Here is a 125,459-nt window from a genome sequence, read left to right as displayed (position 1 = left end):
GCAGACAGTAAGATATAAGAAGAATGGAAGGAAGGGAATAGATTACAAAAGGCTTTAAAAGACAAGCAGAGTTTTATATTTGACCATGGAGATAATAGGGAGTCATTGGAATTTATCGAGTAGGGGAATGATAGGGTCAAATCAGTACTTTTACTTGACAGCTGAGTGGAGGATAAATTGGAGTAGAGAGACTCAGGGTTGGAAGACCCACCAGCAGACCATTGCAATAGTCCAACCATAAAGTGCTGAGGGACCGCACTAGAGTGGTAGCAGAATCAGAGGAGAAAAGAAGGCATTTAGGAGAGATTTTACAAAAGGAAAATTGACAGGCCTTGGCAAGGGATAGGATGGGGCATGGAAACAGAAAGCAGTAGATGACATCTAGGTTGTAAGCCTGGGAAACTGAGAGGGTAATGGTATAAGGGATACAAAAAAGGAGCCATTTCTCTCCTCAGGGAGCTTACATTCTACTGGGAGAAACAGTAGCAATGGATTTGAATTCAGACTACCTGAACTCAATTTCCAGTTGTTTATCTTTACTACCTGTATAACCTTGAATAAATCACTTAACCTTTTCAGGGTGTCTCAGTTTCTTCATTTTATAAAAGGAAATGGTTGAACTAAATTACTGTTAAGGTCCTATCTATGACACCATGATGACCCTAGCCTCTCTTAGTAGAGATAGTTCTGAATAGATCCAGTCAACTTGAATTAGGAGAGGAATCGATTTTTTATTTTTCATAAAATATTTGCCAGACTCAAGTCTGATTTATTTTAAGCCTCACCTTAATTCCTTTTGGCCCAAGGATTAATTTGAATAACTTTATTTTCTTGGTTGCCTTCCTTTATATGGAGAATCTGAACTCTTTTTTAAAATATAATTTTATTATTTTTTTTTAATATTTTTCCATGGTTAGATGATTCATGTTCTCTCCTTCCCTTCTCCCCTCCCCCTCCTGGAGCTGACAAGCAATTCCACTGGGTTATGAAGAGCTGAACTATTAAAATTTCCTAAAAGAAAACTCCAAACACCTAGAAAGAAAACTAAAAGAACCAAGAACTTGAATAGAAACTCTTCTACCCATCTGCCCATGTTGTGAGGACCTGCTGCCCTCTAGTGGACCTGTGGTGTGAGGGCTTATAGAGTCCTTTTCAGAGCTGCTCATCCATCTTTGCTGTCTACCTATCACCCAGCTCTCTCACCTGTGGCTCCAAGCAGCCACACCTCATTAAAACTGTCTTGGCAAACAAGCTGAACCAGGTTGAAGGTAACTGACAGACCTCGAATCAATCAGTGACTTAGGGGGATGTCCCAAGCATGTGAAGACTTCCCCTGAAGAAATAGGTGGATGAAAAAAAAAAGAGGAAGAGAAATGGATGGTTGAAAACCATTTGTTTCAGTGGCCATAAAGGCAGCTGAAGCAGGTCATATGACACACCTAGAACTTGACCAGACATCAAAGACACCAAGGTCATCCACTGCATCCTGGGTCATCACTAGTTTTCTTGACTTTTGTCTTTCCTCTGGATTTTAATGACTCTGAAAGAGAGAATGAGGCTGATAACTTTGTAAAATTCTGTCTCACTTAAATCCAATTCACCCACAAGTCAAGGCATCACCCCATGATGCCATTGGTTATCTTTGAAAATGAAGGATGAACAACAACAATAATTGTGGGTAGTATAAGCATCTTTACTGCCCAAAAGGATGCTATTAAATATAGAAAAAGAAATTGAAGGAATAAGCACAGGTCAAGAGGCAACAAAATGATCATTTTCTCTAAATGACATGAAGGTTTATTTAGAAAAACCTGGAGATAAAGCAAAAAAAAAAAGATATAATTAGTAAATTCAGCAAAATCTCAGAACATAAACTAAGTGTGAAAATCATCAAAATTTCTTTTATTATCAACAAAATCCCTGAGAAAGAGATAAAAAGAGAAGCATCATCTAAAATAATTAATTGTAGAATATTCAAAATACTTAAGAGTCTATCTACTAATACATACATAAGAACTAAAAACCTTGTAGAAATAAAGACAGCTAACTAATCAAAATTAGACTGATTGATTGCTCATGGGTAGGCCAAGCCAATGAATATACTTCCTAAATTAATTCACTTATCCATTGTCATGTCAATGAAACTACCAAAGAATTACTTTATAGAGTTTTAAAAATAATAATGAAATTCACCTGGAAGAACAAAAGGTGGGGGTAGCTGGGTGGCTCAGTGGATTGAGAGCCAGGCCTAGAGGCGAGAGGTCCTGGGTTCAAATTTGATCTCAGACATTTCCCAGCTGTGTGACCCTGGGCAAGTCACTTGACCCCCATTGCCTATCACTCTTCTGCCTTGGAACCAATACACAGTATTGACTCCAAGATGGAAGGTAAGGGTTTAAAAAAAAAAACAAACGTCACAGAACTAAAGAGAAATATTGGGGGGGGGGGGCAGGGGAGAAGAGAGCCAAAAAGTACCAATCTCAAACTATATTACAGACTAGAAATTATCAAAACTATTTGGTAAGAAACAGAAAGATCAATCAGCAGAAAATTTTAGGTATATAACATAGAGAAGCAAATTAATATAGTGCCTTCTTGCTTGATAAACCAAAAACCCATTACTGGGGTAAGAATTCACTATTTGACAAAAAACTACTGGGAAAATTTGAAAGCAGTCTAGTAAAAAATGAGATAAAGACCAATATCTTACACCATATGCCAATATGAATGGATACATGACTTAGATATAAAGGGTAATAATATAAACAAATTAGGAATTTCTCAAGAAAGGAATCACCTCAACTTTATGGATGAGAAAGAGTTCATGATCAAATAAGAGATAAAGAGGATATTACCAGATAAAATACACAACTTTCATTAAATAAAATTTAAATATTTTTTGCACAAAGAAACCAACATAGATAAAATTAAAACAGAAGTAGTTGACTAATTAAAAAAAAAACTGTATAATGGTCTCATTTCCAAGATATATAAAGGAACAATTCTCCACTGATCACTACCTCAAAAAGACCCAAAGATGAAAATGCATAGGAACATAAAATACTACAGGCAATAAGAAAAAAAAAGTGAAGTTACAGTCAGAGCAGCACAAGAGTTTGCATTAAAAAAAAACTAGCATTAAAAGAAAATAAAACATTAAAAGAATGCAGGACATAGAATACAGCATTTCATAGAGCAAAAGAACTGGGTTTATAGCCAAGAATAACATTCAGCAAAGACAAACATAATTATAAAAGGGGGAAAATGAATATTTGATGAACTAAAGGAGTTTCAACTATTCTTGAAGGAAAACCCAGAATTCAGCAGAAAATTTGATCAATAAGAAATATAGAAAGGCAATGAAAGACTAATCATTAGCAATCCAAAGGTTAAATCATTTGATTCCTGTATGGGAAGTGTCATCTATGACCCTTGGAAATGACATCATTTTCTGGGAATTTTGAAGGGGCATATATGGATGGAAGTCTTTTGAGATAGAGGTGAATGGAGTGGAATGAGCTGAAATGGTAGTGGAGTAGACCAGGAAGAGGTAGGATGGAATGGCTATCTCATATAGAGGCGGAATGAATGGAGGAACTGTCATGGAGAAGAGAAGGAATAGGTGGAGGGTTGGTAGTAATAGAACCCTACTCTCTGGGATAAACAGAGAACATACACAATTAGAAGGGTCACAATCTTAACATACTGAGAAACAGGAGGGAAGGATGAGATAAGGATAATTCCCTTAGAGAATTGAGGGAATAAAAGAAGGAAGGGTAGATTAAGAGAAAGGAGGGAAAATAAAAAGGAGGGAATGGAGTGATACCTAAAATGGAGTACATAATAAGAGTTGGGAGAGGGTAAGGTGAGGGGTTAGAAAGGACTCTTAGGACAAAATAGGGGAGGGATTTTTAGAATTTAACTCATATAAGAAGTAGGAGGGCATGATTGAAAGAATTTTTGGAAAGGTGATATAGTAAGAATTAAAAGGGAAAAGGAAAGAGACAAGGAAGTGACTTTCAGAAAGGTGGGCCAATTTGGAAGTAGGAGGGCAAGGAGAAAGGATAAGGGGTATGAATCAAAGAGGTATTAATCAAAGAAATTTGGAATGTGAGGAAGGATACAGCCAAAAGAAAGGAAAAGGGGGACAATCAGGGAGGAGAAATGGAGTAGATGGACATGCCTAGCTAGTTATTATGACATTGAATGTAAATGGAATGAATTCACTCATGGAAAGAAAATGGATAGCAGAAAGGATAAAAAATCAGGGTCTGAGAATTTTCTGTTTGTAAGTAACACAATGAAAACACACTAGACATGAGAGACACAAATAGAATAACAGTGAGGGGCTGGAGCAGGATATATTATGCCTCAGCAGATCCAGCAAAGACAGGGGTAGCAGTCATGATCTCAGACAGACATGGGATTAAAATAGATATAATTGGAAGGAATAAACAGAGTAAGTAATTATACTATGTCAGGGAGAGTACTGTGGATAATGAAGCATTATTCAGTATTGGACCTGTGTGCACCAAGTGTTAAGAGTATCCAGATTTTTTAAAAGAAAAATTGAGATATAGATAGAAATAGATAACAAAATAATAATAATGGGGGACTTTAATTTTACCCTTTCTAGATAAATCTTACCCCACCAAAAATGAAAAAAGAAATTAAGGAAATGAATAGAACCTTAAATTAAATATGATAGATATCTGGAGAGTCCACACACATCTGCATGAGGTTAGTAGTAGATATAAGCCTAAGTATACACATAATACAAACAGTTTCTGGTGGAATAATAATGATTTAGAGAGCACAAATAGTCTGCAAAAGTCCTACTTTAAAACTCATCATATTATAGAGGTATTCCTAAATTCCTGAGGGGGTTATGGCGTTGGAACAAAAGTTCCACTGGATATGACTAAGCTGGAAAGATTTGGTTTGAAAAGAGTATTGTCCTGGCGACAGATTGTGTCTGCTGCCTAAGGACCAATATAGCAAAATATGGTTCTGTTAATGTATGTTAACTGAGAACCAGATGGGTTAAGTTGATCAAATTAAATACTGATAGGAACATAGAGAAACAGACCTGATATTATATTGCTAGAGCAGCTGTGAATTGCTTTTTTAGAAAACAGTATGGAAATATGTGTTAAGAGCTGTAAAGCTGTTTATGCTCATTGATCTAGGGAATCCTATTACTAGGATTAGGACCTAAGGGCATTATTGAGAGGGCAAAAAAGCTGTTTATGTATGAAAATATTCATGGAAGCTTTGTTTTGTAATGACAAAATAATTGGAAATAACACAAATGCAATAACTGTGAGAAATGGCTGAATAGATTGTGATATTTGAATGTAATGGATTATGTTATTAGAAATGACAGATATTGAAAATACAAAGAAAATAAGGGAAATATATGAAGATGAAAATAGAATAAAAATAATATAATATAATTATCTTTTTAAAAATAGCCACAAAATAAAGAGAAAAAAGCATGAAAGTAAAACAAATCCAACAGTAATTAAAAAGCAAGGGGTGTTTATTAGTAGTATACATATATAATTTACATGTTTGTAAACAAATTGTAAACAATGTGGAATTTGTGGTTTTACACATACTTTTTGTATACATTTGTTTATTTAAATGTTTGTGGTGGTGGTAGTGATTAAGTATATAATTTTTAAAGTTAAAAATAAAATAACAGTGACTTACAAAAAAGGTGATTCAAAGTTATGAGACTAAGGACCATTCTGTTTCATAAATGGTCAAAGGATATGAATAGGCAATTCTCAAAGGAAGAAAACCAAGCTATCAATAATCATATAAAAATACTTAAAATCATTAATAATTAGAAAAATTCAAAGAAAACTCCTAGACTCCACCTCATTATCCATTAAATGGCAAAGATGAGGAAGAGAAAATGTCAAAGGTAGAGACATCAGGAAAAGACACATTTAATGAACCATTGGTAGAGCTGTGAATTGGAATAGCCATTGTGGAAAGCAATGACAAACTATCACCTGAAAGTTACTAAACTGTACATATTCTTTGACCCAATAACACCAATACTAGGCCTACAATCTGCAGAGATCAAAGAAAGGAGGAAAGGATTCATATATACAAAAATACAAAAGCTTTTTTTGTAGTTGCAAAGAACTGGAAACTAAAAAGGTACCATCAACTAGGGAATACTTAAACAGTTTATAGTATAAATATGTAATGGAATACCATTGGGCCATAAGAAATTATGAAAACAGTAGTTTTCAGAAACCTGGGAAGAGGGGGCAGCTGGGTAGCTCAGTGGATTGAGAGCCAGGTCTAGAGATGGGAGGTCCTAGGTTCAAATATGACCTCAGACACTTTTTAGCTGTGTGACCCTGGGCAAGTCACTTGACCCCCATTGCTTAGCCCTTACCACTCTTCTGCCTTGGAACCAATGCACAGTATTGACTCCAAGACAGAAGGTAAGGATTTAAAAAAAAAAAGAAAGAAAAAAGAAACCTGGGAAGATCTGCATGGCCTAATGCAGGGTGAAATAATCAGAACCAAGAGAACAACTTCAACAACTATGTAAAGACAAACAGCTTTGCAAGACTTAAGAACTCTCATCAGCCCAATGATCAACCATGATCCTAGGGACAAGTGATGAACCAATTCACCTCCTGACTGAGAGGTAACAGAGTCAAAGTCCAGAACAAGACATATATATTTTTTTGAATATGTTAATTTGTTGGAATTTGGTTTTGTGCGTATTTTGTCTAAGCAAATTTGCCACAAGGGTTTAAATCGGGAGGTGAGGGAAGTAAGAGAAAAAAAATGAATGATTACTAATTGAAAAACAAAATAAAATCTAAAAAATAATAAAAGAATGCTATTTTAAAGAATACTCAATAGGTGAATGTGTCAGAGAAAATATTCTAGGGTAGAGTATAACAAGATTATCACCTCCATATTCCTAGACATCATCCTCTTCTTAATTCAGTTCAAGATCACATTCAGGGCTTTTAAAAAAATAAAACAAACAAACAAAACCACACCCAATGATTCTGAGGAATTCTACTGGACTTTCAGTTCCTAAAAGCCAGAGGTCTTTTTTCAAATGAACTGCTATTCCATCTTCTCCATGAGAAATTGATTTCTGGAACCCAATTATATAAGACTTTATATTTATTTCAATTCAATTTCATCTTCTTATTGCTAGCTTAGTGCAAATCACCATGATGTTAGGGGATAGAATATTAGGTTCTTAGGAGACCTGTGTTCTAGGCCAGCCAGTGTAGGTTTAGGTAAAATACCTCTCTGGGCCTCAGTTTTCTCATCTGTAAAATAAATAAGTAGAACAGGCTTCCAAGATCACCTTGTTGTTTTTCCGTCGTTTCAGTCATGTCCAACTCTTCATGACCCCATTTGTGATTTCTTGGCAAAGAAAATGGAGTAGTCTGCCATTTTCTTTTCCAGATCATTTGACAGATGAGGCCTACAGAGTTAAGTGACTTAACCAGGGTCACATAGTGTGAAAATAGGATTAACTCTCCCCTTGTCTATTTTTAGCTAAACAAATCAAGAACTTAAAAGTACCCCTACTTAACACTAAGTGAGTTCACAAGAAGTCACTTACTAGAGTAAGCTAACACTTCCAAAGGTGACTATTCCAAACCCCCTCTCTTCCCCCCCCCCCACTCCCTGGGGTGGTGCTAGGCAAATTGAAAGACTTGGATTGGTTCCTGTAAAGTGGGGGAGCGACAGGAAGTGACATTGATAAAACTGCTTTAAAAGGCTAGTTCAAGGATTCAGTTCCTCACTCTGTGTTGGTGAGCTGAACAGGGGGAGAAGACTTTTCCTGTGTTGGTTTGCTGGGTGAGTAGCAAGACTTCCTTTCCTGGCTTCTGGAGAGATTGGTTCTGGAGATTCCTGCCTTAGCTTTGGAGGAGGCTGTGTTGGTGGAACCCTGGCTGAAGACACCACCAGAACTTCTGGCTGAGGATTACAGGGAAATCCATGTGGAGACAGAGTCTTGGGGAAGCCCTTCTGGGGCTGAACCTTGCTTCTCAGGAGAAGAGCTGGTAGGGTTTATTTATATTTTTCCACCTTCACTCTTTCTACCTCTTTGTAAATAAAGCTGCTAAAAGTCATTTTGACTTAAGCTGTAATATTTTTTAAATTGGCAACCACAATATTACTTTAGAACTCTCATATTAGCATAAAAACCTAAATTTAAATTCTTACAATAGCTAAGAAGTATCTGTAGCTAGATTTGAATTTATGAAGCTGAGTCTTCCTGACTTCAGATCTGGCATTCTATCTACTGTTCCACCTAACCAAAGTCACTTCTTGTCCTGAAAACTATTATACTATGTTGGTATCTAGGGACACAAACATCTGAAGATCAGCTGTATGGCATCAGATATCTGTTGATGTTGATTTGGGTCTTAACACAGTAATACTTGGCTCTTACAAGAGATTGGATTTTCTAAGCAGGCCCCTCATTCACCTTTGGCACCCAAGAAAGGAAGGGAGAGAGGAAGAAAGGAAAGAAAGGGGAAAAGGTGGAAGAAAAGAGGTTAGGAAGAAAGGAGGAAGGGGAGGAAGCAGTGTGGAAGGAAAGAAGAGAGGGAGGGAGGAAGGAAAAATTTATAGTGCCTATTATAGGCCAGGTGCTTACAATTTCATCATTACAACAACTCTGCTATTATTATCCTCATTTTTCAGTTGAGGAAATTGAGGCAAATAGAGGTTAAATGACTTATCTACCCAGTGTCACATAACTAGTAATTAATTGTCTAAGGCTAGATTTGAACTCATTTTCCTGACACTAGGCTCATTGTTCTGTCCACTTTGCCACCCAGATACAATGAGTTTAGGAGGACATAGAGTGGGTCGTATTGAAGATGGACCTCCCAGAGATGTCGTGAGTTAATTATTTTGTAAACCTTAAAGGCCCCACGAGTTTGAAGAACACGCTGAGTCAAAAATCACTCCTGATCTTTCTTTAAGAAACACTTTTATTTCTTTTTGTTGGTATAAAGTTATTCATAGAGACCTAGGAGGAAAGGAGGTGGGGCAATTTGGGGGTCTCAAACTGGGTCATTCTAGAAATTGAGAAGAGAAGCCATGGAGATTGGAACTAAGTCAGGGAAGGGAGGAAACCGCTCCTAATTGTGAATGCCAAAGTCTTCAATCTGAACACACACAAAAAGAGGCCAAAAACCCAAGGCTAGTATCTGCTATTGGTCAGATTTTTAATAGGCTCAATCCCAAATTCAGAAATGCTTAGCTCTGAGGACTGAGAAAGCCCTGGGAATTGCTAGAGATCCTACAAAAAAAAGGAATGGAGGGAGGGAGAGGAGGGAAGGAAGAAAAGGAGGGAGGGAAGGAGGGAAGGAAAGGAGGAAGAGAAGAAGGAGGGAGGGAAAGATGGAAGAAAGGAAGGATGAAGGGAAGGAGAGAAGGAAGGGAGGGGAAAAGGAAGGAAAATATAATTTTGTTAGCTAGATTACAAAGATAGAGCTGCTAATTCCAGCTCAAAGATCATCTCCTTGTCCACTCTCCAGTTTCCAGAATCCATTCCATGGTCAGCTTTAAACTGCTTAACTCTTGGGATGACATGGCTTTCTCCTAGTCTTTCAGTAAGTTAGCCAATAGTGTTCCATTTAAGTAGGAATGAAAAAGCCAGTCAAGTCTTTGTTAGGACGTTAAAAAAATATATTTTTTAACTTTCTCGATTTCCCCCCAAGACGTCCATGTCCTTGTTATATCTGACTTGGCCACGGTGGAGGATGAAGAAAATGAACAAATCGTAGAAGAAAAGAGGAAAGGTGTGCTGGGGCCAGTTTGGAACCAGCTATCCCATCGTTAAACACATTCTTCCAGTGAACATCTACACTTTGGATACTGGCAAAAGTAGAGTAAGACTTACTGCTTTGCTGATTGTCTAGACTTAAGAAATTGATGGAGAAGATGGTAATAATGCCGATTAAATTTTTCAAATGTGTCAAGGTGCATTCCTCCCCGCCCCCAGGACTGGTTGTTAAACATTTACTAGAACACCCCTGCAAAGAGGCCTCCCCAGTTTCTTTTCCCACGTTGGGGCTGAGCGCTCTAGGCTCATAGGAGGCTGCTAATGAGGAATGCATGTCTGGGCAGCTCTGACACCCAGCTTAAGGAAACAGGCTGATCCAGCAAAGGCTCCAGGGAACAGGGCTTGATCCTCCCTCCACAATATGTTAGAACAGCACAGGAGCTGGCTTAGAAATGACAAAACACAGGAAATAAATAGAGCATTCAGGCCAAGAACAGCTTAGCTCACCATGCCCAGCCTGAAGAACACAGGACTCTCTCTACCACACTTCCTTCCACCTCTAGCTGGTTTCCCAAGACACTGAGGCTTTTCTTTCTCTTCCTACCAAGCCTGGTGCTTCTTCCCTACGTCAAATTTTCCTCTCTATGCACCAAGACGCCACACCTTCATGGTGAAATACAGAGGCTTAAAGCCTTCTCAACTGAAAGGGATCCCAGGAACGTCCAGTTCAGAGCCTACTAGAGCGTAAATCCTATCTTTTCAATTCTACATCAGGCTTTTCTTGATCTCCCCCACGGTTAGTGCCTTTTCTGAATATATACACAGATAATTTTTAAATTATGGGTTTTTATTATTGCACATATATGTATACACACATCTCTTTATATACATATATAACATATTTATTCCATTCATATCTTGTATACTTTTATATATACATATTTCTCCTATAGACCATGATGATTTTCATTTTGGGTCTTTATTACAATGCTTGGTACACAATAGGGTGCTTAATACTTATTGATTGAAAGCATTACAACTCGTCTAGTAATGAATCAATAATTCCTATCTTGAAGACCAAGAAAACTATATCGGATAGACTTCTTTTTTGGAAACCCTTATCTTCCATTTCAGCATCAATACTTCGTGTATTGGTTCCAAGGCTGAAGAGTAGTAAGGACTAGGGAACCAGGGTCACACAGCTAGAAGTGTCTAATTTGAACCCAGGATCTCCCATCTCTAGGTCTGTCTCTCCGATCACTGAACCACCTAGTTGCCCCCTATCTTTTATTTTTATTTTATTTTTTAGAAATCTCCATTGCAAAGTCAGAGCATGTCAGTAGAAAGCTTGGGTGATATAATCAGCCTAGAAATCAACAGTCTCTTAATATCGCTGGAGAATAATTAATTATAGAAAATAAACAAACAAAACATTTTTAACCTCCCCTTCTGTCTTGAGTGACTGGCCCAGGTCACATAGCTAGGATGTATCAGTCTTCCCAACTCTAGACCTGGCTCTCAATTCACTGAGCCTCCCAGCTGCCCCCTATTTTTTTTTTAATTTTATTTAAACGGAGTCACGAAGAGTCAAACATGACTGAACAACATTGCCAATAGAAGCACATAGTAGGCTCTTTAATACTTGTCAAATCAAAAGATCCAGTCTCAAAAAGCAGCCTTTTCTTTTTCTAGCAGGCTCTTCTCTTTGCCTCTTTCTTTCTTTTTTTTTTTAAACCCTTACCTTCTGTTTTGGAGTCAATACTGTGTATTGACTCCAAGACAGAAGAGTGGTAAGGGCTAGGCAATGGGGGTCAAGTGACTTGCCCAGGGTCACACAGCTGGGAAGTATCTGAGACCACATTTGAACCCAGGACCTCCCACCTCTAGGACTGGCTCTCAATCCACTGAGCTACCCAGCTGCCCCCTCTTTGTCTCTTTCTAAGGAGAAGTCATCCTAGATCTTTAGTAATCTCCACCCTGATGTGGCCCTGTTAATTCTGAGAACAAAGGGAAGAGCCCAGGCAGATGTGTCAGAGGAAGGAGAAATTCAAGGGGCTAAAAATATAGACTAGCTCCTCTAGAAGGAGAGGTGCATTCTGCACCCATGGGTGTGAACCTGCTGAAAAAAGGAAAGAGGGGGAAACAATATGACCTCATGGTCCTCTGAACAGGGTGGCAGGAGAGGGACAAGGCTGGGGGTGGGGTTTCAGGTTTCTCTGGTCCAGAGAGGATTAGTGTGAATTCAGCCATGTCCCCATTCAGCCCTGCAGCCAACTTCATTCCCTGCCAGAAAGAAAGAGTTGGTGCTAATTGAGTGATGCCCAGAGATAGCCCCAAACACTCTCCAACAGCTGCAGTCAGCATTTCCAGAGAGCTTTTCATTTCTGCAAAGGACTTGGCAGCTAGTTACTCATCTGCCCCGTGGTGCTAGTTGGTGGTTCTATCTGTAATCACAGCACCTCCACCCCCAACCAATTCCCTTTCCCAAGCCAAGAGATGTTCCAGGATTCAGCTAAAGCCTCAACACCAGGCAAGGGGCAATGCCAGAATGAAGAGCCACCCCCAAGCTCTCCTGTCCCTTCTAGACTAGGACAGACCACTTAAGGAGCTTCTCCCCACTCTGAAAGCACTCAAGGAAACCACAAAACCCTTGAGGTTGAGGGGATACAAATTATACAAAGGGGGAAGATTAGTCACCAGTGTGAGAGGCAGAGCCTTCTTCAGAAGGTTGAGATGGAGGTATTTTGTTTTGCCAACCAGTAGAGAAAAACCAGAGCAGAATCTCAAGAGGCACATTGATATCATTTATTTAGTTCACTACATAAAGAGTGTAGGCTAGAAACACATTTTAGAGTCAAGAGAGACTTCAGAAATAGGCTAGTTCAGGCCCTTCAATTTATAGATGAGTTAACTGAAGCATGGAATGACTTGCCCACAGTGGTGGAGCAAGTTCTAGGCAGGGCTGGGCCTGGTACCAGGCTTCCTCTACACAGACACAGATAAACTGAAGCCTTCCACTTTTGAGAGAGGCAGAGCTAAGTGACCAAATAAGAGCTTTGCTCTCGGTTAATATTCTTCTGCAGGACTCTACTAGTCCTCAGATGTTTTATCTCCATCACCGGAGGTTAGAAGTCAGGGGCCAAGAGGAGATGGGATCCTTCAGAGGCAGACTACCAAAAAGGACCCTGAGTGGTGGGAGAGAGGGAAGGAGAGGGAGATTTGAGGGGGGCACCCAATCCTTTCTCAAAGGGTCCTAATCAGGAATTTTCTGCACAATCAATATACAATTCCCTCCCCATCCTGTCCCCTCCCACTTCCCCTCATATACACACACATACACTCCCTCCTACCCTGGTCTACAAATTCAGCTTGGGAAAAGGAGAGGGAAACACAGATAGAGGAGAAAGATGAAAGACATATCCCCCCCCCCCAAAAAAAAAAGCTTTTCCCAGTTTTGAGCAATTCTATAAGTAGGTTCCAGAACTTTGGTATTAAAACAACCACAAGACATAACCAAAAAGACACCAATAACTTAGGAAAATAAATATGGGGGGAAACACAGCCACTTCCCTGGGACTGATGCAATCTGGTAGAAAAACTATCCTTCAGGCAATGGGACCAGGAAGCCTGGAGTGCTTCTTGGGTTGAATTTAAATTGGGGTGGGGAAGGAAGGGGGAAAAAAGAAACAAAAACAAATCGAAACACTCCAAGGGTTTCTGGGAATTGTGGTAGAAGACAAAGGCAACAAGGATGAGGGCATAGCTGTCAGTGTCCCTAAGGACCTTTTCCTGCTACAAATCCATTCTTTGAATGTAGATTTTTCTGTCTCACTCTCCTCCCAAAAAAACAGGGACTTAACCAAAGGTGAGATTCATCAGCAATGAAGCCAGACAGCCTCCAACCCAGGTCTATATCCCACCATCTTGGGAGTAGGATTAAGTCCCTGCAGTGTTGGGGACAGAGGAAGTGGGGAAATGGGTGTGCTGCTAGGAGATTCAGTTCCTCAGGATGAGAGTCAGTCCAAGTGGGATATTTTTCTCTCCATGTGTTAGGACTGAGGCAAGCCAGGGCACCCTGTCCCAGTCCTGTTGTATAACCCTGGTTTCCAGGGCACCTTGACACCCTCTTTCAGAAGAAAAAAATCTCCTCTCTAATGAAGGTCAGCAACAATCATGGCTCTGCCCTTGTCCTGGCCACAGCAAAGGGGGGTTTCTGTGGTGGTGGTACCAAAGGGCTCCAGGTTTCCAGAGGAAGGCCACCGGCACCCCCCAACCCCCTCCTCTGTCTGCCCAGCATACAGAAGAAAGGAGTTTAAGAATTAGATATAAAAACACAAGGCCCTGGGAGTAGCCAGGGAGCAGTCAAGAAGTAAAATACAACAGGGAGGTGGTTTTTCCTCTTTAGGCTAATATGGGTAGCAAGCAGCAATATTCAGTATGCAGCTCAGGTTTCCACCACCCTGATGAGAGGCAAGGGCTTAGGGTTTGGAGGCTTGGAGATCCTAATGCTGAAAAGAAAAGAGAAGAACATTTAATACAGGATGTCCTACTCGATCAACGGCAGTGCCCCTTCCTCCACCCACGTCCTCCTCCATTTCTATCTATCTGGTTTGCTCTTTCAGTAATCTTTCTAGTAATCCTATGGTTAGGTACCCAGTATTTTAAAATCCGAATTGCCAATCACCTCTTAGAAGTTTGGTGCCCTTTAGGGATGTAGTGAGATAGATATAATGGCTTCAAGACCCTTTTCAGTCCTATGAAGCTGATGCTGTTCTTTTATATCCATACATGTTCTTCTTCTCCAATCATCCCATAAAACATCTTCAACCTTGGCCCATAAATGGTGTCAGAGAAGAGGAGAGGGCAATTTAGAGGTAGAAAAACAGGGATGAGGAAAGTTCAGGGTGTCAGGCTGACAGATAAAGAATGATTAGGGTGGGAAAATAGGGATTAAAGTAGAGATTTTTTTTTTAACTCTTACCTTCCATCTTGAAATCAATACTGTGTATTGGTTCCAAGGCAGAAGAGTGGTAAGGGCTAGGCAATGGGGGTCAAGTGACTTGCCCAGGGTCACACAGCTGGGAAGTGTCTGAGGCCACATTTGAACCCAGGACCTCCCGTCTCTAGGCCTGGCTCTCAATCCACTGAGCTACCCAGCTGCCCCCTAAAGTAGAGGTTCTTAACTTTTTTGTGTCATGGGCACAAAATGCCTTTGTGCAATCTGGAGAAACCAATGGACCCCTTTTCTTGGAATATTGTTTTTGAATTCACAAGATAAAATATATGGCATTACAAAAGAAACCAAGGAACTAGAGTTATCTATATACGTGTGTGTGTGTGTGTGTGTGTATGAATTTTTTTTTTAATTCACAGGGCCCAGGTTAAGAACCCCACTTAGTCTAATGGAAGAGATTTGTTCTTATAAGCTGTCTCTTCAATATCAAGTTCGTGAAGAGGAGTTCTCCATAGCTAAGATTGTTTTCTCTTTCTCCCTTCCTTTTTTCTGATCCAAGCCCCACACACCTATACATACTCACCTTCCCAGGCCATCACTTTTGGTTCGGGTTTGTGTACTGAAATTTCCAGGACTGACTTGCTTCTCTATCAGGTGTTCCATTCGGTCATGCATCTCTAAATTCTAGAAGATACATTGCAAGATGAGATCATATCCACCCCTTATGGCAATTCTCAACCCCTCAATTAATCCTCTCTTGCCCCCTCTCCACTGCCCCCCTCCTGCGCCTTCAGAGCTATTGTTACTCCTCAGTAGAAATGCCTTCTCCCTTCTCCAAGTTATCTTCCGTGATTAATTCCAGCCAACAATGATCATTCCCTTACAATGATTCTTCTTTAACATTTCTATATTCTGGTCACTCTTAGACACACAGCTAGGAGGTACCTGAGGTCAGATGTGATCTCAGGACTTCCCTTCTCTAGGTCTGGCTCTCAATCCACTGAGCCACCCAGCTGTCCCTTAGGTAGCTGTTTTAAGTCCATGTACATATCACGTGTACAAAGGCACACAAGTCCAGTCTACCACACTAGGCTATAAGCAGCCCGAGAGCATAAGACTCCCTTTTCCAGTATGTCTCTGCATACATAGCAGCTCCTCAACTCTTCTGCAGATAGGGGTTGCTCAATAATTATTAGTTACTCAGCAAAACTAGAAATGATTCCGTAAACCCAACTACACTTTGCAGACCAAGGTGATCCTTCCAAGAATGAAAATGAGAGGATTAACTAACTGTCCCAAACTCTCATTTACTGACGCCTCCCCCACCCCAGCCCCCATCAATCTCCCAAACTTCTCAGGTCGCAGATTCTCCTCTACAGAGATTCCCACAGGCCATACCTCGGCTTCCAAGTAGGCAACCTTCTCTTGGAGTTCCTGGATGGTTGTGTCCTTTGACTGAATCACTGTTTTAGAATTCTGGAGCTGTGATGGTAAACAAATGGGCTAGTTAAAAAAATGACTTCCACCTCTGGCTGCTAGAGAAGATATGAAAATTTTTATGTGAATTTTTACATCTTTATGAGCTTGCACTCGAATTGTTTTATACAAAAGACATTTAAATCAATATAATAATTGAAATGGAACTGAAGGCCAAACAATTCACAAAAATGGGTTCCTTTTGGCCTTGGAATATATATATTCTACAGTGCAGTAGATGAATCCTCCTAATTATTTACTTAGGCTTAAAGAAAATTGAGTCTGCATTCCTTAGCACACCCTAACAGTGTGGAGAAGGGAAGATAGCTCTGAAATATGCCAGTGTGAATGTGTGTTGGGGTGGAATTCAGCTTAAGATTTTAAACTTGCTATAGGTTACCCACAAAGGCAAAATAATGAGAAATGACTCCTTTCCATTGACAATACCGATACACAGTTTTCTCAGATAGTCGAACAGAGAAAAGGGGAAATTAACTTTTGGTTCATTCTCTTTCCCCTCCATAGGGACAGCTAGGTGACTCATTTGGAGGGGTTAGGCCTGGAGGCAGGAGGTCCTGGGTTCAAATCTGGACCTCAGATGTTCCTAACTGTATAATCCTGGGCAAGCCACTTAAACCCCATTGCCTAACTCTTACTGCTCTTCTATCTTGAAACCAATACACAGCATTGATTCTAAGGCAGAAGGTAAGTGTTTAAAAAAAAATCAAAAGCAAGGGGAAGTGAAAAAAAAAAAAGGAGATGGGATAATTCAAACCATTGAATTACTCCAAGAGTATGCTACAAGTACTCTACCAGAGACCTCAAAATACAAGGCAAGACTTCCTAGTCTTGCCCAAACTTGACAGGAAAAAATAATTCCAGAGATCAATGAAGGCTGGAGTATCTCTAGAAGGGAGAAACCCCAAGGGTGGTGAGGGGTGCTCTGACCTGCTCTATCATCTGTCTAACTTTCCGTTGTTGACTCTTCAGCATGTCATCCAGGTGATGAATCTTTTCCCGAAGAGTAGCCACTTCCTTTTCCAGCTGGGTAACCCTGGAGAGATAAAGGATTTGAGGGTTGATACAGAGAGAAAAACCACTTTCTCTGTCCAGTTACTAGAGAAGGCAGAATTCTACAGTTAGACTGTTTCCCCTTGCTCAGAGGGGAGATTCTAATTAATATTCTTTTTTACTATCATCTCTGATAGCCGTCCTTAGGGCTTAGGGCTTAGGGTTGGATGCCACAGAATCATAAAATTGTGAAGCTGGAATTCCAGTTCAAGTATTTATTATGCCTGCTATGCGCTAGGGCATTGTGTTGGGCACTGGGAATACCAAGACAAAACAAAACACAATCTCTGCCCTTAAGAAGTTTATATTCTTATGCCCAAAGGGCTTTAAAAGAATTCATGTTTTTTGATCCAGCAATACCACTACTGAGTTTATATCCCAAAGACATTTTTTTAAATGGGAAAGGTTTTGTTTGTACAAAAACATTATAGCTGTCCCTTTTTGTGATGACAAAAAAAATAGAAAATGAAGGGTTGTCCCTCAATTGGGGAATGGCTGAACAAATTGTGGCATATGATGGTGATGGAATACTATTGTGAACTGCTTAATTTCTAAAAGAACTGGAAAGACCTCCATGAATTGATGCAGAGTGAAATGAGCAGAACCAGTTATGCACAGTAACTGAAACATTGTGGGATGATCAAATGTAATTGACTTTGCTACTAAAAGCAATACAATGATCCAGGACAACTCTGAGGGACTTATGAGAAAGAATTCTATCCATATCAAGAGAAAGAACTATAGGAGTAGAAATCCAGAAGAAAACATATGATTTATCACTTGTTTATGGTTTTGGTTTTCAAAGATTACTCTATTACAAAAATGAATAATATGGAAATAGGATTTGAGTGATAACATATGCATAACCCAGTGAAATTGCTTATCAATTCCAGGAGGGGGAAGGGAAAAGAGGAGGGAGACAACAAGAATCTTGTAACCATGGAAATTTTTTTTTAAGTTTATATTTTACTACACAACACCAATAAGGAAATGCAAGATAATTTGAAGAGGGAAGAAAACATTTACAAATAGGGGATCAAGGAAAGGATGGCTCCCTGAAGGAGATTAGGGATCATAAAATATGGAAGAGAGGAGTTACAAACAAGAAGGATGATCCATGCAAAAGCATAATAGTGGGATGTGGAATGCTGAATCTGAGGAACAAAATGTAGTATAGTTAGACTATAAAGTAGAGTACATAACACAGAGAAATATGAAATAAACCTGAGCCCGAGTTTCCTTGTGTATAAAAGAGGTTAGACTAAGTGGCTTTAATGTATCTTCCAGCTTGAAGTCTATGATCCTATGTTCCCAGAGCTACCCCCATGGAGGACCTTCAAATACTTAAATCTTATCTCCCAGAGCCTCCTCTTATACAGGCTAAAAATCTCTAGTTCCTTCAATCTATCCTCACATGACTTTAAGCCCTTCACCATCCTGATTGCCTTCCTCAAAACACTCATGTCCTTAAAGTATGGAACCCAGAACTGAATATAGAGGAAGTCTGACCCAGCAGGACAGAGGAAATATTAGGATTATCTCTGGATATCAGCTCTGCCTTTTAATGCATACCCAGATGTTTTTCAAACAAACTTTTGCCTAATCATGCCTTTATCATTTACTTGTGAAGAAAACTTTTGAGCCCAAATGTAAGACTTTACATATTTGGCCCTATTGAATTTCATCTTACAAGATTCAATCCAATGCTCTACCTTGTCAAGACCTTTTTGGATTCTGACTGTCATGCACCATGTTTCTCCTGGTTTTGTATCACCTGTAAATTTTATGAGAATGCTGCCTAGGCTTTTATCCTTATCACTGATAAACATCTTGAATGACACAGGGCCAAGGACCAATCCCTAAGGCCCCTGGAGATTCCCAGCCAGCATGACACTGAACTATTAATGACTACTATGCATGCAGTCATCAAACCTGTGATGAATCCTTCTAAATGTGCTCTCCTTTAGTCTATACTGCTCATTCTTTTTCACAGGACTAGCATGAGATACTTTATCAAATGTTTTGCTGAAAATCTAGGTAAACATCACATATGGCATTCTCCTGATCTGCTAGTTTTATAATCCTGTAGAAAAAAAAGGAAATGCCAGTCTGACATGACCAGTCCTTCATGGAGCCATGCCATTTCTTTTTAGATGTCTACCAATTATTTCTTTCATGACCCATTCTAAAATGGGTCTCAGTAATTGCAGTTAAGCTCACTGAACTACTGTTTGCAAAATCTATTCTTTTCTTTGTGAGAACTGGGAAAGTTTCCCTACTTCAGTCCCATAGCTCTAGAGTCTTTCAAATACCACTGGCACTGGCAGCCACTCCCACCCATTCTTTGAGTACCCAAGGATGGTTCAATTGGGTCAGATTTAATTAACTGAATTAATTATCATCACTGAAGCAAGAAAATACTCTCTTCCTTATCTTGGGCATTGACTGCCTATTGGTTATTTGTGTTCTGTCGTTAGTGAAGAAAGCAAAAGTTCTGTCTTTGGTCAAGAAAGCAAAAATAAAGGGCAGGCAGTTTTATCTTCTATTTTTGCTCTGTTATCACTGTCCCATCCACTCCAAGCACCAGTCCTTCTCTCTGATTCTTTTCCCCAATAGAATTTTAAAAACAACAACCTCAAAAGCCCAAACTTTTGTTATTGTCTAACTTCCCTAGCTACCTTCATCCCATTGAATGCACAAATAGGAAGTTACAAAGTGCCTAGACTGTGCAAAGTGCTAGTAATACAAACAATAACAGTCCAGGTTCCTAGGAAACTCATCATCTAACAGAGCTTTAGCTGTCTGAATTTTAAATGAAGTATTCCTGAAAATAGATTTGTAGGGTCACACAATGATGTTATGTCCATTCCCTGTCATTTGTAGATAGATAGAAAAGAGAATGTTTTATATGTATACACACACACACACACACACACACACACACACACACACATATAGACACACACACATATATGTATTGTTTTATTGTATCTTTTAAAAACCTAAATTGGCTGGTGGTTTTCCTATACAATCACATTAATTTCTTCAGAAAACTTTTTCCTCCTCACTGAAATTGTTTCCCTTTGTGTCTTCAGAATTCCATCCTTGAGCATCTCCCATCTTTCCTGGGCTGACTTCTATAGAATGTTAATCCAATGGATACCTATCCTTTTTGTGAAGTAGGAGTTCATAATCTTTTTTTTTTTTTGTATCATGGACCTATTCAGAGTCTGATGAAATCTATGGACTCCTTCCAAAACTAATGTTTTTAAATGCGTAAAATAAAATACATAGGATTACAAAGGATATAAATTATATTGAAATATGGTTATCAATTAAAAAAAACTTACAGATCCTAGGTCAAGAACTCCTTCTCTGGGGGCAGCTAGGAAGCACAGTGGATAGAACACTAGTCCTGGAGTCAGAAGGACCTGAGCTCAAATCTGGCCTCTAGCTGTTTGACTCTGGGGCAAGTCATTTAACCCCCTTTGCCTAGCCCTTACCTCTCTTCTGTCTTAGAATTGATACTGACAGAACTTAAGTGTTTAAAAAAGAATTCCTTCTTTGAACCTTTGGAATCTAGGCTTTACAGTATATCAGATGATACCTAACTTTTCCTTTATTTCCTGATCACAAATGGTCATTTTCTAATTTCCATCCCATCAACTAGTTTCTCTAAGTTGGCAAGAATCAAATGCAGCCCAGAATTTCTCCTTACTGGTTCCTGTACCTTTTAAAGGGTGAAATTATCTTTAAGACAAAAGAAGTTATCAGTTAGTTATTCTGCTTTGGCATAGAGAATGCTCTGGCAGATGTCTGGAAAACTGAAATTCCTTATCACTTTTGTATCACACCCATATGTCAGATGTATGGTCTATTTTCTAAATTCCTTCTCTAGTTCTCCCTTCTGTCCAAGTGATCTGTAGTATACTTTGGTGGCAAAGTTATACTATTTATACCCAGCTAAGTCCCAGCTTTGTATGATTCCCACTATTCTTCTCTCCTATGAGCTGCTGAAAGAAGGTGGAGAAAATGACAACTTTTCTGATTGGTTCCACTACAAATTTGTTTTATATAACCTCAAATTAGGCCCTCACTGCTGCTCAGCAATCTTCCTATACTTCCCTTATTAACTCACTATCCCACTCCCCACAGTGGCTCTTCCAAACCTCACCCCAACTCAAACTGTTCATGCCTTCCTCTCCCTTATTCTCAGATGAGAACCTTGACTCACATTTTACAGAAAAAATTGATGTCTTTGCCACAAGTTCTCTCTTTCTCATCTCCCATCACTCTGGTGCCTTCTGCCATTCTTCCCTCCTTCATCCATTTCACATGATGATGTGGCCTTGTCCCTAACCAAGGCTAACCCCCCCCCCCCCAAACACCAACTATTCAAGTGATTGTGTTCCATTCTGTCTCCCTCAACAAATTGCCCCTCTGTTATCCCTACTCTATCATTTTTATTTTTTTTAACCCTTCCCCTTCCATCTTAGAATTAATACTAAGTATTGAGAAGAGCAATGAAGGTGAAGCAATTGGAGTTAAGTGACTCGCCCAGGGTCACATAGGTAGGAAGTGTCTGAGTCCAGATTTGAACCCAAAACCTCCCATCTCTAGGCCTGGCTCTCCATTCCATTGAGCCACCTAGCTGAACCACCACCCACTATCATTTGTTTTCAATCTCTCCTTCCCTACTGGCTCCTTGCCTACTGCTTAGAAACCTTCTCAAGTCTGGCTCAGACTGAAAAAATCATCCCTGGATCCTTCTAATTCCTTTACTATCCTCTATCTCTTCAGCCCCCTGAAGCCAAATTCCTTGAAAAGGCCAACTGCAAAAGATATCTACTTTCTTTCCTCTCATTCTCTTCTTAATCCCTTATTATAATTCAGCTTCCTATCATTCCACCCTCTCTAAGAAAGTTACGGATGATCTCTTTCGTTGCCAAATCCAATGGCCTTTTCTCAAACCTCGTTCTCTTTGACCTGTCTGTGCAGCTGATTCCCTTCTTTCCCTTGACACTCTCTTCTCTCTAGGATTTCAGGTTACTAATCTCTCCTGATTCTCCCACTATCTATTTGGCTATCTCTCAGGCTCTTTTGTTAGGTCCCCTTCCGAAGGATGCTCTCTAACTACAAGTATCCCTCAGGTTCTGTCCTGGGTCTTCTTCTCCCTCTCTACTGCTTCCCTTGGTGATCTCTATCAGCTCCTATGGATTTAAAAATTACCATCTCTATACCAATGATTCTCAAATCTATTTATCCTGTCCCAAACTCTCGGCTGACCTCCAATCTCTCATCTCCAACTGCTTTTCAGAAATCTTGAACTGGATATGTCCAATAGATATGTTCAAAACAGAATTCATCTTTCCACCCAGACATGATTTATGTGCAGGGCAACACTATTCTCCCAGGCCCTTAGGCTCACAATCTAGGAGTCAGTCATCCTGGATTCCCATCTCTCACTCTCCATATCCAATCTGTAGTCAAGATCTATTGATTCCACCTCCATAACATCTCTCAAATATGCTCCATTCTCTATTTTGCCAGTGCCACCACTCTTAATGCAAGTGCTCCTCACCTCATGCCCAAGACTACTGCAGTAGCATCCTGGTGAGTCATTCTGCTTTAAGTCTTTCCCCATGTTGACCCATCCTCCATTCAACCACCAAAGTGATTTCCCTTTCCCTAAAACACAGGTCTGGGAAGGCAAGTCCCCTACTAAATAAATTCTAGTGGCACCCTATCACAAAAAGTCCTTTTTGACCATCAAATCCCGTTATAACCTATTCCCCTCCTGACTTTCCATTCTTTTTATATTTTACTCCTTGACAAGAACTCTTCCATCCAGTGACACTGCCCTTTTGGTTATTCCATGAACAAGATGCTCTGCATCAATCTCTTGGGTCCAGACATTTTCTCTGGCTATCCCAAATGTCTCAAATGCTCCCTCTTCTCTAGTCCAACTATATGAACTCTCTGGCTCCCTTTAAATCCCAATTAAAATCACGTTTTTACAGAGAACCTTTCCCAACCTCTCTTAATTCTAGTACCTTCTTTCTACTTTTTCTTGTTATTCTGTATACATGTATAACTTGCATGTAATGGGCTTCCCCATTACATTTTAAGTTCCTTGAAGTCAGAGAATAGCTTTTCCTTTTTTGTTGTTGTTGTCTGTTTCCTCGGTGCTGAGCACAGTGCCTAGTACTTAGTAGGCACTAATGTTTAAGATTGTTTCTTAATTAACAAAATAGCCTGTATCTTCCTTATTTTTTTTTCACATGTTCTTCACTCTCCTTCCCTGGCCACTTTCCCCATTCCCATATTCTGGATTTCCTCACATGAGTATATAGTATCATTTTTATTTTTTGAAACTCTCTGGCCTTTCTGTCTTAGAATCAATATTGTGTATTGGTTCCAAGGTGAAAGAATGGTAAGGGTTAGGCAATGGGGGCTAAGTGACTTGCCCAGGGTCACCCCGCTAGGAAGTATCTGAGTATAGAATCCAATCCAGGACCTTCTGCCTCTAGGCCTGGCTCTCTCTCCACTGCCCCATTTTAAATTCTTAATACAGAGAATTTCCCAAAAGAATATGGATGGCATAGTGGATAAAGATCTCAATTTGATGTCAAGAGACTGGTGTTCAAATTCTGCCTTAGTCATTCACTAGAAGGTCTGGGCAAATCACTTAAACTTTCAGACAAATTTCCTCATTTGTAAAATGGAGATAATAATAGTATTACCTCACAGGGTTGTTTTGAAGATCAAAGGAGTTAATATATGTAAAGCAACCCTTAAAGCACTATATAAACATTAGGCATTCTTCTTCTTATTATTATTATTAACCTTCCTCACCATGCCTCTCCCCTTCTTTTTCTCCTTCCTCTTTCTTTTGTATAAGGTATACTCATCCAAAATCATATTCAAGACATGAGTTTCAACACACCAAATCTCAAAAATACCTCTGAGGTCAAAAATGCCTCCTTCTACAAATCCTTCCTCTTGATGCGTAAAATGCTGGCCATTTCTGTATTAACATATGAGTTCATGGCTCCTTTGGGGGACATTTTCTCCTATAAGCTTCTGAGGGTCTTTACTGCTATTCTTCATTCACTGTAACTACATATTTTCTTTGGAATTGAAATTGGTAGCTATATACAAGCAGTTTCCTCATTGCCTATACTTATTTTAAAGACTTTTTGATTAGATTTGTAAATTACATTCTTGTCAGTTTTTATTAGGTACCTCCATTCCTGACCAGGAGTCTGTCATCCCTATATATTGGACCTGCACTCCCAAAATACTCGATCTCATTCTCTGACATCTTCTTAATCAGCTCTTCAAAGCCCTAAATCAGTTATCATCTTCTATATCCCTTGCCCTCAAGAAAAAGAAAATACAAGCAAAGAAAATACAACCTAGGCCCCAGTGGTCTTCAGTTTCTTGAACTGAACATTCATAATCTTGGTGGTATTTTTTTAAGTTCCTTCTGTAAGTATCATGTTGTGACCCAATGAATCACAAGAATGGGTAGAAGTCATCTTTTTTCTTTCTTTTTTAATTGACTAAAATGAATTTTTTAAAATCAACTTTATTGATAGCTTTTGAATCATCTATTTCCCTAAATCTTGGAAGGCTCTCTGTTAAGTCTTAGATATATGGGATAAACACCCCATGAAGGCAACAGGCCTACTGTTGTTTTCTGATCAACAAATAACCACCTCAATGCCACTACTTTCTCTAACTCTTCCTGGAGGATCTCTCGCCCAATAGTTAATGTGGCTCCATTATATGATTGCTTGAAAGACTAGCAACTACCTCCCCATCTCAGAGGATCTAGCTCCTTCCTCTTCTTATTTTAGATGAGGAAAGTGAGGTCTAATGTGAAAGGACTTATTAATAGTCATGGGGCTAATGAGTGGCTCAGTCAAGACCTCTAGATCTAAGGCTTCTAACTTCCAGGCCAGCAGTTATTCTACTGTATCCCATTACATCTTCAGAGCAGACAGAATCAAATGTCCCCAGAAGGTTAGGCAACTTGAGCAGAATGTTCCAGGGGGCTCAAGCCTGCTGCTATCTTTCTATGCTTCACAAACACAATTGTTGGTGACTCCATTTATTGTTTTACAAGATAGGGGAGTTCAACTGTATTAGGAAACCCAAGTAGAGAGCATAGTGGAAGCTTCTGTTACATGGTAAATGCATTTAGGTAAATCCTAAAGCCTAGAAATATAGGATTCTATCCTAAAAACAAAATAAGTTCTAAAACTTATATATTTCTACCTTAATTCTGTTTTCTCTTTTAATTTCTTTTATTTGAAAAATCAGCATTTTCTACAGCTAATTGTTTTGGGTTTTTTAATCCTTATCTTCCATCTTAGAATCAATACTGTGTTATAGGTTCCAAAGCAGAAGAGTCATGAGAGTTAGGCAATGGGGCTAAATGACTCACCCAGGGTCACATGCAGCTAGGAAGCATTTGAGGCTAGATTTGAGTCTAAGACACCTCCTGTCTCTAAGCCTGGGTCTCAATCCACTGAACCATCTAGCTGCCTCCTATATGGCTAATTTTTTTAATGGTTTAATTTTATGTTAATAGGTATTTTAAAAGCAATTATTAGGCACTTATGAGTTAAACACTAGGGTTACAAATACCAAAGAACAGATAGTTCCTACCCTCAAGGAGCTTACATGTGAGACTATACTTTGAGGAGAGATGGCCAGGGAGGGGTCACTTTGGCCCAGAAAGTTACTAGAATGGTCAGTGCCCTGGAGAAGTAGGATGACACAACCCTTCTAGGAACAAGAGAAGAGTTGATTTGATTATGGTTCCAGAATTAGAGTGGGGAAGGAATGAGGCAGAAAAAATGGCTGAGGAAGGAGTAAAGTATGACGGGAGCCTGCTTGATAAATATGCTTATTTTATATTCATATATATATGTTTTATATAAGCTACGTTGTCTGTAATAGAAATGGTTTTATGAATATAGGCAGCTAAGTAGTGCAGTAGATAAGAGTCTTGGGCTTGGAAGCAGGAAGATCTGAGTTCAAATCCTGAAAGGCTGAGGTGATTTACCCAGGATTGCCCAGGACTATCTAGAATAAAACAAATACAGAACTTGAACCCAGTTCTACTTTAGCCACCACACAATCCATTATATATAGATTATGTAAAATGGTACACATATGTACAGAGGCCCCTTTATAAGCTTCCACTAGAGTCTTTACTGCTCTTCTTTATTATGGTATAGAAGAGAACCTGGGGTTCAGAAGCACAAGGTTTAATGAGTCCCATGGTGGGAAGATCAGCCTAGTTAAACTCAAAGAAGCTCCAGATTGTCACAAGGGAGAGACAAGGATGAAAGTAAACATTTTTGAAGTTTTAATGCATGTTGGTCAATCAACAAGCACTGATTAAGCTTTTGCTATGAACCCAAATTAGGTGACAGCCAGGTGGCACAGTGGATAAAGCGCTGGGCCTGGAGTCAGTAAGACTCCCCTTCATGAATTCAAATCTACCCTCAGACACTTACTAGCTGTGTGACACTGGGCAAGTCACTTAACCCTGTTCGCTTCAGTTTCCTCATCTGTCAAATGAACTAGAGAAAGAAATGGCAAATCACTGCAGTATCCTTGCCAAGAATATCCCAAATGAGGCCACTGATAGTCAGACACAACTGAAACAACTGAAAACAACCAGGTGGATCAAGTACTGGGGATTGTGGAAGAGAGAAATTATAAGAAAATGAATGCAAGGGACAGAAAGCTGAGGATGAAGCATCTGTCAGTCACATGAAGATTCCATTTGGAATGTGACCGGGAAAAGCCGTTTAGAGCCAAGTCAACGGCTGGACTGGGCTGAAGGAGGCTTTTGGCTTTTTTGGCTTCTGGCTTCTGGCTTCTGTCTGATGGTGCTGGCTGAAGCTGAAAGGCTTTTGGTTTTTGCTGGCTGCCTGATTTGAAGGAGGAAGAAGAAGAAAGACAATTGTTCTCATATCTCTCTGAGTGGCTCTGTTTCACAATTGTGACTGATTGCCATTTCCCTCAATATCCTCCAAACCAACACTCTCTATAGAGAATAGGAAAATCCTACCCTCTTGCCTTATCCTCTATCCTTGACCTGTCTTCCCAAATAAACCCTTACTTGAGAAAAGAGTATTTCCTCTGAAATCTCATAGCTCACAAAAGAAAAGAGGGAAAGGAAGCTGACAGGCTTCTGAAGAGGGAGGAACGGGAGGCATTGAGGGAGGAGGGTAGGAAAACCTTGATCCATTAGTTATCTAATGTAGTATCAATATATACACCCTCAGATTATCATCTATTACAGGATACAGAGAAAGTTAAAATGCAATCCTTGTCCCACAGATGGAAGACAATCTAAAAAACAAGATACTAGTAGCTGGGGAAACCAGAAAAGACTTCCTGCAGATGAAGAAAAGGGAGTCAAGCTGAGACCTGAATGAAGCCAGGAAAAATGAGAGATGAGGAGGGAGGCCATGCCAGTATGAGGGATAGCCAGGGCAAAGGCATAGGGATAGGAGATGGAAGTGTTGTGTGTAAGGAATAGCAAGTGGGTTGCTGTACTAGGATTATAGTGTGTGAAGGGAGAGTAAAGCATAAGAATTGGCAGGTAGGAAGGGGCCAGGTTAGGAAAGGCTTTAAAATGTCATCAAGGGGACTTTATGTTGGATCTTGGAGGAAGTAGAGGGCCACTGGAACTTACGGATTATGTGTGTTTAAGACACCGGCAGACTCACTTTAGGAAAATCCCTTTTGTAACTGAGCAAAGGATAGTTTGGAGAAAGAAAAGATAAGAGGAAAGACTGATTAGACAGCTATTATTGCATCATCTACCTCTCACAGCTATAAATAAGAGATATATTCTAAACCAAACAAGGGTCAGAGTCAATTACAAAAGATAAAATAGATGATCTTGACTACATGAAACCAAAAAACTTCATCACAGACAAAATTAATGCACATAGATTAAGAAGGGGAATGTGTTGAGTGGGAAAATTTTTTTGCATGTTTCTCTGAGGATTTAGCACTAAGATAAACAGCGCACACACACACACAACAACAACAACAACAACAACAACAACCAACAGCCATTCCCCAACAGTGGTCAAAGGGCATTCTTAAAAGAAAAAACCAAGAAGTATTCATAACTAAATAAAAGAATGCTCCAACTCACTAATAAAAAAAAAGTAAATCAAAACAGCTCAAGTTTCACTTCAAACTCTGCAAACTGGCAAAGGCAAGAAAAGATGGCAAAAGTCAATGTCAGAGGGGTGGTGGAAAAATAAGCTCTCTGGTTCACTCCTGGTGGAGCTATGAATCAGTACAACCATTTTGGAAAAGCAATTTGGAATTATGCAATTAAAAGTGACTAAAATGTCTATTCCTTTTGACTCAAGAGATTCTATTACTGGGCTTTTATCCCAAAGAGAGCTTAAGAAGAAAATCTCCATAAATACAAAAATATTTATAGTGGCAATTTTTGTGACAGCAAAGAATTAGAAACAAAGAAGATACCCATCAATTGGAAATGACTAAACAAATCATGGTTCATGGGCATGATGGAATATTGTTTTTGTAAGAAACAATGCATATGATGAATACTGAGAAGCATAGGAAAATACAATGATGTATAGAGAAAGAATTTCCTTTCTCTCTTTCCCTTCCTCCCATTCTTTTTCTTGTTTTTTTTTTTCTTTAAACCCTTACTTTCTGACCTAGTAGCAACTCTTAAGACAGAAGGAGCAAGAGCTAGGTAAAAGTGATTAAAATGACTTGCCCAGGGTCACACAGGTAGAAAGTGTTCGAGACCAGATTTGAACCCAGGTCCTCCTGACTCTAGGCCTCAAGCTCTATTCACTGAACCACCCTGCTGTCCCCCTCCTTCCTTTCTTTCTTTCTCTTCCTTCAATGCCTTTTCTTTCTTTTTCTTTCCTTCCTTCCTTCCTTTCCCTGAGATCCCTAATAACCAAATAACCCCACATAGATTCACACAGGCATTCTTTCTCTTCTGCTGCTATTAATTCAAGTCTCCAATATAGGAAGAAAAGGAAAGGGAAAAACCCAAAATAACTTAGTTGCTCTTTTTAGTTTCTGACCTACTCTGGAAAGAGACCAGGTCAGGGAAGCAAGACAAAAAAAACTAAAGTCTAAAAATAAAATGTTTTAGATTTTCCATGGCTGACCTAAATGTAAGATCTTAGAGCTAACGGAGGATCAGGCTAAAGGCCTCCAGAAAAATCTAGACTCAAAGACTGAGGCTTTATAGTTTAGATTATACTCAACATAACAACAATAAACTGGAGTGATTCATCATCTGAGATTATATTTCTGTTGCTGTTTACGTCCTATGGCACAGAGGCCAGAAATTCCTCAGTGTCCTAGGGCCTGGGGTGGCTTAGTTTGGCACTACTCTATGTTTCACTGGCATAGGTTTCCCTCATCCATTAGGAAAGTAGATGGGATTGTGGAGGTCATCTAAATTTACCTTCAGAAGCCAGAATGCAAATGAAAGCATATGATTTTTCAGCTGTTTATTTGGATTTATGTATGGGGGGTTTGGGTTTTATAAGATTACTCACTTATAAAAATGAGCAATATGGAAAAAGGTTTTACTTGATAATACATGTATAATCCAGATCAAATCGCCTGCCAGCATGGGGAGGGGGAAAGGAAGGGAGACAGGGAGAGAGGGAGGGAGGGAGGGAGGAGATAAATTTGATTATATAACTGAGGAAAACTTGTGTGAAAATTTGTTATTATATGTAAGTGGTAAATAAATAAAGAATGCAAAAGAGAAAAATAAATAAATAAATTTGCTTTCCAGGGTGGCTATGTAGCTCAGTGGATAGAGAGCCAGGCCTAGAGACGGGAGGTCCTGGGTTCAAATGTGGCCTCAGACACTTCCTAGCAGTGTGACCCTGGGCAGGTCCCTTAACCCCATGGCCTAATAACCCTTACCACTCTTCTGTCTTGGAGCCAATACTAAGTATCAATTCTCAGACAGAAGGTAAGGAAGGGTTTGAAAAAAATAAGTTAACCTTCTCAATCACTGCTGAAATCTCTTCTTTTGCATCTCTTCAAGATACCTTTTCTAGCTTCTTTCAAGGCTGGGCTCAGATCCTACTGTGATATGAAGTCTTTCCTAATCCTCTTAATTGATCATTTCCTCTCTTTTCTTTTTTCCCTCTTCTTTCTGAAATGACTCTATACATATTTTATTTAGCTGTGCAAAGCTGACCCCATACTAACCCTCACCTCCTGCTACTGTACATCTCCAGGGGTGGTTTTGGTCTTTGTATTCCCAGGGTTCAAGTAATTTGCCCAAGAGAGCCCAGCCACTGAGCTCCAGAGCCAGGACGGAAATAAAGACTCCCCTTTCCCACTAGGCTGCACTGCCTCGGGTCACCCATCTAATCATCTCTGCTGGAACCCTTCCCATGACAGGGAGTTTCATAAACAGGTCTTTCTGTTTCCACTCGCATTTACCCTCCACGTCGTCCTTTATTCTGCAGCCAAACTTTTCCATTTGCAAAGATCTGGCCATCTCCCTTCATTCATCAGAATCCTTCAATGGATTTGCCAAACTAAGGTTCAGGCTTGGCGGCCTGGGGACCTGCCTTTCCTCCCCCTTCTCAGAATCCGCCCCCTGTCCGCCGCGGCGGCTGGAAGCGGCCTGAACTGGACTATTCCTGGCATCCCGTCTGTCCTTTCTTGCTTTAGACTCCCCCAGTCTGCCGCGAGCTCGCTCCCCCCTTAGACCGCCTACCCTGGACACTCTTTGAGGGCAGGGTCTGGTCATAACCAAATTCCAGAGCCCTTCTCGCCCCCGCTGTTTTGTGGATGGACGTGTCATTCTGCACCCCGTCTCACGCACCTGTCAGGTATTAGACTGTTCTCTGTGTAGGAGGGCGCACAGGGGGGTTAATCAGGGCTGAGCTCTCTCTGCCAGGACTCTGAAAGCCCAAGGCTTTGTGGTGAGGCTGGGGGAGCTCCTGGGTGCAGGGGCCTTTCCCTAGGGATGGGCCACACCCAGGAGAAGCATGCGGGTGAGTCAGGCGGGAAGGCGGGACCTGGGCAGCAGCTTCCACCCCATCTGCTCCTGGGGAACACCCCTGGCCCCAACTGCAGTGAGCAAGCGACAACCCTTACTTTTCCTGTTGTGCCAGGCCGTCGGTGTTCTGGGTCCGAAGCTCTTCCAGGGCCTTCTTCCCTTCCCTGACCTTCTCCAGTAAGCTCTGTTGTTCCTAGGCAGGGCCAGAGGGAGGCAAAGTTGGGGTGACGGGAAGGCAGCTGCCTCCCTATTGGTCCTGGGCTCTGGGCCAGCTGCCAGAGAGCAGCAAGCAGGCCTAGCTAGTTTCATGGGGTACATAATGGTGAAATCAACAACCCTTCCCACCCTCCCTGGTGACGGGGCTCAGCAACCTCCCGGCCTCACCCTCCTGCCCTCCGGGAAAGCCCAGCCCTAACAAATCCAGCACATATTCAGCTGCCAACGTTGGCTACCATTCCCCAAGCATCAAATGCCAATTTAAGTACAGTCTCCAAGCCCATGAGGGAGATATTATACAGGCCGGATATAACGAGATTTCCTCAGCAAAAGGGGAGACACTAAGATGAGAAATGAGAAAGAACTTCCTGACCTTCTCATGTGAAAAGAAACAAGGAAGGATCTACCAAGGGAGGCTGTTGCATCTCCATCTCTGGAGACCTTCAAAAAAAGGTAGTTAGGGGAGGCTAGGTGGCTCAGTGGATAAAAAGCCAAGCCTGGAGGACAGGAGGTTCTGAGTTCAAATCTGACCTCAGATACTTCCTAGCTGTGTGGCCCTGGGCAAGTCACTTAACCTCCATTGCCTAGCCTTTACCACTCTTCTGCCTTGGAACCAATACTTAGTATTGATTCTAAAACAGAAGATAAGGGTTTTAAACAAAAAAAAAAAGAAAGTAGCTCTCTCTTGGGTGGACAGGGTAACAGATGTCCTCTAAGGCAAAGGAAGGATCAGAGTCACATTTTGAGATGCCTCCTAGACTAGAAGGTCTGAAATCCAAAAGAAGTCAATCAATAGTCACCTTCTCCATCCCCAACATGCACCTCTGGAGCTCTAGAATTTCCGCATCTCTCTGCTCCAAGTTGTTCTCAGCTTTCTGAAGGGCAGAATTACTCTTCTCAGCTTCTCTCTGGTACCGGTTAAGTGTGGCCTAAAATACGGAATGGTCACTCGATAACTGGGAAAACTCCAGCTCACGTACAATCTGCAGAGGATGGCTGTAAACATCCATTCAAATCAAATTATGTATTAAATGCCTACTTTTGTCCAAATCACAGTCCTAAATTCTAGAGGCTCAGAAGACACCTTACATTTTATTAGGGAGATTAGGGAGATATATCATGGTCAGAAACAAATATAATTTCAGAAAGGAGAGAGTACTAATAGCTGGCAGGGACAGAGGAGAAGGAAGAGTGGGGTGTGTGTGTGTGTGGAGTGGAATGTGTCTCGAGAGGTAGGTGGGAGCCAGATTAAGGCAGAAGTTTAGCCGCCACGTTGAGGAGTTTGTATTTTATTTGAAATGTTAGCAGAAGACACCTAGCAAGAGACACATTAACCTCATTAGGTTAGACACCTAACCTCGTCACACATGTCTTTCAGAGATGTTCCTCTAGTGTGGAAGATGGACAGAAAAGAGAGCAAGAGGATGGAAACGAGACCAACGGAGAGGTGGTTGCAATAGGAGATAAGGACCTGAACTAGGTTACTTACAGTGAGAGGAGAAAGAAGGAAAGAGATGAGAAAGAGATGGCTAAGACCCAATAATAGAGGTCCTACCCTGTGTCAAAGATAACATGTTGGGGATGGACTGGAGTTATTGACAAGCTGGGATAAGACTCTTCAGAAAAAGCGAATCCCGAAATGAGGAATTGCATGGCAGTTGTTGGAAGGAGGACAGGCAATAGTCTTTTTTTCTACCCATTTCAAGATAATCCCAGCAGACTCTACAGCTGAGCTCAACCAATCAACAAGCATTTATTATGTGCCTTTGTATGCCAGACACTGTTCTAGGCACTGGGATTAGATACAAAGACAAAAATGAAATCATTCTTGTGCTGGAGAAGCTCACGTTTTCTCAGGGTCCCTAAGTGCAAATTCTAGGATTCTCCTCCCCAAGGCATACCATCTCCCGAGCACCTCCACAATACCTAACACATTAAGACTAAGTCTAAGGGGGCAGTGAGGTAGGAGAGCCAGGGCTGGCGACGGGAGGTCCTGGGTTCAAATATGGCCTCAGATACTTCTTAGCTGTGTGACCTAGGGCAAGTAAGTCACTTAACCCCAATTGCCTAGCCCTTACCGCTCTTCTGCCTTGGAACCAATATACAGTGTTGACTTTAAGACAGAAGGTTTAAACAAAGAAAAAGATAAAATATAGAGATAGTAGCCTTGCTAATTAATTAGCCAAGACCTATGTTCAGCTATACAAACACACTGGGGGCTCTAAAAAGACCACAAATGCTCACATTGGTGGACTTGCTCCCGGGGTAAACAAAATAAAGAGCTCCCTTTCTGATTCAAAGGTAGATAACTCAGGCCAGGATCCTCCAGGTGTCTCATATAAAGGGAATCCACACCTACAAGAGAACTTGTCCTGGAACACCAAGCATTACTCCCAACAAACCCCAATGAGCCTAATCCACCTTCAGTGGTGGCCTCAGTGCCCCAGGGTCCTGAATGGATTTACATGCATGCTTGGCACCAGGTTGGACTATACCTACTGAGTGAGGAGTTTCTTTCAAAATGTATTTTTTTCATGAGAGAGACAAGTTTAGTGAATAGACCTGGAACCACCTCTGAGACTCACTACCTACATGAACAGCTTTCAGCAAATTGTTTTCTCGTCTTTGCTGCCCCTTCCACTCCTCCTAGTACCATTCCTAATCCATGCATAATTTATACAGTATTTTTCTGGTTCTTTTCCAATGTCTAAAACAGCACATGGAAAAACTGAAATTATTATACCAGAAGAATTTCCTTTGTATTGGACGAGTGGGTAGGGAAACAATATGGAAAGTTATTTCTTTCTTTCCTTTTTTCTCTTTCTTTTCTTCGTCTTTAAACCCTTAACTTCTATCTTAGAATTGAAACAAGTATTGATTCCAAGGCAGAAGAGTGGTAAGGGCTAAACAACTGGGATAAGTGACTTGTCCAGGGTCACACAGATAGGAAGTATCTGAAGGTCAACTTTGAACCCAGGTCCTCCTGACTCCAGGCCTTCTCTATCCATTGAGTCACCTAAGTGCCACATATTTCTTTTTAAAGTAAAAGGAAAACCAGTATTTCAGAGTGGAGTAGGACTGGAAAACTCATTTATTTTAACCCCACACATCCACTTTAAAGATAAGAAAATTGAAGTCCAAGAATACGAAGTGGCCTGTCTTAAGTAAGACCACTGATAGGCAGCAGTCAGGCTTAGAAACTGGATATCTTGCTTCCTAGTTCCTTCCACTCCACCATGATTCTGTTTAAAATGATCCAGTCTAATATGTTTGCATGATAATACATGCATAACCCAGAAAAAAAGTATTGATAAAGCAGAATAAAATAAAAATAAATAAAATGACCCAGGCTGGGCTGGGTACAAGGAAGGAACCATTTGGCCGCTGAAGGACCTGGCCAGAAGTAGGGAAAGTAGAAATACAGGCAGGCCGAGCTCCTCCCTAGGTCAGGTTCAGGGAGGGAAAAGAATGGCTTAATATCCAGGCAATTTCTTTTTGCCCTGTTATCTTGCCTGTTTGTAGATGAATGAGGCAGGATTCAAACTCTGGGGTTCTTGACTCAAAAGTCCAGAATTCGGTAAACTGGGCCATTTGAGCTGATTCCACCCTGGTGTGGATTTTAAGGAAGGCTAATACAGATCTCCAGCATCAATGGTGAATGAATGCCATTGGATTTTCCTGGTGACCCAGAACCTTGCATCCAGCAATTCATGCCTTTCCCACTCCTTCTCTGAACCACAAACATAAACCAAGCAAGTCTATTTGTCAGGAAAAGGTCAGGAGGATCATTCAAATGAGGACGAGTGAGACAACCCTCAAGTGACCGTGACATCCAAACAGGATTCTCTTGTCTTCTTATTTCTGGAGGGAAAACAAACCTGGCCTGGCTTTCTCAGTCATGCAGACCCTCTTACCAACCTTATTTAATATTACTGTCTTCCATGGACTGTGTTCCAGCTAAATAGCCTTTTGTGCTAGTCCTCATTATGGGCTACTCCAATCCCTGCCTTTGGGCTTTTGTACACAGCTATCCCTCACGCCTGGTCTGCTCTCCCTCCTCATCTCTACCTATTGGAATCCTCAGGCTCTTAAAAGTCTCAGTTCAGGTGCTACCTTCTAATGCAAAGCCTTTCCTGATACCACTACTACTACTATTACTAGTACTAAGGCTACACTCCACCACCACCACCACCACCATCACCACTGCTATTAAGATTACTTACTACCACTACCACTATTTCTACCACTATCATCTATAAAATCTATAAAATGGGGTGTTATTATTATCCCCATTTTACAGATGAAGAAACTGAAGCTGAAAGAGCTTATATTTACCCATGGCCATATGGCTCTCTTAATTGTTTTGCCTTTCTTCGAATCCTCAGCACTTTGAATAGAAAATGACATATAGCAATGCTTAATAAATGTTTACTGAGTCAGGGTTCAGACTCTGGTTTTCTTGATTCAAAGTCCAGAGTTCCATAAACTCTGCCACTTAAAGCTGACTCTACCCTGGTGCTGGTGTTCTTCTCATATCCCTGGCAAACTATTTAGTATTTATTTATATGTGTACCTCTTGTACACCTCTAGTGGAAATATGAGCTTTTCGAGGGCAAGGATTCTTTTGGTTTTTGTCTTTGAATCCCCATGACCTAGCACAGTGCCTGGTACACAGTAGGGGTTTAATCCATGCTTGCAGAATTGAACTGAATGGTGCTGACAAAGTTAAGGTTAGAGATCTAATCCCAGTGGAGGCCTGGTGGCTTCCCACATGAAGAAAAGAAATCCTCATTCCAAGGACTCCACTCTCAACCCTGGTAGCTGCCATTAGTCACAAAGGGGACTCACGATCCATTCCTATCACTGAAAATGTCACTGAAAGAAAACATTCTATTGTTGGTGTATAAATAGCGCCTTGGGACTGAGTTATTCTGTCAACACTGAGTCTGCAAAAGAAACAGCCAGCTGCTGACTAACGGAGTTGCTGCGTATTCTACAACTTCTCCTGGTCAGCGGTGGCAGGCAGGGCTTAACAGTCCCTCCTGGGGAAAGAAATCCTCCAGCCTCAGCCTCCTCTTCTTCCTGTGTTAGGCTCAGAGGAGCTAGTTAGTTAATGACCAACGTCATCCTTCATACACAATCTGCTTGGAATTAGACAGCAAATTTTTGAGCCCAAGGCTCCATCCCTTCTCCACCCTTAGAATGTAGCAGGAGACTATTGGAGATAGAAGAGACCCTAGAGATGATCTAACTCTATCCCTCTGGGTGGTCTTTTCCATTTTAAGATAGTGTAAGCAGGGGCAGCTGGGTGGCTCAGTGGATTGAGAGCCAGGTCTAGAGATGGGAGGACCTGGGTTCAAATATGGCTCACTCACCTCCTAGCTGTATGACCCTGAGCAAGTCACTTGGGGGTTTTTAATTAAAAATGCTTTTAAAAGATAGTATATGTGCAAAATCTGGATTTTTAAAAATCTCTATATTTAGAATGAAGTCACAAATGAAACTTTATATTCATCTTTGGTCATTCCAGAAAAAAATCATTTCAGGGACAAGAAGACCGAGAAAAATCAACTCCTTAAAAGTTCCCTTATCCTTCATAAAAACTGGAATTTCTGTCAAAGCAGAATCCAATAAGCATGAGGTTCACCATGGAGGACAATACCAAATACCACATGAGCAGGAATGGGCAGTGCCTACTCTGTTGTTACCCACTTTCCTTTTTTAAACCCTTATCTCTTGTCTTAGAATCAGTGCATTGGTTTAAAGGCAGAAGAATGGTAAGGGCTAGGCAAAGGGGGTTTAAGTGACTTTCCCAGGGTCACACAGGTAAAAAATGTCTGAGGTCCCTGTCCCTCATTTTCTGGCCATCTTCTCAACAGCCTTGCCAGGCTCTTACCTTCTGTCCTGCCACTATGCTGTAACCATGCTCAAATCACCTCTGTTACTGTTCCTGGAAGGAACATGTCAGCCTTCTTTCTTATGGCCCTACTCACCATGTTGGCAATATTCAGGACCAAAGTGTATCTCATAGTAATCCTGGGAAATAGGTACTTTATTATCCCCATTTTATAGATGAGGAAACTGAGGCTGAGAGAGATAAATTACTTACCTAGAGTCACACAGCTAGTAAGTGTCTGAGGCAAGATTTGAATTCAGTTCTGTTTGACTCCAAATCCATCTCTCAATCAACTATACCATCCGGTAAATGTCTATTAAGTAAATATTTTTTCATTCATTCAATTCAATGAGGACCCCCATGGCTCAATTTTTAGATCCTTGGGTGGTACTGGTTTATCTCTTCAGGAGAGGACAGAGCCTAGTTGTCAGGGGACCCAGATGATAGATGGTCTTATTGGCTGGCTTTAAGTGTTTCTTTGGAGGTCAGCAAGAGGCCTAGACCTAAAAACCTAGTCCTCAGACCTGGGAAAATGGAGTCTGGCCATCTTATCTGCAGCTCAGGCCCAATACCAAGCTACTTTGTACATAGGGACTGCAAACTAATTTTGATATTAGTCTAAGTCAAATGTGTTTGGAAAGAAAAGTCAGCTAAAAAGTATAATGTATGCCTGTATCAAAGAGAAATGACCCAGTGTTTGGGATGATCCCTCATCATTGCTCCCTCCTCTTCGAAAGAACACAGGCTCAATGAATGACTACCAAATTGAAACCAAGGTTCTTGGAGAAACAAAGACCAGATAGGACCATCCATACCTAAAAGAGAAAAAACCCCAGGATGGGGCAGAGACACCTCACACCATTCCCTTGATTTTTCAATACACAGGCATGAGGCAAGAGAAGGGTCTGGCAGATATTGTGGAAGCCATGTCACAGAGTAACAAGTGACCCATCACTTTCAGATACGCCCTCAGATCCTGAAATGGAGTCCCCCAACTCTATTTGTCTGGCTCTATCCTCAGTACTTAGCACACTGCCTGGCACATAGTAAGCACATTAGAAATGTTCCATCCATCTATCTGTCTGGAGGCTGATAAGTGGCTCCATGGATAAGAACTGGGCTCGACATCCAGAAGACTTTCATTCAAATCTAGCCTCAGACACTCACTAGCTATGCGATCCTGTCACTAAATCTCTTTTTGTCTAATCCACTAAAGAAAGAAATGGCAAACTACTCAGTATCTGTGTCAGAAAAAACCCATTAAAGGTCATGAGGAATCAGACACAACTGAAACTACTCAACAACATCCTCTACCCATCAATCTCAATGATTTACTCAAAGTACTCCGCTAAATACACAGGGAGCACAAATCAGACCCTGCCTTCAAGAAGTTTACATTCTTCTGGGGGGGGGGGGGTACACATAATATTTATACAGAAAATATATATAAGACAATTTCATCAGGAAAAAAATGATAACACAGCCGAAGGGAATCATGAAAATTCTCACATAGGAGGACGTGGCACCTTAGTCATGTTCTGAATGCAATCATTCCATGATTTGGGGACTCAACGATCATTGAGATGAGGAAGGAGTGAGTGCATTCCAGACCTAGGCCAGGACCAGCTGTGCAAACTCCTGGAGGAGGTGGAGAGAAGGATGTATTCAGGGGGAACAAGGAGCAAGGCAATCTGACTAGAGAATAGACAAAGGGAAGTCATGGGAAATGAGACCAGTAAGATGGTGGGGTGGGCAGCTGTGGAATTCTCACCTCAAAAAGTACCTTGTCAGATTGATGCCGTCTCTCCGCCTCCTGCAATCTAGCCAGCAGGTCTTGGACGGTTTCCTTCAAACTCTCAGGATCTTGATTTTGATAATTTTGTGCCTGGAACCGAGCACTGAGGTTAGGGCAAGGGAGGCCCAAAAGTTAACACAATTGTGTGAGGACACTCAGGGAAACAAAGACCCACTGGCCAGCCTGCCCTACAAAGGAAATCCACCCCAATAAAAGGACTGGCTGGAGACATCAACTATACATACAAAAGCCCAACTCCCTTTCAAGCCTCAAATGAACTTAATCCACCTCCAGGTTTCCCTTTCATCCCAGGTATCCTCAGCATATAGATGCAAACTTGACACAGTAAAACTGTCCCTACCAAAGTATTTCTTATGAAACATCTTTTTCATGAGGACAGCATAGGGATGAGAGCTGGACCTGGAATTAGGAAGTCCTGGGTTCAGATCTTGCCTTTGACCATTTACTAGCTGTATGAGTAAGTCACTGAAATTCCTAAAGCTCAGTTTCAAGGAAAATGAAGATAATGTCTGTTGACAGCAATACCTTCCTTCCCACCTTACATGGACTGTGTGAAACTCAAATGAAATAATATATATAAAGTACTTGGCAAACTTTCAGCCATTCTAGAAAAGTTATAATTATGTTCTTGGCTAAAATGGAAATATGTTTTGGATGACTTCACCTATATAATGAGTACTGTATACCCTTTCTCAATGGAGAGGGGAGGAGCTGAAGAGAAGAGTTGGAATTCAAAAAATTTTTAAATGAATGTTAAAAAATATTTTTAAAAATTCAAAATACATGGACCTTTCTTTTTTAAATAACCCTTACCTTCTGTTGTAGTATCACTTCTAAAATGAACAAGGACTGGACAGTTAAGTTAAGTTAAGTTAAGAGTTAAGTGACTTGCCCAAAGTCACATAGCTAAGAAATATCTGAGGCCATATTTGAACCCAGGTCCTCCCAACTCCAGGCCTGGTGGCTCTATCCACTATGCTACCTAGATGCCATTTATTTTTCAAAATAAAAGTTATTATAATATTCACACATAGGTCTTGTTCTACCCCACCTCTACTACCACCACCACTCCCCAAACCAATCAAACTGCTCTTTCCTTGAGGGCAGGGACAAAATGACTCCCTCATCAAGGTTGAGGATGTTCTCTCTTTGCAATTACTAGAAGTTTCCTTAGGGCACGGACCACAGTTCTCCTGTTAGACTAGAATATCCCTAGAGCACTATCTTCTAAACCTTTTTCATCCCCTACCAACAGCTAGTTAGTTGAAAAGTGCTGGTGCCCATATATGAAGCAGGAGAGGTTCCCCCTTCTTCCCACTCCCCCATCAAGGGTTAATGCCTAGCTTGAGCTTAACCACACCCAGTCGTGGGTTGATGGTTAGAGCTGAGCTGGCACATAAGATCATGAACCCAAACTATGCTGTCCCACTGCCAGGGTCTCTATCCTGAGCCTCTGTGGGACTATGAAGTTGGGTCTACCTTCTCAAACACTCAGTTGGAAGAAGAAAAAGGCTCTAGTCTTTGATCCTCAGAGTCAAGGCTCTCTGAGCCTCAGTTTCCCCATCTACAAAACAGAGAGAAGGAACACTAGCCCCTCCCTGCCTCAAAGGGCTGCCACAAAGATAAGTGAGATAACATCTGGCAGAGCTTTGAGCTTTGGAGAAGAAAGGGGCTAGATAAATAATAAAAGGTATCATTATAACTGGTTACCCCAACTTGGCTGTCGAATGCAGAGATGAGGAGAAGGTGGGGGAAGGAGATGAAGAAAGAGATTCCAAAAAGCCCAACTGGAGGCATTGTGGCCTGAGTACTGGGTATAGAGTCCAAAAGACCCAAGTTCAAATCCAGCCTCAGACATTTACTAGTTGTGTGATCCAGAGCAAGAAACTTAACCTCTGTTTGCCTCATTTTCTTCTACTTTAAATGGGAATAATAAAAGTACTTGCCCCCCTCCCCCAGGGTAGAGGATCAAATCAAATCAGATAAGATTTGTAAAATCTGTTTAGACTGGCCCACAGTAGGCCTTTCCCGCCTATTGAAAGGGGGTGAAAAGACTCACAGCATCTTCAAACTGGACATCAACAGGGCATCTGGCTCATTCCCCCAGCCTCTACCAAGTGCTGCTTCCAGGAGTGACCCAGTCAGAAGAGAATATCTTTAAAACTCTACAAAGGAAAGCTCTCCAAGCTTTCTACGTGCCCATGGCACCAGCAAGGAAAGAAGTAGTGTCTGGGTTCATGAGGGAGCTTCTCTTTGTTGTTACCTACCAAGGTCTCAGAGGGGGTCTTGTACAGGGCAGTGGAAGTCTGCCTGAAGCCATTTGGCTTTTCCAATAGCACCTGTCCAAAGGAAAAAAGGGAAATCAGCAGGCTGGCACAGTCTTCAACAAGGCCCAGCTTTCTCAGAAACATCATAGCCCTCCCTCTGAGCCTTCAGATGTCTTTCTACACTTTCTAGAAGCAGGGGGAGAGAGGGAGGAACTGGAAACAGAGCAGGATGACCTAATTGCTTACTGGTAGGTTAGAAAAACAAGCAGCAAAAACCTTCCCAGCTTGGAAACTATGAATTGGCCTCAATCCCTCAAACTCATAGAATGCAAGCATCTGCCCATAGCCGACACTCAAGATTTTCCTGGGCCCCTGAAATCTCAAGAAAATCTGGCACACACCAAGAGAAGGGAAAGGTGTAAAGAGGCATTTATCGCCTTCTAACCCACCGCTTGGCATCTCCTTTGTACAATTTTGGGAGCTTCTGAACAAGGGGCAGGGGACTTAGTTTACAAGTTAAAAGCTCTGAAAGTGATCTGTTGGTGAATTCTCTGTTGTCAAGTTTCAGACTCAGGCTAGGTTCTTCCTCCCTCCCTGCAAAGCACCTGACTACATGCTGCCCCTCAATAGCTAAGCATGTGCTCTAAACAAAATGTAATCAGCACAACATGTTCCATTTATGTTAGAACATATACACAGCACATACACACATACATTTTCTTCTTTGGATTGGATGTGCATTATGGATTTAATCAAACCACAAACCAGCATTAAGCATGTGCTAGAAAAACTGTCATAGTCCCTGCCCTTGAGGAGCTAACGTTCTATAATCTGTATATTATATAGATATATAGCTATAAATCAAACACATGCTTTACATGTGTACATGTCTGCATATATATAGTCTATAATCAGGATTGTATGTACTATGTGTGTGTGCTTATATATTCTATACTCTTATCCTATGTATAGTATAATACATATTATATTTGCCTATATGGCCTACAATCTGAATTGTATGATACATGTGTCTGAATATATATCCTTCAATATATATTGTAAAAGGCATATTGCATATGTGTACAGAGTCTACAATCTGTATCATACATAATACATATATGTTTGAATATGTAGCCAATAATCTAGATCAGATGATATATATTATATGTGTTCGCATATATAGTCTACAACTCTGCATTGTATGGTACATATTTCTGTATCGTGTATGATCTGTATTATGTCTGCATATATATTCGATCATCTGTATTGTATGTGATACATATTATATCTGCACATATGTTTCACAGTCTGTCTGTACATATGTGTAAGACACATATATGTAATGTCCACCCTAAACAAGAATTCTTTGAGCATCATCTGCTCTTTGGGGATGGTTTTGATGATCTCTCTGTTCCATGGCACCCATTCATGGGTGTAGATGAGATTTGTTGGAAGCACTAGGCTGAAAGGCAAGTGAACTGTCCGGCTATAAAACCTTAGCTAAGTCACTCCCCTTCTCTAGACTTCCGTTTTGTTTTCTCCTCTACAAAAGGCGGATGTTGGACTAGGGAGACTCTCTAAGGTTCCTTTCAGGCTCTGAAATTTCATGATTTTAACTGGTTCAGCTTCCCTGGTGACTAGACCACACTGCTGGAGTTGGCTCCCAAGGGGGGTTAAATGGATGCAGGACCCAAGATGTTCCAATAGCTGAGAGTGTGGTGTGGTGGACAGAGGCATTGCTCTCTGACACTTACTAGCTGTGTGACCTTAGGCAAGTCACTTAAGTTTCCCTCTCTGTTTCCTCATTAGTCAAATGGGGATAATAATAGCATCTAATTCCTAGTTGTTTCAAGGATCAAATGATTTCATTGTAAAGTATTTAATACAGTGCCTAGCACATAATAGGCATTATATACACGGTTATTATGAGAGACATGAGCCTGAACTCCATTTCTGACCCATCCTAGAAAGGGGAGAATAACAACTATTTGTTTCAATCTCTAACAAAGTTGCTGTAAGAATCCAAGGAGATCATGAGCTGGATAGTCTGTAAACTTTAAGTTATAAAGAAGTATCAGTGACTCTTATGGTAACCAGTCCCTGACCTCTGTAAACTTTAAAGGAATATACAAATATCAATGATTCTTTTGGTAACTAGTCTCTGAACTCTGTAAACTTTAAAGGAATATACAAGTATCAGTGATTCTTACAGCAACCAATCTTTGATTAAGAGGGCAGGACCTCTCACCTGGAGACAGCAATCCTTACCAACTCATTAAAAAAAAAAACAAACGCTGAAATCTGGTTCTAAAGAAACAACTTATCTGGCAAACACCTGTCTAAAATAGCTCAGTAAATATACCAATGCTCTTGCATTATTTATATTTGAATTTGGAAAACAAATAGGTTAAGAAGGGATTCTCTACTATATGAAAAAAAATCCATCACTTTACAGAAATTATATGACTTCTTTAAATAGCAAGCTTCCTGAGTGAAGTTTTAAATGGTGCAATTTACAAAAAACAAACTTTTACCTAATGTTTTAGGAATCAGTACATTGCATAACGAGATGCACCTAGCTATGTGTGTGTACTAGAATGCAGAATGAAACCAGGCTCATTTATCTTGGCTCCCTAACGAGACTGTAAGCAACCTAAGGGCAGGCTTGTTTACATTCTTGTCTCCTCTCTCATCACATGATTCACAGATGATCATCCACAAATACTAAGAGATATACAACCCCTTTTCCACTAACAACCTAGCTACTAGGAGTAAGCAAGGAGGCATTTCCCATTAGTTACCTGCATCTCCTGTTGGTGAGGAAAATCCCTTGAGTCTCTCTCAAGCTTGCTACTTATATCCTCCCGAAGCTTCTGCAAACAGTTTCTAGCCTGGTGGGGAGGGCAAGTGATTTTTAGCTGGGGGAAATGGGAAGGTAGGAGGGGAGAGGGAATGGAATGCTCAGATTTATCCATTTACAAGGTCCCCATTTCCAGCCCATTCACTCAAAATGCATATGTCATCCAAAGATACTCAGAAAGGATGAATACCTTGATTAGGTATGCTTGGAATACAAAAAACATACCAACTCCACCAAATGACAAGAAGTCAGTTCTTGACTCTCTATCCTGATGAGTAGGAAAGCAGTGCTGTAGGGAATCCCAAATAGCGCATAATTCAAAAATCACCCTGGGTTAGTTTGGGCAGATTTACCTTTAGTTGACCTTAAAATAGTTCTGCATTTCCTGGAAACAGACAATTAAATGGGCAAGTGCTGAAAAGACATCTTGGGGGATAGAGGAAATCAACAGGCTGTTATCTAAAACCCATGAAAGCTAGTAAATCAAATCAATAAGAATTTATCAAGCACCCACTCTGTTTGGCACTTGCTGGGTTCTAGGGATACAAGAATAAAAATGAAGCTGTTCTTGCCCTCAAAGAGTATTCATTCTATCCACACATGGATAATGTGAAATGATTCCAAATTATATTCTGACATTCCAAAGAAGTCTCTCACTAACCTCATCTCAGTTCTTCTCTGACCTTTTGATTTTCTCAGAAAATAACCCAGGTCTTAATTCATGCCTCTTAAAGAATGATTTAAAAAAAAAAGAATAAAAAGAGTTCAAACAAATAGCCTGATAATATGCCTGGCATACAGAGATGAATTTCCAACAAACTTGCTGAGTAATTAGACTACTAAAGGGTCAAGGGTGATAGGCATAGCTTTTACTTGAGTGGGGAGTGAAGTAAGCTGGCAGATTGCAGACATTTGGGTAATAGAAGGGAGAAAAAAATGTATCTGCACCCAGGAGAGAAGGGAACCAGGCAGCTAACCACTAAAAACTTTCAACCCAATAAATAGTTAACTTGACTGGCTCTTGCAACTTGGAAAGACTTAGGGAGGGAAAAGGAAAGAGAGACTAAAAACATGCCAAGAAACTGGGGCCCAATCAGTGGGACGTTGTGCTTGGTCCTGAGCCCTGGTTCCATTCACATTCTAAAGCTCATTCATTTCATAAACATCTATTAAGCACCTACTCAACATGAGACTTTGTGCTAAATACAGTGGGGAAAGTATAAACAAGTATTCATAAAACAGGTTTTTTCCTCAAGGAGCTTTCAATATAGTAGAAACTTAATGGAACCCAATTCCCTCCAAAATGAAAAAGAGAAAGCTGCCTACTTCTTGGATGTATTGAACTTCACTTTTCAGCTGATCGATGTTCTTCTCGTGGATGATTCTGTCACCAGCTTTCCCCTTCAAGTAAACCTATATTGGGGGAATCAAGACTGTGTTGGTTATAAAGAATTCCAGTCAAATCAGGTTCACCAACACCCTACACACACAAGGCCTACTGTTTTTAAATTATTATGTAAGATCGAAAGCAAACTTAGGGAAAGTCACCTAATCCATACCCTCCCCCTTAGATGTTGCACCTAAGTCATGCCAAGCAGATCATCATTTACCCTTGTCTTAAGAGATCTCTAGGGGAGATGGCTATTGGTTTCAGCATCTCTGATCCTAGAAGTTTCCATTTTCTAACCACAAGATTGCTTTTGACAACTTCAGCCCTCTTGCCATCTTTCTGACAGTCAGTGAAAAGTGGATATAAAAGAGAGAATGATCAGGAAGGATGACAAATTCTATTTACCTTGATGATTTCCTCATGCCCATCATTGGATTCTACCAGCTCCGATGCTATAGAATGACTGCCTGATCTGTTAGATACCATTTTGTAGGACTTTGCAGTTGCCTAAAAGGAAGGAAGGGGAGAGGTTCAAATAAAACATGACTAAAGCAAGTTAACTCACCCATGATGAATGGTTCTCAACACAATATCAACCCAGAAAAATCCATTCTTCAAAAATGTGTAAAATACTACTAATTTTCCCCACCAAAGAAACTGAACATCAAGTCAATTTTAATAACCCAGGAAGAAATTAAAGTCATTTTACAGAAACAACTCAAGCCCAACATCCTTACCACTAGAAGATCAGGTTACCATGTATAAGCAAAGATACTTGTTGGGGGAAATTAATAGGAACCACAAATTCAGATTTTCTTTTGATAGGCTACCCCCTCACTTCCAATAACATGGTTTTCCTGAGGCTTGGCTAGAGGTATTTGTAGGGAAAAGTTACTCTGACTTTGAACCCACAATAGCAGAAATGTTTCCATGCAACCAAGAAAAGACAAAGGGAAAGGAAGCAGCATTCAGAAGAAAGTTAGATAAGGCCATGATAAGAGAGAAATCCAGCTGTCAAAAACCCAAATATTTTCTGCTTCAATACATATGGCTTGAAAATACATGTCTTGGGGGCAGCTGGGTAGCTCAGTGGATTGAGAACCAGGCCTAGAGACAGGAGGTCCTAGGTTCAAATCTGGCCTCAGATACTTCCTAGCTGTATGACCCTGAGCAAGTCACTTGACCCCCAATTGCCTAGCCCTTACCACTCTTCTGCCTTGGAGCCAATACACAGTATTGACTCCAAGACAGAAGGTAAGGGTTAAAAAAAAAAAGAAAAGAAAATACATGTCTTCAAGATGATCATCTGACAAGTCACGTTGAAGAATAAATCTGAGAATATTCACTTTATCTTGATGGAAGAGATTAGATACCATGTGACTCTAATACAGCCAGACTCTAGAAACCATATCTCTGGTGGAAGGCCATTCTGAAAGAGGTCATTATGTTCATCTCTATGACCCGACAGACATTCTGAGGAAAAGAAATGTCCTGGTCTTTTTACTTGTCCATTCTGGATTGAATCTCCCATCCGTGATAGAAGTTCTTGAAATGGTACTGAGTATAAACACCTGAATTAAAATAACTGAGGGTATTTGACTGTGATATCATTTGCCATGTAGAAATTATCCTATGAAAAGGAAAGTTGGTGTTTTTTTAACCCCTTACCTTCCATCTTAGAATCAATACTGTGTATTACCTCTATGACAGAAGAGTGGTAAGAGCTAGGCAAGGAGAGTTAAGTGACTTGCCCAGGGTCACACAGCTAGGAAGTGTCTGAGGTCACATTTGAACCAGGACCTCCCAGCTCTGGGCCTGGCTTTCAGTCCACTAGCTACCCCCCTGAAAAGGAAAGTTTTAAAGGAACCTGGGAAGACTTGCATAAACTGAGGAAGAGTAAAGTAAGCCAAAACCAGAACAATTTATGGGGTAAAAACATCATTGTATAGAAAAACAACTTTGGAAGACTTAAGAACTCTGATCAGCTCAATGACTAACCATGATTTCAGGGGACCAATGATGAAGTGTGCTACCCAGCTTCTAACCAAAGGGGGACTGACTTAAGATGCAGAATGAAACATAACATTATTGGACATGGCAAATGTATGGATTTATTGTACTTGACCTTTTATTTGATATAAGGATTTTTTTTTAGTAGGAAGAAGGAACTGAGTAATAGTTTTACTTCCCCAAAAAGAAAATAATGAAAAGAACGTCACTGAAACAGGTTTTTAAAGAGAAGTTCTGAAGAAAATACAAATGAGAGCAAGACAACTTTGAAAATAAAATGCTAAGAAAGCACTGGTATGAACTTTTTTCAATGTATAAGTTTTTTGGATCTCCATTTGGAAATGTGAGCTCCTTGAAGGCAAGACATTTTTGGACTTTCTTCATATTCTCGTCATTTAGCATAGACCCTCATACATAGAAAGAGTTTATCAAATGCCAGTTGTTTTAGTGATGATGATAATGATGCAATTTATTTTAGAACCCTGCCCTCCATAGGAGACTGTACTGTATGCTGTGGATATTAAAAGCTACAAAGTATTTTTTATTTTTATGGAAATAAATATGCTATTTTTCTTAACTAAATTATCTAAATTCAAACATTTAAAAATTTTTAACTAGATTCCCTAAATTCATATACTTGAATTTTAACTTAGTGAAGACAGCCATTCAAAGCTCACTTTTGCAGCATAGCCCATTCACAAGTTGGATACTGCTTGCAAAATAAATTCATTAACTGTTATTTCATTGGATTCATTGAGCAAAATGTATATCATAATATAAGATACCTCACTTTTCATTTCTTCAAATGCTATATATTTAATAGAAACATTAAAAAGATAAAAAAATCAATCACAAATCATCCTGAAGATAAACTGTTATCAAATATGTCAAAATTGAAGCTTGCTGAATCAATAAAGGGGACATTTTCAATTTACTGCTCTGCTATTGATTGTCCCAGGATTGATATTTTCAATGGTCTAGGCGCAAATCATAATAATTCCATTTATAAATGTTTATCAGAATTGAAATACATGAAAGTAAAAAAAAAAGCAATGGTATAATCTACATCAAACTATTTACCACCTTTGGAAGGTGGGAATGGAGGGAAAGAATCTAAAACCCAAAATGTCAGAAAACAATTATCAAAAGTTGTTTCTATAAGTAATTGAAAAAAAATTTTTGTTAAAAAAAGTAATTTGGGGGGGCAGCTGGGTAGCTCAGTGGATTGAGAGCCAGGCCTAGAGACGGGAGGTCCTAGGTTCAAATCTGGCCTCAGCCACTTCCTAGCTGTGTGACCCTGGGCAAGTCACTTGACCCCTATTGCTTAGCCCTTACCACTCTTCTGCCTTGGAGCCAATATGCAGCAAAAAGTAATTTGCTGAATTTGGCATATTCTTTATTTTTTTAAACCCCTCTATCTTAGAATTAGTATTAAGTATCAGTTCCAAGATAGAAAATTTGGTAAGAAAGCAGAGTTAAGTGATTTGCCCAGGGTCACATAGCTAAGAAGTTCATATTTGAACCCAGGATTTCTCATCTCCAGACCTGGGACCTGGCTGTCAATTCACTGTGTCACCTAGCTGTCCCTTAGTATTTTCTTTTAAAACCAGGCTATACAGAATAGATTCACAGTTATACATACGATCTTTTTCTATTCTACTTTGAATATGGAAATAGTCTCTCTCTTTTGGGAGAGGGGGATTCATTAAAATCAGAAAAAGAAATTATCTAACAATAATAAGCACAGCAAAAATTGGGAGATTTCTTTAAGAATCAGCCTATCTCCAGAGTCACAAGCCAGAATTTTTTAAACAAATGTAGAAAAGTTTTTAAAAGTTACACTAGCAAAATCTTAAGATAGAAAATACACAAAAATAGAATGACTGATATAAAATGACTGGTATAAATTAAATGTTTTTTGAGAGACTAAAGGTTGAGTATGGAAACAGAAACGGTCAACATGGTATGTTCAAAGCAGCAAGATACTGGCAATGAAAAGTCTTGGGTTCTGTCTTGTTTTCATCAATAAATTGTAGCCTTGGTCAAATCCCAGATTGTCTTTGGAATGAAAGAAGTGGTGGGCTCCCCCTCAGTGGAAGGTAGGCTTCCTCAAAAAGGCTAAAGAACAAATGATGAGGGAGGTTAGAAAGAGGATTCTTGGTCAAGTTTCTATTGGCCCCTAAGATTAGTCTATGATTCTGTGGTCTTACCAGCAATATTTAATGCTCAACTACAACTTCTAGTTCATAAACCTACTTATCTCATGAAAAGATGACAAGGAAATCATTTCAAAGTAACTAAACTTGCTGCCAACTCTTTTTCCACTATGGACACAAACACGTTCTCTGATCCAAATTCATCCCTTCTCCCCTCTATGGGCAAGCTAGAGAATACCAGAGCATCATCCCTAGTCAGCAGGAAAAGAAAAAACAAGGGTTTTTCAGCCAGCCACTATCACCAATTCCATTTTTATTTCCATTACAAGCTCCTCTGGATTAAAAAATCATAAGACCTGTGGTTTAAGGGGCCTTGGGGCTTCACCTCATCCATTCTGCTGATTCTGGTTAGGAATAACACCTAAAACAATCCAGAAGGATGAGAATTGCCTATATTTCAAAATACTCCCAACTTCTCTACACTGACATCTTTTAGCTCCTTACATTACAGCCTCATTTAAATTGGGGGGAGGGGATCATGTGCTCCTATGCCCCCCAAAATACAATCTGACTTTTCCCCTGTTGCTTAGATCTTCTCAACATGTCTCAAATTACACCCCCTAAAATCTATTCATTTGTTCTCAAGAGGTATCCACCCCCTCCTGATTTGTTATCCTTAACCTAGAAGTTGGAACAATGTTCTCTACACCCTCTCTTTGTCTCGGTTAATCTTTCATGCCTGGTAAATAAACCCACTTTGCCGGCTGTCACCAAAGGAGTTGCTAAGGGAGATAGAAGGGAGGCATTTAGGGACAACCTAGAAGTTTTCCACCTACCATGCCATATCCCACTAGTAGGTGCAATGGGGATTAAACAGAAACCACTGACACACCAGTCAAAAGCAGTGTGAGAAAACAAATACTCTGAAGGCCAAAGTAGGGAGTACCTAGGACCATTCTGTTTTCCTTCACTCTGCTCCCTTGGCCACATCCTTACTCCTTAGCTCCTCTGCCAGAAGACAAGAGAGAAACTCAAAACTCTTCTGTTTGCTTTCTAGGCACAATAGGATTTGGAACTAAAGGAGATCTTGGAAATTACTTAATCCCAATCCCCCCATTTTATAGATGAGGGATCTGGAAGGGTGCCTATGGGAGTTGGGTGTGGTGGGAGATCACTGACTCATTCAAGATTACAGAAACCCAGATTTCTTCTGAATTCAAATTCATTTCTCTTTCCATTACACCATGATGCTATCTGCAGAGCAGATACAAGGACAATTTAGGTGAACACTGGCATTGAAACTTGAGTCAACTAGGTGACACAGTGGATAGGTGCCAGGCCTGGAGGCAGGAAGAGTTCAAATCTGCCCTCACACATATGCCCTAGCTATGTGACCCTGGGCAAGTCATTTAATCCTATTTGACTCAGTTTCCTCATCTGTCAAGTGAGCTGGAGAAAGAAATGGTAAATCATTCCAGTATCTTTGCCAAGAAAACCCAAACAGGGTCAGGAAAAGTTGGACATGACTAAAAAAGACTAAACAACAATGAAACAAATGAATCTTGCCTCTGGTTCTGTCTTCTGAAAAAAGGAACTCCAACTTATCTGTCAGGAAAGGAGATAATCCAGAAAGGTTTGTGTTCTATTAACTAACTACATGCTAACTCTCTTCTCTGATCCCCAATAATTCCCTCCAACACAAAAAACTGCAATAATCTCTGTGATATCATATTACATCCACATTCTCAAACAGATGGTGCGTGGCCCTAATACAAAGAACATTCCAATTGAGAGTTTTAGGGACACATTCCCCAAATGCCCATTAGCAATAAGAATCAGTGATTCCATCCCTCCATGAAAAGAGTGGAAGTATAATCTTTTCTGGGGGGAAACCCACAGGGACTAATCAAGAGGCTGGTAGCCCTGTAAACATTCTTGGGGAGCAAGAAGCATAGCTACCCTCAAATTACAGGCAACCTCTCAGCTCAGTTCAAATAAATCTCCAACGCATGACTCAGTCCCCAAAGACGGGGAAGAGGGGAGGGGGTAAACACATAGTTAAGAGGTTAGAGATTCTGACGCTGGAGAAAGGAAGAAATAAACAATGAGGCCCCAGAGGGTTTTCACAACCAAAAAAAATTAATCTGTCCAGGCCACTGGACAGGTATTTATGATTCCCAGCTTCCTATTCTCCAAGGCTAAAAGTGAACAAGTCCAAAAATGTGTGGGAACAAAGAGGTTTGTAGGTAAAATGCCTGTTTTGAAGGAAAAACTCAGGGCTCCTAGGGATGGCTAGAAAACAGGTCTTCTGGGAATCAGCTCTCCCATAAGAGTCTTCCATCCTTACTAGCTACTTTTGTGGTCAGCTCAGTTTTTCCCACTTGAAGAAATGGGGATAATCAACCCCTTGTTTAGCTCCTGTTCCCAGGGTTTATAGCATAATGATAGCTCCATAAAGTTAGGGAAGAAAGGCAGAAGGGATTATTAGGGGGCCGGAAACCCTTGGGGCCCAGGCTCTCTCACTCCTACTCACCTACTGAAGACTGTCCACCTTTGTCCCTTTCATGGCTCACTGAGGCAGAAGTTGCCCTTTGTTTGGCCTTATCTCACAAAGAACCTTTATTCTCCACATCTCAGCTTCCCTCCACCTGAAATGGCAGCTCAGGTTTCTGTGGGTCGGCACCAACTGTCCCCTCCATTCCTGGAATGTATTTTCTCTCTTGAACCTCTCTTAACGATTCAGCTCAAATAGCACTTCTGTCCAAAGTACAATGCCAGGCATATATAGTAGACACTTAATAAAAATCTTTACTGATTGACTGATTTTCCCTTAACCACCCCCAAATCTTCCTGGGGGCAAAGGACTGGATTATCAGGGTGGGCTCACCCCAAGTAATGAGGAATGGAAGGGGGGACAGAAAAATTGGAAAACAAGGTAGTAGAGACATAGGTGAGCTCCTCTCATTCTCCAGAGATATATTCTTAGGAAATAGTTGGGGACACAGAAACAGGAAGAGAAAAGGAACTGTTTCTAGAGAGTTCCAACTACAATTTTGTTTTGATGCCCAATTTCTTTTCAAGTTTGTAAGTCTGTCCTAAAGGAGCTTACCTGTGTCCCAAGTATTCCTTTATTCCAAGTCAAAGGGAGTTCATTGGATTATGTTCAACTTTCCTCTGCCAAAATGCTTTCTCCAGTGACATCTGGGAGATGGTCCAAGAGATGTTTTATGTCATTCTAGCTAAGAGTGGGAAATTGGTTATTCCCTACTTCTCTTCTCAATTGTATCAGGAGTGACACTGCCTTCTCCTCTTTAAAGAACTCAGAAAATCAGCTAGGTTGCTCAGTGGCTAGAGAGCTAGGTCTGGAGACAGGAGTCTTGGATTCAAATCTGGCTTCAAGATTGTTTCTTAGCTGTGTGACCCTGAGCAAGTCACTTAGACCCCAATTGCCCACCTCTTACAGCTCTTTTGCTTTGGAACTGATCAGTTCTAAGAGAGAAGGTAAAGGTTTAAAAAAAAAAAAAAGAACCCTGGACCCAGGAAGACCACTCCTAATCATTTCTCCATGATCCCATCTTCATAAACCTATTTTCTTCTTCTAAACCAACCAAGATAAAGTTCAGTCATGAATTCCTCCACCCCATCCCCAACCCCAGGAAACTATGCTATTTCACAAGAGACTCTAGTGCCATGACCTAGAGAAGCATGTACCACAATTAGAAGGAGCACATGTATCTGGAACCGAAACTATTGGGGTGCACACCCCACCTCCCTCCACCCTAAAGAAATATGGGTGAATACTGGCTTGAAGTACCTAAGTATTATGTAATCCTCCCTTCCTGGTCCTCATTATTATCATTATTATTAATGCTACTAATAATACTAATAATCAATCAATCAATCACAGAGAACATCATTTTATCTACCTGTGCAATAGTGTTCTGAACAATAACCATAAAAGAACAATACAACATGTTCTTGGGTTGGCTCTATTGGAACTCTGTAACGTAAGAAGAGACCTGAGCAGAATAATAATGTTAACAATGGACACAGAGTGCTTCAGTGTTTAGAAGGCCCCCTTCACAAGCATTATTTCATTTGATTTTCATATTATTTACTTTTTACAACAGATAAGGGAACCGAGGCTCAAGATTAAGTAATTTACTTAGGGTCACAAAGCAAGTACCTGAGGTAAGATTTTTATTATGATCTTCCTAATTCCAAGGCCTGAGCCCAATATCCACTACACCACACACTCTTCTCACCTCTGCAGAGCCTCATTAGCTCCAAATCCTGCCAAATTTAGCAAGGCCAACTAAGGTATTTATGAAACCAGCAGCATGGTGTTCAAGTCTCAGCTGTCACTCTCTGACTACTGAATTCTCTAGACCTTCATCTGCAAAATCAGAGGGTTAGATGAGACAACTTCTAAATTAAATTCCCTCTCAGTTGTAACAATCCTGGCATTCTAGGCTATGAAAATAGGAGGAAGGAACTAGGAGGGAAGTTTGTGGGCTGGGAGGACTGGCCTGAGGCATTCATAGACTAGCTAGGAAGCAATGGACTCATCCCTAAACTATCTACCTCCCATGGATGCTTGAAATTCTACCAATATAGGACATTCATGTCTTGATTAGGCATTGCCTTCAATCTGACACCTTTTCCCTTGAAAAGGTACCTTCAGAAAGATATCATCAACCCTGTCATGTACATTAGTATATCAGATTCCTTTTCTCACTGACCAGAAGAGGCCTTGGAGCTCAGTCTCTTCATTTTTATAGGTGAGAAAACTAAGACACAGAGAAAAGCAATTTCCCAGGAGAGAGGCCAGGAGAGAGACACTGGGTCCTAATCTGAATTTGGGTCCTGGCTTCCTTCCAAATGCAGGTCTCTTTCCATTACATATACCATTCTTGAGGCACAAGGTGAAAAGAAGGTGCTGAAAAGGAAGAAAAGGGCAGAGAAAGAGGGTCTTGGTGGGCTACCAGAATACAAATTTGGCCTCAGTTTTACCTAGTAGGTCTGAGATGTCATAATAGCAGAAATTTCGAGGGTGGGGAATTTAAAATCACAATTGTGTAAACTTCTCCTTTCCCTCATCCACTTGGGGGGGGGGGGGGTGGGGGGATAGGTATCACCAAAAGAACAGAAGGAAGGATGGGAAGAGGGTGAAGAATATTATCAGAGCAATAGAAGATTCCAAACACATCATCTATAAGCCAGCTCAATTATCTGTGCATAGTTGAGGTACGATGAATTTTAAATTCTGGGTCAGCACCCTTCCATCCTGCTGTGCGGAAGGAATGCAATGCATTCACATTGTAATAATCGTCTGAGGCCAGGAGTTTTTAACCCAAGTCCATGTACTTTGGGGTTTTAGTTGTATTTTTTTTCATTTTGATAAATATTGCAATATAATTGGTTCCCTTTGTAATCATATGTATTTTGTGCGTTTAAAAACATTAAGTGAGAAGGGGCCCACTGACTTCACCAGACTTGCCACTGAGGTCCCTCCAAAAAAGGTTAAGGAAAGGTTAAGCAGATAACAAGGAATAGGAAGGTAAATCTTGGGCGGGGAGGGAACAAAGTTTAAATCAGAGAATCCATGCCAAAGAGAAATAGCCTGGCACATAGTAAACATTTAACAAAATGCTTTTTCATTCACTGAAATGAGACATTTGGTTTATCTCTTATTTTCTGGTTTGTCTCCTCTAAGTGAGGAGGAGAAGCCCAAGGAATGTTTTACGGCTCCCATAAATCATGTCCACATATGTTCCTAGACATGCAGATATAGGAAAACTCTATAAGACACCCTGGCTCTTGACTCCCCTCCTAGATCCCATGGTTTGGTTCAGCCAGCTACACTGCCCACCCACAAAGGAATGGGAATAGCCAGAAAGAGCCATAAATTTGAGGTGCTTGACCAGGGCTGGGTCAGACTAGAAAAATCCGTGGCCTCATCTGATGGAGCCTTCTTTGGCTGCCTGCTTTTCATCCCCATCCCCCTCCTCTTTTCAGGGTCCAAGAACAACTAGTAACTGGCCAGTCAGTTCATTCCTCCCTAATCTCAGTATAAGATAAACCTTTGCTTCAACCTATATAAACAAAAAAAGCATGAGGGAATTTCTACCTCCCCTCTGTTTAAAGGGATCTGGTTTCAGATTCTTTCAGAAAGAAGATTCCATTCTCCCCATCCCCCTATCCATTTTTCTGCTCTACCAGACAAGAGGAAAATATCAAAGAGAATGAAGAAACAGGGATCTATTCTCAATAAAGTCAATGCTTTGGCCTACTTAATAACCTTGGGAATGCCCTGCCAGCTTTGAGCCTTAGTTTCTTCATCCATACAAAGGATATCCTTAAATATCCCTTTCCCTGTCCATTCCTCCTCCACCACCCTCCCTCTCCCTGCTCTCAGTCAGGGACAGGGAGCAACAAATCATAGGGTTAGTTGGGCCAGGGCTGGGGAATAGAACAAAAGAGAATGGATGTCTTTCTCCTGTTAAGAATCCAGAAAAGAGGATATGATAAAGGAATGGAAATAAGACATCGTTGATGGGGAGACACACGATCTGATGGGAGCAGGACCAGGGCATCTGCTTGAAAGAAACTGGATTTCCTTTGCTGGGGAGGAGGTAAGAGAATTCCAAGGCCAATTATATGAAATGACCACCACACAAATATGCTTTAACATGTGAGTTGGTTACAAGCTACTTCAAAGACAATGTATCAGGCAGCCACAGAAGGGATAAAATCCAGGGAGAAGGGAGGCACACCTCCTTACAAACATCACCTAGCCTGTTTTATGCTAAACCATAGCAGCTTGAAAAATCTATGAAACCAGACACACCCACGTTGGTAAAGTTCCCTAGAGGAGCCAGAAAACGCAGAACCACACAACTCAGCCTCCAACTCCTCTCCCCAGGAAACTCTAGGAACAGCTGAGTGGTGGGGTAAACAGCTGGGGAGAGGAGAGAAACAAAAGGTGACGAATATGTGCATTGAAGTGGAGTACTCAGGGCCCTATGTAACAAAAGACCAGTGCCCATTTCTAGTCCCAGCTGGGACTCCTCCTCCTTGGCCTCCTTTAGACTCAAGAGATCAAAGGCGGAAGCAAAACTGAAAGACAGCTCCAGGCCACACTAGAAGTAGGTTGGGGTCAGAGCAGGTAGGATAAAGGAATAGTCCCACTAGACGCTCTCCTGAGAGGTAGGTCTCATCACAGCAAAAAAAAAAAAAAAAGTCCTGCCCTCCTCCCCCCCAAAGAGGATTCTCTGGGTGGTTTTCATTTGTATCTTGCTCCATAGGAGAATAAACCTCAGGAACCTGAATAAGGAGGGGAAAGGGCTGGTCCTTTTTTTTTTTTCCTGTTCGTCCAAAAAGTAGCCTGCTAATCTTTTAAGCACTCAGGTGCATCTCGATCTTATCTCAGATGCTACAAGAACACACTGAGAAGCAATGAACTTTTGAATTCTTCTGAAACTGAGAGATAATCAGAAATAACTGAGATAATTTTTTAAAAAGATTAAATAAAAAAGCAGGACCTCCGTGGATTCCCTGTCACACAAACCCTTCAACAACATACAACCTAACCAGTTTATGTGGCATTTTAAGGCAGACTAAGTGCTTGCTTCACAATGAACCTGTGAGGTGGGAAAAAGTAAATGTTATTATAATCCCCATTTCACAGATTAGAAAAACTGAAAGAGTAACTAGCAATTTTTTCCAGGTTCACACAGCAATTAAGTAGAAGGACTCTGACTCCCGATCCACTTGGCCCTTTCTACTGCATTTTCTGGTTCTTCAAGGGTTTCAAAGCATCTTTAACTTCCTTCGAGGATCGTCAACTCAGGTTGTCATCCTCTCGTTAAGAACGCCTTTCCTGATTCCCCTTCAGTGGCTATTTCTGCCTCTCTTCTCAAACTATCTGGTATTATAAATTTCTTCTGTGCCGCTCCTCAACAGAATGTAAATTCCTGGATAGCAGGGACTATTTATTTTCCTATGGCTAAAATGCCTAACATGGTGAGAGCTTCATGAATAAAGGTTGAATTGAATTACACCCTCCCTCTCTCCTACAAAGTGCAGTCTACTACTGATCCAAGGTTCAAGGACTAAAGCCCTCATCGCCATCGCCACCAGCGGTGTCTCAGGGAGTCAAGGACGGACTGTGCCCTCCAAAGGGCGAGGGGCTCCAATACTCCCCCAACCACTTCCGAGAACGGGAGAGGGGGAAGGGGGGACTCCAGTGGCCCGACACCTGCGGGAAATGTCATAAGAATGGGAGGAAACGCCGAAGACTACCGTGCGAAATGGGATCGGAGAGAGCAAGGGGAGGACAGAGAAAGGGGGGACGTGAGACCGGCCTGCGAATCACCGCCCCTTCTTACCGCGCTCTCCCCCTCCGGGTGCAAGTCCACCAGAGTACACCAGTTGCGCGTCCCGTTCATCTTCCAGCCCCGGACCGCTCTGGAGCGGCTCCGAAAAGGCCACCACCCAGCTCCGCAGCAGTCCAGATCCTACAAGGAAGGCGCGAGCCGAAGACCCGCCCCCCTATATATAGGCACATCGGGCCGCCGGCAGCCAGGGGAAGCCACGCCTCCTACAGCCTACGTTCAGCCAACTGGAAGAGGGCAAGAAAGGGGCGGCAGAAGCAGCCCAGGGGCGTGCCGGGGCGGTAAACGTGTGACCACGCCCCCTTGGCGACAGTTTCTATTTGCATAAAGGGCTGGGTTGTGGCGCCACCTGTGAGCGGCTTCCCAGGTTTCCGGCGTGAATTTTCGTCTAGTTACCTATACTCCCGTGGGAGTAGGAAGAGCTAGAAAGGACCGGAGCTTCTGGGTAAATTCGGTCCAGCCCCGTCTCACTGAATGAAGGCCCGGAAAGGGGGTGTGGCCTACCTAGCCTAAGTCTGGCAGGTAGCAAAAAGTGGATTCAAACCTAGGTCCTCTAACTTTCGGTCAGCTCCTGTTTCTTTCTCTGTCTCACTTCTTTCCAACTGGCTCTCCTCACCAACTCCCCCAGCCCCAGGGAACTAGTTCTCTGCTGTACTGGAGATAGAAAAAAAGGGGCGCTACTTTATGCTTAGGTGTGTGGGGGAGGAGTTAGAACCACAGAGGAGTCCTCACTGGCAGTGGAAAGGGAAGGTCTTGAATTCTTATCTTTGCTTCTGGTTCTCAAGGCACCTGGCTTCTCTTAGCCTCAGCGAAAAACTGTAAAAGGAGTTTTGGACTTGTAAAACTTGTAAGAAGTCCTTTCCGTTCTAAACCCTACGATACGGTGAGCCCGAGAGCTTTGTGAGGCTGGATGGCCCCATTCCTTTCCCTCTGTAGTTACTTATACATGCCAGGAAGTCCACCTCATTAAGGCTGGGTTTAGGCCTGCTTGTCAGGTGCCCTGACTTGGCAAGAACCAGGCTGTGGATGCCAGCCGGTTGTTTTGCCTGGGCGAGGCTTTTTTGTTGGCGATAGAGGTGGGCTGAACTGCCTAAAGAGTAAGTTGTACTCCCAGGAATTGGATGGGGTTGCCTTCCCTCCTCCTCCTTATTCCAGGGAGCCATCTTAAACGTTTCACAAAATCTTGGAATCTCTTTTGGAAAAGAATCTCACAAGTTATCTAGTTCAGCAGTAGACTTAAGAATTCCTTCACTAAAATTGTCAACAAATGGTCAAGGCTCCGCTTGAAGCATTTCAAGTGATGGACAGGTGCCGGTTTTTTGCACTTTAGGATAACTTTTCCTAGTTCTGGGGGGGAGGAGGAGGAGGGAACTGCAACTTCTATCCATCACTGGATTCTACTTGTAGGGGCCAAGCAGAATAAATCTAGTCTTCTTTCTACACAACTGTCCTTTCAGTATTTGAAGACAGGCAATATCATTTGAAAGCAGCATGATGGCAAGTGTGGATGGAGTGAGGAAACCCGAGTTTGAATCTAACCTCAGGCAATTAAACTGTGTGACTGGCAAATCACTTAATCGACTGGCCTGTCCTTTCAGTATTTGATGTCAAGCTTGGTGGCATAGATGATAGTGCTGGATTTGGAATGATGAAACCTGATTTTGAATCTAACCTCAGACAACTAAGCTGTGTGACTGTGGCAATCACTTAATCTCTCAACCTGTTTTCTCATCTGTAAAATGAGGATAATAGCACCTACCTCACAGGATTGTTGTGAGGATCAAATGAGATAATATATGTAAAACACTTTGCAAACCGTAAAGCACTAAATAAGTGTTCATTATTATTAGCTATTTCAAGATCCTCTTCAGAAGTCTGATCTTCTAGGCAAAACAAACCTAGTTCCTTCAAATGCTCTTTGTTTGCAGGGTTTTGCCCTATAAAAAGTTTCTTAACATGTAAGCAAGTAATACCAAAAAAATGCAGTTAAATATGTTACAAATCTCATGTTGATAGCAATTTTCAAACAAAAGCTTATCTGGCCTGATACTTCTTAGTTGTGTGACCTTGGGCAAGTCACTTAACCCTCAATAGCCTTTATCACTCTTCTGCCTCAGAACCAATGCCCAGTATTGATTCTAAGATGGAAAGAAAGGGTTTGGGGGGTGGGGGGTAGGGAGAAAAAGGCTCAAGTATGAACAAGTATGAAATTGCCTGTAAAAAAACCTCCTTAAATATCCCAAAGGAAATAGACAAGGCTCAGAGTGTGAAGCTTTGGCATGAGGTAAAAGGGTTCTAGTTTCCAGTCCAGATACTCCCACTACCAACTGTGACTACCAACACCGTCACAAATAAGTTAGGGCTGGGAGGACTGCAGGTGGCCCCAGGCTTGTGTTTGGCCATGCCAGGTGCTGTCATAACCCTCTGCTGCTACAACACAAATTATCCAGGTACTGTGGAACATAGCACAAAGAAGAATGTTCACCCCATGCCTAAAGATAAGATAGGCTTTGGGGAAGACAACTGAACAAGATTGGCAGAAACCTCCCCTCGCTCCCTTACTCCTAGGAAGGTATTGGGCCCCATGCCAAATAAGAATGGGTGGAAACCCTTGCAGCTAAGATATGGATGCTAGGGAGTTCCCTTCCCCCTTTCTCCAGATACCTGCAGGGAATAAGAGAACCGGTTCTATTCAATTCCATATCTGCCCAATCATTCCTGCTACCCCTGCAAAGTCCCTCTGCTCCTATCAAACTCCACAACCCTAGTGCCTTTTGAATCTCCCTGGAATTTATTTATTGTATAGCCATTCTCCTGGGTTCCTCTCAAGCCCCAGCTTGCACTGCTCACTCCCCATCCCTTTCCAGCTCTACCACATAGAACTGTCAAATCCTTTCTAATTCCAATTCCTGGATGTTAAGGAAAGTAACCCCAGATGGAAGATGAGGGAGTAATAAGATTCACAATATAAAGATATATTTAATTTAAAATAAAATCAAGAAAAAATTGGAGGGAAAGAGGCGTATGATTTGCCCAAGGAACAGAGGTACAAAAATCACAAAATTACAAGCCATTGGTGAGTGTAGTCTTGTTTCTCTCCCCAAGGCTACTGGAGATGATTCATGAGGGCTGCTTAGGTCCTTAAAAGCCAAAGTCAGGATGGAGGTCTTCATTTCCTCCACCCATTCCATTCTGAAGTCAGATTTCCCAGCTTGCGGCAGGAGCTAGCATTAAGAGCCAGGCTTCTGAGAAAATGCAAGACCTTTGGATTGCCTGTTGAGGCCAAGAGTAGGTCTGTGGGAATGCTGGAGTAGAACCATTAGAACTAAGGAGGTTCTTGATCTGTGGATCTTTAAATGTATTTATTTAGAGAGCTGGCAGGGTTCCCTGGTCCCAACCAAATCATAACAACCACCAAGGGAAGGAGGGAAGTCCTGTGAACAAAATAAGTCCTTCCCACTATACAATGTTACCCTAGCACAGGCCTTTTTCAGCTCTCTCTTCTCACCAGGAGACAAAACAGAAGAGTCATCCATTGTTTCTACCCCAAGAGAGTTTGCCTTGTTTTACCTTCTTAACTGGAACAAGGATGAGTACTGAGTGGAACCTGATGGCTCTATGAGAATGTGTTTGGAGAACCACCTCATCTTCTCACCCTAACTAAGGCACTGAGAGGAAGGTAAGAAGCATGTCAATTGGGAAAAAGAGAAGTGGTCCCTTGGAGCTGCTGGCTCAAAGCAGGTAAAGGTAAAATGGAAGGTCTAGAGGCATGGGGGTACCCCAGTGGCCCCCAGGATTGTGCAAAAGAAAAGCAGGCAGGACCACGCCAGCGTGTCCATAGCCCATAATGTGTCCTTTCTCTCAAACCTCCTTACCCAATCTGGAAAAGGATGGGTAAAGGGATCTCACGGGGAATGTCCCTGAGCCTTAGGATAAGGAGGCTGAAAAAATACAAGCTCTATTGGTTTAAATCTCTTAATTTCTTCCTCCTCCCCTACCTATCCACTCCTTCCCAAACTCTTTGTCCACATGGAGGGAAGGAGAGGGGAAAGGCTTGACAGGTCAGAAAAGCCCACTCCCCTATGGGGAGGAGTAAAATCCATTCCCTAGCAGTGTTCTGTCCCATGCTCAGGAATTCCTCTTACCACCATCCAGACCCTCCCTCTAGCAGGGTCATTTGGTGGACCAGGGAAAGGGAGACTAGGGCAAGAGGAGGGAAGGACCTTCTACAATTTGGCTGCCTGTCTCCTTGCTGACCACTGGCTAGCAGGAACTGGTCTGGAGGTTACTCTCAGTGAGTAGTGATGCAATGGATGAGGGATCATAGATACTGTCAAATTCTTCATCTGAGCTCAGCCCATCATGCTTGAGGGATGCCTCAGCTGCTGATCGGGTAGCCTTGCGCCTGAGGAGAAAGGGAGAAAGAAACAGAGTAGGGAGGAAGAAAAACATAGCACTGTCAGGAGAACTGATACATATTTGACTATAATCAAAACCCAATTGTGTAAGCTAGCCCAGCCAACTACTAGAATGTAATTTCCTTGGGAGAGAAGCCCATCTTCCCTATTCGTTCTTTTTTTTTTCTCTATTGCCCAACACAGTATTTTGTACATATCTGGCCTTTAATAAATGCTCGTTGAATTGAAAGGGCCTTACTTTTAGAATCTTCTTTCATCTTAGATAATAATAATAGCTGGCATACATAGGGCTTTTAAGGTTTGCAAAGCGCTTTACAAATTTTGTTTCATGATCTTCACAATAATCCTAGAAGGTAGGCACTATTATTATCCCCATTTCATAGTTGAGAAAATTAAAGTTAAATGACTTGCTCAGAAACATACAGCCAGTAAGTATTTGAGGCAAGAATTGAATTTCTTGAGCCCAGATCCAGATGTTCCATCTACCGCTCTACCTAGCCACCAGAGATGGTCATACTACCTTCTCCCAATGAGGGTACATGTAGATTTAGGGTTAGACAGATTCAAGATATAATAGGGAGTAGTGATAGGACCTTTTCTCATGTATACACTCAGCCAAAACCAAGTTCTCAAATTGATCTCCTAAGAGCTGTTAACGCCTCCTTACAAGGCCAGCAAGAACCCAAGTGCTGACCAGAGTCTGTCTGGCTACATCTTCACCTTCTCTTCCATCTCTCTGTCCCCACCCTCTAGAACCTACCGGGAATCCTTTTCCAGTGTCTTGATTCGGGCCTGCAGCTGTTCATTGACTTCATGCTGCTCTTCCAGCTCTCTTTGGGCCTTCTTCCTCAAACTATCCAGCCGTTCAATTTCCTCCTCGGCCTCATCCACTTGTCGCTTCAGGGCCTTCACTCGAAGGCTCAGCTAGGGAAAACAAACACAAGGGTCAGAAGAACATCCACCACCCTGAGGTAGAGCCCTTCTCCTCAAACTGATTCTGACTGAGGTCAGGATGGAAAGTGGTCATTGCTCATAGCTCATGTCCCATGTGCTGCTCATGGTTTAGCTCATACTTAATGGACCACCACCCTTAAACACACCAACACATGTGTTTATGTGTGTACTCATATATACACAGAATAAAAATAGCTGGAAAAATTGAGAGAACAAAGGGACATCAAGCACCTCTGGAATGACCCTCCCTTTACTTAGAAAGGGGACATGTATGTATTTGTTTTATACACACATAGCTGACCCTGTGTACAATCCATGTCCATCCATACCTGATCCTTCTGGTCATTTACATGCTGTCTTTCATCATCAATCTGGATGGAAAGCTCTTTGACTCTCCGTTCCAGTTTTCGGTTTGTGGTCTGCAAAAGTGTCTTCTCCCTAAGGATGGGTGGAGATTGCTCATAGCTGTAGCTACCACCAGTTACGAGAATTATGTGGTACATTCGTTTACACACTCTCACTCTTTTAGCAGCTCCACTTGGTCACAGGAGCTAATACTAAGAAGAAAAGGACTGAAGACATGGCCATGGGATCTGGAAGGGTAGAGGATGACAGGAGTCCACACCCTTCTTGGCTAAGGAATATTAGATATCATAGTTTTAGAACCAAATGGAGTCTTAAGAGGCCATCAAAGCCAACCCCATCTCTCCACAGATGAAGAAACTAAGGCTCAGGGAAATAAGTGAATTGTTCAGGGTCACAGTATTAGCTGAGTGTTCAAAGCAGTATTCAAACTCTGATCTTCCTGACTCCAAGTCTGCTCTATCTACTGAATCACCAAGCCATCTCACTGCTTTTTGGCTGGTAGTCTACAACAGATAGCAGAAGCAACTCGAGAGTAGCTAATCTTGTTTCCTACCTCTCTTCAGTCTGAAGTCGATCCTGCAGCTCCTGGTTCTGGAACTCCAGTTGAGAGAGGCTGGCACTGGGCTTTTGGAAACCCTCTAAGCTGGCCAGTCGGCTCTTCAGGTCCTTATTCTAAGAAACCAAACCTATCAGGATGTCTTCCCCCACCCCTCCTGCCCCTCAGCTAATGGTTAGTTTTCCCACCCACTCCCTTAGTCCATCTTCCCACTGAACTTACAATCATAGGACTATCCAGAAGGACAATGCCATGTAAAACCTTAAGAGTGGCCCTGAAAAGTGGGCCACCAAGCTTGATTATGATTGTCCCCAGTATCTGCCACCCAGGACAGGCTACTATCACTTGTACTTCCTCTCCTGCCACAACCATCTCACCTGTCTCTCCAGAGAGATTTTGTCACATTCTAGGTCTTGCCGACTGGATCTCTCCTGTAGTAGTTCTGCTCTCAATTGGTCGATCTGGATTTGGGGTTAGAAAGATTTAAGTAAGACAAGATCGATAAGGAATACTGATACCCAAGGGCCTGAACTCCATTGGTGATTGGGAGCCTTCTTGTAGGCACGGAAGCACTCCCAGGACCCTGTTTCTCCACTGTGTCCTTTGGGTGATAAGGCTAGAAAGGGAGAGTAGAGGCTCTGTTTGGAGAAGTTAGGCAAGGCAACTCATTTAGTTAACCTCCCAAAAGGAATCTCAGAAAAGGAAGAGTCATGAGTCCAAGCCGAGTCCCAGCTAGACACTCCCTCTCTCTCCTCCCTACCCCATCCCATCAGCCTCATCTCCCACAGAACAACAACTCTCCTTCCTGAAGAGTGATGCATCCATAGCCAACAACCCAAGACAGAGCAGGTTTTGATGTCTACTTAGCTGGGCCCAAACCAAATCTTTAGGACCAGAGATAGAGGAAAAACGCGATCGACAGAAGCACATTACCTGGTCTCGAGCACGGTTCACTCGATCTGTCAGCAGCTCCACAGTGTTTCGTTCCTCATCCAGCTCTGCCTCCAGGCGTGAGACCTTCTCCTAATAGAAAGATGATGGGTTAGCCCCCTACCCAAGCAGGCTCTTTAGCCTGGGACCAAAACCTGCTTCTGTCACACACTCAACTTCTGGTTGCCAGCAGGTACTATGGGGACAGTGCCCTCTGCTGGCCAGGTAAGTGGTCACAGGGAAAGAAGGGCAAGAGTTCTGTTCATTCCCCTAGGGTTCAAAAGGAAGACAAACTCCCAGGGGGTCAAGACAACAGTTAAGTTGGTTAAGCCCAGGCAAGTCTGGTTTCACACATGAAAATGGGATAAGAAACAGAGAAGAGCTTTGAGTAGTCAGGCATGGTGAAAAATAGCAGACACAAGACAAAGATCTGTGGAAGGAAACAAAATGATTCGGAAGACCACTGACCTTACCAGGAGGAAGGCATGGATATGAAGTCTCACTCATCAACTCAGTAGCTAATGTAACAAGGGGACTCAAGTACCTAAACCTCTCTAAATCTGTTTCATCTTCCACTTAAATAATTTTTTTTTTGTTCTTAACCTGTGAAGTCATTGGTGGGGGGAACTCCCTCATGAGGACACTATCTTCCCAAAAGGAGTTCAGGAACTGTTTGGTCACTGATAGTTGTCTGGGGCATTGAGAGTTCCAGGGTCATTGAGCAAATGTCAGAAGGAAGGCTTTAACTCTGGTCTTATTAATCCAAGGCCTGCTCTCTCCAACAAATAAACTACACTGACTCACCTTGAAATGGAAATATTTGCACTGTCTACCTCATAGGGCTGTTATGACCCATTGGACTGGAAGCTCCTTAAAGGCAGGGGCCAATTTATACCTTTATATCCCCAGTGCTTAGCACAGTGCCTGACATATAGTAGGCACTTAATAAATGTTTATTGACTTGGATTCTGACTTTTATGAAGAAGACACTTGGTAAACCTTAAAAAAAATCCTACATAAATGTATTATGACTCACTACAAAGACGGACTGGGACTTAAGGATAACTGGTTCATCACTGTGGCTCACCTCTAGGTTCTTAAGCTGCCGGATCTTGTCATCCTGGGAACGTTTTTTGCTTTCAGTCTCTTTCTCCAGCCCCTGTAGTTTCTGAGCTAGCAGGTCTTTGTCCAGGAGGGCTGTATCTCGCTCAGCCTGCAATGCCTGCAGAGCTTGGCGCAGCCGCTGGGCCTGAAAGAAAAGAGGGGATGGACAGAAGTAGGCTCCATACCCAGCCAGATACAAGATGACTACAGTAATCACTATGTCTTAGAAGAAAAGGGATGGCAAGCCTTGCGTTCTTGGGAGTTAACTCTCCCAGGTAAGCTTAAGAGAAGTTTTCTGGTGGCAGTGAGGTGATTCAGTGGATAGTCAGATCTGAAGACAGGAGGTCCTGGGCTCAAAGCTAGCCTCAGACACTTCCTATCTGTGTAACCTTGGGTAAACTACTTAACCCTAATTGCCTAGCCTTTACCACTCCTCTGCCTTGGAAATGAAACAGTATCAATTCTAAGACAGAAGGGAAAGATTTAAAAAAAAAAAAGACAAATTCTCTGCATCTTCATAGCTCTCTCCCCAGTGACTTTACCTCTTCCTGTAGCTGGCCCAGCCCTCCAGCTGCCTTCTCAGCCTCACTGGCCCACTCCTTGGCCTGGCGCTGGGCACCTGCTACATCACGACGTGCCTTCTCCTTGTATTCTTCCAGCTGGGCTTGTAGCTCCCCTAGTGCTCTCTGTGACTCCTCTCCAATTTTCTCCATCTGAAAGGCAGAGAAAGGATGGAAGCAAAGGGTATCATCCTCCTTAACAAATGCCCCTGGGGGCAACTAGATGGCTCAGTGGATGAAGTTTCTAGCCTAGAGATGGGAGGTCCTGGGTTCAAATGTGAATTTAGATACTTCCTATCCATGTGACCTTGGGCAAGTTACTTACACATACACACACCCCCACTGCCATTAGACCTTACTGCTCTTCTGCCTTGGAACCAATACAGTTTTGAATCAAAAACAGAAAATAAAGGTTAAAAAAAATTGCCTTTGATGCCTTCCTTAGGGCCTTGACTCCCTTCAAAGGGCTGTAAAACTTTTGTATCCAGAATTGTGCCCCATAGTTTCACCAAGCCCAACCTTCACTCTTATTTGCCAGATGGTCAAAAGCATTAACTTATAAACAGAAGGTTAAAAAAAAAAGTGCTCCCTAACAGCTTACAAATCTGCCATGAGAGACTCATTTATTTGGCTGCTGAATATTTTTCTTAATCTATATTCCTGACATTAAGGCTCATCAGCTCTTATGAGCTCACACCTTTTATCAAAGCCCTGAGGGACCAGACCAGAAGACAGGATGTCACACACCATTCATTCCCCAAGTAGAGGAAGCATTAGAAAGTCCAGTTTTATGGTTCTGCTCAGACCATTTCTGGACCAAACCTTGGGGAGTGAGGAATAACAGAATGACATGTAAGCAAAATTGATGGAATACCCTGATCTTACCCTCTGAATGAGTCTGTCTATGGGCTGGGTTAGGACTCCCATTATCTGGACTACCATTGGCCTCTCACCTCCTTGTTGAGTTTCTCTACAGTTTTATCCAACAACCGTTTTTGGTCCTCCAGCTCAGCCTTGTTTCGCCGAAGGACTTCCCGTTGCTTCCCTTCCTCCTCTAAGGCTCGGTTTAATATCTTTTGCTCTTGCCCAAATCTTATGAGGTTTCTTTGTGCCTCTTCCAGCTGCCCCTCCAGCATCCGCTTTGCCCCAGCCAGTGATTCCTCCTCTTCCTGAGATGCATTCAGGGCCTTCTCCAATCGCTGTCTCTCCGCCTGCAGGGAGGGGAGATGGGGCTAAGGTGGGGAGATGAGCAGGATTTGTGGGGCAGAAGCAAAGTCTGGGATTTAGCTGTCTGGAAGTTATCTATGACAAAAGCAGTCAATAGAATCTGCCTGGGAGGATCAGAATGGAAACTGGGGAACAGAACAACTAAATTCAAGATGGGGAAAGAGGTAAAATGAGACTAACAGCAATGGTTTAGGCATTAGAACATGGAAGTGAAAGCACAGATAATAAAGGCTTTTGGGGGAGAAATCTGATGTACCACAAGGAAGCCATAAACAGTGTTCTCCAATAGGTGAGGAGTTACGACTCAAGGGGAAACAGAAGGGACAGGGAAAGTTGATGGTTAGACAGGTTGATGACTGACCTCCAGTCGCTGCACCTTGTCCCGAAGCCTTGCCTCTACAGCCTCTCCACCCTCAGCCAAGCTCCGGGCCTCCTTCAGCTGCTGTTCCAGGCCCAAGATCCGACGCCGGAACTCGTCATTCTCTTCTTGGGTTTCACGTAGCGTTGCTTCCACTGCTGCCCGCCGCTGTCCCATCATGGTTACCTCCGCTTCAGCCATTGCCTTGGCCTAGGGAGGCAGAAAGGCAGCTCAGACTCTGTCCCCTGAGAAATCCCTACCCCGACAGATACAGTGGAGGCTGACACACCCTGGCTGGCTAACCAGGTTTCCAAGAACTCAAGGATTATCAGAAATGTATGCCTATAAGCACGTGGCTCTCCTCCTGACCCATTAAGTCTTCCTTATATCACAGCCTCTCTCCTCTAGCCTCCTTTCCAGGCCCTTGCCTTGGCAGTCTCTTCATAGTCCTGTCGAAGCTGCTGAAGGCTCTTATGCAGTTGGAGCTGCTGCTGCTCAGCCCCCTTTCCCCGCTTAGCCTCTTCCTTGAGGGCTTCTAGCTCCTTCTCCAGTTCTCGCTCCCGATTCTTCCCAGCAGCTTCCTGGCTCTGCTGTTCTCGAAGGTCCTGGAGTTCTTCCTGTGCCCGCTTCAGTTCCTGGCAGGATGAGGGTATGAGATGCTGAGGAGCAGGGAATGGGAAAGGTCCTTCCCTACTCATATGACCCAGTTCCCTTGAGGGTCAAGAGTCTTAGAGCTGTCCCATTGTACTAAAGGAGATTTTGTAATCCACCTAGGAAATAACTAGTTAGGTGCCTAAAAGATCAGAGGAACACTAGGGGACCCAAGATGCAAAGAAACATGGGTCCTGGGTAGTGGTGCAATACCAAATTCCCTATTACTATCAATTACCCAACAAGTATTTATTAGACACCAACATCTCCACAGATCCAATATAAGCTCCCTAAAGGAAGGGGAAATTTCAGTTCTGTTATAGCCTCCAAAGCATCCTAGCAGAGCGCTGATGTGGACTACACTTTGCTAGGCACTACAGGGAATACAAGAGAAGCAAGGCACAGGTTTCTGCTCCCTGGTAATTTGGTAATAAATGGCTATAGATAAGTCAAATGCTAAGTAGAATAATAGAATCTGCCAGTTCCATCTCCAAGAATGAAGATATTCCTGGGGAAGACTTCTCAGAAGAGGTGACACTCAAAAGCTGGGTCTTGGAAGAGGGGCAGAATTTGGTTGGATAGAAAATAGGAAGGAGGGGGTGAGGAAGAGGAAGAAGAAAAGGAAGGAGAAGAATTTGCATAGGCTATATGACTGACAAGAGAGCTTGGTACAGTTGATAGAGATGGCTTAAAGTCAAGCCTCTGAGACTGAAGACTTAGGTTCAAATCCTGCCTCTTACACATGCTGGATGGCTAACTCTGGCTAAGTTGCTTATTATAAGTCAGACAATCCTTTAAGTTATTGATCTGAATTTATACTCTCAACATGAATGAAATCATAGGGCTGAACCTAAAAAGAAAAAAATGACAAGATAGTAAAAAGACTAGTTCATTTGGATCCAAAGATTCAATAAAAGAGAGAAGGTTGGACAGATTTTGATAAGGACAGGTTGAAAAGAACTTTCACTCTCTGCAGTCGTGAAAATTTAAGGCCAGTCAGTCACCAGAATGAACAGATGTCCCAAGGACTTATCACCCCATTTCATCTCTGCTTTCTTATTTATGCTTTTGCTCCTCTGTCTGGTACCTTCTTAAGGCTCTCAGCCTGACGATTGTCCTCAGCACTGGTTCGGGCCTGCTCTAGGTCCTTTTGCAGAACCCCAATTTGCTCCCTGAGCTCTTCTTCTAGGTCTTCCTTCTCCAGCCGAAGCTGTAACAGCCTGTAGCCCAGACAGGGGAAATAGAATGGAAATGAAGGTGCCTTGGCTCCCCTACCTGAGAGATAAAGGCTCCCTCTCCCTTCTATTAGTATCCCGAAAGCCTTCCCACAAAACCTGAGGCCACCAAGTTTCCTGGGTGAGGAAAAGATGATAGGGATTTTCTATTTGGAACCTGGATAGAAATGACCACCAGGCAAGTCGAAATCAGGGATACAACTCACTCCTGCTTAGTCCCTCGAAGCTCCTCCTTATTTTTCTGGAACATGCCTTGCCAATGCCCCGTCTCCTCAGCACTCTCTTGGAGTTCCCTCTGGAGGCCCCGAATGAGGGTCGACACTTTCTGCCTTTCTGCCTCCAGGGTGGCCTGATCCTGGCATAAGATGTAATCGGAGTTCAGTCGTTTTCAGTTGTGTCTGACTCTGTGACCCCATTTGGAGTTTCTCTAGCAAAGATACTGGAATGATTTGCCATTTCCATCTCCAACTCATTTGACAGATGAAGAAACTGAGGCAAACAGGGTTAAGTGAGTTTCCCAGGGTCACACATAAGTGTTTGAAGCCAGATTTGAACTCAAGAAGATGAGTCTTCCTGACTTTAGACCCAGCACTCCATCCACTGTGCCACTTAGCTGCCCCAGAAGATGTAAAGTCTTTTTCTATCCTGGCACTCTCTAAGGACTCCTGCTGTAGTACCAGCCTTTCAGAAGAATGCCTTCTCCATCAAAGCATATCCTGTTTCTTCCAAATCCTGTTTAAAAGTTGGCTTCTCCAGGAAGCTTCCCCCATGTAATATTCTTCCACAAAAGTGGTTGCCGCACATCCTAGAGGACTCTAAATTTATTGATCATTATCTGATTCTTGACCATGTTCATTCTTGGTGGGTGTCCTCATCCTGCAAGGCCATTCTAAAACACTGTGAGGTTAAAGGGCTAGGCCCAGACTCTTTGGTGAGGGCTTGTTTCCCAAAATCTCAGATGCTAAACATTCTTTAATGGCAGCTGTCTCCTTCCCTACTTCTATTAGGGCAAGTATCTTCTATTTTCTCTTTCTTCTATGCTCGTAGGAGATGTCCCAGAAATCAACTTAAAGCATCACTTCTCCCAGACGTTTGTACATTCAGAGATTTTTGGGCAACCCTAGTGGGCAGGAAAAGGCTTTCTTGAGGGCAATGGGACCTGTACCAGAAAGTACTTCCCTAAAAACAGGCAATGACCTACAAGTAAGGTTGGTTATTATGAGCTATGACCCTTGTTGGGCTGGGAGGTCCAGAAAAGTAAGGACTTCATCACCTTGCTTTCTCTGGGATCAGCACCCAGGGATGCTTGGCAATAGAAGATCCTGTCCATAGTATTGACTTATTAGATAAGGTCATGGATTTGAGTGACACTTCAGACTCTATCCTGGCTCCTTTCTTTTCCACAGTTCTCCCCCATGGGATGTGACCCTGAATATCAAAATCCAAAAACCCCACACCCCCAACCAACCAAAGTCACTCCACATACTTGGGAGGCATCTTTCACGCTTTGGCGCAGTTGTTCCATGTCCTGTTGGCACTGCTGCCGGACACGTTCCACCTCCTGGTCCCGAGAGGATACCTCCTCCTTCAGGACTCCCTTCAGAGCTGTAAGTTCCCGCTCCCGTTGCCGGAGCTGTTCTTCCTGCCTCTGTTTCCCCTCTAGTACTTCCTCCAGTAACTCCCTGGTCTCTAGCAGGTCCTGAGAGGAATCAGAAAAGGAACTGTTCCTGGGAGTCAGGAACTAAATTTCACCATTCTCACATCACACTTTAGTTAGCATAAGGGGAAACAGAAATTAAGAACCATTCTCCAAGTCCTTCCCATCTAAGATGTGCAGAGAAGGTGGCACCAACCTTTTAGAGGTCTGTTGTATGGTCTCTCTCTGGAGTCAAATGTTAGGTACTTTCTGCACCCCAGCCCCTCCTCCCAAGAGGAAAAAAAAATTCAGGTGAACCTTGTTTGATATAGCCCTGGAGACAGGTGCTAGGGAGTCATCTCTCATCCCCTCTACCTTTAAGAGGGTCTCCTTTGCAGCATCAGGGTTCTGTCCCTGCCGTAGCCTGTCTTGCATCTCTTTCAGCTGGTCTTCAAGTCCATGTCGTAGTCGCTCACCCTGATCCAGAAGGAGCTTCATGTCCTGAAACCTAGTAGCAAAGGCAGGCAGAAAAGACAACTCTGAGCATCAGTTCCCCTTCTAGACAATTCCCATAATTTCAAAACTCTGAAAGAAGTAGTCACCACTTGCTGGTTCCCTGGGCATCAGGTTGAGAAGAGCTTTCATCCACTAGCTTGAAGCCCCAGGCATCCTCCCCACCCTTCTTCCAGTCCTACTCACTCCTGAGTGCTACGCTGCATCTCTGCCTTCTTCTTTTCCAGTTTCTCCTGTAGTCGCATGCACTCTTCCACCTTCTCCTCAAGCTGTCGTTCCAGCACAAGACGGGATGGTTCATGAGTGAGCTCCAGCTTCTGCCGTTTCTGGAAGAAGAGAAGCCAAGAGATGGAGAAGGACCCTTCAGGAGGGTGGGGTAGAAACAGAATTAGCTTCCACTAGTCCTTCCTCATGTTTTGAATTGTTAGCACTTCTTAGGACTAGGATCTTGCTAGAGTTTAAGCCCTTTCTCCTCTCTTGCCTCTGACAGTTTCTTCTGCTGTTCAGCGAATACCACCCTCTGGGCTTCAATCATCTCTTCTCCCTCATTTGTTTTTCCTTCTCCTGCTACCAAGTAACTTCTCTCCAGTGGAGCTAGATGGCGCCCATAGTGCACAAACCAGTGGACTTGGAATCAGGAAGATCCAAGTTCCAAACAGTACCAAAGACTTACTAGCTATGGGACCCTGGCAAGTGGCTTAACCTCTGCCTGCCTCAGTTTTGTCATCTGTGAGCTGGGCTCATAACAGCACCTCTCTTGCAGGATAATACCCTACCTAACAGAGGATAATAAACAATATCTACCTTGTGGTGAGGGCCAAATGGACAAAGACATATTGCAAAGAAGATTGTAAGAATGCTAGGCAGCCACCACTATCATTGGCCTGGTTCCTTACCTTCATCTCCTCATCCAGCTTTTGCTGGAGCTCTTCTATCTTCTGTATCAGCCCACGATGCACTGCCATGGCTTGTGAGACACTGGAAGGACTTCCCTGCTAGGGATAGGGAGAAGGACAGATAACTCAAAGTATGGCTCTCTCCCTAGGTGGCTTCAAACCCCACGGCACTTCTGCATCTTTTTACCCCAAGGTATCCACTCACCATCAGGGCTTGCATCTGTTCTAACACCAGGCTGACCTTCCTCTTCACAGATGCCTCACTTTCCAAACTCCTATGGGCGAGGGAGGTACAAAGTAAGGGCCTTAGACAGGAGGTAGTAGCAAAAAAGGTACGAAAACCAAGGAGATGAAGAATAGAAGGAAGGAGGGAAGAGGAAGAAGAGGGAGGAGAGAGAAAGAGGAGGAAAAAAGGAGGTGGGGAGAGAAGGAGGGAGGGAGAGGGGGAGAGAGAGAAGCAAGAGAAAAAAGGAGGAAGATAAAGGAGGAGGGAGAGAAAAAGAGAGAAGCAAGAGAAAGAAAAGGAGGAAGAAAAAAGAGAGGAGGGAAAAGGGAGGAGAAGAGGGGAGGGGAGGGGAGGGAGGGGAGGGAGGAGAAGGAGAGGGAGAGGGAGAAGGAGAGGAGGAGAGGGAGAGGGAGAGGGAGAGGGAGAGGGGAGGGGGAGGGAGAGGGAGAGGGAGAGGGAGAGGGAGAGGGAGAGGGAGAGGGAGAGGGAGAGGGAGAGGGAGAGGGAGAGGGAGAGGGAGAGGAGAGAGAGCACCTCCTATCTTGCTCTGGGATTCTAGTTTCCATTGTCCCTTTGGTAACTTTTTGCCAGTCTTGAACTTACCCCTCCCGTAGAATATTATAGATGGTAGTTTTAGCATGATCAGCACTGCCAGGGGTTGTGGCCTCTTGCTGGTCCCTCAAAAGGTCTGGGGTTGACTTGAACTGTGAAGGCCAGAGGAATTAAGAAAGAAGAGATACAAGTTAGACTAGAAGAGATATAAGGTGGCAGTGACAGAGAGGAAGAGGGGTGAGGGAGGCCTGCCAAGCAGGGATGGAAAGCAGGTAAGTCAGCCCAGTTAGGAAAGTGCTATTGGGAACTTGAGGAAGAGGCTTCAACAGCAATGCTTGGACAAGCTATGCTTGCCTACTCTGTTGTTTTCTCCTAATCCAAACTAAAACTACTTATGGATCAAATATCTAAATTCTCTACTGGGAACAGGCTGCTCTGCCTTCTAAAAGCTCAGTAAGAATGCTCTTCACAGGGGAGCAGGGATGGAAGGTCAAGAGAAAGGACCAGGAGGTTACATGGAGTAAGATTCAGGGGAATAATAGGAATGTCTTATATATTTCCAGAAGGCTTTTTGGTAGTAAAAGTTTTGTGGACCAGAAACAGACACCATTCCCAACAACATTAGATAAAAGATTACCTATAGGATTCTGGCTTAATGGAAGGAGGCTGGGGGATGATAAGGGTTGGGTAGTGGTGACAGGCTGGGAAACCTCACCTGCATTAGGCCAGGGTCCTGGGTCCTCCCCCGGGGCTCCTCAAAGCTCTGAAACACCCATTCCTGAGTCTGTCGGGATTTGCTGACTGCATTTGATGGCGCCTGGCCCTGATTTAAACCACTTATCGTACAGATCTGCTTCGAGTTAGGGGATGAGGCATTGCTGAAGTCCCGTTCGTGCTCTTGCTCACGTTCACGTTCTTCTGCCATATTTCGAGGCACTCGGCTGTCTAAACTCTGACTCCGCTTTCGACGATCAGGAGAGAGGATTCTCCCACGGCAGCCAGACCGACCCCTTGTTTGGGCCCCCTGGCGGTCAAACTTGCAAATGAGTGAATCCACTGAGGACAGGGGTGCTGTGTCAATGGCATTCCCAGAGGAACCAATTGAAGGGGTTAATTCTAATAGGCTGCCAGTTAGGACACGTGGGCCCACAGGAGCAGAATTCAACAAGGAGGCATGGGAATGGGAACGTTGAAGCTTGTCCTTTTGCCCAGTCCCAAGCTCCTCATCGGAAGTACTGCCCTGGGAATAGGAGCCAACGAACCTCCGAGGTGAGCCATATGGATTCTCAGGAAGCTCTGAGTCTGAGCTCAGTGAATCAGGGGCTCCTCTGCTACCATTTCCCTTAATCTGTACCCCAAAGGAATCGGTACCCTTCTCCCCACTGTTGAGCACCACAAAGGGTTGCCCAGCAATGCCTTGAACCCGTACTGCTACACCATAAGAACTAGCTCTAGAGTCCTTGGCTGGTCGACGGCCAACCCGACGAAGGGAGGCTGACTGTGTACTATCAGTTGACTCTGTGATGAATCGAATTTGCACACCATGGTCCACCGGTGCCCGGGGCTCTGCTATGGCTGTTGCCCGCTCCATGTACATGAGGGGATCCTGTGTAGGAGAAAAAGCAAGAAAAATTGTCCAATTCCCATCCCTTGGATTTGGCCTGAGCCAGTAGAATTAAATACAAAGCCCAAGAGCCTTTCATCTTTTCATCCCCACCCAATCTGAGTTATTATAGGTCTAAAGATTCATTTTTCTCTACTATCTGAGTTACAAGAGAGCAGCATGGTGTGATGAATAGAAAGCTGACCTCAAAGGAAGGATGACTGAAGTTGAAGTCCCACTTCTGGCACACAATAGTCTACATGACCCTATACAAGTCACTTAACCTCTAAGCAACTCTCTAAGACTGTATTTTACAGAAGAGGTCCTGACCTACATAGGTAAAGAGTATTTCCTCACTCACAGGTTACCTTCACCAATGAAATCACAAGTCCAGTCCCTATCCATATCCCACAGGGGGAATATCAGCTAGCTACTTCTAATATTTGTTGTTGTTGAGTTGTTTCAGTATCCAGCTCTTCAAGATGCCATTTGGGATTTTCTTGGCAGAGATATTGGAGGTTTGCCATTTCCTTCTCCAACTCATTTGACAGATGAGAAAACTGAGTCAACAAACAGGTGAAGGGACTTGTCATGGGTTACAAAGCTAAGTAGGTGTCTGATAGAGAATTTGAACATGGGTCTTCTGGACTCCAGACCTGGCATTCTATCTACTGTGCCACCTAGCTGCCCACTTCTTGCATAGCCACTGAACAAGAGAAGGAAAAGTAGCAACTTGGGTCTTTTTTTGGTATATATCATAGATCTTTATGGATTCCCTCTTTCCCAAAATATTGTGACAAAGGTTCTCTCCCCCCACATTCATTCTGGCCCCTCATTTGGCACCCCTGGCCATCCAATTCCTAGAACTACCTTCATTTATAGAAGAATTCAGTCAACCAATCAACATCTACTTATCGAACACATAACAGAACTATGCCATTGACAATTAACATTTTAGAGGGCTTAAAATTTTTCCAAAGTACTTTATACACTTTTATGACAACTCTGTGAAAGAGGTACTAGAGGAACTATCACCTCCATTTTACAAATGAAGGCTTAGAGAGCCAAGGTGACCGGCGTGTGGTTACATAAGTAAATTCCAGAGGCAAGATCAGAATTGAGGTCTCTGCAGACTTCTTGACCTACACCAATCCTATCTCTCCATGGCAGTCCCTCTAAGAGCCAATAGGAAAGGCACAATATACACAACTATGCCAAGCTGTATACACTAACTACAATGCAAAAGAGATTATAATGCTGGGGTCCACAGCAGTCAAGAAAAGTCCTGGTTTAGAGTTAAGATGTCTCCTTTCCACTCCCTGGGTCTGAGAGTGAGCCCTTGCTTTAAGGCAGTAAGAGGAACATTCCTGGTATGTGCTGGCACAGAGAGCCTGGGGGAGGGGGAGAAGGAAGGGAGGTTCTCTTCTAGGCATACAAAGAAATCCAGCTATTCCAGCTCCTATGTTAATCTCTACTATGGACCAGGACCAAACTGGAAGAGAGGTCACTAACATGCCAGACCTGGCTATACAAATGAAACCTATTAAACATTCCTAGCCTGGATCTTAGTTCTGGGGAGCCTTGGCACTATATCCTAAGTTAAGGGCCTTCAGAATAGAAGTGGGGTCAAAGCTCAATTAGAGAAATGAGGGGGGAGATTTAGCTTCAAAGAACTACTATCCCAAATAGGAGAATGGAGATATCCTTTATTCCTGCTATCCTAACAAATCTTGAACTAGGGGAAACACCTAGAGAACAACATTGATTTATCCCATTACAAACCAGTCTAATTACTTGGACTAGCCAACCAAAGATTACAGTCTTTTACTGGGGCACTGATTAGGAAAACTGAATTTATGTCAAAGGTCTTTTTTTTCCCCAGTGGCAATGTAGGAAATGAAAATGTACATGTTATTATTGCCTTTATTCTCTCCCATGCTGGGAATGAGCAGTGGGGCAAGAAAAAAGTGAGAAGATCAAATGGCAAAATTTGAAAATAAAATAAAAGTCATCAAGCAGAATAATCCCAACTTATTAATTCAGTTCTCCAAACCAGGGCAACATCACTGGGTCAGAATCTTACCTTGACCACACAGCTGGGGAAGGAGGAGAGGAGGCAACAGTTTGTCTGTCTTTCTGGGGATCCTAAGGCTGGGGAAGTAGAAAACCAAGAGAAACTCTGAGGGACTTAACAGTAATTCTCAAATCAAGTCAACAAGCATTTTATTAAATGCTTACAATGTACTAAGGCCTTTTGCTACTTGATAGTTGGTTGACTATGGTCCTTCATATTCAAAGAGGACCAAAATGGAATCACTGGTGATACCTTGACTCAAGCTTAAATTGGACTTAAGTGAGGCAGAGTTGCACAAAGTTGTCAACCTCATTCTCTCTCCCAGAGCCAATAGAAGTCCAGTGACAAAATTTAAACAAAAAAAGTCCAGTGACAAAAATTAAAACAACTGGTCAAGATGCAACAGATGACCTTGGTGTCTTTGATGTGTGATCAAGCTCTAAGAGCCTGCTTCTGCTGACTTCATTGCCATTGGAATGAATTATTCTCATCCACCTCTTACACCAGGAGAAGTCTTAATGTGCCTGGGGTAGACATCTCCCTAACTCACTGATGGGCAGACTTCCTGGTTACCTTTCAACCTAGTTTAGCACCCCCCCCCCCAGTTGTTTCCTGGGATGTGGATGATGCCTATGCTAAAGCTTCTGGGAGACCTAGGTGAGACATTAGATGACAGGTGGACATTAAAAGAGGAAAGCTGACCTGAAAAGGATTGCATGAGATGTTCACAGGGAAAACTAGTACCTCTGGTGGATTGACCTACTGTGCCACCCACCTACTTGCTAGGAATATAAGGAAAGGCAAAACCATGGCCCTTCCCCTAAAGGAGCTCATAGTAAGAGAGGAGACAACATAAAAACAATTATGTGTATAAATAAGGGCAGCTAGGTAGTGCAATAAGAGTGTTCCAGGCCAGGATTCAAGGAGCCCTGAATTCAAATCTGGCCTCAGATACTTACTACTTATGTGATTCTGGGCAAGTCACTTAACTCTGTTTGCCTCAGTTTCCTCATCTATCAAATTTGCTGAAGAAGGAAATAAGCAATGCACTCCAGTATCTCTGCCAAGAAAACCTCAAATGGAGTCACAAAGAATAGAACATGACTGAAACAACTGAACAACAACAAATGTACATAAAACATCTAGAATATATAAATTGGAAGTAATTTCAGAGGGAAGGCATTAGCAATGAGATGGATGGGAAAGGGGTACTGCAGAAGGTAGAATTATGACCTGAAAGAAGCCACAAAGCAGAGATGAAAGCATTCTAGACATGGGACGATAACTAGTGAAAAGACAAAGAATTAGGAGATGAAAGACCAAGTTCAAGGAACAGCAAGGCCAGATATCAAAAAGTCAGTAGAAGGTAATATCGTAAGAGGACCAGAAAGGTAGGAGGCATTGTAAAGGGCTTTAAAAACCAAACAAAATTTTCTATATGATCCTGGAAGTAATAAGAGAGTCAATGGAGTTTATTGAATATGGGTGGTGGGTTGAAGGGATGATATGGTCAGATCTACATTTTAAGATTACTTTTGCGGCTCAGTGGAAGATGGACAGGAGTAAAAACCAGAGGAAGACATCAATCAGAATGACTGTAACAGTGTATGTATTAAATGATACGGGCTAGAATCAGAGGAGTGCCAGTGTCAGAGAAGGGGATGTCTACAAAAGATGTCCCCAAAGTAGAAAAGATAGGACTTGGTAACAGATATATTGTATAGGGTGAGCTAGAGTGAAAAGTTGAAGATGAGGGCTAGGTTGTGAGCCTGAGAAGATGATGGTACACTCAACACTAATGGAAAAAGGGAAGGGGAGGGAAAGGATAATAAGTTCAGTTTGGGGCATGTTAAGGTGAAATGGCCACTTCCTAGCTTGGTCTGCCTCCCTGCTCCTCTCATTCAAGTCTTGGAATCTAGCTGAAACAAACTCTGCCCATATTGCTAGACCTCAGCAATCGCTTGACTTATTAATAAGGCTGCTTTGCATTACACCAAGAAGGCATCTACTGATCATCCAGATTCATTCCTGGACTGGGCAAGGAAGGGTGGTAAGGTGACACCTTACCCAAGACCACCTAAGCTGCTGGGAGGTAAATATCAAGCCCATTACTTCGTCTAACATCCTCTATCCCAACCATCCTGTCTAATGACATGTAGCCATCTGAGTGTTGTCAGTAAGGGGACAGGAGGGCTGGAGAGATAGTTCAGAGCAGGTCAGAAAGAAGGGCTTTAAATGATTCAAGGTGGAAAACCCGAAACCTACACGCCTACAGTTACATAGGCGGAGCCACTGGAGACCAGGGCAGACTCTAAGGCCTTGTGCAATCCCCTAGTGCCAGGTAAACAGTGCCTTGACCCACTAAAATGGAATCCAGATGCTTCCCTACCCCTGATCCCACCCAAAGTTCCTTCTTTCCCTAGACTTAGCCAAGAAGAGGCCAGGATCCCTCTTCAGTGGCTACAGTCTGAAAGTCAATCTCACCTCTGTCATTCTTGCTTACAAGGAAGAATAAATGAAGCTGTTCTAGACTACTTCCATAGTTACTCATTAGCTTGCCCTGCCCCAATTCCTTCACCCCAGCCTAGTGGCAGGAGTCCAGCACTCAGGGAGTGACAGTCTCCCTGGACTCTTGGCAGAAAGACCTAGTTTACAGGGGAATTAGGGGTGAAGCTCGAGCCCTCGGGAAGCAGGTTATGGGACCTTATGGATAGATAGTCTTAGATGTCAAAACAAAATGATAGCCAGTGATTTCAGCCATTCTGCTTATTCTCAGGACATGAGAGGGCAAGGGGACATCAAGATTCCCCACATTTAGGCTAAGTGCCAAAATCTCATAAAATGTGCGTGGCCTGTGACAATCCAATGAGAAATGCTGAAATTGGAGAGTCAGACTAGAATTGTTTGGCCACTAGGCAAGAAAAAAACCACCACAATGAGGAACTGGGCCCCTTCGAACTTGATGGACTGGTTTGGAAAACAAGATAAAGGGGGAGGGACACAGGGAATACTTAGACAGCTTGGAAAGCAAAATAGAAAAAATCCACACAATGGGCAGAATAAGGGGGCAAAAACTCTGGGCAAGAATTCAGACTACAAATGAGAGGGGAAGTAAAGAGAGAATTCAGACTACAAATGAGAGGGGAAGAAAAGAGAGAATAAGGGCGGAAAGGGGCAAGGCCCAAGAATTTAGCATGACAGTGGATGACAAGATATTTCCGCCCTTCTACCCATCCTTTACTAGACCTAAGTAGCCTTCCTACTCCACCAGTAACCTTGACTATATTCCTTCTAGCAGAAGGGACTCTCAAAATCATTGAATATCTGGAGCTGTCTAGTTCATTCATCTTTATTTTACAGATAAGGAAACCAAAGCCCAGGGGCATAAATGATTTGCCCAAGACTATATACGAAGATCAAGTAGCAAAGACTGGATTCAAACTTGATTCACTTGACTCAGAATCTGCAGTATGTGTGGAGGGGGGTTGGAGTGGAGGTGTGGTTGTGGTTTCCCTCTCCAGACCATGAAGCTAACATAACCTCAAGTATGTTGTGAGAGAGCTATGGTTAGAAAAGACAGGGAATGAAGACAGAAACCCAAACTACTTGACCTGAGTTAATGGCTCTTATCTGCCAGGTAATTCGCTGGGCTATGGGTATCACCAATAACCATGGTGAAACAAGAGGCAGAAGTGTTGGCAGCTTGTCTCCAAAATAGCGGTTGCTAATTACTTTCAATTAAAGCAACTTTCCTGAAGCAGAGCATCAAAAGGACTAAGCTGAGGCAGAATCTGAGGTTTCTTGTTCAGTCGTCCATTAAGCTAAGTCTAGGACTCTTTGATAACTAGGTGAAGATACTTCAGATAGCCCTATGTAACTCAAGGGCTTAGACTTGAATTCTCTTAACCTCACAGATTATGTTTATAAAATTTGTGAATGGTTTTCAGCTCTCTCAGTATGTAATTTACCCAGCTATGCTTCTCAGTCTGATGAGTACGAATGCCTGGGGCCAGGAGAAATCAAAATACTACCTAAAAATCACAGGGTAAGCAATTGGTCCTCTTCTACTAAAGGCCTTGCCCAGCAAATGAATCCAGAAACAAAGAAGACAATAAGGAAAGGGGGGAGATCCCCAACCCCTGTCATAAGATTATAAATCTAGAGACTTCAGATTGTCTAACAGGTATTCATTCACCCTGACACCTGTCCCCAGGAGAACTCCCCCAAAACAGCCCTGAAGCTGGTCAGTAGTCCTGGATTCAAATTCTGGTTTTGCTACTTACTACCAGTGTGAAAAAAAGGTAATTTACTTCTCTGGGCCCATTTCATCATCTGTAAAATGAAGGATTATACTAAATCAGGGTTTTTTTTAACCTTTTGGGGGGGGCATGTCTGGTTTTAAGCAGTCTGGCAAAACTGATGACTGCTTCCTAAAACCAATGTTTTTTAATGCAGAAAATAAAGGATACTGGATTACAAGGAAACCGGTAACATTAAAATACAGTTATAAACAACTTAAAGTTCCATGACCCCATGTAAAGAATTCTTGGACCATATGATCTCAGAATGTCCCTTCTAGCACTAATTCTATGATCTATAAAGATCTAGCCACCCCAGAGGTGGGAGAGAAAGCTCCACTAGGCTGGAAAACAAAGCTGAAGCATCCCCCTTGGATAGACTATGAATAACAAAAGAATAGAGAATAAGGCTGGAAAGTGCCGAGACCCTTCCTAGCTGTATGACCCCAACTGGGCAAATCAGTTAACCCTCATTCCCTAACCCTTGCTGCTCTTATCTTGGGGGGGGGGGGGAAGGAAGGAGCAAGACCCGATAATTTAGCATGACAGTGGCTGACAAGATGTCGCCTCCTTTCTGCCGGTCCCTTAAAAGGGCTCCAAGTTGCCTGTCTACTCTGCCAGTGACCTTGACTAGATTCCTTCTGGGAATCACAGTGCTGAATTTTCAGCTGGAGATTATCCATTTCAGGCATCCTTGTTTTACAAATAAGGAAACTTGAACAGAAACTCAAAAGTCTTAAACGATTTTTACTCTATATTATCGCCCCCTTTTTTTGATGTCTCAGAATCCCTTACTTGCAGTATAAATAGTATGTATTTTTGAGTGGTCAGGAGAGGGGGAAATGCCCGTGCCATCACACCGGAAAGGGGACGAACCAAAAGCCAGCTCCAGAGAACAGAGAGGGGTCAGCTGTACCTGAAGAGCGGGAGCAGGATGGCAGGGAGACAGAGCTTTCTTCAGTCCCTCTCCGCTCTCTTAACTTCCAGTCCTTGTTTTAAGCCCCAGAGCTGCTCCCAAAGTCGAGAGAAATCTTGTCCCTAGAGGGCTCCTCCATGCCCGAGGCACATCCTTCCCCTCAGGCACCCACACCTGGCACCTGCCCAACGCCCTGCCCCGGTCACCTCCGCGCAGAAGGATCTTGTTAGAAAAGGCCCTCCAATTAGTTTCTCTTCCCCAGGTTGCCGCTCGGAATCCTAGCCCCAGAGAATAGCATCGCCCGAGCGTGCCCGTGCCCGTGCACCTGCACCTGCCCTTACTCAGCCCTCTCTCCCACCTGCCTTCCTCGGCACCTGAGTGTCCCCCGCGGAAATGAGATCAGATTCCGGGCGCTGCCTGATTCTGGGCTCTGTCTTGGCCACTCACCCCTGGCCTGGTCCGGCCTGGCTCCGATCTGCTGGCTTGCTGGGCGCTCCCGCTCCGGCTGGGCTGGGCTGGGCTGGGCTAGGCTGCAGGATGGCACGCGCTGCTCAGCCTCCCTCCCCCTTCTTCCTCCTTCCACCCTCCCTCCTCTACCTAGCCAACCTGTTACTCCCCTCCCCGAACTCCGCCCCTTCCCCCGCCTCCATTGGCCCACCACCGCCCCGCCCCGCCCTGTTCTTCCGAGGATTGGCCCACGGACCCCACGATAGGCGGGCCTGCTGTAGACCTGGAATGATACCGGGGTCTGGTAAGGGGGTCGGGGAAGGGGGGGTCACGTGGTACGAGACGGTTGGGAAAGGGGAGGGGGTGCGGTTAGTTACTAGGAGGCCATTTTGGGGGAGTAGCTGAAAGCTTCCAGTGTACCCCCCCACCTCTGCCCCCTTTCCCTAAGCCAGATGAACCTCCAGGTTAGAGCATCTTCCCAACTCTAAGGGGAAAAAAGGCTTCACCTTGAGCCGCAGATTCTTGCTTCAACCAGCAAGAAAATTCTGCATTAATCCCTAGAAGAATTTCTTCCCTCCTCTCCCCACCTTCGGTTCACCTTAAATTAAAAAAAAAAAAACCCTAAACGAACCCAAAATACAAAACAGAAAACCCCAACTCTTCCAAAATGAAAACCAAGATACCTTCTCAGCCCGTGCAGAAAATTTCTATCTTCTCCGCCTCGGCTTTCTTCCTTTCTTAGTGCCAAACCGTTCCATCCAAGTCTACCTGAGATAAGAAATGGGGTAAAGGAGAACAAAAAGATCTTTGCTCTAGTAAGGGCCAGTTGAAGGGTCCTAGCTCCGACCTACCTTGGACTGTTTTTCTTTCGTAATGAAGAAAAGGAAACATAGAAAAACGAATTTACATTGACTATGACACTATAGAAAGAGTAACTGGGGGGTGGGGGGGTACCTCCAGTGTCAGGAGAAATTTATCGGTCTCCTTCAAAATCATCTCCACCCCATCCCACCCAAGAAATCCTCGGAATGATCCCAACAGTAATAATAGCTAGCATTTATATAGCGCTTTAAGGTTTGCAAAGCACTCTTAGTGTGTTAACTCGTTGGATGTCCCACGAAAAGAGAAAGCTATGACTCACAACCCAGAAAGGTTTAGGGGCTGGGGGGAATAAATACTTTTTGACAAATGCTATTAAACAGCATGATTTCCTAGATCTAAAAAAAAAAATATATATATATATATATATGTATTTCTATATATATGTATATATATTTCCATATATATATATATATATATATATATATTGAGCAAGTAAATCAACCAATAATCAATAAACATTTATAGAGCACCTACAATGTGCCAGGAATTGTATTAGGCAGGCACTGGGAAGACAAAGACAAAAGTGAAACAATAGCTCCCGCCATTAAATCTAGGGACAAGGGTTGAAAACGAGGAAGCGCCAGCTCAGAAACCAAGAATTCACTGAAACAATCTGGCTCCCTCCCATTCCCCCCTCCCCCCCAGCTTTCCTCTCAGGTGAGTAAGGCGTGTCCAAGTAACCAGAAGGGTAAAGTCCTTCCTTCCCAAGGCTGGGACAAAAACAAAGCCTCTGCATTCCAGGGGAAGCTTTAGACAATAATTAGGGCCATCAGCCTTGGGCTTCGCCCCAAGTAGTGACAGGAGGAAAGCTTGCATTTGGTTTTAAGGTGAGGTCAGATTCTAAAGCTGGTTTCTCCCAGGAAGATAAGTCCTCAGGTTAGAGAGACAAAGTGTTTTTGTTTTTTTTTTAATGTATGATACTGGGGAATTGACTCAGACTAGAAAAGAGGAAACTCCTAAATTAATAACCAATTATAAATATAAACATTACATATAATTGAGCATATATTACCCTCTAAATCCTCACCATATAGATATATAATTTATGTATTACACATATTATATAATATGTAACGCTTTAATTAACACGTAATAAATATGAAGGACAATCCAGAAGCAACCCCACCTTTTACCCTTTGGCCAGAGACTCTAGGGAAAACTAAGACAATACTGAGTCACCTGCCTCCAGTTCCTAATAAATGCATTCTATACTGAGTCTAAGTTTATCTTTAAACTAAGCCTACACTAACCACCAACACTTTCACACTTTTAAAGTCAGAAGGGCCAGGTGGGTACTGAGTTCAAAATCTGACTGAGGTAAATGGATAAATACAAATTGAAAATTCCTGGAGGAGAGATTAGGGACTGAGTTTCAGTGCTTTTCAATCAGTCAGTAGACATTTATTAAGTGTCTATAATGTGCTAAGGCCTGGAGATACAAAAAGAGGCAAAAAAAAACTTCTGTCTCTAGACGCTTCTCTATTGGGAGATATAATGAAGAAAACAAATATATACAAAGCAAGCTATATCCAGCAAAAATTAACTGAGAGAAAGGCTCTGAATTAAGAGGGGTTGGAAAAAGTTTCCTTTAGAAGATGGAATTATGATTGGCACTTGAAAGAAGCTAGGGAAGCTAGAAGATGAGGAAAGAGAGCTTCCTCTGGGTGACAACCAGGGAAAATTCTCAGAACTCAGAAATGGAATGCTTTTGTGCAAATAAAATAAAGCTAGGATAAGAAGAAGAAAAAAGGTAAAGAAGAAAAAAAATCTTCCAACACTGATTTAAAAAAAAGTCTAAACGTGGTACAGTGAAAATACTATCAGCTCTGAAATCAGAGATCACTGTTCAAATCCCACCTCTGTGATCTTTGGCAAGTAACTCAATCCCCCTGGGCAGTCTTTTCTTCATCTGTAAAATGAAGGATATGGACTAAATAGCCTCAGGTCTTCTTTAGCTCTAAATCTAGGATATGGTGATTTAACCTTCTTCAATTTAACCTTCTTCAAAGATCTCCAATGCAACTCAAAACTTCATAAACTTAATTTATCCATGAATATTTATTGGTCATCATAAAGATACATAAAGCATAAAGCGGTATGCTCTGCTTAAAATCTTGGAGGTGAGATAAAACTCAAATGCAAATATATGCAAAAGAGGTCATATTACAGTGGGACAAACTGATTCAACAAATCTAACAAGCATTGTAGGTGGTTCAGTGGATAGAGTCTGGCCCAGAGACCAGAGGTCCTGGGTTTAAATTTGACTTCAGACACCTCCTAGATGTGTGACCCTGGCAAGTCACTTATCCCCCATTGACTAGTCCAGTGATGGCAAACCTTTTAGAGACTGAATGCCCAAACTGCAACCCTCACACTACATATGAGCTGCCCTATTATCCCAGACAGGGGAGGGAAGAAGCACTCTCATTGGATTGCTGGGCAGAGGGGTGGGTGATGTGAGACATGTCCTCAAGCATGGGTAGAGAGGGGGAGGGGAGCAGCCCCCTCTGGTAGGCATGCCATAGGTTCAACAACATAGGCCTAGCCTTGAACCAATACTTTGTCTGGATTCTAAGACAAAAGGTAAGGGTTTTTTTGTTTGTTTGTTTTTTAACCAATAAACATTAAAGTACTTACTATGTGTGAGACAGTAAGGTGCAGTGCATGAGGGACTAGATCTGGAGCCAGCATTACCAAGTTTTCATTCTTCCAACACTCTGGTTGTAGATTCTTGGGCAAGGCATGGGAGCTCAAACATTCTAAGGCTGATCTGAATAAATTTCCCCTTTGGAAACTTCTTATATTTGGAACTAAATATATGTGTAATACACTGGCCTAGGAGTGGGGGCTATAAATATAAAAACCAAAACAGCTATTGCCTTTAAAGAGATTACATTCAACTGAGGTGGAGCTAGGGGGAATAGGGATATAGTGTAAGTAAATACCAGGTAATTTGAGGCCTGAAAGTGCTAAGGTCTGGGGGGAAAGAGGAGCTGGGGACAATACTCAAATTTTTACAAAACCTAATGATTGAAGCAGTTAGATGACTCAGTGGTTAGTGAGCCAGGCCTGGAGATAGGAAGTCCTCACTTCAAATCTGGCCTCAGACACTTTCCAGCTATGTAACCCTAGGCAAGTCACTTAACCCCAATTGCCTAGCCCTACTGCTCTTCTGCCTTGGAATTGATGCTTAATATCAATTCTAAGAGAGAAGGTAAGGGCTTAAAAATAATTCTAATTTCAAGAAGCAGAAATGAGACAAGACATATGTGGGGGATTGCACAGAGATGGCATAAAATGCTTTGGCACTGATAAATGTATGTACATGTATATATATATTATATATATGTAATGATAGAATTATTTTAGAGGAATTAAATACTGAAGAAAGATCATTTTCAGCTGGGAAAAGGAACCTAGGGAACCATTTTTAATTGGTTCATGGTGATTTGTTAAGAATTTGAAAAGTAAAGATGTGGGGCATAGGTATGGTGAGCCCTGTTGAACAAAGGCAAAAAAAGCAATTTGTCTTATAGAATGATAAAAAGGCCAGCCTTCTGTTCATGGTGTTGTAGTTATATTAGACTTTTCATGACCCTATAAACCCTTTGTCCAAGGAGTTTTCTTGGCAAAGATACTAGAATGGTTTGTCATTTCCTTCTCCAGGGGATTAAGGCAAACAGAGGGTAAATGACTTGCCCAGGGGCTCATAGCTAGTGAGAGTCTGATCCAAAATTGAGATCAGGTCTTCTTGGCTCCAGGTCCAGCTCTCTGTCCACTGAGCCACTTAGCTGCTAGTTCATGGTAGCCCCAATCAAAGACAAGGTAGAAGAGACTAGAATATGGTTGACCCCAAATACCAAGTTAAGAAATTTGGACTCTATTTGGAAGGCAATGAGGAAACATTGAAGATTGTTGAGTAGACTATAATCATTACAGTACCTTTAAGAAAATTAATCTGAAACTTGGTGCAATCAGAATAAAGGTAAGAATCCAAACAGAAGGAGATTAATCATGAAGCTTTTTCAGTATTATAGGCATAAAGTAGTATGATGAAAACGATAAAAGAAATGGATGGAGAGGTGGGACAAATTGTTCTGACCTCTTCCTAACATATAATTTATGAGTTATCTCTTGATCTATTGTTTACAAACACATTATTCCTTAGTAATCATAATGGCCTGTCATTAGACAAAAACCTTTAGGGCTTGTCTCCCAGAGTAAAATCTTCTACCCTGCACATAACCCATGGAATAATGTTGGAAGGTTACTTGACTTCTTATTCTCTAGCCTTCCATCCTAAAATCTCAGCAAGCTTTCTAGTCAAATTAGACTCCTTGACCTACACATCCTCTATGTCCATTCCTTCTTTTGTATGATAAAGCTATGGCCATTCATATTTTATAGATCAATAAAACTGAGTTAGGGCACTGATGAGAGGTTAGGAGATTCAGGAGCTTAGTCTAACTGTCAAAAATTGGTTAATTCTGAGTAAATCATCTGAATGTTCTGTGACTCAGTTTCCCAATGAGAAGAGAAATGAAGATCCTTCTTGCCTTACTTTTATTATTTATTGTTACATTATTGATTTGGGGTTTTGGCCTTGGCTTCCTTCTATAAAGGGAAATCTGCCATTTTATCTCCAAGTTTCTCTCCCTTTTCTATTATCAGTTGACAATATGAGTAACTGTAACAATATCTGGCACAAAGCATGGGGGCTGTCTAGAACAAAGAATTCTCAACAATCTTTCCCAGCATAATCAGGGTCACTCCCTGAGAACAGGACAAAGCTCCGAGCTCATTAAGTTTCCTTCCTTTGACCCCAAACACCCCACTCCTTGAGTTGCAGGCCCAGCCCACATGTTCAAAGTTTACAGCTCTATTGGAAATGATATCATGGAAAAGAGTAAAGGAAAGAAAGACCACAAAAGTCCATTTATGAAGAAATTAAAGAACAGATTCTTTCTACATAATATTTCCTTCTAAGCTGTCAAAACACAGTTCTGGAGAACAGGTTTCTTTCACCCACACAAACAACATCTGATGCCACTGCAACTCTCTTCCTAGTGAGAATGGAGATAGAATGGAGAATGACCTCAGTAGTGACTTGAACTTAAATAAAGATATCAGGGCTCCTAAAAGTTCCTAGTCCCCTCAAACACGCCTTAACAATGACCAAAGCAAAGAGTCTCTAGCAAAGTCTCATCCATACCTTTCTAGAGGATTGTTGGCTAATTGGTTTTCCCATCTATCTCATGACTTCAGTTCCCAAATATGTAAAAGCCACTGCTATCTTTCCCTATACCCTCCAAGGGCCCTTCAGCAAAGTGAAGGGATTGTTGAAGCAGGAGAGTACACCTTCATGGGTTTAGTTCCTGAATCAGCTGCAATCATTTAGCTCACTAGGTAAATATGGGCTTTGTCCGGGGAGTAGGCTGGGTTGGCCTCTGACCCTTCTGGATTTCAAGTCAAAAGGTAGGTAACCTACCTTTTCAGCTTTATTATCTACAGTGTCTAGCACTACTTGGTTTTTAATCCATCAGTCAACTAGAATTCTTTACTTTTGTTGTACCCCCAATACTTAGCATAGTGCTTGGCACAGTTAAGAGAAATTAATCACCTACTCTGTGCCAGGCAATGTGTTAAGCATCGGAGATTTTTTTAAAAAGCAACATAAACGAATAGTTCTTGCCTTTAAGGTTACATTTTAATCAGGGAGAAAACAAACAAATAGATAGAGTCAAGAAATATACAGAGTATCTACTCTGTGGGGAGTGGGTAACACTTGAATTTCCCTCTCATCTGAGTTAAGTTTGAACCTTACTGGTCAAAGGAGGGAAAAATTCATATACACAGAGTAGATATACACGTGTATCTATATATACCTATGTATGTAGATAGATAGATAGATAGATAGATACAGAATAGATACACATTTTCTTTCAGGAGGTGGATGGCATATTTTATCACAAGTACTCCAATATATTGATTCATTTCCCTCTCTCTTTTGGTAAAGAAGGGGGTAGAAGGTGAGAAGGAATACACTAAGCATCACTGATCTAGGTCTGATGCCATCTGAGAGGATGCCATTAGAGAAGAAGGCATTATCAGCTGGGGAGATCTGGAAAGGTCTCCTGCAGAAGGTTATTGTTCATCCTTCCTCTTTGCAAGAGGACCTATGACATCATTGGCGATATCTAAACTTGAGTTCAAATTGGATTTAAGTAAAGCAGAGCTGGGCAAAATTATCGGTCTCACTCTGTTTTCCAGAGTCATCAAACTCCACTGGTAATATAAAGGTGATGTTTGAGCTGAATCTTTTAAAAATAAAATTTTATTAACATATTCTGCTTTTTATCTCACCAAAATTTCGCTCAGTATTTCTCCTCTTCCTTCTCCAAGAGAGCCATCCCAGTACAAATACTTTTAAAATTAATTTTATTTTTTAACTGTTGAATATCTGCTTTTTTCTCCCTCCTGCTCTTCCCCCTTCATACTCACTGAAAAAGAAAGAAAACAAAAATCTTACAACAAACATATATCATCAAGCAAAACAAATTCCCTAATTGGCCACATCCAAAAATATCTCATTCTGCACCTTGAGTCCATCTCTTTCAGGAGGTGGATGGCATGTTTTATCATGAGTCCTCCAATATATTGATCAATTTCCCTCTCTTTTGGTAAAGAAGGTGAGAAGGAATACACTAAGCATCACTGATCTAGGTCTGATGTCATCTCTTTCTGCTCCTTGCCTCTCTTCCTAGAGTTCCCCCTTTTTTTTCCCCTTTAAAATCTCTCTTCAAATTCCACTTGCTGGCTGTCATTAGAGTATTGTTCTGCTTAAGGATAATCTATCTCTTAACTTTCCCTCCCTCATAGTTCCCTGTTGAGTGAAATGTATTTCTGCATCCAATTCTGTGTATATGAATTTTCCCCTCCTTTGACCAGTAAGGTTCAAACTTAACTCAGATGAGAGGGAAATTCAAGTGTCACCCACTCCCCACTATCTCTTCTTCAACTGTATAATTTTCTACCAGTAAAAACAAATTCTGAAAGCTAAATTCCCCTACTCTTCCTTTACATTTTTTTTCTCATAAGGTATTAATTTTTCTTTCCTCTTTTCAAGATCATAAAAATATTTTTTAAAAAACCACTCCTAGTCCCTCTCTCTTATTAGTCTCTCTCTATGATCCATGATGATTATAGTATTCTTTGAGAGGACACATGTACCATATGCCTCTGTTCAAATATAAGCCCTATGATTGTTTATATTTACCTTTTTAATGTTTCTCTTGCCTCCTGAAATTGTATTTCAAAGTTTCTACTCAACTCTGGGCTTTTCATCAAGAATATTTGGGTGTCAAACCTAGAATGTCCTTTATTTTTTAAAGAATCCATAGTTCTCTTTTAGGATTATAATGTTTTGCTGGATAAGTTATACTTGATTGTAAGTCTATATTCTTTGCCTTATAAAATACCTTAGTCAAAGAACTCCATTCTTTTATAATAATGGCTGCAAAGTATTACATGATTCTTACTGTGGCTCTTTGGTACTTGAATTCCTTCTTGTTGTTCGAAGCATTTTTTTCTTTTACTTAGGAGCTCTGGATTTTGGTTGTAATGTTCCTGGGAGATTTAATTTTGGAATTTCTTTCTGAGAAAGAGTCAAGGAAGTAGATCCTTTCTATTTTCACTTTGCCCTCTGATGCTAGTAGGTCTAGGCAGTTTTCTTTTATGATTTCTCAAAATATCTACTGGCTCTTTTTTAGAGCAGTTAGGTAGAGCAACGGATAAAGTGCCAGGTCTGGAATCAGGAAGATTCATTTTCCTGAGTTCAGATATGTGTGACTCGAGGTAAGCCACTTTACCCTGTTTGCCTTAGCTTCTTCATCTATAAAATGATCTGGAGAAGGAAATGGGACAAACTCCTCTAGTATCTTTGCTAAGAAAACCCCAAATGGGATCATAAGGAGTCAGACACAATGGAACAACAAGAGTTTTTTGGCCCTGGTTTTTAGGTAGTACAATGATTCTTAAATTATTTCTTCTCAATCTATTTTCTAGGCCAATGATTTTTATTATAAGATACCTTACATTTTTTCTATTCTTTAATCTTTTTGTTTTGTTTTAATATTTCCTGTGGCATTCATTAACTTCTATTTGGTTAATAACAAATTAACCAAATTCTAATTTTCAAGGACTCTTACTTAGTTTTTTATCCTCTTTCACAAAACTGTTAACTTTTCTTTTTTTTTAGTTTGAATGTTTTTTTCTGTTACCTTTTTTTAATGATATTATGATTCATGTTTTCTCCCTTCCCTTATCTCTCCCCTTTCCCAGAGCTAACAAGCAATTCCACTGGGTTATACATGTGTATCATTTGAATCCACTTCCATATTATTCATTTTTGTAAAAAAGTAATCTCTTAAAACTAAAACCCCAAATCATATATGCATACAAACAAGTGATGAATCATATATTTTCTTCTGGATTTCTATTCCCACAGTTCCTCCTCTAGATGTGGATAGCATTCTTTTCATAAGTCCCACAGAATTGTCCTAGATCACTGCATTGCTATTAGTAGCAAAGTCATTTACCTTTGATAGTCCCACAATTTTACAGTTTCTATGTATAATGATCTCCTGGTTCTGCTTATTTCACTCTGCATCAGATCATTTGGTCTTTCCAGTTCTTATAGAAATCTATCAATTCATCATTCCTTATACCACAATAGTGTTCCTTTACCATCATATACCACAATTTTGTTCAGCCATTCCCCAGTCGAGGGACACCCCCTCATTTTCCAACTTTTTTACTACCACAAAAAGCACAAATATAAATATTTTTGTACAAATAGATCCTTGCCCGGATTTTTTTTTTAATCTCTTTGGGATATAAACCTAGTAGTGGTATTGCTGGATTAAAGGGCATGCATTCCTTTAAGGTCCTTTGGGCACAATTCCAAATTGCCCTCCAGAATGGATGTATCAGTTCACAACTCCACCAGCAATGCACTAATGTCACAATTTTGCCACATCCCCGTCAACATTTATTATTTTCCTGTATTGTTATATTGGCCACTCTGCTAGGTGTAAGGTGGTGCCACAGGGTTGTTTTGATCTGCGTTTCTCTAATCAGGAGGGATTTAGAACGTTTTTTCATATGATTATTGATAGTTTTGATTCCTTCCTCTGAAAACTGCCTATTCATATCTCTTGACCATTTGTCAATTGGAGAGTGATTAGATTTCTTATAAATTTGGCTTAGTTCATTGTATATTTGAGAAATTAGGCCTTTATCAGAGAAATTTGTTATAAAAATGTTTTTTCCCCCAGTTTGTTGCTTCCCTCCTAATTTTGGTTGCATTGGTTTTGTTTGTACAAAAACTCTTTGACATAATCAAATTTATTCAATTTACATCTTGTAATGTTCTCTATCTCTTGCTTGGTCTTAAATTTTTTCCTTCTGCATAGATCTAACAGGTGGACTATTTCATGTTCCCCTAATTTACTCATTATATTACTCTTTATGTTTAAGTCATATACCCATTTTGAACTTATCTTGATATATAGAGTATGAGATATTGATCTAAACCTAATTTTTGCCATTCTTTTCCTCAAATTTCCCAACTGTTTTTGTCAAATAGTGAGTTCTTATCCCCAAAATTGGAATCTTTGGATTTATCTGACATTAGATTGCTAAGATCATTTATCCCTAGTCTATTCCATTGATCTACCTTTCTATTTCTTAGCCAGTACCAGATTGTTTTGATGATCACTGCTTTATAATGCAGTTTAAGAAATCTGGCCTCAGACACTTCCCAGCTGTGTGACTCTGGGCAAGTCACTTGACCCCCATTGCCTAGCCCTTACCACTCTTCTGCCTTGGAGCCAATACACAGTATTGACTCCAAGACGGAAGGTAAGGGTTTTAATTAAAAAAAAAAATAATGCAGTTTAAGATCTGATACCACTAGGCCACCATCCTTCATATTTTTTTTTCATTAGTTCCCTTGATATTCTTGGTCTTTGGTTCTTCCAGATGAATTTTGCTTTTGTTTTTTCTAATTTTATAAAATAATTTTTTGGTAGTTTGATAAGTACGGCACTAAATAAGTAAATTAATTTAGGTAGTATTATCATTTTTATTATACTAATTCATTCTATCCATGAGCAATTGAAGTTTTTCCAGTTGTTTAGATCTAGTTTTATTTGTGTGAAAAGTGTTTTGTAATTGTGTTAATATAATTCCTGTGTTTGTTTTGGTAGATAGATTCCCAAATATTTTATTTTTTTAGAGTGATTTCAAATGGAATTTCTCTTTCTAATTCTTGCTGCTGATTTTTGTTGGACTTATATAGAAATGTTGATGATTTATGAGGGTTTATTTTGTAACTTGCATCTTTGTTAAGGTTATTATTTCAACTAGCTTTTTGAATGACTTTCTGGTATTCTCTTAGTATACAGTCATATCATCTGCAAAGAATGATAGTTTAGTTTTCTCATTTCCTACATTGTTCAATTTCTTTTTCTTCTCTAATTGCTACAGCTAGCATTTCTAGTACAATATTACATAATAGTAGTGATAATGGGCATCCTTGCTTCACTCCTGATCTTATTGGGAAGTCTTCTAACTCATCCCCATTGCAGATGATACTTGCTGATGGTTTTAAATAAATACTACTTATTATTTTGGAAAGGCTCTTTTATTACTTTGCTTTTGAGTGTTTTCAATAGCAATAGGGTTGTATTTTGTCAAAGGTTTTTCTGCATCTGTTGAGATAATATAGTCAATTATGCTAGTAGTTTTCCTAATATTCAACCATCCTTGCTTCCTGGTATAAATCCCACCTGGTGATGGTGAAATATCCTTGTGATATTGTAATCTGGAAGTGTCCTAGAGGCATATAAGAAGTTTTAACCCACCTAGGAACTCCTCAGGGCCAATTAAGCACCAAACCCTTTGATTATGAAACAAAGTTTATTTTAACAAAAGGATAAGGGGAACTGGTAGTTATGACCCTGACACTCTTCAAGCTACCTCCACCTGACTCCTGTAAACCTTAAAATTTCTTAGACTTATAAATGTTGGAAATTTCACCATTGGGAAATTTCATACTTGAAAAATTTCCTATTGATAGTGGGTCTTGGCTATTGGAATGTGAACCCCATTGGCATGGGAGGTTCCTCCTCCTCCCTTCTTAAGATTACTTTAGGACAGAAACCTTTTGCTGAACAATGGAAAGGACTTTGACCTATGCTTAAGCATAGAACAGGAATTTCTTTGAGTCATGATTGATTTTAGAATTGATACAATGGAGATACTTGGAATGACAGAACCAAGTCTTGGAAATTGCAATCTCCACCCTACTCAGTCCTAACAGGACTTAGGAAGGGCTGCAGCATAGATCAAAATTTAATTATTCCAATCTCTACCCTACTCAGGGTAACAGGATTTAGGAAGGGCTGTAGCAAAAGATCAAGATTTAATTATTTGAGAATATGACCTCCAACAGACATGTGCAAAGCCACAGACCTCTGGGCGGTCCTGGGTTAAGCTAGAGCCACGATTGGCACAGGGAAGACATGGACAGTGATTGGTAGATGTGAGAACTGAGGGGAGGGAACTTGGATGGTTTCCTTAAAGATAGAGGGGTCTGAGGACTGGAGGGTGGTTGGAGAGTTTTGGCTCTGAGTGGTTGGAGAGGTGCTCTGAGAAGCTTGCTCTAAAGGAAGCTGGAGGTGGAAGCCCGTGAGACTGTTTCTCCATTTTGGTCATGTGAGTAATAGGGACTGATCTCTTTTCTTTGCCCCAGCTATCTAAGGGCTTGGGCCTTTTGGCCCAGCCTAAACAGAAGGGGTATTTAAGCCCTATTCCCTTCTCTCCCCTTTCTCTCTCCCTCTCTCTCTATGTCTCTAATTCCTTTCTTCCTCCTGTTTGTAATTAAACTCTATAAAAGGTTGACGGCTGACTTGAGTTTTCATTTAGGAATTACATAGCTGAATTCCTTGGCGACCTTAAATTAATATATATCAGTCTTTTAAAGTGATTTCCTTGTCACACTCCTAAGTCTCCTGCTTAAGGAGAGCCTTCTGTTCTTTTATAGCCCTTACCTACACCTCCTTCTGCTATCTAAAACCCTTTCCCAGGCTATATGACTGACCCTAATTTTCTCACCAGTAATTAATAAAGAAAGAAAGGGGAAAACCTCTCGGTTTGATTGCTGTACTAAATAACCAAAGTTATAGATGAAAGGCTTTGGATTACCTTAGCCAATAGGAATTCTGGTAGATTGATCACTTCTAGATGAAGACTGGACTCAAGGAAATTAGTTTCCTCCAAGCAAACCCTCCACCTGAATGGCAAAGATTTCTCCATGAAATCTGGACTTTCCAGGATTTATTTTCGCTCTTAGAGCAAAATTCCTCCTTCAGCTTGAAATTGTAGACAGAGAGACAAAACCCACTCCCAGCTCAGATGAACTCCAAGAAGGAAGTGAAGTTCAGTTATTTTCAGTTTGAGAATCCCACAATTCCTTCCTACTCAGAATCCTTTCCCAGGGCTTGCCTCAAAATTCCCTTCTTTCCACTAACCATAGAATACCAGTCTTATCCCTAACTTATATTCCTACAATATATTGCCTGAGTCTTTGCTATTATTTTATTTAAGATTTTTGCATCTATGTTCATTGTGTAGAATTTTCTTTCTCTGTTTTTGGTCTTCCTAGCTTGAGTATCAGTACCATATTTGTTCATAAAAAGAATTTGGTAAGACTCCTTCTTTGCTTCTTTTGTCAAATTGGTATTGTATTGGGATTAGTTGTTTTTTAAATGTTTGATAGAATTCACTTGTGAATCCATCTGGCCCTGGGAATTTTTTCCTAGGGAGTTCATTGATGGCTTATTCAATTTCTTTTTCTGAGATGGGATTATTTAAGTATTCAATTTCTTCTTTTGTTAATCTAGGCAATTTTTTTTGTAAATATTCATCCATTTCACTGAGGTTGTCATATTTTTTATCATATAATTTGGCAAAATAGCTCCTAATAATTTCCTTAATTTCTTCTTCATTTGAGGTAGATGAACTCTTTTCATTTTTGATACTGGTAAGTTGATTCTCTTCTTTTGTTTTAAAAAAAATATATTAACCAATGCTTTATCTATTTTATTTGATTTTTCAAAGAACCAGCTACTAGTCTTACTTATTAGTTAAATAGTTCTTTTACTTTCAATTTTTATTAATTTCTTTAACCTTTATTATTCCAATTTAGTCTTTATCTGGGGATTTAAAATTGATCATTTTTCTAGTTTTTTTAGTTGCAAGTCCAATTCGTTTATCTCCTTTTTCTCTGTTTTGTTGCTATAAGCATTCAGGGAATATAAATTTCCCCTGATTACTACTTTGGCTATATCTCATGAATTTGATATATTGTCTCCTCATTATCATTTTCTTCAATGAAATCTGTGATTGTTTCTATGATTTGTTCTTTGACCTGCCATTCTTGAAAAATTAGATTATTTAGTTTCCAATTAATTTTTAATTTGCCTTTTCATGAACCCTTATTAATTATAATTTTATTACATTATTATCTAAAAAAAGTTGCATTTGTTATTTCTGCTTTTTTGCATTTGTTTTTTATGGGGGTGGGGGTGCCCTAGTACATGGTCAATCTTTGTATATGTGCCATGTGCTGCTGAAAAGAAGATACATTCATTTTTATCTCTATTCAATTTTATCCAAATATCTATTAACTATACTTTTTCTATGAATTCATTCACTTCTTTTACTTCTTTCTTGTTTATTTTTTTTGGTTCAATTTATCTAGTTCTGACAGGGAAAAGTTGAAGTCTCCAACTAGTATAGTGTTACTATTTCCTCCTTGAGCTTCTTTAGTTTCTTCTTTAAAAGTCTATACAATTTGGCACATATATGTTGAGTACTGATATTTCTTCATTGTCTATACTACTTTTTATAAAGATACAATTACCTTATTTATCTCTTTTAATCAAATCTATTTTTGTTTTACCTTTGTATGAGATCAAGATTGCTATTCCTGCTTTTTTTCCTTAGTTGAAGTCAAATAGAGTCTGCTCCAACCTCTTACTTTTACTCTGTGTGTCTACCTACTTCAAATGTGTTTTTTTGTAAACAACATATGGGAGGATACTGGTTTTTAATCCTCTCTGCTATCTGCTTCCATTTTTTGAGTTAGTTCATCCCATTCACATTCCCAGTTATGATTACCATCTGTGTATTCCCCTCCATCTTGTTTTCCTCCTTTCACTCTTTCCTTCCACACCAGTATTTTGCTTATAATTACTTTCCCCTTCCCCCTCCCTTATTTTATTCCCCTTACCACCACCTCCCTTCTTATTCCCCTCCTACTTTTCTATAGAGTCTTTTAATTATACATACCCCCAACTTTTTCCTACCTTATGTTATTTCCCTCCCCAAACACCCCCCTTCGGTATACCCCTTCTACTTCTCTATAGGGCAAGATAAGATTCTATATCCCAATTAATCTGGCTATTCTTTCCTCTATGAATCAATTCCAGTGAGAGTAAGGTTTAAGTATCACCCATCACCATCCTCATCTCCCCCTACCATGTGCCTCTTTATGTGATATAGTTTGCCCCATTTTCCTTCTTCCTTCTCATTTCTCTTCTAAAATCCTCTTTTTATTTTTTACACTAGGGTATATATATGATCCCAAACAGGTTAGTCCCACACCCTCTGTCTCTATGTACTTCTTGCAACTACTATGATAATGTTAAAATTTTTAAGAGTTACAGATAGCATCATTCATATAGGAATATAAACAATTTGACCTTGTTGAAACCCTTAAATTTTTTCTATTTCTTATTTACCTTTTTTATGGTTCTCTTAAATTTGTATTTGGATATTAAATTTTCAAATTTAATTTTCTTGCTAAAGTGCTCATTTGTTTTCCAGTTCTTTCCCATTAGTACTCTTGTTTCTTTTCCATTTGTTTCCTCTGACATTCTCATTTCATTTATGAAATAATTTTTTACTGTTTTTAAACTATTGCTCTATTTCTTCCAGAAATTCTAGTTTAACAAGTATCCAAATTGTGTTTTTTTCTTTGAGGGTTTTTTTACATTTCTTTTTATTTTATTTAAAAAAATTTTTTTTTGAAAATTTTATTGAATTAGTCAATTTAGAACATTATTCCTTGGTTACAAGAATCATATTCTTTCCCTCCCCTCCCCTTACCCCTTCCCATAGCAACACACAATTCCACTGGGTTTTACATGTGTCCTTGATCAAAACCTATTTTCATGTTGTTGATGTTTGCACTATGATGATCATGTAGAATCTACATCCCCAATCATATCCCCCTCAACCCATGTAATCAAGCAGTTGTTTTTCTTCTGTGTTTCTGCTCCCACAGTTTTTCCTCTGAATGTGGATAGTGTTCTTTCATGTAAATCCCTCCGAGTTGTTCAGGATCACTGCATTGCCACTAATGGAGAAGTCCATTATATTAGATTGTACCACAGTATATCAGTATCTGTGTATAATGTTCTCTTGGTTCTGCTTCTCTCACTCTGCATCAATTCCTGGAGGTCATTCCAGTTCATATGGAATTCCTCCAATTCATTATTCCTTTGAGCACAATAGTATTCCATCACCAACATATACCACAATTTGCTCAGCCATTCCTCAATTGGAGGGCATCCCCTCATTTTCCAATTTTTTGCCACCACAAAGAACACAGCTATGAATATTCTTGTACAAGTCCTTTTCCATATTATCTCTTTGGGGTACAAACCCAGAAGAGTTATGGTTGGATCAAAGGGCAGACAGTCTTTTAGCACCCTTTGGGCATAGTTCCAAATTGCCCTCCAGAATGATTGGATCAATTCATAACTCCACCAGCAATGCATTAATGTCCCAATTTTGCCACATCCCCTCCAACAATGATTACTTTCCTTTGCTGTCAGGTTAGCCAATCTCCTAGGTGTGAAGTGATACCTCAGAGTTGTTTTGATTTTCATCTCTCTGATTATAAGACATTTAGAATATTTTTGCATGTGCTTATTCATAATTTTGATTTCTTTATCTGAAAATTACCTATTCATGTCCCTTGCCCATTTATCAATTTGGGAATGGCTTGATTTTTTTTGTACAATTGATTTAGCTCTTTATGAGTAATTAGACCTTGGTCAGAGGTTTTTGTTATGAAGATTGTTTCCCAATTTGTTGCTTCACTTCTAATTTTGGTTGCATTGGTTTTGTTTGTACAAAACCTTTTTAATTTAATGTAATCAAAATTACTTATTTTACATTTTGTGATTTTTTTCTAACTCTTGGTTGGTCTTAAAATCTTTCCTTTCCCAAAGATCTGACATGTATACTATTCTGTGTTTACCTAATTTACTTATAGTTTCCATCTTTATGTTCAAGTCATTCACCCATTCTGAGTTTATCTTGGTGTAGGGTGTGAGATGTTGATTCAAACCTGATCTCTTTCACACTCTCTTTCAATTTTCTCAGCAGTTTTTATCAAATAGAGATTTTTTGTCCCAAAAGCTGGGATCTTTGGGTTTATCATAGACTGTCTTGCTGAGGTCACTTACCCAAGTCTATTCCACTGATCCTCTTTTTTGTCTCTTAGCCAGTACCATATTGTTTTGATGACCACTGCTTTATAGTATAGTTTGAGATCTAGTACTGCAAGGCCACCTTTCTTTGAATTTTTTTTCTTCATTATTTCCTTGGATAGCCTTGATCTTTTGTTCTTACAAATGAAGTTTGTTATGGTTTTTTCTAATTCAGTAAAGACATTTTTTGGTAGTTCGATGGGCATGGCACTAAATAAGTAAATTTGTTTGGGTAGGATTGTCATTTTTATTATGTTAGCTTGTCCTACCCTTGAACAATCAATGATTTTCCAATTTCTTAGATCTAGTTTTTTTCACTTTAAACATTATTTTATTTGGTCATTTCCAAACATTATTCATTGGAAACAAAGATCATTTTCTTTTCCTCCCCCCCCCCCACCTCTCCCATAGCTAACGCATGATTCCACTGGGTATCACATGTGTTCTTAGTTCGAACCCATTTCCATGTTGTTGGTATTTGCATTAGAGTGTTCATTTAGAGTCTCTCCTCAGTCGTATCCCCTTCCCCCCTTTAGTCAAGCAGTTGCTTTTCCTCGGTGTTTTTACCTTAGATCTAGTTTTAATTGTATGGAGAGTGTTTTGTAGTTGTGTTCATATAGTTCCTGTGTTTATCTTGGCAGATAGATTCCTAAATATATTATATTGCCTAGGGTGATTTTGAGTGGAATTTCTCTTTCTAATTCTTGCTGCTTAGATGTGTTGGAAATATATAGAAATGCTGATGATTTACATGGGTTTATTTTATATCCTTTCTTTGAGGTTTTGCTTGTAGATATTTTGCACTTAGAGTCTCATTCCGGGTTTGTGTCTTGAGCATCCCTGTCACTATGATATCTGTTAATTGTAAGATTTTGTTGGTGTTGGTGTTGTTTGCTCATTCTTTCAGTCTTACTTCTTGATTTTGGACTATGTGTTAGAGTCAGGATTGGAGATAGTTAGAGTCAGGGTTGGAGTCAAAAGCATACAGCTACTGTTTTTTTCTGACAGTCAGTTACAAGCATATATTAAGTGCCTACTATGTGTGAAAAAAGTGCTTAGCATTAGGGAAACAAAGAGAAACAAAAAACAGCCACTTTTCTCAAGGAGTTCATACTCATGCAAATGAATATATACAAATAATATATATGTATATACATACATATATATGTAATGAAAGTTAATTAGAAGAGGGAAGGCACTAAAATTAAGGAAGGCTGAGAAAGACTTCTTTCAGAAGGTGAAACTTTAACTGGACTTGAAGGAAGCCAAGGAAACCAAAAGACCAAGATATTTATCAAGACATAGTCAGATTTGAACTTTAGGAAGATAAGTTTTGACAACTGAATGGAAGATGGAGTGAGGAGAGATGAGGCAGAGAGACCAACCAAAGGGCTACTGTAATAAGTCAAGTATGAGATAATAAGGACCTGCACCAGGGTATTGGCAGTGGTGGAAGAGAGAAGGAAGTACATATAAAAGATGTTATGAAGGTAAACTTGACAGACAACAACAGATTGAATATGAGGAGTGAGAGTGAAAAGTTGAAAATGACAACTAGGTTTTCAAGCCTACATGACTGGGAAGATGATGGTGCCCTCCACAGAAATAGGAAAATTTGAAAAATAGGAGGATTTCAGATCAATGATAAGTTAAGTTTTGGAAATTCGTATTTTAATATACATAATTTAATATACATAATAATCTACATAATTTCTAGTGTGAGATGTCCAATGGGAAGTTAAATAATCAGGGGTTAAGAGAATTTAGAGTTGGATAAACAGATCTGAGAATCATTTTCAAAGAGATAATTAAATCCATGGGAGCTAATGAGGTTATCAAAAGAAATATTGTAAATGGAGAAGAGGACCCAAGACAAATCTGATCTGGACAAAGATCCAGAAAGGGAGACTGAAAAGGAGTGGTCATATAGGCAGAAGGAGAACCAGAATAAAGTTGTGTCATGGAAACCTAGAGAGAAGAGAGTATTAAGGAGAAGAGGGTGATCTCCAGAGAAGTAAAACAGGATGAAGACCGAGAAAATGCTATTGGAATAGGCAAGAGAATAGTTTCAGTTGAATAATGAGGTTGGAAACCTGGCTGTAGAGAGGTGAGAAAAGAGTGAAAGGAAAGGAAGTGGAAGTGTGGCATGTGAAAGATGAAATGAAATGAAAAAGAAAACAAAGGTTTGAGCTTCTGAGCATTTTGATTTATTAAGTAGTATATGCCAATTTCCTAACAAATTGGGAGCAGCCCTCTCAGCTTTGACAATGGACCCCAAATACAGGAGAAGATAGACATTTATATGTTCAAAAACAATCAAATAAGACCAATTAATAAGAAACAATTAACTAGGATATGAAATTAGGTGATCTGATTTCTAATTGAAGGAAATATTAGGGACTTTCCAAGTGCAGGGAGTGAATAAGTGCAGGGAGTGAACAAGTGCAATTCCCAGAAATAAAAAAAAGAAGTGTCTCACTCCCCTTACATGTCTGTATACAATCAAAGAAACATTGAAATAATATGATCAATATGGGGCCAGCTTTCAAATATATATGGGTTGTTTAAGATGTATAATTATGAGAAAACTCCATGAATCAATCTTTGGGTCTGACTGAGTTTCTGGTCAACATAACCTAAGTTCTTAGGTAAGGATCTCTAAACAGCAAGTAGAGTTGAGGTCCAGTTTCCTAGTCACACAGGGCTAGGTTCAAACAATGCAACAAGATTTTCTCCCATTTCTCACAATTGAATGAAGTTTTCTCATAAGACAGAAATTGGACTAGACCCATAACTGAATAGAAAGGCAACCAAGTTACCTCCAGGATTGTCATAAGATGGAACAACTTCCAAGGACTAAATACTAAAATGTGGAGGGTTCAGAGTCTGGAGAGAATGCATGTATTGATCAAATCATAGTTCCTTTAAGTTGAAGTTGAAGTAAAAATTGATTCTATTAAATGTTGATAGGAAGATGGAAAAAAGGCCAAATATTACATTAGTAGAGTAACTGTGAATTGTTTATGGAAATATGCATTAAAAGCTGTAAAATTGTTCATGTTCTTTAACATAGGGATCCCATTACTAGGATTAGGTCCAAAGAGCAAATAAAGTAGGAAAGTGGAGGACATGTTCTAGTTTGGCTGACACATAAGAGTTTGAAAAAGGCAATATTATAATGATAGCAATTATTTAATGTTTGCTAAATTCTCAGCACATATCTCATTTAAGCTTCATAAGAGCTCTATAAAATGTTATTATTCTTATTTTATAGATGGAGGTACTCAAAATTAAAGGGTTAGAATGCCCATGATTATAAAATTAGTATGGATTTTAACCCTGAATCTACCCTAACTCCAGGTCCAACACTCTTCCTGTCATACCAGATTCAACACCATATATCTCTTATGAGATAAAACTGCAAAAGTAGGGTAGTGTCAAACTACCTTGAATGGCAAGCAAAGAAGATGGACTTGAACTCTGTAGAAAATATGGAGTCATTGTAAATTTCTGAGCAGAGGAGTCAAATGGCCAGATGTGTGTGTGTGTGTGTGTGTGTGTGCATGCAAGGAACATTAATCTGGCAATGGTATGAAATGTGGATTGGAGTGGGAAGAGAATAGAAGTGGAAAAACCTGTCAGGAGGATATTTTAAGAGTTCTGGCAGGTGCTAATGAGCACTAGGATGATAACAGTGGGGATACGGAGGAGAGCCCAGATGCCAGAGATGTTGTAGAAGTCAAATCAACAGTTAGTTCTTGGCAATTTATTGGGTATGAAAACTGAAGAGCCTGAGAAGGAGATGGGTCAAAAACACCATCAAGGGAAACTGAGTTATTGACAGAATTAATGAAGTTAGAAGCAGAAGTTTGGGCGAGAAAAGTAATAAATCTGGTTTTTGACAGGTTGAATTTGTATTTGGACCTTAAGTGAAGATTTCCTTAGGTAGTGGGAGATTTAAGTTTGGAGTTCAGTTGAAAGATAATAGAAAAACAGACAAAGGGGCTATCTGCAAGGAAGTAAGAGTTGAAGGTGTAGGAAGGAATGTTTTTTGATCCAGTTCTGTGATTGGTCAGTGTGGGGAGCTCCCATGTTAAGCAAATTATCTGTACCAATGTAGATCCACACAGGGTAATCATAGTGGGTTACCTGGAGTTACTGACTTGTCTAGAGTTACATAGTCAATATAAATTAGAGGCTAGACTCGGGTCTTTCTAACTCAGAGGCTGGCTCTCTTACTTACTACCTTATACTGCCTCTCATATGTGGGAGGGAAGATGATTGCTAATTTCTTTTCCCCTGTGAAACTAGGAGATGGCACAGTAGCTAACATTCTAGAAGAAAAACCCTCTTATCTCTGAATTAAGAGATAACATAGTTAATTTTTCCAGAGAATTTTAAGTTTTGAAAAGTGATTTCCTCATGAAACAGGATGCAGGTAGTACAAGTATAATTTTCTCAATCTCATAAATCAGGAATCTAAGGCTCTAAAAGAGACTTAGTCTTGCCACTGTTCACATAGTAAATGTCTGAGACAGGATTTGAACCCAGGCCTACTGACTTTAAGTTCAACCTTCTTCTATTCCACTATGCTAGAGGAAGAATGTGATGGCCTCTGAATGTACTCAATCAAGGATTCCAAAAGAGAATACCAAAGAGCATTCTAAAGAATTCCCAATAGAATTTTTAGCTGTTAGCCACATAATTTTGTCCTTTTGTAATCCTCCCACTTTACAGCCTAAGCCAAAAACCCCAAGAAAGAGGGAGTAATTGGGAAATACTGGGTGAACATGTTGAGCAACATTCAAACAATCATTGAACAACAGATATACAGTAATACATTTGTACAGAATCAGAGAGTTACTCAATTTGTATCTTGCTTCCTTTGGCTTTGGTTTCTTGTTATCAGCTCAGGAATTTGCCCTCTGATTGGTTTTAAAAAATTTAAAGACAGAGGAAGAGAAAAAAATTGTTTTTCAAACTGTTAGAAAGGAGAGAAGGAAAACAACTCTATCATCAGTTATTAAGAGGGGAAAACCCTAAATTCTTAGTGTCTTTAGAAGATAATTCTTCTCATTAACCCAATTATGTCACTTCATTGTTGTTTCTCTTTCTTCTTGTGCATACTGCCCAAATGCCATACAAAGGAAACAGAAAAATTCCTAGCTTGGGTCCCAAGTTGAGGCTCTGTCTTTTATAGAAGTAGACTGGGATTTCGAGGATCAGCCTTCTGACAAACTTGAACACTATTCTTATTTCACTCCACTCAAACCTTGTCACTTCTCCCAGGTTTTAGGTTCCTCCTAGTTATACAGCACTCCCAACCTAATGTCTAACCTCTAGCTTTGAAAACCCTATAAGATCTGACTCCAGTTCATTTTTCCAGCCTCATTGAACATTATTCTTCCCCCCACACTGGGCCATCCAACCAGCCTTCTCTCTGTTTCTTGCACAGGATAATTTCACTCTTGTCTTTGTACTTACGCTTACCTTGGATGGGCTTTCTTTACCTGTCTTATAAAGAGTCTTTCTTTTTCAGTAAAACTCAGTTCAAGCACTATCTTCTATATGAAGCTTTTCTATCCACTAGATAACTGTTGGAACCTTCTCTCCCAAAATGCTTTGCATTTCCTTATTTTGCATTTGTTTGTATTTATTAATTTTAAATTTATGTTGAACAGATTTTTCATCTGTATTTATGGTTTCCCTCATTAAAATGTAAGTTCCTTATAAACAGGAATTGTTTTATTATTTGTACATGTCTCTTCAATGTTTTGAACCCACAAGTGTTTATCACATAGTAGGTGCTCAATAGGAGGTATCTAGATGCTAGATGGCTCAATTGGATAGAGCACTAGTTCCAGAGTCAGAAACATCTAAGTTCAAATCCAGCTTCAGACACTTTCTAGCTGTCCCTTACTGAATCATTTAACCTCGGTTTGCCTTAATCTCCTGGAGAAGGAAATGGCAAGCCATTGCAATATCTTTCCCAAAAATAACCCATGGACAGTTTGGTACATAGGGACATGAAGAGTCATATATACTGAACAAATGAAAATATACTTAATAAATGTTTGTTAATTGATTGATTTGTATAAATGGAATCATTCTCCTTTGTTTATTTTAACTTAATCAATCAAGAACTTGGAGTGCTCCTCCTTTCACAGTTAGTCAAACACTTGAAGAACCATTTAGTTTAAAAGGAAGTTCACACCCTCAAAAACTGGAAGTGGATCCCACAAGCACTGCCCCTACTAGGCAGTGCCAGGCAAATTAAGAAACTATGATTGGTTCCTGAGATGTGATAGACCATCCCACAGTGAAAGGAAGTAGAAACCAGAGAAACAGGAACTAAGGTGGGAAAAAGGCTATAAAAGGCAAGACCAGAGAGCTGAACTTCAGCAATGGAGGGATTCTGTTACATTGGTTGCCTCTGCGTTGAATTTCATTCTGTGTTGGTGGCTCAAGGAGTTCGGCTTTGGTGACATGTTTGGGTTGAGGAGACCCTGGCCAGAGAGACTGACTTTTCAGCTCTTCCCCTGGGCTGGTGAGATTTGCATTCAGATTTACACTAGTTGTCTGGATGCACTCAGATCCAGACTTAGGGTATTTACCTAGGTAATATTTTCTACCTCCTTCCTACATTTCCCCTTTTACTATTTTCACCTTGCTGTAATAAAGCTATAAAAGCTATGAATAGATTAACTACTTTAATGCTGTTCTCACTACAAATCTCAAAATCCTTAACTCCTTGACTTCCTACCATGACAATCAGGCTATGTTCCACCTGATTCACTCTTATAGCTATCTCTGCTTCTTGAGCCCCTCAGCTAGCCTGGAGACTGGTCTGGCCCATTCTGGATTCAAACTTTCTTTAATTTCACCTAAGTTCTTACTGCTGTTAGGCAAGTCTTTCACTCAGATCTCTCTACTTATCTATTTTATTTCTCTCAAAAGTTGTTCCTGAAATTCCTAACTCCATTTCTCCTTTTCCCTCATTCTGAGCCAATGATGTCTCACTACACGTATTCATGCCCCTTTCTACTTTACATAACAGTAGTATCCCATTGCAACACTGGCCAACCTGGTCCATTCAAGTAAATATTTCTTTGTAAAAGCTAATCTGTTAGTGGTTAAATGAAACTAGGGTACAGAAGACTTCCCCGCAGTTGAGAGAATTCTGACAGTGGGGGAAAGAGCCATTTTTTGGAGTCTAGACATCTCCAGTCCCCTTAAACACCCTGGAGGAGGGATGAAATGTAATATATCGGAACTTGAGGCAATAAGGTGCTACCTAGTTAGTGTTATGTGACCATTGACTCCGAGTTACAAGTGTCAAAGGGACCTCAAAGGTAATCTAGTCCAATTCATATCTGAACAGGAACCCATTCTACAATATTCTCACTAAGGGGTTATCTATTTTATGTTTAAATATTGCTAGTAATGGGAAATTTGCCACTTTTGAAGACAAACCATTCTACTTTTGGACAGCTCTAATTGTTTGGAAATTTTTTCTTACATTGAAGCAAAATCTACCTCATTGCACATTCCAACCAAGGCTCTAACTTCTGCTCTCTGAGGTCAACCAGAACAAAAGTAATATCTCCTCCAAAGGACAGTTCTTCAAATACTTGAAAGCAGTTATCTCACACTAAGTCTCCTCTTCCCCCTAGTAAATATGTCTAGTTCCTTCAACTGATCCTTTATAGCATGGTCTTTAGTTTTCTTCCTATCCTGATTGTGTTTGTATGGATATGTTGAACATCATTCTGAAAATGTGGTTTCCAGAACAAATAATACTCAAGATACAGTCTGACCAAGACAAAACACAGTGGAACTATTAAATGACAGTGTCTTCTATGCACTATGCTTTTTTTAAAAAGAGGCAAATTTCTACTGACATTATTTTTAACATTACCTATGCTTCCCAGGGTATAATTCCAAATTGCCCTCCAGAATGACTTATATCAACAAAAGTTTCACCACCAGCAAATGAGTGTGCCTCTCTTTCTATATCTCCAGATTGACATCCAGTGGTTGAAAAGACAAAATCAAAATGAGAATTGAAAATGACGAAGATTGGCTCTGGAAAAGAACTGATGAAATGCACTTCCCTTCTTTTGTTATAAAGTTGGGGAATATGGGTATGGAATATTACGTATACTGTCAGATACAGTCCATGGATTGGTTAGTTTTGCTGAGCTATTTTTTTCCTCTTTAAAAAAAAATCTTTGTTGGGGCAGCTAGGTAACTCAGTGGATTGAGAGCCAGGCCTAGAGATGGGAGGTCCTGGGTTCAAATGTGACCTAACACTTCCCAGCTGTGTGACCCTGGGCAAGTCACTTGACCCACATTGCCTAGCCCTTACAACTCTTCTGCCCTGGAACCAATACACAGTATCGATTCCAAGATGGAAGGTAAGGATTTAAAAAAAAAATCTTTGTTATAAGAGATAGCTTTCTGGGTAGAGAAGGGAGAAAGAAATATTTGGTAATCAATGTTAAATAAAAATAAAAGGATTTAATAAAAATGATGTAATTTTAAAATATGCTTTATTCTCTTTTGTATCATTTGCATACATATTATATATATATATATATATATATATATATATACATATATACACAAAAGATAAAGCAGTTCTCTCTTTGGTTATCTTTGTCCCATCCCACTTTTTATCTTCCCCTAACATAATTCAAATGATCCTTTTGTATCCTAAAGTATCACTAACTTTACCTCATTCTTTAGGTATTCCTAATATTAACTGACTTTGTTTCTGTCTATCCCCGTGAATGAGTTAATGGTTGAGTTCCCTATCTATCCAAATCTATCTCTGTAGATAGCACCCACACACACACATCATCTTTGTTAGAATTGTTTGTATAAGCAGAATCTCATTCTTGAGAATCTCTTTAATCTCAGTTTTTATGTCTTCAAAATATGCTCATAAAATCTAAGAGGAATATCTGGTTATAAGATAGAGTGGTCAGTGACCTCCCCCTCCCTCCCCCCTATAGCTTCTTCAGCAACAAATTTCTCCTTGGTTGTCAGAATTAGGTCTAGAATGGTAGTTCATCTTATTGTTTCTACCTTTTTGGAATAAGCATTTATTAAATGCCCAATGTGGGCCAGCACTTTATAAATATTACCTCACTCTCTTCTATAAAATGAGTTATATGGAAAAATGTTTTATATGATTCCACATGGCAAATTCATATCAGATTGCTTACCATCTCACAGAGGGAGAGGAGTGGGAGGAAGGGAGAGAATTTGGAACCAAACATTTTTTAAAAATGAATGTTAAAGGGTCAGGGAAGTGGCTCAGTGGATTGAGAGCCAGGCCTAGAGATGGGAGGTCCTAGGTTCAAATCTGACCTCAGAATCTTCCTAGTTGTGTGACCCTGGCCAAGTCACTTAACCCCCATTGCCTAGCTCTTAACACTCTTTTGTCTTTAAGGGTTTAAAAAAAGTGAATGCTAAAATTTGTTTTTACATGTATACAGGGGAAAATGTTATTAAAAATATTATCTCATTTGATCCTTAAAACAACCCTGTGAGATAGGTACTATTATGAATCCCATTTCACTGTGGAGGAAACTGAGGCAAAAAGAGATCAAGTGATTTGTCCATGGTCAGACAACTAGTAAGTATCTGAGGTCACATTTGAACTCAAGTCTTCCTGACTCCAGACCCAGAACTTTATCCTCTATCCCATCTAGATGCCTTTTTGGGGGAATTAAATGATCATTAAGGTAAGTCAATAATTTATCTTCTGCTCTGCTCTCAGCAGCTACTCAGAGAGTAGAGTCCCCTCTTACTACCAGATCATATCTCCTCACTGTGTCCTTCATCTATTGACTGAACTCAGTATCCATTTTCTCCTTGGCTGATAGATAACAAAACAATCCATCTCAATATCACTTTGATTTCTCCCTCTATTAATTCTCACACTAATGTTTTCTACCATGCTTCCTTACTTCATGGTCTTCTCTGGGTTCTATGGCCTTTTTTTTTTTAATCCTTACCTTCTGTCTTAGAATCATTATCATGTATTGGTTCCAAGACAGAATTGCCATAAGAGCTAGGCAGTAAGGGTTAAGTGACTTGCCCAGGGTCACACAGCTAGGAAGCTTAATTCGTGTCAGTAAAATAAAGGGTAGAAGAAGAAAGGGATACAGAGAAAGAAGGGAAGAAGGACCATTGAGTCTCTGGTTTGTGTAAGAGCTCTGAGATTTTTCCTATAGGGAATGAAAGACCCACTGAGAAGATAACAGATTCTAATGCTCCAATGAATGATGGCAAGGATCTACAACAAAGCAGAGGCCTCCCAGAGTGGGAGAGAGGTTTAAGAGACAGTGTTGGGCAGATGGGTCCCCAATGTAGAATACCATAGGTTCATGAGTCAGCCTTACAAAAACAACAGGGAGCCTAGAACTATGGAGCTAGGCAATGGTGAACTGCTTCAGACCAGTTAAGCCAACTCATGGCAATTTATGTGAGGACGCATCAGGTTTCCAGACAGAATTTAGGGGGAATTGCCAAGGATTATGAAGTCCAGGGTGAGAAAGTAAAGAATTTAATAGCATGGGTGGCATTTTCATTATTGTTGCCACTTGAAAATAGTGACCTAAAAAGAGATAAAAAGAGATAGTGACCTAAAAAGATTTTGGGAGTGAGCAGTTGGTTTCAGAAGTTGATTTCTAAAAAGAAAATTTTATTATTTTTTTAAAATTATGTTTAACTTGTGATTTATCACTTGTTTATATAGGTATGTGATTTGGGGGTTTGGTTTTAAAGGCTTGCTCTTTTACAAAAAAGAATAACATGGAAATGGATTCAAGTGATTACACCAGAGATTCATTTACAAAATTCATCAGAACAGTAAAGCTAGCAGAGATCATGTTTTTTCCTCCACCATCTTAGAGGACTGATCATTTTCCCTCCAGTTTTCAGAGACAGAGGTTTCATGAATTTCTTTATACAATTTAGTGACTTTTAGGGTAAAGATCTCCAAATTGCTTTCTAGAATGGTTGAACCACTATTGGGGTCAATTACATTTGTCCATTTCATTTTCCTTGCATTAAAGAGTTTATTTAATATATACCTGAATAAGTACTTCTTTTGGATTACTCAAAATTGTGAAAGAGATAAGAATCTCAGTGGAATGCATGTGAACATAAGCCAATAAATGATTAATTATTGCTGAGAATATAAGTTAGACAAACAATTCAAGCTGAAAAAAGAAAATTCTGAGAGACATAGAACTCTGGTGTGTGTGTGTGTGTGTGTGTGTGTGTGTGTGTGTGTGTGTGTGTGTGTGTAGCCACATGGCTTCTCTTTGTATTCCCAGAGCCTAGCACAATGTCTAGCACATAATAAGAACAAAAAACATGCTTGTTGACTGACCAAATAATTGTAGCTTGGGGGTTTGGAGAGCCATCTGGTGTCCATTCTAGATATAGCTCACTTCACAGTACCCCTCCAGACCTGGTATTTTTTTTTTTAAGGCAAGCATTTATTGAATCCTCAAACAGAATGGACTTTTTGTTTGTTAAATTCCCTTTTGTGTGAATCAAACTAAGACAACAAAAATAAATTAAAATCAGTAGCAACTAAGCCTTAGTATAAAAATACAAACTTGAAAAATTAGACTCATAAAATACCAGGGTTTAGGTTTTTTTGAGATAATAAGGCAATGATGGTAATCCAATGGCACATGTGCCAAAAAGGGCATGCAGAGCTCTCTCTGTGGGCACACCTGCAATCACCCCCCAGGGTTAATTACTAGAAACCAGAGGGATTTGAGGCAGAGCTGTTCCCCTCCCTCTCTCCATTCACCTGAGAACATTCCTTACTACTCCTGCCCCTCTGCCCAGCAGCCCAATGGGAGCCCTTCCTCCTTCCCCTGTCTGGTGCTGGGGGTAGGGAGGCTCACATGCTGTGGGAGGGTGTGGTGCAGACAGCAGCTGTTGAGTCTGTGGTGAAGGTGATTCCCATGGTGGGGTTGGAGAGGAGCTAGGTTTGAGGGGAACATAGCTCACAGCATGCCACATAGCTGGAGGGGAGCAAAGCTAGAGGGGAGCAGAGCACTGGGGCCACTCCCTTCCCCCTCTCTACATGTGCTTCTCATCACCCACCCCTCTGCCCAGAAGTCCAATGGGGGTGCTTCCTCCCTCCCCTGTCTGGGGTCTGAAGGACAAGGTAGGGGTGGGCACAGCACCCAGTCTGGTGAGATTGTAATAAAAAAGTAAGATGAGAGAAACTGTTACTTCTTGAAATAGTGAAGGTAAATTGAAGGGAATTATTTCTTGTTGCAATGGAGAATGTAAACTGAGGGGAACCTGTTTCTTCAGCAATGACTATTGTTCTCTGGCTTTGACTTGAGAGAGCTGCTACAGGAACCTAAACCTGCTTATTTGTAATGGAGTTAGAACAGAAAATGCTAAGGGATGCTGCCACACAGGGATGCTGGTACACAGGGAATACTGCTCTAGATAGATACTGGAGGATATTTTGGGGTTTGCCTATTGATCCCTACTGATTGCTGATGGATCAATCTATTTCCTAACTCCCTTCCTCCCTAACTCCCTCCCTTAACCAACCTCTCCCTTTTGCCTCCCTCACCTCCCAAATCTTCTTGAAGCCTTTGCTTCTTCCCTCCCTCCTGAGTGAACTATAAAGACACTCTAGTTGCTTTCTCAGTCAGGGAGTTTATTGGGATAACAGGATGGGAAACTGAGGTAAGAGGGATGAAAGTTTCCCTAGAATGGATAATTTTAGAAAGGTTTGAGGAAGTATTCCAGTCACAAACTGTGACTCTGAGACAGTTAGGGAGATGGAGGACAACAGCAGTTCAAAATCTTCTTTCTTCTTCACAAATCAGCCAGGTCTCTCAGCTTAACCCCAGAAAGAAACAAAGTTCAAAGTCTCCCCTTTTCTCCTGGCCAGCTCAACTCTGTTATAGACCACCAACTCAAATGCTTCTCCCCTGGTCAGCTTCCACTGCTTAGAGCTAAAGAGACAGAGACCCAGTCCCCAAAAGCCAAGTTTCTCTTCTCAGTGTCAACTTCAATTGTTCAGAGTCAGAGAAACCCCCAAAACCAAATCAGCCTCACAAAGGTCTTTCAGCCAGCTTCAAACCTCCAAGGAAAAAGAGTGACTTCCAGTTAGAGCTCAAATCCGCTCCCCCCAGTCAACTCAAACTGCCACCAACAGGGGACATTCCATTGGAATCCTGGTTCTTGCATCTTGGTCCACAGATCCTGCAAAACCTCTCTTTCTTCATGTCTCTATCACGCCCCCCTTTTATTAGCATAAAATGCAACTTGCATTTTATTTTCATGATATTTACCTTATTAATAACAATTCTATCTTAACTCTTTGCTATCTGAAACTCTTACCCCCCCCCCAAAAAAAATAACAAATCCTAAACTCATCTTAGCTGTTCTATCTATCTAAATACTAAGCTAAGAATGGGTCATAGGAAAATGGTTTAGGTAGGGGAATTACATGAATATAGTTTTCCATAACAAAACAAGTAACATTTTCCAAATCATTACAACAATTTCAATAACATATTGAAAATGCAAATAGTCTAATTCCTAATGTCTATAAATTCACTAAGTAAATTTCTTAACACTAACAAATGCTAACCTACAATCATAATACAATCTAACTTCTCTACTATAGAACTTCTATGTCTCTATTTCCTAAGCCTTAGACCAATTCACTAGGCTATTACTATCATTAGTAGTTAAAATATTAGTAACTTACTCTAAAAAGTTAGCTCGTTAGTCAATTAGTAACCCTAGTACAACTTTACATATGTACATCCTTGTAGATTTCTGTGCAAACTCATGCAGAAAAGAAAATCTTTTTCTGTTGGAATTTCCCACAGAAAGTTTTGTCAGTGTGTTCATTTGCTATGTAGGATGTGCGTGCAAATTTATGTGATGTTCACATGTATGACATTTCCTTACACATCCTTCATGGCCAAAAGTTCCAAATTTCAAAGTTCCATAGTCCTTCCATGTCCAGTCATGTTGCCTGTAGAAATTCTCTTCCTTTCCACTCTGGTTCTTTGTGTGGTATGCATGTCATTCACCATTGTCCAGATTTGATTGAAGACTTGTGTTCTTCAAATCAGGATCTGCTGCAATAATCAGGAACCCAGGAACTCATGAACAAACCATGAACATGTGTGCAAGTTAGGTTTTTTATGTATGTGTGCAAGCAAGAGTGAAAAATAACTTTTGCATGGAAGTGAGTTGCAATCTTTGTGAGTGCCAGAATGTATCCTTGATGAAGAAAATAGAAAAATTGAAAACTATGTTCTTAGGATTAACGCATACACCCATGCAAGAAGAAAAACCCAAGTTGACCTAACTTGCTAGCACTAAGAGACACAAATGCAAAAAGCTTACCCCCATGCGTGAAGTAAGGGTCACACAGCTGGGAAGTGTCTGATGCCAGATTTGAACCTAGGAATTCCTGTATCTAGGCCTGGCTCTCAATCCACTGAGCTACCCAGATGTCCCCTATAAAAACAATTCTTGACCTACTTTTAAAAAATTTGGAGCCAAATTCTCCCTGTTCCATCTTTCCCTTCTCTCCTCCATCCTTGGGATGGCAAGCATGTGCAATAAGATAAAATATTTTCCCATATTAATCATTTTGGAGAAGAGAATTTGAGCAAAAATAAAGGAGAAAAAAAGTAAAATGTATGTTTTGGTCTATTCCTTCTCTGAAGACAGATGGCATTTTTCATAATGAGTCCTTGGGGATGATCTTGGATCACTATATTGCTAAAAATAACTAAGTCATTCACAGTTGTTCATCATATGATATTGCTATTACTATGTTCAATATTCTCTTGGTTCTGCTCAATTCATTTTGCATCAGTTCAGGTACATCTTTCCAGGTTTTTCTGGAATCATCCTTCCTATCATTTCTTATAGAACAATAGTATTCCATTACAGTCATATACCACAACTTGTTCAGATATTCCCAAATTGATGGACATTCCCTCAATTTCCAACTCTTTGCTATAGGTTGTAGTTTCTTCATCTATAAAATGGAGGTATTTGAGTAGAGAGCCTCAGAAGAGAGGTCTTTTGTAGATCAATGATCAGTTTTTGGTAAGTGAATTCAACAACACTTATTAAATACCTACTATGCTTTTTTCCCTATCATTCTACATTTCCCCCTCTTTCTTGATCTTGAAAATTAATCAGGCAATGCTTTCCAATTTATGACACCTGCAACACAAATTTCTATTATGTGTACTTGGTCTGCTCCAGGTTCTCTTCTTGTCCCTTCTCCCATATTACATTAGATACTAATATGTTGGGGACCAAATATATTTGTTCTTCTCTCATCCATAATGAGAACAACTCACTATTGAAATTCTATTAAATATTCTCCATTTTCCATTTGTTGTACTCCAGTTTCATTTATAAATGTTCCCAAGAGGATTTGGGTGAATTGAGTTCCACGCCAAGTTTCCTGCTCACTTGTTTTTCCTTACTATGATTTTCACTGTTTTATGAAACAATCTATTCATAATAACTATAGAAATGTAAATTTAAAAACACCAGAATTCAGATGACCAATATTACTGTAAGGATAAGTGATAAGTGATAGGGAAAATTTCTTTTTTCCCAAGATACAAAAATTTAGATACAAGCCCTGAGGGGAATATTCTGGAAAGAAATGAGGATCTTGGGATTTGACTGTTTTTAACTGTCACTCCTAATCTGGCTTTCCACTAAACTGAAAGGGAATCTTTGCTCTGGTATCCCCTGGGAAGAACTAATCTTGTGGAAAGGTTAGGGATTCCTGGGTTGGAGAATTTGCCTTGGAGTAGACTGCCTTTTCCCTGGAGTACAGAGATCCACCTGTCTGAGAGCTACCAGTCAAAGACCAACTTGGCAATATCCCAAGGGTTTTGTCACCTGGGACTCTGGGTTATCTAGGAAGCCAACCTCAGGCTTGAGAGGGGATTCAGGCTATCAGTGAGTCCTATCTTCTCAGCCTTCTTAAAGATAATCTGGGTAGTTAGATTAGTAGGTAGTTAGATAGCATTTGGGTTTTTAGGTAAGAGCAGGGAGTGGATAAGCAGGGCCTACAGAAGCAATGAAGAGTATCTCTCATGAGGTGCATAGAAATTGGATTGAATCTAGATCTGTAGTTTTAGGACCCTTCCTACCCTTTCCCCTTACTCCAATTATCAAAATAAATTTGGTTTCCAACACCCAAGGGGTTTGTGCTTTACTGGCCCTGGGAAGATCCCTAGCTGGATGTTTCTCATCTCCCATCCATCTAGAACTTTCCCAAACAATCTACTTCCATTTGGTAGGAGTCATAACTTTCATTAAATTCAGAGGAGAGATGACTATGGATATTGAATGTGGCAAATGTGGACAGACATAGTTGCTTTTTATCAGTATTTATCAAGAATAATGATGAGAGGATCTTCATAAATATGTTGTGATATCTTATGGTATGGAGGGAATTCCAGGTTCTTGATGACTAGATAAGCTAAAAGAAAGCTCCATTGAGCTATATAGCTTTCAGGAGCTAGGTAACTCAGTGAATTGAGAGCCAGGCCTGGATGGGAGGTCCTGAGTTTAAATATGACCTCAGAAAAATTGGGACATTAATACACTGCTGGTGGAGTTGTGAATTGGTCCAACCATTCTGGAGGACAATTTGAAACTATGTGCAAAGGGCTTTTAAAAAATGCCTACCCGACTTCCGGTTAAGATGGCGGCTTAGAGAAAGCTGAAGTTCAGATCTCCGGAAAACCCTTCCCGACAGATCTCAAACTAGAAGCTCCTAAGGCGCCGAAATTCAAAACGATCAACAGCACAGACCCTGGGAACCCTCCTCCTGGACCTGGACCCGGTTCAAAAGGTACGGCTCCCCTTAAAAGCCAGAACCCGAGATCCCTCGGACCTCAGGGGTAGGAGCGCAGAGTCCAAGGCTCCCGGAAGCGGCAGCCGCGCCGGGCTCAGAGAGCAGGGTCTGAGGAACAACAACCCTCAGGGTCTTCTACCCAAGTCCCAGTCCGGGTGAAAGTTACTGCCTGGGGCCTCCGCTGCAGAGAGCTGGTCAAAACAACAGCAACCCTCAGGGCGGGCAAGACAGCCTCACGGGCTGGATCCTGCTATCCAAGTCTCAGTGAAAGTCTGTGCTCTCGGAGCTTGGGGAAGCGGCAGCCCATCCCCCCGCAGGCCGACGAAACAGCCTCACGGCCAGGGATTCTGAAGGCAACTTCCGGAAATCGAGCCAGGGGGAGAGTGTGGCCTCGTGGTCCGACCCTTCCATTCCAGTTCCAGTGAGGCATATTCAGTTTAACCCAGGGAACGCTCATAGAACCAACATCTGCCCAGGACTAAAGCCTCTGATCACCAGACAAAGACAAGAAAAGCCAATCCTCCACGTTCAGAGATGACAAATTCCACAGAAGCACAAAAGCCCCAAAATACCAAGAAAAATAAGAAGAAAGGGGCGACTCTGGACACATTCTATGGAGCCAAAATACAAAATACAGAGCAGATAGAAGAAGATATACAAGAAAATTCTCCAAAATCTTCCAAAGGAAATAGAAACTCTCCACAAACCCATGAAGAATTTGAATCAGAAAGGACCAAAAAGATGGAAGCCCTCTGGGAGGAAAAGTGGGAAATGATGCAAAAGAAATTCACGCATCTACAAAACCAGTTTGACCAAACTGTAAAAGAAAACCAGGCTTTAAAGCAAGAACTAATAAAGCAAAGCCAAAACACCAAGAAATTAGAAGAGAACATAAAATATCTCACCGACAAGGTGATAGATCTGGAAAACAGGGGGAGAAGAGAAAATTTAAGAATAATTGGACTCCCAGAAAAGCCAGAAATAAACACCAAACTGGACATGGTGATACAAGATATAATCAAAGAAAATTGCCCAGAGATTCTAGAACAAGGGGGCAATACATCCACTGACAGAGCTCACAGAACACCTTCTACACTAAACCCCCAAAAGACAACTCCCAGGAATGTAATTGCCAAATTCCAAAGCTATCAAACAAAAGAAAAAATCCTACAGGAAGCCAGAAAAAGACAATTTAGATATAAAGGAATGCCAATCAGGGTCACACAAGACCTTGCAAGTTCTACGCTGAATGATCGTAAGGCATGGAACATGATCTTCAGAAAGGCAAGAGAGCTGGGTCTCCAACCAAGAATCAGCTACCCAGCAAAACTGACTATATACTTCCAAGGGAAAGTATGGGCATTCAACAAAATAGAAGACTTCCAACTTTTTGCAAAGAAAAGACCAGAGCTCTGTGGAAAGTTTGATACCGAAAATCAAAGAGCAAGGAATACCTGAAAAGGTAAATATTAAGGAAAGGGGAAAAATGTTATCTTCTTTTACTCAAACTCTCTTCTATAAGGACTACATTTATATCAACCTATGTATACTAATATGTGGGGAAAATGTAATGTATAAATAGGGGGTAAAGAAAGACCAAATAGAATAATGGTTCTCACACAACGATCCACAGGGGAAGGGGAGGGGAAGAAAACTCCTATAAGAAGGAGAGGAAGGGGGGGGGGTTTACTTAAACCTCAATCTCAGGGAAATCAACTCTGAGAGGGAAAAACATCCAGATCCATTGGGATCTTGAATTCTATCTTACCCAACAAGGGTAAGGAGAAGGGAAAACCAAGGGGGAGAGGGGGAGAGGGAGAACAAAAAGGGAGGGAAAGAGAGGGGGGAGGGGGAGGGAACAAAAAGGGAGGGACTAAAAAGGGAAGCATCAAGGGAGGGGACAAGGGGGACTGATTCAAAGTAAATCACTGGACTAAAAGGTAGAGCCGAAGAAGAAAAGGTTAGAATTAGGGAAGGCAATCAAAATGCCAGGGAGTCCACAAATGACAATCATAACTTTGAACGTGAATGGGATGAACTCACCCATAAAACGTAGACGAATAGCTGAATGGATTAGAATCCAAAACCCTACCATATGTTGTCTTCAAGAAACACACATGAGGCGGGTTGACACCCACAAGGTCAGAATTAAAGGATGGAGTAAGACCTTCTGGGCCTCAACTGATAGAAAGAAGGCAGGAGTGGTAATCATGATATCTGATAAAGCCAATGCAAAAATAGACCTGATCAAAAGGGATAGGGAAGGTAATTATATTTTGTTAAAAGGGACTCTAGACAATGAGGAAATATCATTAATCAACATGTATGCACCAAATAATATAGCACCCAAATTTCTAATGGAGAAACTAGGAGAATTGAAGGAAGAAATAGACAATAAAACCATACTAGTGGGAGACTTAAACCAACCATTATCAAATTTAGATAAATCAAATCAAAAAATAAATAAGAAAGAGGTAAAAGAAGTGAATGAAATCTTAGAAAAATTAGAATTAATAGACATATGGAGAAAAATAAATAGGGATAAAAAGGAATACACCTTCTTCTCAGCACCACATGGCACATTCACAAAAATTGACCATACATTAGGTCACAGAAACATAGCACACAAATGCAAAAAAGCAGAAATAATGAATGCAGCCTTCTCAGATCACAAGGCAATAAAAATAATGATTAGTAATGGTACATGGAAAACCAAATCTAAAACCAATTGGAAATTAAACAATATGATACTCCAAAACCGTTTAGCTAAAGAAGAAATCATAGAAACAATTAATAATTTCATCAAGGAAAATGACAATGGCGAAACATCCTTTCAAACCTTTTGGGATGCAGCCAAAGCGGTAATCAGAGGCAAATTCATATCCCTGAAAGCTCATATTAACAAACAAGGGAGAGCAGAGATCAATCAATTGGAAATGCAATTGAAAAAACTCGAAAGCGATCAAATTAAAAACCCCCAGCAGAAAACCAAATTAGAAATCCTAAAAATTAAGGGAGAAATTAATAAAATCGAAAGTGATAGAACTATTGATTTAATAAATAAGACAAGAAGCTGGTACTTTGAAAAAACAAACAAAATAGACAAAGTACTGGTCAATCTAATTAAAAAAAGGAAGAAAAGCAAATTCACAGCATTAAAGATGAAAAGGGGGACAGCACCTCCAATGAGGAGGAAATTAAGGCAATCATTAGAAATTACTTTGCCCAATTATATGGCAATAAATACACCAATTTAGGAGAAATGGATGAATATATACAAAAATACAAACTGCCTAGACTAACAGAAGAGGAAATAGAATTCTTAAATAACCCCATATCAGAAATTGAAATCCATCAAGCCATCAAAGAACTTCCTAAGAAAAAATCCCCAGGGCCTGATGGATTCACCTGTGAATTCTATCAAACATTCAGAGAACAGTTAACCCCAATACTATACAAACTATTTGACATAATAAGCAAAGAGGGAGTTCTACCAAACTCCTTTTACGACACAAACATGGTACTGATTCCAAAACCAGGCAGGTCAAAAACAGAGAAAGAAAACTATAGACCAATCTCCCTAATGAATATAGATGCAAAAATTTTAAATAGGATACTAGCAAAAAGACTCCAGCAAGTGATCAGAAGGATCATTCACCATGATCAAGTAGGATTCATACCAGGGATGCAGGGCTGGTTCAACATTAGGAAAATCATCCACATAATTGACCACATCAACAAGCAAACTAGCAAGAACCACATGATTATCTCAATAGATGCAGAAAAAGCCTTTGATAAAATACAACACCCATTCCTATTAAAAACACTAGAAAGCATAGGAATAGAAGGGTCATTCCTAAAAATAATAAACAGTATATATCTAAAACCAACAGCTAATATCATCTGCAATGGGGATAAACTAGATGCATTCCCAATAAGATCAGGAGTGAAACAAGGATGCCCATTATCACCTCTACTATTTGACATTGTACTAGAAACACTAGCAGTAGCAATTAGAGAAGATAAAGAAATTGAAGGCATCAGAATAGGCAAGGAGGAGACCAAGTTATCACTCTTTGCGGATGACATGATGGTCTACTTAAAGAATCCTAGAGATTCAACCAAAAAGCTAATTGAAATAATCAACAACTTTAGCAAAGTTGCAGGATACAAAATAAACCCACATAAATCATCAGCTTTTCTATATATCTCCAACACAGCTCAGCAGCAAGAACTAGAAAGAGAAATCCCATTCAAAATCACCTTAGACAAAATAAAATACCTAGGAATCTATCTCCCAAGACAAACACAGGAACTATATGAACACAACTACAAAACACTCGCCACACAACTAAAACTAGACTTGAACAATTGGAAAAACATTAACTGCTCATGGATAGGACGAGCCAATATAATAAAAATGACCATCCTACCCAAACTTATTTATCTATTTAGTGCCATACCCATTGAACTACCAAAATACTTCTTCACTGATTTAGAAAAAACCATAACAAAGTTCATTTGGAAGAACAAAAGATCAAGGATATCCAGGGAAATAATGAAAAAAAACACATATGATGGGGGCCTTGCAGTCCCAGACCTCAAACTATATTACAAAGCAGCAGTCATCAAAACAATTTGGTACTGGCTAAGAAACAGAAAGGAAGATCAGTGGAATAGACTGGGGGAAAACGACCTCAGCAAGACAGTATACGATAAACCCAAAGATCCCAGCTTTTGGGACAAAAATCCACTATTCGATAAAAACTGCTGGGAAAATTGGAAGACAGTGTGGGAGAGACTAGGAATAGATCAACACCTCACACCCTACACCAAGATAAATTCAAAATGGGTGAGTGACTTAAACATAAAGAAGGAAACCATAAGTAAATTGGGTAAACACAGAATAGTATACATGTCAGACCTTTGGGAGGGGAAAGGCTTTAAAACCAAGCAAGATATAGAAAGAACCACAAAATGTAAAATAAATAATTTTGACTACATCAAACTAAAAAGCTTTTGTACAAACAAAACCAATATAACTAAAATCAGAAGGGAAACAACAAATTGGGAAAAAATCTTCATAGAAACCTCTGACAAAGGTTTAATCACTCATATTTATAATGAGCTAAATCAATTGTACAAAAAATCAAGCCATTCTCCAATTGATAAATGGGCAAGGGAAATGGATAGGCAGTTCTCAGATAAAGAAATCAAAACTATTAACAAGCACATGAAGAAGTGTTCTACATCTCTTATAATCAGAGAGATGCAAATCAAAACAACTCTGAGGTATCACCTCACACCTAGCAGATTGGCTAACATAACAGCAAAGGAAAGTAATGAATGCTGGAGGGGATGTGGCAAAGTAGGGACATTAATTCATTGCTGGTGGAGTTGTGAACTGATCCAACCATTCTGGAGGGCAATTTGGAACTATGCCCAAAGGGCGACAAAAGAATATCTACCCTTTGACCCAGCCATAGCACTGCTGGGTCTGTACCCCAAAGAGATAATGGACACAAAGACTTGTACAAAAATATTCATAGCTGCGCTCTTTGTGGTGGCCCAAAACTGGAAAACGAGGGGATGCCCATCAATTGGGGAATGGCTGAACAAACTGTGGTATATGTTGGTGATGGAATACTATTGTGCTCAAAGGAATAATAAAGTGGAGAAGTTCCATGGAGACTGGAACAACCTCCAGGAAGTGATGCAGAGCGAGAGGAGCAGAACCAGGAGAACATTGTACACAGAGACTAATACACTGTGGTATAATCGAACGTAATGGACTTCTCCATTAGGGGCGGTGTAATGTCCCTGAACAACTTTCAGGGATCCAGGAGAAAAAAAACACCATTCATAAGCAAAGGATAAACTATGGGAGTGGAAACACCGAGAAAAAGCAACTGCCTGAATACAGAGGTTGAGGGGACATGACAGAGGATAGACTTTAAATGAACACTCTAATGCAAATACTATCAACAAAGCAATGGGTTCAAATCAAGAAAACATCTAATGCCCAGTGGACTTACGCGTCGGCTATGGGGGGTGGGGGGGAGGAAAAGAAAATGATCTATGTCTTTAACGAATAATGCTTGGAAATGATCAAATAAAATATATTTAAAAAAAAAAAAAGAAAACACCAAATGAGGTCATGAAGAGTCAGACATGAATGAAAGGACTAAACAGCAACTTCCTGATTCCAAATTCAGGGCTCTAACCAATATAGCATTTAGTTACCTACAAAACCCCAAGTTGTATAATTGTAAACAGTTCATTTAACTTCTCCAAATCCCATTTCCTAAACTTCAAAATGGAGATAGTAAAATCTGCATTATCTATACACGTATAACCCAGTGGAACAGCTCTGGGAGGAGGGAAGGGGGAAAGGGAGGGAAGTACATGAATCATGGCATCATGGAAAAATACCTAAATAAACATTTTAAGAAGAAAAAAAAAATGCCTACCCTTTGACCCAGCCATACCACTGTTAGCCTTGTACTCCAAATAGATAATAAGGAAAAGTACTCATACAAAAATATTTATAGCAATTCTCTTCGTGGTGGCAAAAAATATTGGAAAATGAGGGGGTGTCCATTGATTGAGGAATACTTGAATAAATTGTGATATCTGGTGGTAGTAGCAGTCTCTCGGTAACCGAGGATGACGATTGTCTTTGTGCGCTTTCATCTGTGATGTAGATGAGTGTGCACAAAGACACTTGTGCATGAAGGAGATTTAAGTGGAAAAGTCGATGCACAGAGACAGTCCCACTCTCTCGGCGTTAGAAGCCTGGGTCCAATGGCACAAAAAATCGTTACACCTGGAGACTTCCTCAGCTGCATTGTATGGCTGTGTTGTCCTTTGTGCTCCAACATGCCCTAAGCACTCCACAGTGCTTTGCTGCGTCACCATCTCAGCCGTTCAACCTTCTTATTGGTTTCTTCCGTCTGTTCAGCCGAAACAGTCTTCACATGCTGGGTGAGCAAAGCCCTGGTTCACCAGGGGTCGACGACCCAAAGGCTACCCTCACAAGGTTTAGCCGGCCTGTCAAAGCCATTGCCTGGGGTGTGGCCGCTGCTGCATGCTAGCAGCTACTAGGAGCCACAAGTGAGAGCTGGGTGTCAGGT

The 125,459-nt window shown here is 40.9% G+C and overlaps 2 protein-coding genes across 19 annotated transcripts; both read right to left on the bottom strand.

Moving 5' to 3' along the window:
- Positions 1-12,585: 12,585 nt before the first annotated feature.
- TUFT1 (tuftelin 1) lies at positions 12,586-58,636 on the bottom strand. Of its 6 annotated transcripts, XR_463411.3 has the most exons (13): positions 58,376-58,634; positions 46,225-46,326; positions 45,756-45,842; positions 44,371-44,460; positions 41,570-41,641; positions 39,258-39,371; positions 32,391-32,519; positions 31,473-31,567; positions 17,181-17,286; positions 16,155-16,238; positions 15,340-15,440; positions 14,487-14,630; positions 12,586-14,310 (listed from the first exon to the last, which is right to left on the bottom strand). XR_463411.3 is itself a non-coding variant. In XM_007485434.3 (12 exons), exons 1-12 carry the CDS (start codon positions 58,433-58,435, stop codon positions 14,247-14,249), a joined length of 1,092 nt encoding a protein of 363 aa, XP_007485496.1. In that variant the 5' UTR covers positions 58,436-58,636; the 3' UTR covers positions 12,586-14,246. The 6 variants fall into 6 exon arrangements, 5 of the variants coding, with proteins under 5 accessions (XP_007485496.1, XP_007485495.1, XP_007485498.1 ...); XM_007485434.3 differs by lacking the exon at positions 14,487-14,630 and having other exon boundaries at positions 39,270-39,371; positions 58,376-58,636; XM_007485433.3 differs by lacking the exon at positions 14,487-14,630 and having other exon boundaries at positions 58,376-58,635.
- Positions 58,637-61,340: 2,704 nt separating this feature from the next.
- CGN (cingulin) lies at positions 61,341-84,740 on the bottom strand. Of its 13 annotated transcripts, XM_056819409.1 has the most exons (23): positions 84,585-84,740; positions 83,902-83,984; positions 78,250-78,317; positions 75,279-76,169; positions 74,615-74,715; positions 73,991-74,060; positions 73,786-73,884; positions 73,076-73,215; positions 72,752-72,884; positions 72,227-72,439; positions 70,947-71,095; positions 70,593-70,725; positions 69,283-69,489; positions 68,858-69,064; positions 68,223-68,480; positions 67,252-67,422; positions 66,693-66,854; positions 65,609-65,698; positions 65,053-65,136; positions 64,673-64,791; positions 64,083-64,191; positions 63,560-63,723; positions 61,341-62,786 (listed from the first exon to the last, which is right to left on the bottom strand). In XM_056819409.1, exons 4-23 carry the CDS (start codon positions 76,158-76,160, stop codon positions 62,645-62,647), a joined length of 3,633 nt encoding a protein of 1,210 aa, XP_056675387.1. In that variant the 5' UTR covers positions 76,161-76,169; positions 78,250-78,317; positions 83,902-83,984; positions 84,585-84,740; the 3' UTR covers positions 61,341-62,644. The 13 variants fall into 13 exon arrangements, with proteins under 13 accessions (XP_056675387.1, XP_056675386.1, XP_056675380.1 ...); XM_056819408.1 differs by lacking the exon at positions 78,250-78,317 and having other exon boundaries at positions 83,813-83,984; XM_056819402.1 differs by lacking the exon at positions 78,250-78,317 and having other exon boundaries at positions 84,585-84,664.
- Between the last annotated feature and the right edge of the window lie 40,719 nt (positions 84,741-125,459).

The sequence above is a fragment of the Monodelphis domestica genome, chromosome 2 (assembly GCF_027887165.1).
Source record: "Monodelphis domestica isolate mMonDom1 chromosome 2, mMonDom1.pri, whole genome shotgun sequence".
NCBI lineage: Eukaryota > Metazoa > Chordata > Mammalia > Didelphimorphia > Didelphidae > Monodelphis > Monodelphis domestica.
The sequence above is the reverse complement of the archived record's forward strand: the minus strand, read 5'-3'. Positions and strand labels throughout refer to the sequence as shown.

What these genes read in the sequence shown, in the direction of transcription:
- CGN (XM_056819408.1), bottom strand. Translation starts at nt 76,160, where the DNA reads ATGTACATGGAGCGGGCAACAGCCATAGCAGAGCCCCGGGCACCGGTG. An exon ending in GGCAGCTTAAGAACCTAGAG is followed by an intron (nt 65,699 to 66,692) that starts GTGAGCCACAGT and finishes TCTTTCTATTAG; the next exon opens with GAGAAGGTCTCACGCCTGGA. An exon ending in CGACTTCAGACTGAAGAGAG is followed by an intron (nt 64,192 to 64,672) that starts GTAGGAAACAAG and finishes ACCCATCCTTAG; the next exon opens with GGAGAAGACACTTTTGCAGA.
- TUFT1 (XM_007485433.3), bottom strand. Translation starts at nt 58,435, where the DNA reads ATGAACGGGACGCGCAACTGGTGTACTCTGGTGGACTTGCACCCGGAG. An exon ending in ACCCGGAGGGGGAGAGCGCG is followed by an intron (nt 46,327 to 58,375) that starts GTAAGAAGGGGC and finishes CCTTCCTTTTAG; the next exon opens with GCAACTGCAAAGTCCTACAA. An exon ending in CTGACAAGGTACTTTTTGAG is followed by an intron (nt 32,520 to 39,257) that starts GTGAGAATTCCA and finishes TCCGTATTTTAG; the next exon opens with GCCACACTTAACCGGTACCA.